This window comes from Diceros bicornis, chromosome 12 (assembly GCF_020826845.1).
Source record: "Diceros bicornis minor isolate mBicDic1 chromosome 12, mDicBic1.mat.cur, whole genome shotgun sequence".
NCBI lineage: Eukaryota > Metazoa > Chordata > Mammalia > Perissodactyla > Rhinocerotidae > Diceros > Diceros bicornis.
In genome coordinates, this window is record NC_080751.1 from 45,947,325 (window position 1) to 46,091,503 (window position 144,179).

Consider the following 144,179-nt stretch of genomic DNA (forward strand, 5'->3'; position numbering starts at 1 on the left):
GGTGGTGGTTCAGGTTCCAGAACTAGAACCTTAGTTACCCAAAAAATATTGCCAAGAACACAGAAATGGTTATTCTCTTAGGTTTCTGCGACAACTGGAACAAACTCCTGATCCTGTTTAAATATATTCAGATTGAGTCTGTGGCTTTTCTGTAAATAAGCTTAATTCTTCCTTTCTGACTTTGCAGGGAAATCAAGTGATTTCCAGAGCTCCTGCAAGGAGAAAGGAAAAGGGAGGGAGTAATTATTAGAACGAGTAGGGGAAATGGGGAGGCAAGTTCTCCAATTCTCCTGTGGTAGAGAGAACTAAAGCATAGTGATGACATTTTCACAACCAAACATCTGAATGCATGATTTTATACACCATGGGAGATGTGTATGAAATCAGAATCACCTGGAAAATTTAGACTGTATGGTTGGAGAATATGCTGAGAGTTTTCCTTCTAACTTGTGCTAATATTTTCTAAGATTTCTTCCAGGAAGGAAGTCATAGATATTAGAATATGTAACTTAAATCCTTCCTCCTGAAATCTAGGCCTCTTTTATCACAGAAATTTGTTAAAAGTCCAAATGAATCACTTGCAAAAAGCAATTTTTAAAAATAATATAGGCAATGTAGCAGCAGTACAGAAAATTTGTAAAATAGAGAATAAATATAACCCCATATCATCCTACCACCTTCCTTTGACATATCTCCTTCCAGTTTTTTCCATGTCTGTGCATGTTTTTACATGGTTGTACTCTACTTTTTTCCTAATTGACATAATAAAAATTTTTTTCTATTGCTGACTGGTTATTTTTAATAACTGCATAGTAACACATGGAGTGGAAGTTTTGATTGCTCTTTGATCCAATCAAAGAGATACGAGGTTTTGTCCTTCAAAAAAACATTTGTTTTTAAAATTAAAAACAAACAAACAAACCCTCATTTTGGAAATAATTTCAAACTTACAACAAAGTTTCAAGAATAAGAATAAAACATGGACCACCTGTAGACTCTTTCTCCAGATTCACTACTGTTCACATTTTGCCCCATTTGCTTATCATTTGCGTTCTCTCTCTCTCTCTCTCCCTTCTTATTCTTTCTCTATATAATATTTTCTAAACCATTTGAGAGGAAGTTGCATAATTCTTGGTCCTTTACCCTAAAATACTCCAGTATGTATTTTATATAAATAAGAATATGCTCTTACATAACCATAGTACAATTATCAACTTCAGTTAATACTGATGAGCTACTTTTCTCTACCATCCATATTCCAATTTTCTCAATTGACTCAATAGTGTCCTTTATGGCATTTTCCCCTCCAGGACAGGATCCAGTCTAGGATCAGATATTGCAGTTAGTTGTCACGTCTCTTTAGCCTCCTTTAATCTAGAACATTTCCACAACCTTTCTTTGTCTTTTACAACATTGATGTTTTTGAAGACTATGTCTCCCGTTTTTTTATTAGAATATTTCTTGTTTTAGGTTTGTCTTATGTTCCCTCATGGTTACGTTGATTCCAGACTTAAATACTACATGAGTGATGTTGTGTCCTTCTCAGGGCATCACATCTAGAGGCACACGATGTCCATCTGCTTACTCATTGGTGATATTAATTTTAATCACCTAGTTAATTGTTGTCTGATTTCTACATGGTATGGTTTCTATTTTTCCCTTGTAATTAGTAAGCAAATGTGGGGAGAAACTTTGAGATGCAAATATTCTGCTCTTCATCAAATATCCCCCCTAGATTTAGCATCCATTGATGATTCTTGTCCTAATCAATATCTGTTATCATGGTTCCAAATTGATGAGTTTCCAACTCTAGTACTGCCTCCACATTTACCCTCAGCATTCTACTGTAAACAAGAGTCCTCCCTTCTGCCTATATCTATCTATCCATCTATCTATCTATCTATCTATCTATCTAATCTATCATCTGTATATTTATCTATCTAATTTATCATTGGTATAGACTCATAGATTATTTTTTCACGAAGATCTATAATTTATTATTATTCTTAATTGTTTTGGCGCTCAAATTGTTCCAGATTTGGCCAGCGGGGGTCCCTCAAGCTGACTTCTGTATCTTTGTGAACTGCTTCATCATATTGAGTACCTCTTTAATTTCTGCCACAAAAATGATAATCATGGCCCACCCTGTGCCCACCCTGCCCCCCCCCCCCAGCTCTGGAACCAGCCATTTCTCCAAGGTCTCTGGCTTTCCTTCAGTAGGGAATGGTATTAGAGACCAAGACTGGGCACTAGATATGATTATTGCTACCTGGCTGTCTTTGCTCATAGGCCTTTTCTTTGGACAGAGCTAGGAAATATATGCAAGTATATACTCATCTATACATCTGTACATATGCATACACATATACATGCACATTTACACTTGCATACACACACATATACACACACATATTTTAGAAATCTTCTGTCCACATCAATCCCTCCAATTTAATCCATCCCATAGGGTTTGTCTTGCCTTCCCCCTTTCCTTATTTGTATGTTCCTTCTTCACCATTGAGAACTCTGGCTCTCAACAATATCAAGACATTTACTCATTTGTTCAATTCTATAATACATATAAAATAGACTCAGAATTGCTTTGCCCATATCTTTACTAAAACAAGCCTACTAAAAAGAGTTAGGCTTTGTTTGCTGTTCTCCTTCCACCCTAACCAAGACTGAGAAATATTTATAGTCCCATGCTATGTTTGTAAATTAGTTGGATTACTTGGCTCTCTTTTGTTCCTTCTTCAGTGTGGTTATTTTATTCATTTAAACACTGTTATGATTATTTATTTGGTTTTCTTTCAGTTTTGGTACCCGCTTCCCATCCTTGTTGATTTAATTTTATTGTTTGATTGTGTAGACCAAAAGTCAACACTATACAAAAAGGTATACTCAGAAAAATGTCACTGCATCCTGTATTCCTTCTACCTTCTTCCCTCAACTCCCACTCCTTGAAGAGCGCTAGATTTATTGTTTTCTGTTTAACCTTTCTGAGTTTCTTTTTGGACAGATAAGTAGATATATGCATGTTTTCTTATTTTTCCCTCTCACACAAAAGGTAGCATACTACATATGCTCAGTTCATAGACATCTGCCTCCTCTTTTTTAACAGCTACAAAATGCTCCATCATGAGTATTTATCATAGTTTAACTGATCACCTATCCTTGGATATTTAGATAGTTTCCAATATTTTGCAACTAAAATAATACTGCAGTGAATAACCTTGTGAAAATGTATTTTTTTGATATTATTGGAGTTGTATCTTCAGGGTTAATGCCCAGAAGTGAGACTGACAGATTGAAGTGTAAATGTGAATGAAGTTTGTTGGATATTTCCAAAATTCCTCTCCATAGGGGTTATATCATTTTGCATTCTCGGTAAGATTGCAATGTATGAGAGTACTTGTTTTCCCCCACATCCTTGCCAACAGAGTGTAATCGTAAGCTTTTGAAGTTTTGCCAACCTGATGGGTGAGAAATGGTGTCTCAGTGTTGCTTTAATTTACAGTTCTCTTATTATGAGTGAAACTGAACATTTTTTCATATATTTAAGGTCTATATTTATGTGAATTTTCTGTGGATGAATTTTGCCTATTTATTAGTAAGATTTAAAAATTTTTTAAAGTTGTTTATTTGGCAGAAATAGCTTTTAATACAATTTGTGCCAAATAAAGGCAGAATTCCAAAGTACTGCTGTAGATAAGCTATAGATTCTGCCCTCCAGGAATTCACAGTATCTAAACTGAACACTATCACAGTGGCTATGAGCATATGGACCCAGATTGTCTGCCTTCAAATGCCAGTACTGCCACTGAGGTAAGTTTTTAACCTCTTGGTGCCTTAGTTTCTCCATCTGTAAGATGAGAATAGCAATAGCATTTACCTCTTAGGATTGTTGTAAGGATTAAATGACTTAACATATGTAGTTTTTAACCTCTTGGTGCCTTAGTTTCTCCATCTGTAAGATGAGAATAGCAATAGCATTTACCTCTTAGGATTGTTGTAAGGATTAAATGACTTAACATATGTAAAGTACTTTGAATAGTGCCTGAAACATGAAACAATCCATAAATGGCTATTTTACAGTCAAGAAAATGCTCTCAGTACATTATTTGATTTGATCCTACAAGAATCCTGTTGTATAGTTAGTTATAAAAAATGAGGACCTGGAAGTCTGGAAACATTAGGTTAATCAGTGGTAGCATAAGAACTGCAACCCATTCATTCATGTATTTTTTTGTGCGTGTGTGAGGAAGATCAGCCCTGAGCTAACATCCATGCCAATCCTCCTCTTTATTTTTCGCTCAGCAAGACCGGCCCTGAGCTAACGTCTATTGCCAATCCTCCTCCCTTTTTTCCCTTTTTCTCCCCAAAGCCTCAGTGGATAGTTGTATGTCATAGTTGCATATCCTTCTAGCTGCTGTATGTGGGATACGGCCTCAGCATGGCCACACAAGTGGTGCGTTGGTGCGCACCCGGGATCCAAACCCGGGCCGCCAGTAGTGGAGCGCGCGCACTTAACCGATAAGCCACAGGCTGGCCCCTCATTCATGTATTTATTCACTCATTTATTCCACAGATGTTTTTTGAGGCCCTGTTCTGCACTAGCACTGGTGCAGGTGCTTGAGATATACCCTGAAGAAGACAGATCTTTGTTTCCTGTTGTGGAGGAGTCTGTGTGGGGTGTGGAAAGAGACAAAAACCAAGGAAACCAATTTTGTCTGCCTTGTCCATTACTTGTCTGTTGAGCACACATGACAGTGTCAAAATTCATTTGTTAAATGAAAGAATGAAGGAATAAATGATACAGTAGTGAAAAATGAGGCTCGATACATAGGTAAGGCCCAAATTGTGAAAGGCCTTGCCAATCATTCTGAAGAGTTGGGACTTTATCCTGAGCAGAGAAATTACATGAACAGATTTGCATCTAAGAAAACTCAAGCCAGAGGCTGTGTGGAGGACCCATAAGAGAAGGGCGAAGAGCAGGGAGGTTGTTACAGTAAGTCTAGTGGGAGTTGATGGGGCCTGAATCAAAAGAGAGGCTGAGGGGACGGACAGGAGGTGAGCTGGAGAGAGGTTTATAAGTCAGAATTAAGTCCACACTGGACTTGGCTGTGTGTAGAGGGAAGGGGAGGGACAAGTCTGCAGTAACACTGAGGTTTCACTGTGTTAAGAAATTGAAGACGGATAGCTGACTGGGGAAAATGCAGGAAAGGCCTTTTACACATATGGATTTGAGGTGACCGTGGGACCATGCTCAATCTCTTGACTGTACTTGCGTTGCTTCTCTACACTCCTTGGAGTCAGGAGCTGTGGACTTGTCCAGGGCACTATAGTAGTAGCCTATGAGATAAACAGTGTCTAATAGTGGAAAGGACACCAGTTAGGAAGGCAATTGGCCAGCAGTGCTGCCTTAACTTTCTGGGGGTCCCTGCTTGGTACACTCAGTGCTAAATTAACTACTTCTAACTGGAAGTTTACTCTTTGACAGCCAAAACACTTATCTTTGCATCTTTTCTCATACCCAAGATACCTTGCATAAAGCAGACTGTGGGCAATATTAAACAGATGAGGCATAGGGAGATTAGGAAAGGAAATTCATCATCAAGCAAGGCTTATGGCTTCTGGTTTAGGCTGCCCAGGGGCACTGAACCAGGATGCAGGGAGTTAGGAAGTCCAGGAGTAGCTCCAAATCCCTTTCGATAAAGACAGAAAACAGATGAATAAACAAACAGCCCAACACAACCCCCTCTAGAAGGGCACCCTGAAAGCTTCGATGACACCAGTGCTTTTCTAGACATCATGCAGGATGAAAGGCTTGAATTTTAGACTCGTGACAAGACCTGGAAAAGACAGCGATCTGGACACCTGTCTTTACTAGAGAAAAGGAATTTCTAATACAGGCTGGTGATATGGTAAAGCTACAAAAGAGCAGGGATCATATTTCACAGAAGACTCCACGGGCTGATATTTACTGTAAAAAGTGACCTGAACTTTCTACGAGATGTCACCGAATCCCCCCAAGAAGGTTCATGACTATTAGGAAAGTTCATTTTCCGATTAGAGTGCTTTTTGGCTCGCCCCTGCAAGGTGCTAAGAGCAGGAGGGCAAGGGTGTGCATAGTTAAGAAGATAGGCGGAGGGTCTCATAAGCAGATAGGAGCTATTGGAAACAAACCATAGGATAGTCTCCGGAGGGGAAGCAACATTAGGGACTTGAGCGAGGAAAGATGGAGAGGGAAAGCAGGGCACAAGCAATAGCTTGGGAGGTGGGTAGGGAGGGAGGAGGAGAATAACTGTGGAGGAGGAGGTGGGGTTAAAGAGGCGAGAAGGAAGGAGTGCGAAAGCAACCTCACGTGCAGGGCACAAGTCAACGATTACGGAGAAGAGCTGTCAAGAGAACTGGATTATAGAATTGGGAAGGAAGGACTTGGTTCTCTGGAGCTCCCTTACGCGTTTACGCAGATCAGCCCAGCGCTAAGGGGGTGTGGTACTTAGCTCAGGGCGGCGGGGGTGTCAGACGGTAGCGGTGGGGGCGCCGCCCAATTCCTCCCAGAAGTGGAAGGCCAGAACAACCCAGCGGCAGGCAGGCAGGCAGGGCGGAGGCGGAGCGAGGGCGCCGATGGGCGGGACGGAGGAAGGCGCCGGGAGGACGAGGAGGCGCAGGCCGGGGGCGGCGCTAGGACCCACCGGCGCCCCGCCGGCTCCCGGGAGGTTGATAAAGCGGCGGCGGCGTTTGACGTCAGTGGGGAGTTAATTTTAAATCGGTACAAGATGGCGGAGGGGGACGAGGCAGCGCCGAGGCAGCAGCCGCGCCAGGGGTTGCGGCGCCGGCGGCGGACCAGCGACCCAAGCACCGAGGTTAACCACGTCTCGTCCACGACCTTCCTAGGTACGGGCCGGCGGGGCGGAGGCCGCAGGGCCCGGGAGGGGACAGGGCGCGGGCCGCTCGGGCTGGCGGGCACCGGCCGCAGGCGGCGGGGTCGTCGTCCGCGGCTGGCTCTGCTCTCCTCCCGCCGCCGCGGCTGGCCGCCGGGCCTAGCCCCCGCCGCGCCCCGTGCTCCCGCGGCGCGCGGCCTGAAAGGGCGGTGCTGAGGCCGCGGCTCCCGCAGCTGTCGGGTGAACAGGCGGCGCGCGCCTCTGCGCCCGGCCCGGCCCCCTGCCCGCTCGCCCGCCGCGTGGCTGCCGCCGCGTCCGCCCCGACCTGAGGGGGCGGCCTTGAGCAGGGGCCGCAGACCCGGGGCGCGGGGAGGTCGGCGGCGGCGCGGCTCGGTCCCGGAGAACTCCGGACGCGGCAGGGCGACCTGTCACCAGGCGGGCCCTCGCTGTCCTCTGTGCCCCGCGGAAAGGGAGAAAGGGGTAGCCTGCGCGTGATGGGCCCCGCGGAGGAGGAGGACGCGGAGCGCGCGGGCGGAGCGGACACCTCGCTGCCAGGTCGGAAAGCTCTCCAGACACCCTTCCAGGAGGGAGCCGCAGTCCGCAGGTCGGGGCTGTGCACCGGGGCCCGCGTGGCGGGGCCCCTCTGCCTTCTAACCCATGCGCACGGGTTGCGCGTGGCTGGGTTGCAAGTCCAGGTTTAGTTGTCAAACTGAGGAGCCGTTTACTAGCCACTCAGACGATAGTAAGGCCCGATCAGCCTGAAAGAGTCTGTGGTGTGAAGTCACCTGACCCTTCGCTCCCCGGTTTTGCTGAATGTAGGCTCCTACTGTACTTGTACAAGAAGCACTCCTGCCCCCTCGAAGACGCGTTTGCGTTGGCAGTGGAGTGTTGTGTGTTCCTTTCACTCATGACACCCCTATTTTTTGGAGTTTAGCATTTGATCTTGCACTGTCGTGTGAATTGAACGCATGAAATCTTGATTGAAAATTTTGATGGTACTTAAAGGCGTAAAGTTTTTCAAAGGCTTACGAATTGTGAAAGCTTACAGTTAGGTAAGTACAGCCATCGCATAGATAACAGTTTACACTAAATACAAACTTGTGTTTTTCAGATTTCTCTCTTTCCACAATCTGATAAAGGTTTTGTGAGATGAAATGTAAAACATTTTGATAAAATATTAGTCATGAAGACTCACTTGAATAGAAAAGTTTATGCGAAATATACTTTATCTTTCATGGTAGCCCTTGGACATGTTGAACATATGTCAGAGGTGATGACAAACTGTAGAGTTTTGCTAAGGAAAGAAGAACAGGAAATAAAGCTTATTTTATTATTGCCTGCCAACCAAAGCACTTGACAGAACTGTTTACATAGAAAAACATATTACCAGAGAAGAGACGTTTTGCCTTAGGCAGACCTCTTCTGGTTGGAATTCTCAAGCAGTTAGTTGTTTTGGAATGCTGATGGATCGATTAATTTAGCTCTTTTGGGCTCTAGGGGTGTGTGTGCTTATTTATTTATTTATACATATATATGAATATATTTTAAGGTAATCGTTTTAGATTGTGTTTTATGTACTTGCCTTATTAGGAGAAGCATGACTTTATGACTTAGTCATGGTTATGAACATGATTTTTATGCTGTGGTACATTGAGAAGAGATGCTGTTCTTAAAATTTGATAAATAGAGCTCACCATTTATTAAATGCTCTGTCTGCTGCTCACAGGTTTTTGTCTTTTTGTTTTTTCCTGGAGTTAGCCCTTCACTTGATAGCCGTTTCCTATCTAATGCCTAAAACAGCCCCTCTCCCTGCTAATTTGCTCTGAGTCTCTCATTACTACATTAAAAACCAAACAAACTTAAGATATATGTTTAAAGTAAGAACAAACAGGCTGTGAGTTAGGAGGCACTCATCTGTTTTTGGTTGTGTAGAAACTAGCCTCCCTCTCCTTTCTGGATAAGTAAAGTTGAAGAGCTGAGTTGGGGTGTCAGGTGCCACTCTTAGTCTTAGGAACATGCGTTGTGTCACGTTGAAGAGAAATGCTTACTCTTTTTAGGAATGTAGGATCTTTATAAAGCACTTTTGCACTCTTATATTTTAATGGCTTTGTAGGATAAGAATCTGCGGATGTGATTAAATCTATTTAGTAAAGTATTTTCAGATCCTTTGAAATTCTTTGGGGAAGAAGGAGCTGCCTTACAGTAAAGAAGTATTTATTTTAGGGAAAATAAACGGTGAGTTATAATGAGATTTCTGGCCTTAAATCAAGTGCACGTATTTTGGGATTCATTTTTAGTTTGCTACTGTTTTTTAACTTTACGATAAAGTTTTTGCATAGTCACAAGTGAAAGTAACTTTCTTGAAATTGTTAGACCTTTTCCAAAATTGTGCTTTTTCCATCCGCCTGATTCTAAGCAGCTGCTAAGAGTGCCTGGAAGACTGTCACTAGTTTGATGTTGGAATTCAAGACATATTTTTAAAATTGTGAGACTTAGTAGCAAGATGCATTTTACAAAATTGCTAATGCTCAATTGGAAGACCTCTTTGACACGCGCAGTTGTAAGCTTCAGTTGCAAAGCCGTTTGGCAGGCTCTCAAAGTTAAGAGCCAGAGTGTAAGGGATGGGAATTGAAGTTCAACTTTTTTGTAATGGTGATTTACACCTTTACCGAGGGAGGTTTTCTTTGGAGTGGGTGCAGGGAAACAGCTTTGTTTTTTTTTTTCTTTTTTAAAAGTAGAATGGCATTCTGATTGTGTAGCCATTTTGGGGTTTCGGAGTCCAGGTATGTTATTTATTTTCTTGGGCATTAATTAACTTAAGAAAGATAGACGTGAATGTGGAATAACTGAACTTGATCCTCTGGTGAATTCATTCCTCACGTTAGTTTCTTTCTGTCTTTTACTCTTCCTCACCACCCATAATACAGAAGAATGGTTGAGAGTTTCCTCTGTAGCTTTAAAAATGGATAGCCAGAAAAAACACCAACTTGAAAATATGATGGCAATAGGGTAATCCTTGACACTTTATAAAGCACTTTAAACATCTTGCTTTGATTTTATTTCTTAAAACCTTCCTGTGAGGGAATTAAGTTATTCCCCTTGGAGGGAGTGATTGTGACTTGTCTAGAGTTACAGAAACTACAGAGAGGGACTCTTACTGCTCATCACCAGACTTGGAGGAGGAGGAGGGTAGGGGCTTTTCTTCATTGAAAATTGTCACATGTAATTAGAGATGACTGGGTAAAACTTTGTTGAATGAATGAAGTCTGAAATCATACTAATGAAAAGATGGGCCAGTTAGAAAGTAAAGGTAGGGCAAGTCACTATGTGGAGTGGGAAATTTTAAAGTAGTAAGGGAGGAGGTAGATATAGTAGAAAGAAGTAGGAGAATTGATGAAGTAGAACAATTTTGCTTGTTATGGACATTGAGAAGCACAAAGTGTTCATAAGTTCAAAGCCAAGATAACTATTTTACAGATGATTTTTCACATTATTGGTAAACATATCTCTTTGTGTTTGGTTGTATATATATTTGCTAAACTTGGGTCGATTTTTATAAAAATGTGTGTGTTTGTGTCGCCACCCTCACTACCTACTCTGGGGCAAACAGCTATAAGGTAGTTGGTTTTATGGACAGATGATACCTATTAGAAACAACTGTTAAGCCGTGAAAGACTAATTTATGCATCCTCTGTTTTCCCGAGGAGATAGTAGGCACTTCTCACTGACTGGGTTTAGTCTTCTGGCCAGTACAGGAGAATCTAGGGGATTCTTTTGCTAAGTACTAACTTAATAAAAATTATTCATACAACTTATATTTCTATGATTGGCATCAAAATAACCAGTAACTCTAATAACTTATTGGTGAAATATATAACTGATGAAAGATGCTTATCTAGGCTCTCTAGTATATTTCATTATTTTTATTGTGGGGGCAATGTTTCTTTTATCTTAGAGAAGCAAGGTAGTATAGTGGAAAAAGAACAAGGAATCAAAAGCTAAGTGACTTCTCTTAAACTCTCTGAGCCTGAAGCCCCTCACATACGGTAGTGATAATAATCCCATAACAGGGCTGTTGTGGGAAACAGATGATAGGGTACAAACGTTTTGTAGATTGTAAAGCTGTCTGTGTGTAAGACACTGGAATATACATGTAAGAATATGCCAGTTTGACTACCTGTATTATTATATATATGTAATAGTATATAGTATATATATGTATAATAGCAATCTGAAAGTCTCTTCTAATTTTTTTTTCCTGTAATGTGGACACATGTTTAGTTTGGGCAAGGGTGGTGGGTAAATTTTCAACTTTATTTGTAAAATGCTGGTAATGTGTTCGTGATTTAAGTTATTGTGAGTATTAAATGTGATAAAAGTCCTTAACTCAGTTGCAAATATTCTCTTGATGGTGGTTATTACTATAATGTGTGGTTCTTTAAGATGAGACTGAACTAAAAATTAATTATGTAGCCACCCTCACTACCTACTCTGGGGCAAACAGCTTTGTTCAGTTTTTATAGGATAAAAATACACCTTCATGCTTCTCAGGTATCATCATTTTAATAAACTTGCATTTTAGAGAATCACTTAATCATGTGGCAGAATCATCTTTTGAAATTGTTTCAATTACAGGATTCAATATGAATTAATTTCTTAGTTAAGGTCATGGCAGTTTATAAGTAGAGTGCATTGGCTTTTCAAACAGTGAATGGGCAAAATCTCACTTGGGTCTGTTATGCACAAGAATGCCTAAAAAAATGACTGACTGGAAACCACACTAATTGTGAATCCCATAAAAAGCTTTTTTCCTCCTTCATATAATCATTTTAGTAGAGCATGGGTAGTGATTAGAACATATTTTAACTAAAACTTTACTTTTGAGTTCTATAAACTTCCTTTGACCTTCAGAATGGATTTAGAGTGGAGGGTTGGATTTTAATATTAGCTATGTAATAACATTTTTTCCTACCTGGTGGTTAATATCTACCCTAGGTCTTTTTGTTTTTTGATTGTTAGATAGATAATAATCTATGAAGGCACTTGAGAAGCTTTAAAGCCTTCTGTAAAGAAACCCTTTAAAGGAGGTGAAATTGGCACACTAAATGAGCTGCTCTTTTCATATTGAATAAATGGGTTTATGAGATATTAAAAGCTGGATTAAGTTCACTTTTATCAGAATACGGGGGGAGTTGATTTTTGAATGATAAGTTGGAGAGATTTTGAGAAGAAAATCGTCCTTGTTCTTAGATTTTTTTGAAGGCAGTTATTAATCAGATCTTCAGAAGTCGCTCTTTTGTTCTCATCAGCACTTTAATTTTTAAAAAAGTATGACAATATGAACTGGCTATATGGAGTTTTTATGGAGTTTTTGTTTCGAGTTGAGAGGCTTTTTACTGCAGGAAAATGGCAGTACACTTGGATATTGTTTATCAAAAATTTCGAAAGTAGGCTAGAAGTTCTCAGGATGGTTGAGCAATGTAGCTGATGCAAAATGACTTACAAATGGATATTAAGATAGAAATTTACTGCCTTTAAGTTACGGCTAAACTTGTGATGGAACAGGGCTTGAGATCACAGCTCTTAACCTAATACTTGGTCATAAAAGTTTTAATTTTTTTAAATTTCAAAAGCAATAAATCTTTGTAGACACTTTGGAAAAGACAAATGAAAAAGAAGAAAGTAAAAATCATACCAATAGCGATAACCACTGCCCACATGTTAATATACATCTTTTAGTAGATATCCTTTTTTTAAATGCATAATCCCTAAATTGGGATCTTACTGTAATTTTATAATTTCCTTTTTAATTTCATATTGTATTTCCCTATGTGATTAAATAATCTCTACGACATGATTTTTTTAAATACCATTGTAGTACTATTTAATTAACCCTCCTTTTGGATATGGGGTTATCTCTTTTGTGAATAATGCTGGCTAAATATCTTTTTAGATAAATTGTGACCTTCAGGATAAGATCTTAAAAGTAGATTTTTGGGTCAAATGGCCTGTACAGTTTCAAGATTGAAGACTGACGCCAGCAAATCTATTGAAAAAGATTGTACTCATTTATTCTGTTTCCGTTAGGGTTAGGTTTGTGCTAGTTTACAAATACCTTTGTTCACAAATAGGTGTTGTTATTTAAAAATAAATGCCAACACATAGGTAAAAATGGGGATCTTACTGTTTCATTTGCATTTCTTTGATTATAGTTGATGTTGAAATTTTGATGTGGTAACCGAACTGTAAGTTGTTTTTATTAATGCATTTTTGTATTTGACCATCTCTCAGTATTTCTTATTGTTTTGTAAAAGCCATTTGGCATACAAGAAATTTTTTCACGTTTGCTTTTTCTTTTTTTTAGAGTAGTGTCTTTTAAAAAAACATTTAAAATGGTTCCCATGTGAGTGTTTTTCTTAAATAAATTGGCAACTTTTCAACTTAGTGCTAGTCTCTTCTGAATCTTTAGGTACACTACTGGAGTATTTTTTTTTTTTTTTTTTACTGTTCTCAGTTCTTCGTGAGACATTGATTATTCCTCTCTCTCTTTAATGCCATAGTATGAGCATCTCCTTCAGTGCACTGAAGCGCCAGGCTTAGGAGCTGGGTTCACATCACCACCACCAACAAGCTTCAGCTTCCTTAACTAAAAAAACCCTACTTTAGAAGTTTAAGATTAAAAGATAATGTCTTAAAAGCACTTGGCGTGTACTGAGTGTACAAAGAAAGTTATCATTTTCTTCAGGGTAAAGGAGAGCTTGAAGGGGCTGGGATTAGTTTTTTGGGACTAAAGAGGTGGAGTGGGGTAGGCAGAGAGAGGACCATACTTAGACAAAGAACTAGCTTTTTTCCCTTGATGTTATCCATTGTCATATTGAGCACCTACTTTATAAAAGGGCTTTTCAGTTGCTTGTAATGAATACTTACATAGAAAAGTGTAGAACAGATCCCTGTTCTAAGCTTTCATGTAGATGGGAGATCAGATAGACCCTATGCATATTTGTGAATAAAATTTATCATTAAGTTTATAATTTGAGAAGTAGAAATTACTGTGTACTGTTGTTGAGGAAGACTTCATGGAGGAGGGTGGGCTTTGTCAGGCCTTGAAGAATGGGTGGCTCTTAGAGAGCAGAGTGTAGGATATACCTCTTGTTTGAAGATAGAAAGATAGGCAGTATGTTGGTGAGCTTTTTACGAAGTAGTTTAAGCACTTGTCCTTGCTTTCTAAGAATTTTTCTAAAAGGGATGCTTAAAAAGCATTTAAAAGCAATTAGATAGAGGCAACTGAAAGGTCAAATGGTGTTAGAGCGTGTTTAATAAAAAAAGGAATACGGGCTGTTTTTCTTTAGCCAAGTAGAGCAAAGAATTGAGGGGCCGGCCCTGTGGCTTAGCGGTTAAGTGCGTGCGCTCCACTGCTGGCGGCCCGGGTTCGGATCCCGGACGTGCACCTATGCACCGCTTCTCTGGCCACGCTGAAGCCGCGTCCCACGTACAGCAACTAGAAGGATGTGCAGCTGTGACATACAGCTATCTACTGGGGCTTTGGGGGAAAAATAAATAAATAAATAAAATTATAAAAAAAAAAAGAATTGATTTAAATAACTGGGTAATAACTGGAAAAACCACCTGAATAGCCCCAAATGGGACTTAAAAACTATGGAGATGTGTCGCCCCTCCCCCGACCTTTTTTGAGCAGATGTATTGATCTAGCGCAAGGAATCCTGATGTACTCTAAAATTGCCAAACTAGAGAAAGGACGAAAGGAGAGTATAGTGAGAACCTCCGACTTATTACCCTTTTGTTTTTTCAAATGAGTCACATTTTATCTAGCTGGAAGGATGTTTGTTTGTCTGTTTTTGGCACTATACCCTTCTTTTTACAGCTGGTCTCTTAGTAGGAATTTTGCCTGTATTGAGCCAAGTTTGGGATTTCAGTGCATACTTTCTCTTTTTTTAAACTGCTGCTATAACGAGCCAGATGAGGTAGAGAGTTGTGGCAAAATGGAACTTAGTGTCTTATTGCCAGAGTCTTGGCAGATTCCTATTTGAGATTTATCATGAAAACCCTATTCTAAATTTAAGCTTGAGTCCTTGTGTGTGTTTTTTTTTTAACAATTCCTTTGCCAACTGGTTTTCCCAAATTCCAATAGCTCTTTGATAGGTTTAATATCTTTTAACTTTATACAGAGTTAATTTTTGGGCCAAAAAAGGAATGATTAAACTGTTTGCCTGAGTTAAGGAAACCTACTCTAGTTTTGATGAATTCCTGATCCCTATATTACAAAATCTTGGAGTCATGTACCAAAAATACCTTCAGACATTGAAATTTAGCGTATTGTTGCTTTATAAAGGCTTATAAGAAAAGAGAATATCCTTTATAAGAAATATGGGATAATTTAGTGTTATCTGTTGCCTAATCCAAAGAAAGGTGTTGAAGAACTAGCTAGCTCTTGTGTGCGTCTGCTTTTCATTTTTCCTGTCACCTCCTGACTTTAGGCTTCTCATTTTAGCCTCTTCCAGTTGCCTTATATCTGATTTCTCTGTTTTTAGGCTCTCATTACACTTCTTACTCATCACTTTCAGTTTATCTCTGCAACACAGTTTTGATCCTGTCACCCCTTTGCTTCAAAATTTTCCATGGCTCTCCTCAGGATATGCCCAGCATTCTTAGCCTAAACTTTTAAAGGTAACCTTGATGTGATTTTCAGGGCTTGGAGAGATGCAGCCTTCTCCAGATAGCTTCATTAATCCAATATAGTTTAATAATCCAATACAGCACTTTCTTTATACTGTCCTTTTTTAAAATTGATGTTTTAATAGTTTATAACATTGTGAAATTTTCAGTTGTACATTTTTGTTTGTCCATCACCATGTATATGTCTCCCTTTCACCCCTTGTGCCCACCCCCCACCCCCATTGCCCCTGGTAACCACAATACAGTTTTCTCTGTCCGTGTGTTGGTTTATATTCCACATATGAGTGAGATCATACAGTGTTTGTCTTTCTCTTTCTGGCTTACTTCACTTAACATAATACCCTCCAGGCCCATCCATTTTGTTGCAAATGGGACGATTTTGTCTTTTTTTTATGGCTGAGTAGTATTCCATTGTATATATATACCACATCTTCTTGATCCAGTCGTCAGTCGAGGGACACTTAGGTTGCTTCCACTTCTTGGCTATAGTGAATAACGCTGCTATGAACATAGGGGTGCATAAGCCTCTTTGGATTGTTGATTTCAGGTTCATTGGATAGATTCCCAGTAGTGGGATAGCTGGATCATAGGGGATCTCTATTTTTAATTCTTTGAGGAATCTCCATACCGTTTTCCATAGAGGCTGCACCAGTTTGCATTCCCACCAGCTGTGTATGAGGGTTCCTGTTTCTCCACATCCTCTCCAACATTTGTTTTTTGTCTTGGTGATTATAGCCATTCTAACAGGCGTGAGGTGATATCTTAGTGTTGTTTTGATTTGCATTTCTCTGATGATTAGTGATGTTGAACATCTTTTCATGTGCCTATTGGCCATCTGTCTTTATACTGTCTTTTTATACTTTGTGTTAGAACCTTGAGAGTAAGGACTATTATTAGCAAATTGTACTTGTCTAGTATCTAGCATAGTATCTTGCTCTCTAATTACTAGCTTGAAGTAGGTAAGGTGGGGGACCTTCCTCAGTTATTCATGACACATTGTGTAGGTGTCATGAGCATTGTTGGAGTCAATGAATATGAAACAATGAGATGCACATTTATTTACATATAAATATATATGCATATCTTACCAAAGATGGACAAATATAATTTTATTGCATCTTATATTTTAAAAGTCTGTAACTTAAAACTTGCCCTTCTAGAAAGCTTATGAAGAAAAAAAAATTGTTTCCCAAATATTGGGGGACTGTGTAAATGATTTGCTGATTGTATAAATGATTAAATTTTGACAAGGAAATTTTTAGAAAAAGTAAAGGGAAAAATAGCTGTATGCCAAGATTTGTTATAAAGATGAGAAACCTGTCTCCTTTTTTAAAACAATTTGTATCTTTGGTAACTTTTTTTCAGCCTTCCAGAAGTCTTAAGCACATAAGAATTCAGCTCTGAGTTTATTCAACAAACATACTCATTTGGCATAGTTGGAAGATGATGGGTTTGACAGTTACAAAGACCTAGGTGTGCATCCTGATTTGATTACTTTTGAAATGTATGTCCTTGCAAATTGCTTAATCTGAGCCTCCATGTCCTCCTTTATACAAAGAAGGAAGCTCACAGCTACCCCACAAAGTGATTTTTGAGGATTAGAGATGTTATATAGTTACTAGCACAGAGTAGGCATTGTGAATAAGTGTTTTTCCCTCTTCTGTAGTAAAAGGTACAACACCTAAAGTTATTTCATACAGTAAATTATTTCGAGGAATAAGTTACCAATAATGTTTTCACCTCGTCTTCCAGATATCCACTACCTTCAATTCTCTGCTCAAATGTCTCATTAAAGAAGCCCTGCCTGACCATTCTTTTATAAAATAGTAACCCCTGCCTCGATTTCCCTTAAGCTGCTTTATTTTTCTCTATAGTGCTTAACTTAACACCTGCTGACTTCATGTATTTGTTTTCTATCTCCTCGCTTTTAGGATGTAATAAACTCCTAAAGACGGGATTTTTCTGTTGTTTATTTTCTTCGCTGCTGAATCTGCAGTTCTTAGAACCATGTTGTAGGCGTTCAGTGAATATTTATTGAAGGAATAAAGGCTTATGCACTGTCACTTCTAGTCCTTTCACGCCCTGCATCAGAATTACCTTGGTGGTGGTTAGTGGGATGCTTGTTACAAATGTAGATTCCTGGACCCCATACCCGATCAGCTGAATCATCTCTGGGAGTGAAGTCTAAGAATCTGTATTCCAAACAAGCCACTCAAGTGCTTCTTAAGCTTGAGTGGGCACTCACTGTTTTATGGTGTGGCTGTGGCTAATTAAATATTGACAATTTAACTCTATTGTATAATTAAATTACAGATGGATTGACCATTCTGTAGCGAAGAGTTTTTTTTCTGTTGATCTGTCAAAGAAGAGTTATGTGTATCTGTAGTTTTGATTATTTTGGTTACTCTAGTTTTTGTCCAAAAATCTAGTTTAATGCAGAACTTTTAGGATCTAGAAATCTCAAATACTAGATATTTATCAATCTACCTCTCTCTCAAACAAAATCAAACCCTTTAAACCCACACATAATCTGTACTTGCTATTTTTTACTCATAAGAATAGATGAGGTGATATCAGGGATTTAAGTGATAAGCATCATTCAAATATATGGACTGATTTGAGTCTCCTTTCTATGGCTATACCACTGGGGAACAATGATTGATCTTTATAAGAATTTTCCCATAACATTGAAAGGCAGTTTGGTATAGAGGATACAGCATGGGCTTAATATAAAGACCTAGATAGAAATCTTGATGCATATACTACTTTTTACCTGTAGAAGCTTGAAGAATTTTTTTTTTTTTAAACTTCTTTAAATGTTCACATTTCCTCTCTTGGAAATGGGGATAATTGCTAAGTCACTGGTTTGTTGAAAGGATTCCTATCACAGTGCCTGGCATAAAGTCATAGAGTCATTCAATAAATATAAGTTCCTTTCCTTGTGGAAGTAACTTATGAAGCAACTTAAAATGCTTCCTTAAAAACAATTATAACATATTTACAACTTAGAAAAATGACAGAAAAATATAATAGATGCCCAAGTGCCCATTTAATAGCTCTGATACATAATATTTGCCATATTTGTTTTGAATCTTTTTTTTGTTTTGTTTTTGGTGAGGAAGATTGGCCCTGAGCTCACATCTGTTGCTAGTCTTCCTCTTTTTGCTGAGGAAGATTGGCCTGGAGCTAACATCTCTGCCCATCTTCCTCTATTTTGTATGTGGGATGCCGCCACAGCATGGCTTGGTGCGTAGAGCCGTGCCCAGGATCCGAACCTGCAAACCCTGGGCTGTTGATGCTGAGCGTGTGAACTTCTGTCTACACACCACCGGGCGGGCCCCTGAATCCTTTTTTTTAAGAGAGAGAAAATGTTGCTGTCGAGTTGAAGGGGTCTCCCAATATCTTTCTCTTCTCCTCTTCCTCCCTCCATAGATATACACTTGTCTTGGAGTTGGTGTACATGTTTCCTGCTTTTTTAATCATCCTATAGCATATGTATGTATTTTTTTCATAAACAGTATATAGTATTGTGCTGTATTTAAAAGTTTTTAGTAAGTGGCTCAAACTATGTATTTGTGGCTTGATTTGTTTTTTTTAATTTGACATTGGTTTTGAGGTTTGTCCATGTGTACACATTTATATCTTATTCATTAATTTCAATTCTCAGACTGTTTCATGGTTTATTTATCCATGGATATTTAGGTTGTTCCAAATTTTTTTTTGCAGTTATAAATAATACCTCAGTGAACAAGGAACCTTGTCTCTCTTCCTGTGTATATATGTAAGAATTCCTCTAGCATATAAACAAATTACGTAAAAATTAAATTTAAAAAGTTTCAGTATTTTGTACTCTAATTTTTTAAAATTTGGACCACAGACCAAAAGTATATCCCCTCCTCCCCCCAAAAAAAGTACTTAAGAGCAGATGCAAGACCCTTGGGTGACTTAGGTGAGATTTTCTGCAAGACTTCCATTTAGAAGAAAATAGAGAAGAACCTTAGTGAGGACTCTAAGTTGCAGAACCTAAGTAGAATTTTTCTGAATTTCTATCTTGTTGCTTAGAATCCCCTGAGACATTATTTGTTCTAGCATCTCTTAACTAGCCAACAAATTTGTTTTCATAAACTGCAACCTTATTTAAAATATCTAATTTAAATTAACTTCAATTGAAATTTTTTTTTTTCTTATCTCAAAGTACACTTACAATCAAGTGTATGTTTTAAGGACTGGTTAATATTTGATGATAAGCTTTGGGAAAAATACTTTGAGTTTGTACGTATGTAATCTGTTTTACATTTTTCTTCATTTATTTAGATAAATGCATAAGAGCATTTCTATGCCTCTGTATTCTTTAAATAGGAACAGCAAAAATTCTGTGACATCAGTGCTTGTTACTATGGAAAGAGTAGATTTCAAGTGGAAAATAATATGTGAATCTTACAGGAAAACAACTGCCTGATTTGATAGTAATAAAGGAAGGAGATGAAGTACATTTTACACTCTTTAAAAGCATTTTTAAAGCTTGGTGATTTAGGATGGTCTTGTTGGCCAAAGGGGCAAAGCTAATGGGGGGAAGTATCTGATATCTGATATTGTTAATAGGTCCTCTACTGGTGTCTTTAAAGTTTTTTTTTTTGCAGTTTGCATTATAGTTCCAGTTTTATATGAGAGAAGTTTAATTTTATAAGTTCTTAATAACATTGTTTTATGGGAACAAATAGTTAAAACCTTTTCTTTTAGTATCTGATTGGCTAATAGCTCCTTCTCTCCTTCAAAAAAATATTTTATTGAAGTCCAAGTTTGTGTCTTTGTCAGTGTTTTTTTTTTTTTTTCCCTTTTTCTCCCCAAAGCCCCAGTAGATTGTTGTATGTCATAGTTGCACATCCTTCTAGTTGCTGTATGTGGGACGCCGCCACAGCATGGCCTGGCAAGCAGTGCGTCGGGGTGCGCCTCGGATCCAAACCCAGGCCTCTAGTAGCGGAGCGCATGCACTTAACTGCTAGGTCACGGGGCCGGCCTCCTTTGTCAGTGTTCTTATTCTGGGCTCCGTCTGTCTGGGGCCAGGAAAGGGAAGCACAGCATTGCTATAAAGCTCACCCAGGTGACTGATGATGACTCCGGACCAATAATTTTCAACCCTAGCTATGTATGATGTCAACGTATTAAAACATTTTCTATGTTTATATTTTTAAAATAGGGATGTCTATGTACACTTTTATACTTTTTATAAAGTATAAAAATATATACTTTATAAAGTATAAATTTTCACTTGATACAGAATCCTCAGTAGCTGGGCTGGACTGGTTATCTGTATCCGAGTATTAGCAGTCTCCCGGGAAGAATGGAGGATTATGGTTTAGCTTGAAAACTTTTTTCCTTCTGTGAAAACTTTAACATCAAGAGAAACTACATGAAATAAAATAAAATGAATAATATCTACATACTAAACACCTGTAAAATCACATGATCCTTGGTACTCCATTATGTTCTGAGGGCCAAAGTGTTGGTGTCACAATTGAAGTTAGTTAGAAATGTGCAGTTTCAGGCTTCACCCCAGGTTTACTGAGTCAGAATATGCATTTTAACAAGATCCCCAGGTGATTCATATGCATATTAAAAGTTGAGAAGCATTTCTGTAGAGGATATAACACTAAATTAGTAAGAGGACCTGGCCCAGTTCTCCCTCCAAACAGTGGTCTAGTCACGTGTTTTTCTTATCTTTAAAATGAGTGAATTTGACTGCATAATCTCTGAAGCCCCTGTGAGTGATATGTTAGATTTAATTGTAAGTATTGAGGCTAACTTTTAAGCATATGTACTAGAACTTGAATGTCCTCATATGTCTTGACATATGTGTTCATGGGAACGTATGTGTATTCAATTGATGCTTAAAACACTTGCAGGAGTAAAAAAATGTCTTTCTTCCCCAATATAAAAAGCTGTCTTTTGAGTTCTATAAGAAAATAAGTTTTAGTAACTTCATAATACCTTTTTATTTTTTAAGCAAAATATCTTGGCATGATGAGGTATGGATTCATAGGAATTCATTCACAAAGGAGTAAATTTGTCACCATTGGAGAGACTCAAAGTTATGTTTTTCAGGTCCTGAATTCAGGTCAAGAGAAAATATTTTAAATTAAATTTGAGCAGTGTCAGAATTGATGGACAGCCCCAGTTTTTCAGCACATTGGACTATAAACTTCATGGACAATTACCCTTAAAGGGGACAATACTAATTTTCTTTTTATTTTGGAGAATGATTAACAAATTGGTTGTATTGCTTTATCATCTCATTTAATAAGTGCAAGTGCTAAGGGGAATGGGCTGGATTTGATTTTTTCAAATCTGCCTTACTGAAATAATTTACATAAAATTCACTATTTTTGGGTAGTTTGATGAGTTTTGACAAATGAATGGTTTTGTAACCACCACTACCACAATCATGATACAGAACATTTCTGTCATCTCACTAAGTTCCTGTGTACCCCTTTGTAGTTGTCTTAGCTTGGGCTGCTGTAACAGATTACCACAGACTGGGGGGCTTGAGCAACAGGCATTTATTTGCCTGTAATGGAGACTGGGAAGTCCAAGGTAAAGATGCCAGCAGATTTGATGTCGGGTGAGAGCTGTCTTGCTGGTTTGTGGATGGCTGTCTTCTTGCTATATCCTCACATGGTGGAGAGAGAGTGTTTTTCACAAGCCTCTTACTAATCCCATACTTGAGAGTTCCACCCTCATGACCTAGTTATCCTCCAAAGGCCCCACCTCCAAATACCATCACACTGGGGATTAGGGCTTCAACACACAAATTTGGGGGACACATTCAGTCCATAGCAGTAGTTAATTTTCTTCCTTTATCTTCAGCTCCTGGCAACCACTGATCTGCTTTGCGTTACTGTAGTTTTGCTTTTTCTAGAATTTCATATAAATGGAATCATGCAGTTTAATATCTTGTGTGTGGTGTCTTTCACTTAGGATAATGCTTTTTAGATGTATCTGTGCTGTGTATTTCAGCAATTCATTTCTTTTTATTGCCAAGTAGTAGTCCATTGTATGGATTTAACACAATTTATTCATTCTCCAGTAAATGGGCATTTGGGTTGTTTCCAGCTTATAGCTGTTATGAATAAGCTATGAGCATTCTTATTCAAGTCTTTCTTTGTCATATGTTTTAATTTTTCTTTTAACTACCTCGGAGTGTGATTGCTGGTTATATGGTAAGTGTATGTTTAACTTTATACAGATAGGTATTGCCAAGAAGTTTTTCAAAGTGGTTTTATCGTTTTACACTCTCACCGGAAATATGTGTGAGTGCCGGTTGCTCCCTACCAATTCTTTTGTCAGTCTTGTAAATTTTAGCTCTTCTGGTGAGTGTGTAGTGGTATCTCATTGTGGTATTAATTTCTGTTTCCCTAACGTCTAATGGTGTTGAGTACATTTTCATATGCTTATTGACCATTCATATATCTTCTTTGAAGTGTTCGTTAAAATCTTTTGCCCATTTTAAAATGGAACTGTTCTTATTGACTTGTAAGAGTTCTTTATATATTCTGAATACTGGATTTTGATTAAGGATGTTTATGTCTGTTCATGAGGGATATTGGTAGTTTTGTTTTCTGGTTTTGGTATTTTGTCTGATTTTGGTATTAGGATAATAATACTGGCTTCATAAAATTAACTGAGAAATGTTGCCTTCTTTTTTTTTCTGTAAGAGTCTTAGAATTGGTATAATTTTGTCCTTAAATGTTTGGTAGAATTAACCAGCGAAGCTCTCTGCGCCTATAGTTTTCTTTGTAGAGTGTTTAGTGGGTTTGATTTTAAACCTGATTCTATTGAGTTTTCCCTGCTAAAAAGTGAGTACCTTCTTTTAGTTAGCCAACTGATAATGGGTTTCTTAGGGTAGGGTTCTTGCTTCCAGATTTTAGGAGGCAAGAATTGATGTGTGTTTAGAACTGTATTTCTTCAGAAGTGGGTTGAGGAGAATGGTGGGGTAGGCACAGAATTTTGCAATCACTTGCCATTGTTTTGTATATTTTGAAACATTTTTTTGGTTCTTCCCTGGAGCCCTTCTGCCCCTCTGAAGCACTAAAATGCTGTGGAAGTAGAAGAAAGGTTGAGAAGCAGTGTTCTAGAATATTTGGGAAACTTTCTCTTGCTTCTAATAGCACTAGCCCGTATCTCTATCTTTCGTACTTAGATCTGTTTCGTCTCCTAATAACACCTTTATTAGCCTCACTACTTTAAAAAAACTTTCTATTATGGACATTTTCAAATATGTACAAAAATGAAGAGAACAACATAAGAAACCCAAGTATACACATCTAGATTCAACGATTATCAGAATTAATGGCCACTTGGTTTTATCTATTCTCCCTTAGCCAGCCTCCCCACCAGATTATTTTGAAGCAAATAAGCATATTGTATGAATGTTTGTGTCTTTAAGAGATTAAAGATTTTTAAAAACGTAGCTATGGTACCATTATCACACTAGAAAAATAATTCCTTGATATCAAATATCCAGAGTTCATATTTCTCTGATTATGTCAAATTTTTTATAGTTGATTTGCTTAAACAAGGCCCACACACTGCATTTGGTTGATATGCCTCTTAAGTCTGTTTTCTGTAGGTTCCCCCTTTTTCTCCTTTGCTTTTGCAATTTATTTTTCCAAGTTTGTCCAGTGGAATTTCTCATTTTCTGGAGTTTTCTGACTCCCGTCTCTGGTGGTGTTGAACGTGCCTCCTATATTTCTTTCCCCAAAGTTACACCTAGAGGCTTGATCAGATTCATGTTTTAAAAAATTTCTCCCCAGAAGTATGTCATTGATGGTGTCGTGTGTTTCATGATGCATCACATCAGGGGCCACAAAATATCTGATCATCTCTTTGTAATGTTAAGATTGATTCACGGGGTTAGGGGTTGATCTATCCATTGCAATCTACCCCATCAGCTTTTCACTCATTAGTTTTAGTAGTTGACTGTGCATTGCTGCCTTTTTGAAGTCCCCATTTCTAGGGAGTGAAGACTACCTGGATTCTATTTATGCAGCACCATAGACCTTACTGCTTAATTGGTTCCTGGGTAAATAGTCCTAAATCAGATCATTAGTTCCTGTCAGTGTGTGTTATTTCTAATTGGGATTCTGTTTTAGGAAATGTATTTTCATTCTATATCATACTTGATCTTAACCTGGTAGAATTTGCTTTTAGCAAGCATAAGAGGTCTACATTATTCCAAAGACCTTATAATTATATCCAAAGTTATCATCATTTGGTCTGTGTTTTCCTTGTTGATGCTCTAAAACCTTGAATAGCAAATGCTAGAGAGAAGCATTTTTCTTCAATGATTCCTTGCTTTTCCACTTTGAAAGTGCTTTGTTGCAGAACTGCTTTGAGTGAGATTCTAACAATTGGGTCAAGTTTGCTTGAAACTATGAAACTATGCATCGCTCTTTTTTTCTTGGCTTTACTAATGCATTCATTTTCCAAAAAATTCTGTTTTGTTGATAGTGATCTCAAATGGTAATTCCTTCTTAACTTCCAGGTAACGTTACTAGAAAATTCTTCTGTGCATCTGTAATAGCACTTAATTCTTCCCACTGAATTTCAGTGCCAATCAGTTCTCTTCCTAAACCTCTCAAACTATCTTTTGAGCTAAAAACTTATTCCTTTGATAGCTCACCTATCCAAAATTTTTAAGCATTTTGAAGACCGTAGATAGTGCCTCTAAGAAAGTGGTTTCTTTGGTTCAGAGTTTTTTGGATTTGCTGATATATACATTCTGTCAAGTTTTCCCACCTCAATCAGCCTGTCACAGTTAACGAAAATTAACTGGTAATTGTACTGACCTAGAGATCTATGATTTCTTCAGTTATATTTCTTTGTCCTTCATAACTGTGCTTTGTTGAAGATGATAGTTTGAACCTGGAAGATAACTTGTACTCTTTTATTCCTCACTTCTGTAGATTTAAGATGCCATGCTTTATTTCTAGACTGACGATGTTTTTTACTTTTTAAAAATTTGACATTTGGTGATTTACTTGGTTTTTTTTTTTGAGATGGTAGTTAAAGCAGAAAAGTTCAGAGGTGGATTTGAGATTTGTTCTCCTGTTTTCCTCACTTTGCTGCCTTGTGATTAAACCCTATCTCTGCTGCAAAAAAAGCCCCCCAAAAAAACAAGTTCAAAATTTGAAGAAAAGTTACAAAAAGTAGAGAGCAGAGTACATATTTGTGCTCAATACCAACTCCAGATTTTTAGCTGGATTATTAACCTCAACTGATTAGCCAGTGATCCTTAGTTTTGAGTTGGTTATAGTGTTTATAGTTATAAATTCGATTTTTGATCCTTATTGTGGGAATCTTAACTATAGTAAAGGTCACAAGAACAGAGTAGGGTTGTTGAAAGTAAAGCCATTTCAATTTGAGGCTTTGCCTGTTGGTGCTTATAGAGAGGTGGCAGTAAGGCCTTACCAGTTTTGCTGCCTGTAATCTGTATTTATAGCCAGTTCCAGCTTTTTACCCCCATTTAATTGAGAGAACCACATTGTTCTTATGGGAAAAACACAGTTTGCTTCATAATGTTAGATTGCAAGTTGCATTCTTCACCAAGGGTTCTGTAAGAAGTAAATGATAGAGATACAGTATTATATAAGCAAATATATAGCAACTATAAACCTTTTTAATTTTCAGCATTAAATTATGTAGTGTATACAGGGTTCTCCAGAGTACTCTTAAATATGCAAGCAGCACATAAATTTTTTCTTTTAAACATGGTTTTTTTTTTTGAGGAAGATTGGCCCTGTGCTAACATCTGTTGCCAGTCTTCCTCTTTTTTTTTTTTTTCTTCCCAAAGCCCCAGTACATAGTTGTGTTATCATAGTTGTAGAGTTGTAGCTCTTCTGTATGGGACGCCACCTCAGCATGGCTTGATGAGTGGTGAGTGGGTCCGTGCCTAGGATCCGAACTAGCGAACCCCGGGTCCCTGAAGCGGAACGTGCACTTAACCACTATGCCACTGGGCCGGCCCCCAATTTTTTTGAATTTAAAAAACTATCTGCAAAATACTGTTTAAGCATTTAATAATTTGTTACTGTAGAATTAAAAAGACTTCTGGGTTGTAATTTACACTGTTTTGTTTTCTTAAAGCTGTCTAGATTATTAATAGACGTTTCATACAAGAGAAAACAAATATACATAGAAAAATGGTCAGCCTCAGTCAAGGATATGCATATTAAAGCAATGTGGATAGTGTGACTAAAGAACTGAATGTAAAATTTTATTTTAGTTAATTTATATTTGAAAAACTGAAGTAGTTTTGTCAGTATGGATGTAAATATGAGTGGGTAATGACCTTTTTGTATTTGATTCAGTTATTGGAAAATTTGAGGTATGATTGGAACAGCTTGTAAATGTGAATCTGCTTTTTCAGTTGTAAATTTTATGAAATCTAAGTGATCATGTATTTTTGATAAACAGTGTCTGAAGTGAAATGTACTGTAAGTATAAAATAGCGGATTTCAAAGACTGTGAAAGGAGAATGTAAATATCTTAATTTTTAAACATTGATTATGAGTCGAAATGACAATATGTTGGATATATTGGGTTAATAAAATAATATTAAATTTATTTCTTTTTACTTTTTAATGTGAGTATAGAAAAAATTACACATGTGGCTCATGTATCTTGTGGATAGGGACACAGGGACAGGGCAGAATCTATTCTATATTTTTATTGGTAATTTTTTGTCTCATTATTGTATCAATTACTCAGAGAGGGTTGTTAAAATCTCCAAGTATGATTATGCATTTGTCTGTTTTTCTCTTTAGTTCTCTGAATATTTGCTTCATGTATTTTTAATCTCTTATTGAGAATTGTTGTATCTTTCTGATGATTACCCATTGTTTTATCTGGTAATACTTCTAGTCTTGATGTCTGCTTTGATATTCATATAGCTGCATCAGCTTTGCTATGATTATTTGCATGCTATATCTTTTTTCCTACCTTTTACTTGCTTTTTTTTTGGTGAAGAAGGTTGGCCCTGAGCTAACACCTGTTGCCAGTCTTCCTCTTTCTGCTTGAGGAAGAGTGACTCTGAGCTAACATCTGTGCCCATTTTCCTCTATTTTGTATGTGGGTCGCTGCCACAGCATGGCTTGATGAGTGGTATTGGTCCGTGCCTGGGATTCAAACCCGTGAACCCCAGGCCACCGAAGTGGAGCACACCAAACTTAACAACTGTGCCACCAGGCTGGCCCCCCTACCTTTTAACCCTGTTTTTGTATTAAAAGGGCAGCTACTATATATACTTTCTACTCTATACTATATACTATAGTTTTTGCTTTTATTATCCAGTCTGACAACCTCTGTCTTTTTACTAGAGTGTTTAGTGTATTTATATTTAATGTAATTATTGATTTAGTTGGGTTTAAGTTTACCATCTTGCTCTTTGTTTTCCATTTGTTCCTTTTGTCTTTTCTTCTTGTTTTTTCTTTTGGGTTAATTGAATATTTTTTAGTATTTTATTTTGGTTCCTTATTGGCTTTTTTAGCTATACTTCTTAATTTTCTTAGTCATTGCTCAGGGGTTAACAATATATATGCCTAATGTATCAAAGTCCATTTAGAACCACTGTTTTACTGCTTTCCACTTCAAAATCACAATAACCTTAGAGTATAATTTCATTTACGTGTCCCCACAACGTTTGTCTGTTTTTTACTCTTTTACTTCTACATGTATTATAAACCCCATATTACAATTTATGATTTTTGTTCTAAATAATCAATTATCTTTTAAGGAAGTTACTTGGGGGAAACAACTAGTCTTTCATTTTTGTATCCACTTATTTACTACTTTGGATTCAGATCTATAGGAAGGAATGAGAGGCTTTCCAACTGGTGTTATTTCTTTTCAGCCTGAAGAACATCGTTTAGTATCTCATGTAGTGTACATCTGCTGGCGACTAATTCTCTTAGCTTTTGCTCACTGTCTTTATTTTGCTTTTATTTTTGAATGATAGTTTCACTGAATATAGAAGTCTGAGTTGACATTCTTTTTTTCTTTAAGCACTCTAATTTCATTATCCTCTGGTTTCCATTGCTTCTGATAAGAAGGAGTCATTTGCATTATCCCCCCCACTCCCCCCCGCTTCTTTAAAGATTTTCCCTTCATCTTTGATTTTTAGCAGTCTGACTGATGTGATTTTCTTTGTATTTATCCCTGGTTGAGGTTTTGGGCTTCTTGGATCTGTAAGTCTCTGTCATCAAATTTGCTGACATTTTGACTGTTATATCTTCAAATATTTTTTCAACTCCGTGCTCACCTTGTTCTCCTTCTGAGACTCTAACTACATATTGGATGTTGCTCCACAGGTCCCTGAGTCTCTGTTAGTTTTTCTTCATTCTTTTTTCTCTTTGTTCTTCTGATTAGAGAATTTTGGTCTGTCTTCAAGTTCAATGACCCTTTGTTCTGCAGTGTCCAGTCTGTTGTTCAGTCCATCCAATGACTATTTCATTTTAATTATTGTACTTTTCAGTTCTAGAATTTTCATTTGTTTTTTAGTAGTCTATTTCTTGGCAGAGACTCCCTATCTATTTACTTATTAAGACCTTATTTTTAAGTCCTTGAACATATTTACAGTATTTTCTTAAGAGCTTTTATCTGCTAAGTTGAACATTTGGGCCATTGCAGGATTGATTTCTGTTAACTGCTTTGTTTCTTGACTCTCGGCCACATTTTCCTCTTTCTTTGCGTGTCTAATAATTTCTTTTTTTCTTTTTTTTGTGAGGAAGATCAGTCCTGAGCTAACATCCATGCCAATTCTCCTCTTTTTGCTGAGGAAGACCGGCTCTGAGCTAACATCTATTGCCAATCCTCCTCCTTTTTTCTCCAAAGCCCCAGTAGATAGTTGTATGTCATAGTTGCACATGCTTCTAGTTGCTGTATGTGGGATGCTACCTCAGCATGGCCGGATAAGCGGTGCGTCAGTGCACGCCCAGGCCGCCAGTAGCGGAGCGCGTGCGCTTAACCTCTAAGCCACGGGGCCGGCCCTAATAATTTCTGATCATATACTTTATATTGTATGTTTTGCATTGTAGAGATTCTGTATTCTGTTATCTAGTTTTTCTTCTGGCGAGAAGTTCAATTCCTAGTTGATCTTGACCTTTTGTAGGCTTGGCTTTATACTTTTTTAGTGTGGATCTCTGAAAAGCTTAGAGGAAACCCTCCTAACTTGGTGGGACTAAATATCCAAACTGTCTCCCTTGTAGATCTTTTCAGGTTTTAGTATTAGGCTTTGTTTGGGTGGGTCTTCAGTAGGTCTTAACTCTAGAATGTGATCCTTAATTCTAAGATGTGGCCTTTGTGGTGTGTTAGTTTGATGCCCGAGGTATTCATAAGATCTCTGTACCATGGCTGGGCCAGAATGCTAAAGTGTCCCGGTAATGTTTACTTCTGTTGTGTTTCTGTCCCTCATTCAACCCTTTAGTAGCTGTTTTCTGGTAAGCCTGTATAGTGTTGTGTTCCCTTGCACCTGTGTCGCTCTTGGCCGAGGACTTCTGGGTTCCACCTCTGCACAGCTCCTTTTTCTCTGTGTCCTGCCTCACAGATTCCATCTGCTTTAGCAGTCTTGAACTCAGATCTTTGCTTGTGCTTTTGTTCTCCACACTGTGTTTAGGAAATCGTTCCTAGGCGGAGAGTGGGGGTGGGTGGGAGGTTGAGGGGGATGAACATGGGACTCACCTCGTGAGTTTTCTTCTCTCAAGGATTGCTCTCTTCTGCCTGTTGTCCAATGCTTGAAAAAAGATGCCTCATATATTTTGTCTAGTTTTATACTTTGTGGCGGAGGGCCAGTCTGGTACCAGATACTCTAATGACTGGAAGAGGAAGTCCCATATGTTCTTTTGTTTTTGTTTTTCCTAAGTGTACCTATGTTTTAAAAAACAAAGCAAAAAAGAATTGGGAATGATATGTACTACTTTGTGATCTGCCTTTTTCCCACATATAAGAAAACTGACATATTTTAGTATCCTTAATTTCTTAAATGTGTGTGTGTGTTGTTAAGCTGCCTAATATGTCAACATGTGGTTAAAATGACTATTAGGCTACTTTCCAGTTTTGAGACACTCAACATTAATTTTTTTTTTTTGAGGAAGATCGGCCCTGAGCTAACATCTGCCAATCTTCCTCTTTTTTTTTTTCTGCTGAGGAAGACTGGCCATGGGCTAACATCCATGCCCATCTTCCTCCACTTTATATGGGACGCCGCCACAGCATGGCTTGCCAAGCGGTGCGTTGGTGCACGCCCGGGATCCGAACCTGCAAACCCCGGGCTGCTGCAGTGGAACGCGCGCACTTGACCGCTTGCGCCACCGGGCTGGCCCCTCAACATTAATTTTTACTACCACGAATAACACTAGTAAACAAACTTGTATGTCTTTGTTTATTTTCTTATAATAAATTCCTAGAAATAGGTTTACCATGGTATAACCTCTTTAAGGCTTTTAGAAGTATGTGCTAGAACAAACTTTTGAATACTTAGATACTGTTTTCATTTGGTTATAGAATATGAATATTGAGGTTCAAGTACCAGACTCCAAAACATTATTTTGCTCTTGTAGAATAGCTAATTTTTGTAAATAGACTGAGTGGACTGAATCCAGGCTACTTTCCATAAAAATTTATTTTAAGTTTTTATTTGGAATATGATTAATAAAATTACTTGAATTGCTTTGGAAAAGTGAATTACTGTTATACTTGGTTCTCTTTCTACAAGTTTAGTTTGGGCTTGATGTAATCTAATGTTAGTAACATTTTATTGTAATGCAGATTTGTAGCACCTATATATTGTCTTAGTTTATAATTAAGCTTGAGATTTGCAGGTGGATCTAGGTCAGTCCTGAAGTGTAAATTTTGCTGTTGGATTACATGCTGAATGTATGAATTAGGCAGATTAAGATAAAGTATGATTACACAGCAGTCAAAAAGACAGGTCTTTTTAAATTTTTAGTAGACTTTTATTTTTTAGAGCAGTTTTAGGTTCACAGCAAAATTGAGCAGAAAGTACAGTCATTCCTCCATATCCAAGGGGAATTGATTCCAGGACCCCCAAGGATACTGAAACCCGCAGATGCTCAAGTCTGTTATATAAAATGGTGTAGTATTTGCATATAACCTAGGCACATCCTCTCATATACTTTAAATCATCTCTAGATTACTTATAATACCTAATACAATATAAATGCTATGTAAATAGTTGTTATACTGTATTATTTAGGGAATAATGACCAGAAAAAGAAGCCTGTACATGTTCTGTACAGATTAGCCATCATAAGCGTTTTCGATTGCCAGTTGATATGGAGGGCCAGCTGTACAGAGTTCCCATATAACCCCTATCCCCACACACCTATAGCCTCCCCCCCAATCAACATTCCACACCAGTGTGGCACATTTGTTACAATCCACGAACATTCATTGACGCATCATCATCCAAAATTCATAGTTTACATTAGGGTGTACTTTGGGGGGTTGTATATTCTATGAGTTTTGACAAATGCATAATAATGTATATCTACCATTATAGTATTATAGGGAGTAGTTTCACTAAATATCCTTAAATATCATTTGTACTCCACCTAGTCATCTCTCTTTTGGTCCTTAACCCCTGGCAACTACTGATCTTTTTTACTAAGACAGGTGTCTTTTTGTAGGCCTTGTGGCAAATACCTTAAGTGTACTTAGTGTTAAGGTATGGAGAAATATTTGAGGAACAGTTGATCATCTGTAGTTGTCTTTCAGCTTTGACCTTGAAAGGTCCATTTGGGGGCTGGAGTGGGGGAGAACTAACTTGGAACAGTGAATGAGAAAAATCTTTTGGGAGAGCTGAAATCTACTTTCCCAGTAATTTCTTGGCATTGAAGAATGGAAATAAAATCACTATTCTCTACGTAGGGTTTAACTTCAGTTTAAAATCTTAGGGTAATGCTAAATTTAAAAAGACCTCCAATTGTAGGTAGTTGCTGAATGTTAAATTTGCAGGTATTCTAATGAAATTTACATATAAATCTCTTTTATTCAATTGAATATACCAGTATTTGGTGAATGAAGTACTTTTTCTGTAGTTAGTCCAAATTTGGTAGAGAAATCATGATAGGGAGAATAAACTTAGGTGAATCGTGTAGTTGTACTCCATTATACCTTTGAAACATATTTGCTACACTTTGCTTTAGAAGTCTGTAGACTAGTAATGGTGACAAATATATAGACACAGGCTGCTTGTATATCTGAGGTGCAATCTTTATCCATGCTAATAAGAGAAAACTGGCCACATGGTAGCTATGGTCAACTAATCGAGGTAGAATTTCAAGTTAATAAAGATTTCCTGCTAAGTGGTTTGTTTGTTTTTGTTATTCACCAACTAATGCTTTTTTTACGACAAGAAACAAGACTATTTGTTGGTTATAACAAAATCAGCAGTGTCCAAATTTGGTCATTGTGATATTTTACCACTTATTAATTTTGAGTTCTTTCTAATTAAAGTGTATTACTTGGTGGGGCTTCATACTTTTAATTGTAATTTTGTGATAAATATACTACTCTTGAGTTGCTAGAAATATTTCCCCAAACTAATAATGTGATTGTCAAATTTGCTTATAAAATAGGTAGGGGCAGGTGTAAAACTCCTGAGTAAAATGTGTAAATTTCATTCATTCAAAAAATATTTATTAAGCACCTGCTAGGTGCCAAGCACTGTTCTAGGTGCTGGGAGATAGAGTGGTCAACAGGATGACTGAGACCCTTATTTTTGTGGTGGATACATTCTGTGGAGGGGGAGATATAGGGTACTCATGCAAACAAATGAAAAGAGGTTATTTTAGATACTGAAAAGGGCTATGGGAAAAAAACCTGTTTTGTTAAAGTGAGTGGTCAAGGAAGGCCACAATGAGGAGATAACATTTGAGCTGAGACCTAGATGATGGAGAAATAAACCATGTGAATTTCTAGGGACAGCACAGGGGAGAACACAGGACAAAGATTCTAAGGTGGGAAACAGGTTTGGCCTGTTCAGGAAACAGCAAGAGGGCCAGATTGCAGGAGCCAGATCACACAGGAATGCAGAGGCCCTGGTAAGGAATTTAGAGTTTTCTTTTTTTTTCCCTCTATGTTTTTGGTTACAGTGGGAAACTGATTGAGGGTTTTAAGCAGAGGATTGGCAATGTAGGAGGGGAGACATATAATAAATACTTACATAAATATTCAAATGGTGAGTGGATTAAGATTAGGGGAGTATAGGAGGACTAAATTTGGTTAGGAGCCTTAGGGAAGATATACCAGAGGAAATGACGTTTAAACTGAGACTTAAGGAATAAGTATGAATTGATTAGGGGAACTGATTAGGGGAACAATATGGGAAAGAATAGTCCGGGCAGAGGAATACCGTGAGTCAAATATGAGTCTAAAAAGAGTTTAATAGCGTAAGAATCTGAAAGAAGGCTAGCTTGTCTGTTTTAGTTTACAGAGAGAAGAGGAGCACCAAATGGAACAGGAGAGATTTGATTTGTAAAGCATTGTGTGGGATTTTATTTGTTAATCCTCTCTAACAATGGTTTTTAGAAGGAGAGTAACTTAATCACATTTACACTACATTACTTAGTTGCTACTCTGTGGAGGTTGGATTGAATTGGAGGAGGGGGCAAGAAGGGGGAGACCCGTTAGGTGCCACTCTAAGTGGGATAAGATGGTGGTGATGGGAACAGGGATGGTATCAATCGAGATTTTGAATGAAGACAGATTTAAAAACTTGGTTATTGGTTAGATTTAGGGGTAAGGAAAAGGAGAGATGAATCGAGGACAGCCCCCAGATTCGTGCCTGAACAAATGGGTGGATAGTGATGTCATTACACAGCTACACTGGTTGATTGAACTTCACCGTAGAGTTTTAACATTTCAAGATGTAAGTAAAAGATTCTCCTTTGGGATTGAGTTTTTTAAAATTACTGTTACCTTAATAACAAGCACCTATAGTGCTTACTATGTACCATGCGTATTTCAGCTCATTTAATCTTGGTAACGACTCTGAGGTAGGTACTGTTATTATCCACATGTTACAGATGAGAAAACAGGCACAGAGAAGTTGTGACACGCATCTAGGCAGTTTTGCTCGTAGTTCGTGGTCTTAACTACTGATTAAGCTTGGAAGCTTTTAATCACACAATTTGCATACTGTTTTGTCATTTATCTGCACTCATCTAAGGATACATTAAATTGGAATTTAATGTGTTGTACCTTTCCTGGCAAGTTTACTTTTTGTGCGTTCAGATAGCATATCTGGCTGTATCTGTATACTATTGAAGTAGGCAGTGATAATATCTTCTTTAATTAAATATTGATTGCTTTTACTTTCCAAGATTCTCCTTTGATGTTGTTCGCTCTTTGTACTGTATTGTCACTGTTTGCTGCACATTTTGAAATAGTGTTCTTGATTTTGCTGTGTACAGTTAAAGATGCCTTGTGATGTGGAGGTAAAGGCTCTAATAGTCTTTGCAAATCAAATAAGCTAGATGTTTCTCTCTGTAAAGACATTAAAAGTCCATTAATATAGGTGTATGATCTTTGCTCTGAGAATAGTGGTTATGTGCATAAGGTATGGTTGTAGTGTTGGCTGGTCATATGCTGCTCCTCAGTGGACTGGCTGTCTCCTGGGAAAGGAGGGACTGTTATTGCATTGAATACAGCAGATACTGTATTTCTCCTTAGATTGGAAACTGACACTTAGTACACAGGCTCAAGGGCTGAGTTTCCTAAAAATGTTGATGTGGGAGAGGATAAGGTCCCCAGGAGTAACTTGTTGCTACATGATCAAGCTAAACAAGGTACATAGCATCTGAAACTAGCTATTATGTGTTTTTTTTTTTTTTTTAAGAACAGAAACCTAAACTTTAGAAATCTGTCTCTGCTGTTATTTGTTCTATGGGTATTTCTTCATCACTGTGAAGTAAGCTGCTTCTGCAAAGGTTGCCTTCTTTTGGTGTGCTGGGTGACCAAAGGAAGAGTTTATAAAACTGTTTTTAAGAGCTATGTAATTTTCAAGTGTTGGCTGTGGTTGGTGAACATGAGCCCCAGAGGCAGATGAAACTCTAGGATATAACTCTGCACCTCACTGACGGTTCTTCTTGTGTCTTACACTAAAACATTAATTCTGTGTTTTGCTTTAATAAGGGAGGCTTGTACTGTTAGGTTACTCTTAGTAAATTGTTAGCTTTATCATAAATGTCATTTTTGGAAACCTCTTACGATCTTAACTTAGCCCTTTAAGTTTCGGAATGAAAAATAATGTTTATAATTCATATATATGTTTTAATCTTTGTAACTTGGAGTAATGTCCAAGGTTATACCTACAGGGAAAATTGAAATTTGAATTATTAGGTGAAATGGATTCCCCTCCCCCAAGTCTAGTTTCTGTGTGCATATGTAGCAAAAGTTGTTTATAAAATAATGCAGTGTTCAAGAACAGGTACTGCTTCTCTTATGACTTAATTGAGATAGAGGCCATACTTAGTATTGCTGCTTCTCTGTATATGTAGTGAGAAATGTTACCAGTATTCTTGGTCCTATTATAGAGGGAGTGAGAAATCCAATATGTACCTGAACATCACTTTTTGTAATGCTTTTCAAATGATGTATAATGAGGGGAAGTTATTTGAAATTTTACTTTAGTTGTGACCCTTTAGGAAAAGTTCGTAATGTAGGAATTAACCTGTTTTTCTTTTTTTAATTTTAGGTGAGAATTATGAAGATGATGACCTAGTAAACTCTGATGAGGTTATGAAGAAACCATGTCCAGTACAGATTGTTCTTGCTCATGAAGATGACCATAACTTTGAGCTTGATGAAGAAGCTTTGGAGCAGATATTGCTACAGGAGCACATACGAGATCTTAACATAGTAGTGGTATCCGTGGCAGGAGCTTTTCGTAAAGGGAAATCATTTCTACTGGACTTCATGCTCAGATATATGTATAACAAGGTGAATAGTGTCTTTTAAATTGAACCCAGTTAAAAACAAAAACTATCAATCAATCAACCTTGTTTAGAAATAAAAGCAGTAAGAGCTGTATCTTTAATTTTACAAAAATACAGTTCTTGATAAGACTTCTCAGTTAAGATGGTAATGTAAGTTAGTTTGAGCTCTTGATTCTTCTTCATCTCCATAATTCCTTTTTGTGTATAGTGCGTATTGATGCATATGATTTAGCATCTATGTGCCAGGCGTTGTAGCTCTAACCCAGCGTGTCCGAGTATGCTCTCAAGTCTCTGAAGTATTGTTCATCTCTCTCGTTGCTCTTTTCTACACCTTTCCCTTCTTGATCACCTTTACAACGATGGGTGAAGTAGGCTTAAGAGACTTTTGTGAAAGTACACCTATGCTCCTCAAATAAGTCACCTTCAGTGACTATTACTTTTTGAGGTCAAGTGCAGTTCCTTAGAGTGGCTTCCATGGCCTTCCATGATCTCTGAGCCTCATCTCTTGCCTCTGTATGTCAGGTATACTATAGTTTTTGCAGTTCCTCAAATGTGTCGTGTTATTTCTCACATGTTGCTGTACCTTGGCTAATCTTTTTATAGGAGGCCTTCCCTGATTTCTAAGACTATGTTTTATCCTCCTCCCAGCTCTCGTGGCACAGGTCATATGTTTCATTGATACTATTTTAGTTACTTATTTTTCCTGGCTAGTTTAACCTGTGTCAGGGGTGGGCCTTATCTTGATTACCATATCTCCCAAGCCTAGCACAATAACTGGCCCATAGTAAGCACTTATTTTCTATTTTGACTGATGAATCTCCCTCTCTCTACACATTTTCACTTTTTGATGGTACTAGACAATTGTTATTTCCCTCTTCCTCCCTGACTTTGACTTTCTCCTCTGAAAAAAAGCAAAAAAAAATTTCACTTGAATCAGAATGTTTTTCTAACAGTTGAAAATTGCGCTGAGGGAGTGGGAGTTTGATAGGGACCAAGAAGAAGGATTGGAAATTTGGAGTGGAGCACTTAGGGGCAAGGGCTTTACCAGGGGGCTTTTGACATTCAGAAGCCACATGAAGACGCTAGAAGTAACACTTTTATAGAATTACGTAATTGTCTAAACACCAGTCAGGGTGCTTACCTTTACGAGTCCTATATAAATCTGTAACTGGGTGTGCATCTTGGCATAAATAATAAGGTAAACATTCCCAGTTGATTTTTCTAGGAGGCTTTTCAGTAAATTCTTTTCATAGGGATCTCTTCAGGCATGTTCAAGTATGCCTGAGTATCAAGAATGCAGTTCATGTTAAAGAAGAATGCAGTTCATGTTAAAGAACAGTATTTTACAGGGTACTACAGAGAAAGATACAGTATTTTAAAGTTTTTCCATTTAGACTTGATTATTTCCCAGAGTTTTACATCTGAAATAGAGAAATGTATAAGTAGTGACATATTCTTGTAAGAAAAGACTGTGCATTTAAAGATGATAAAAGAATTCCTGTATTTTGAGATTCTAACTCCTTCGATTAGCTTGTGTATATTGTATCTATGTGTGTCTGAGCTGTTCACTGCAAATGTATTTGATTCCAAGTAGGTCACAGACAGTAGAATGTGAGAAGGGAAAGGAAGCTTAGATCACTTGTCTAGCAGTGACAGGAAAGTTTCACCTCAGGTGCCATTTCTGATTCCATCTCTGATCAATTAGTAGTGGCTGTTCAGAGGGGGAGGAGCAGCCCACACGTGTCATGTATTTGCAATCTCTGAACTAATAGAATTCCCTCTTTCCTGGTGGAGACACTGAAGCCACAGAAAGGTTGTAAGGCCTGAGTGAGTACACACCTAGTTATTGGCTTCTAAGCTGAAATGTCTTTTTAAATATTCATCCGTAAGGTTTTCATGTAGAATTCCTGATATAAATAATCTTATTCTGTTAATTGCCAATTGCGTTAAACAGTGTCTAATTTTAGGGATAACATACCTCTGCTTACACTGATTTAGTGGTGGGTCATGCTTTTTCTAGGAGATGAAAGTAAAGGAGACATAACAATGGGATAGTTTTGGATTTATTTCATCAACCTATATGCCTGCAAAGGCGAGATGCTAGCTGAAGAAGGTAGGAGATGAGCAGTGGCTTATACTGACTTTGTATATCTTCTGTATTGACCTGAGTCAGTTTATGTAAGGGTGCTGTTCACTAAAGGAGCTAAAGGTAAATATTTTACTTTATGATTTAGAAATAGATGAATGTTATCATTTTGAGTAGTTAGTAAAGGAATCATAACACAAGGCTGAATGTAAGCTCTTTTATATTGGATAAAAACAAAAACTTCGGTAGCTAAGTTCTTAAAACTAAGAATATTCTGAGGTTTTTACCAAACTTTCTAAATTATAAGGGAAGTTTTGACTTTTAGGTCTCATTTTCATGTGAAGTAAATAGCTTCTTGTACAGTTTGTTTTTTGAGCTACTACTTGTATTATGAAAAGAGGCTGTTTTTACTTGAAATATAGGACGAAAGAAATTAGTCTTTTGTAAACTTGAGATGTGAACTAAAAGTTCTTCTAGAATAAATTTCCTCATGTCAGAGCTAGTCAATTATTATAGTTAAGCTTTTACCATGAAGTATAAAATATGAGAGTATCATATAATTGCTGATTTATTGAATTCATAATGCAGGAAACATTTTGAACTTATAGGGATATCACGTATAACATTCACTGTGAATGCCATATATGAGGAATACCACAGAAATTTAAATATTGTTGATGTACCTAATAATTTGTAAGTAGAATATTTATTATAAAAGTCATTCTCAAAGTTACGAAATGAAATAATTTTAAAAATTTACATGGAACTATTAGGTCTATTATGTCAGTGTTTTTAAAAAAAATCACCATATTATTTCATGTGTAAACGTAGGGAGTTACACAAAAGGAGATTAAAATCTGTAATGAGAGACAGATTTGGTGGTGGTGGTGGGAGGGAGGTTGACTTTTTGAAATATATGTGTATACTCCCGAGTATTCTATGCCTTTCCCTTTCAAATGCTGATTTGGTTGTTTAGGACTGTAGTTTGGGTAAATGTATTTTATCTTTTTTTAAATTTTTCTTTTTTTTTGAAGTATAATTTACATAAAGAAAAGTGCACAAATCTTAAGTGTATAGCTTGATGAAATTTTACATGTGTATAAATCCATATTACCACTACCCAGGTGAAGATATAGAACCTCCTGCTTTGTTATATCCTTCCCAGTTAATATCTACCCCCCAAAAGGTAACCACTATTCTGAACTCTCTTAGCACAGACTAGTTTTGCCTGATTTTGACCTTCACATGAATGAAATCATACCATAGGGGTTTGTGTTTGACTTATTTCATTAGCATATCTGTGAAATGTACCCATGTTTTTGCATGTAGTGATAGTCCATTATTTTTGTTACTTTAGTATTCCACTATATGATTATACCACATTTTATTTATCCATTTAACTGTCAATGGATATTTGCTTTGATCTTTTTAAGTTTTAGTAAGCTGATTTTTGTGAATCACATGCTTCCAAAGTGAAGTAGATTACTCTAGTGTCAACAGGAATTGTTAGAAAAATGCTGATCAAATTGTCATGTAAAAGTAATTTCAATTCCGAGAATCAGTTTAAGAAGGTCAAAACTTCATTTTAATAGAATTAAATTATATAATGTATGTAAAACTTAATACTTGGGATGTATTGAACACTAAGTAATGGTGCTAGCTCCTATTGAACCCATCTAGATAAGGATTCTTAATTCTGTACAGAGTTGCTTCCATTTTTCTATCATTCTCTATGTTTTTTCTCATTTCATCTGTACCCCAACTCATTTCACACTTTATGTATTGTTTTGAAGTGTATCGATAACATTTCATTTGTAAATATTTCAGTATGTATCTCTTTAAAGATAAGGGCTTTTTTGGACATTACAGTAATATTAGACATAAAAATCAGTAATTCCTTAAGTTATGTAATATCTTATAAATGATCAATTTTCCAGTTGCCTCAGATGCTTTAAGTTTTTTTTAAGTTTGTTTGAATCAAGATCCAATCAAATGGGGTCCACATTGTGATTGGTTGTCTTTAAAGTGTTTTTTTAACTCTTTTTGGTTTCCCTCCATCTTTTTTCTTGGTAATTTATCTGTTCTTGAAGAAACTGATGGTTAGTCTTATAGTTTCCCAGTCTCGGTTTGCTGATTTTATCCCACTGGTGTGGTTTTAGGTGTTCCTTTGTCCTGTGAATTTCCTGAAATTTGTTAGTTGAATCCAGAGACTTGATCAGACTCAGGTTCGACTTTTGGCAAGAGCACTTCATAGATGATGTATTCTTCTGTGAAGAGGCCCATATTATCTTTTAAGATAACAGTTTTTGAATCTTTACTGAGTTCTAGGTACTTGGATTACTAAGCATTTAATAGATTATCTCACTCAGTATTCACAATAACCCTATGCAGAAATATTAGTATTTCAACTTGGTAGTTGAAGAAATGAGGCTCATTGAGGCTCTAAGTGGCAAGGATGAGATTCTGGACCAGGCAATTTGATGCCAAAACCTTTATTCTAAAAATTACTATGTAAAATGATATTTGGTCCTTTTGCGTAACTACACTGAATTGTTCTTTGGTAAATGTTCCATTTCTCAATGTTTGCTTCAGAAGTTGAAATAGACTGACAGGAGTGCATGCATGGTAACTTTTCCTTGCTGCCCACTGGTATCTATGCTTAATGGGTAAAGAGTTTTGACTCCATTTATGACATAATTACTAACACATTTTATGGGAAATTATATGTAGTTTTTATTCTTTACTATTTAAAAAGCTGCTCCCTGGGGCTGGCCCCATCGCGTAGAGGTTAAGTGCACGCGCTCCGCTGCTGGCGTCCTGGGTTTGGGTGCCGGGCGCGCACCAACACACCGCTTGTCAGGCCATGCTGTGGTGGTGTCCCATATAAAGTGGAGGAAGATGGGCATGGATGTTAGTTAGCTCAGGGCCAGTCTTCCTCAGCAAAAAGAGGAGGATTGGCATGGATGTTAGCTCAGGGCTGATCTTCCTCTCTCTCTCTCTCTCTCTCACACACACACACACACACACACACACACACACAAAGTAAATAAATAAATAAATATTAAAAAAAAGAAAATAAAAAGCTGCTCCCAGAACTGCTTTCAGAGATCAGGAGTAAGAACTATCTTTAAGGATCATATGTACTTATATATATACATATAATTTGCCAGAAGCATGAATATCTCAGAATCGGCTGTATGAGATGTTGAACTTGATTTCACCTTTTTCTCTAAGGCTAACAATATCTGAGATGTAAGACTTGTGGGAAATGTGTGAATCCATGAAGAAAAACTTCGTTTGTTTCAGGTTCTTTTCCAAGCAAAATTGTATTTAGAGGAAGAACAATATTTTTGCAAGTTTCTTCCTAGGGTCATTTTATTACTTATTGTTTTTGTGGTATAATTTACATAGAGTAACGTGCATAAATCTTAGTATAGCCAGTGAATTTTTATGTACCTATACTTTTGTAACCACTGCCACTCAGATCAAGAAAGAGAACTCTTCCAGTGCTCTAGAAGGCTCTCTCATTCTCCCTCCCAGTTATTAGTATCTCCAGCTCTCAGGGTCCACCACTGTTCTGACTTTTATCACCATAGATTAGTTTTGCCTACTTTTGAACTTCACGTAAATGTAATCATAAAGTATGTACTCTTGTGTCTTTTTTCACTAAACATTAAGTCTAAGATATTTATCCATGTTGTTATCATGTTGTATCAATAATTGTTATTTTTTATTGCTGAGTGGTATTTCATTGGATGAAGATATCACTGTTTACTCCTTCTGTTGAGACATATAGGTTGTTTGTAATTTTTGTCTATTATGAATAAAGAAAGCATGAACATTCTTGTACAAGTCTTGGTGACGTAAGCACTTATTTCTGTTGAGTTTATACCCAGGAGTAGAAATGCTGGGTCATAGGGTAAATGCCTGTTTAACTTTAGTAAGGCACTGCCAAATTTTTTTTCCAAAGTGGTTTTACTAATTTGCACCTCTACTAGCAATGTAAGAGGCTTATAGTTCTTATACATCTTATAAACAGTACTGTCAGTCTTTTTAATTTTAGCCATTCTGATAGGTGTGCATTTTGTTACTTTTAAGTCATCATACGCTATACAGGTTTATATGCTCATAAAACTATTTGCCAGATTTAATGTAGAAGTTTAGCTTATTCATTTAATTATTACTTTAACTGAATTTGCTTTTGAATATTTCACTAATTACAAGTGAAACACTATATGTAACAAGCTGCTGAAATTTTAAATTTTATATTACTATTTTTGCCTATGCAAGAAGCAGGCAAAATTTGATTAGAATTTTAAGAGTCAATAAGGAAAATAAAAATTGGTGGACTTATTTTTCCCCTGAGTATAGAGGTTATGTGGACTGTGGACTACTTTCTTTCCATTGGCATGTTGAATTTTTTTCCCTGCTAGATTTTGGTTTCTGGATTGAAACTAATTTTCTGTTCTTTCATATGCAGGTTTAAAATTAGTGTGAGTAATTTCAATTAGAAAAACTTCACCAAATTTTGCTAAAGCTAGAGGAATAAGAAATAGATGAAATGGAAGAGTCTACAATATATTGTCCAGAGTCCTTATTGCAGTGTTTTATGAGAGACTTTCTTGGTTAACGTTCGTGTATCTATTCCCTGAAAACGTTCTGTCATTTGTAGCTTTTGAAATACCTTTCCAGCTTTAAGCCCCAAATGTATATACTGCCTGTTTTGTAATATCATTAAAATTATGCTGCCTATGTCATCACATATTTCGATTTTGGACTTGAGAGAATATAAATTATTTGTTCCAGAAGATCTTTTCCCATTCTGAAGTCTTTGTTTCTGTAAGTTAAAATTACTATTTCTAAAGTAATTGATTTCATTTAAGTCATTTATTGAAGAATGTCTTAAGTAATGTACTGTTACACATAAGCACTGACTGCTCAACCACTAGCTTTAAACATTTAGGGAGTTAAACAGTCTTGTATAATTTAAGTTCCTTTTATATTAACATTAACTGTTTTGGGAGGAGAAATATTTTTTTTAAAGTCATTAACCTCCTACCTCTTTCCCCCACTCTCCTAGGACAATTTTGCTATTCAACTCCTGAGTTTTAGTTCAAGATTTCTTTGTTCTCACTCTTTGAAACATTTTTTTTTTTTATAACTAATAGGATGCATTTTCTATAGATGCTTTGGAGAATGTTCATTGTAATTCTTTCATCAAGAAACAAGTTTAAGCCATAGGATTTATGCCACATTGTGGTAGTATGTCGACATTTAACAGAATCTCCAGTGAACCATTCTTTTTTCTCCTAGACTTCTGTAGTGTTATGGGGTGGATTTTGTATGACTGGGAGTCTTTGTTAAGCTTGTATACTAAGTGTATTTGATTTTTTGTTTTTATTTTAACAGCTCTATTGAGATATGATTTGCATACCATATAATTCATCCACTTAAAGTGCATAGTTCCGTGGCTTTTAGTATATTCAGAGTTGTGCAACCATCATCACAATCAATTTTAGAACATTTTTATCACCTCAAACTGAAAAAAATGAAACCCTATACCCTTTTAGCTATCATCTCCCTATCCCCCCAATGCCTGCCCCCAAACGCCTTACCCTAAGGAACCACTAATCTGTTTTCTGTCTCTATAGATTTGCCTATTCTGTACATATATATAAATGAAATCATCTAATATGTGGTCTTTTGTGACTGTCTTCTTTCCCTTAAGGTAATGTTTTAAGGGATCATTTATGTTGTAGCATTATCGGTACTTCATTCTTTTTTAAGACTGAATAATATTCTGTTGTATAGATATACCACATTTTATTTATCCATTCATCAGTTAATGGACATTTGGTTTCTACCTTTTGGCTTATGAATAATGCTATACATATTGAATATATATTAATATATAATATTCCCTAACTATATGTAATAATACATTAATATGTATTATAATAATGAATAGTAATGGTATGAGGTAAGGGTTCAATTTCATTCTTTTGTATGTGCCTATCCAGTTGTCCCAGCACCATTTGGTGGAAAGACAATTTTTTCCCTGTTGAATGATCTTGGCACCCTTGGTGAAAATTAGTTGATTATAGACATATGAATTTATTTCTGGACTTTCAGTTCTGTTTCATTGATCTATATGTCTAATGCCAATACCAGACTGTCTTGATTACTGTTGCTTTATAGTAAGTTTTCAAATGAGGAAATGACAGTCTTATTTTGTTCTTCTTTTTCAAGATTATTTGTCTATTCTAGGTCCCTTGCAGTTCTATATGAATTTTAGACTTAGCTTGTCAGTTTCTGTGGGAGGTTAGCTGGGATTCTGTTGCCGATTGGGTTGAATCTGAAAGATCAGTTTGGGGAGTATTGCCATCTTAATATGAAGTGTTCCAATCCATGAACATGGGATGTTTTTCCATTTATTTAAATCTTTTTAAATTTCTTTCAAAGATGTTTTGTAGTTTGTAGAGTTATGTTTTATACTTCTTTTGTTAAATATATTCCTTTTTTTGATGCTATTATAAATGGAATTGTTTTCTTAATTTCATTTTCAGATTGTTCATTGCAAGTTTATAGAAATACAATTGATTTTTGTATATTGATCTTGTATCCTGCAACCTTGCTCAGCTCATTTATTAGTTCCAATAGTTTTTTAGTGGATTCTTTAGAGGTTTCTATATGCAAGATCATGTCATCTGTAAATACAGGCATACCTCATTCTATTGCACTTCGCAGATGCTGCGTTTTTTTATAAATTGGAGATTTATGGCAACCCTGCATTGAGCAAGTCTGTCGGCACCATTTTTCCAACAGCATTTACTCACTTCATGTCTCTGTCACATTTTGGTAATTCTCACAATATTTCGAACTTTTTCATTGTTATATTTGTTAATGGTGATCTGTGATTAGTGATCTTTGATGTTACTATTGTAATTGTTTTGGGTCGCCACAAACCGCGTCCATATAAGACAATGAACTTAATCGATAAGTGTCGTGTGTGTATTCTGACTGCTTCACTGACCCGTCATTCCCAATCTCTCTCCCTCCTCTTGGGCCTCCCTATTCCCTGAGACACAACAATATTGAAATGAGGCCAGTTAACCCTACAGTGGCCTCTTAGTGTTCAAGTGAAAGGAAGAGTCGCAGTCTCACTTTAAGTCAAAGGTAGAAATGATTAAGCTTAGTGAGGAGGGCATGACAAAAGCCAAGATAAGCTGAGAGCTAGGCCTCTTGTGTGAAAAGTTAGCCAAGTTGTGAATGCAAAAGAAAAGTTCTTGAAGGAAATTAGAAGTGATACTTCAGTGAATATGCTAATAATAAGAAAGCGAAACATCCTTATTGCTGGTATGGAGGAAGTTTTAGTGGTCTGGATAGAAGATCAAACCAGCTACAACAGTCCCTTAAGCCAAAGTCTAATCCAGAGTGAGGCCCTAACTCTCGGTAATTCCATGAAGGCCGAGAGAGGTGAGGAAGCTGCAGAAGAAAAGTTTGAAGATAGCAGAGGTTGGTTCATGGTTTAAGGAAAGAAGCTGTCTCCATAACATAAAAGTGCAAAGTGAAGCAGCAAGTTATCTAGAAGATCTAGCTAAGGTAATGAATGAAAGTAGTTACATTAAACAACAGGTTTTCAGTGTAGATGAAACAGCCTTATATTGGAAGAAGATGCCATCTAGGACTTTCATAGCTGGAGAGGAGAAGTCTATGCCTGGCTTCAAAGCTTCAAAGAACAGGCTGACCTCTTGTAAGGGGCTAATGCAGCTGGTGATTTTTAAGTTGAAGCCAGTGCTCATTTACCATTCTGAAAATGCTAAGGCTCTTAAGAATTGTGCCAAATCTACTCTGCCTGTGCTCTATAAATGGAACAACAAAGCCTAGATGAGGGTACATCTGTTTACAACAGGGTTTACTGAATATTTTAAGCCCACTGTCAATACCTACTGTTCTGAAAAAAAGATTCCTTTCAAAATATTATTGCTCATTGACAATGTACACCTGGTCCCCCAAGAGCTCTGATGGAGATGTACAATGAAATGAATATTGTTTTCATGCCTACTAACTCAACATCCATTCTGTAGCCCATGGATCAAGGAGTAATTTCGACTTTCAAGTCTTATTATTTAAGAGATACATTTCGTAAGGCCATAGCTGCCATAGATAGTGATTCCTCTGATGGATCTGGGCAAAGTCAATTGAAAACCTTCTGAAAGGATTCATCATTCTAGATGCCATTAAGAACATTTGTGATTCGTGGGAAGAGGTCAAAATATCAACATTAACAGGAATTTGGAAGAAATTGATTCCAACTCTTATGAATGACTTTGAGGGGTTCAAGACTTCAGTGGAGGAATTAACTGCAGATGTGGTGGAAATAGCAAGAGAACTAGAATTAAAAGTGGAGCCTGAAGATGTGACTGAATTGCTGTAATCTTAGGGTAGTTGCTTCTTATGGATGAGCAAAGAAAGTGGTTTCTTGAGATGGAATCTGCTTCTGGTGAAGATGCTGTGAAGATTGTTGAAATAATAACAAAGGATTTAGAATATTACATAAACTTAGTTTGATAAAGAAGTGGCAGGGTTTTGAGAGGATTGACACCAATTTTGAGAGAAGTTCTACTGTGGGTAAAATGCTATCAATCAGCGTCGGCATGCTACAGAGAAGTCATTCGTGAAAGGAAGAGTCAGTTGATGTGGCAAACTTCATTATTGTCTTCTTTTTAAAATATTGATTGATTGATTGATTGATGAAGATCAGCCCTGAGCTAACATCCATGCCAATCCTCCTCTTTTTGCCGAGGAAGACCGGCCCTGAGCTAACGTCTTATTGCCAATCTTCCTTTTTTTTTTTTTCCATTTTTCTCCCCAAAGCCCCAGTAGATAGTTGTATGTCATAGTTGCACATCCTTCTAGTTGCTATATGTGGGACACCGCCTCAGCATGGCCGGACAAGCAGTGTGTCAGTGCGCGCCCAGAATCCGAACCCGGGCCGCCAGTAGCGGAGCGCGCGCACTTAACTGCTAAGCCACGGGGCCAGCCCCCATTGTTGTCTTATTTTAAAAACTTGCTACAGCCACTCCAACCCTCAGCAACCACCACCCTGACCAGTCAGCAGCCATCAACATCGAGGCAAGACCCTTCACCAGCAAAAAGATTACAACTTGCTGAAGGCTTAGATGATGGTTAGCAAGTTTTAGCAATAAAGTATTTTTTAATTCAGGTATGTACATTGTTTTTTTAGACATAATGCTGTTGCACACTTAATAGACTACATTATAGTATAAACATAATTTTATATGCACTGGGAAGACAAAAAACTTGTGTGACTTTATTGCGATATTTGCTTTATTGCAATATTTGCTTTATTGTGGTGGTCTGGAACTGAATCCGCAATATCTGCGAGGTATGCCTGTAGAAATAGTTCTACTTGTTTTCCAATCTGACTACCTTTTATCTCTCTTTCTTGGCTAGTTGTCCTGACTAGAACCTCCAGTACAATGTTAAGTGCAAGTGATAAAAGTGGACATCCTTATCTTTTTCCTAATAGATGTTTTGGGGAGAATGCATCTAGGTTCTCACCACTATGTGTGATGTTAGCTATAGGAGTTTTTGTAGATTTTTTTTATCAAGTTCAGGAAGTTCCACTCTATTCCTATTCTGCTGGGAGTTTTTTTTTTTTAAATCATGGATGGACGTTAGACTTTGTCAAATGCTTTTTCTGCATCTATTGGTATGATCATGTGACTTGTTTATCCTGTTGATGTGATGGATTATGTCATTAATTTTTTTTTTTTTTTTTTTTTTTTTGCTGAGGAAGATTTGCCCTGAGCTAACCTCTGTTACCAGTCTTCCTCTTTTTTTCCTTGAGGAAGGTTAGCCTTGAGCTAACATCTGTGCCAATCTTGCTCTATTTTGTATATGGGTCACTGCCATAGCATGGCTGATGGGTGCTGTAGGTCTGTGCCTGGGATTTGAACCTGCGAACCCAGGCCACTGAAGCAGAACGCGCCAAACTTAACCACTATGCCACAGGGCCGTCCCCCAGTGTTATTAATTTTTTGAATATTGAGTCTACCTTGCATCCTTGGAATAAATCCCACTTAGTAGTAGTGTATAATTCTTTTTATACATTGTTGGATTCAATTTGCTAATATTTTGTTGAGTATTTTCGCATCTATGTTCATGAGATATATTGGTTTCTAGTGTTTCTTTCTTGTAGTGTCTTTATCTGGTTTTGCTATTAGGATAATGCTGGCCTCATAGAATCAGTTTGGAAGTGTTCTTTCTGCTGTTTTTTTGAAAGAACTTATAAAGAACTGGTATCATTTCTTAAATGTTTGGTAAAATTCACCAGTGAAAGTGTTTGGGCTTGGTTCATTCTTTTTTAGAAGGTTATTAATTATCAATTAGTAGATATAGGCTTATTCAGATAATCTGTTTTCTTTCTTGTGTGAGTTTGGTAGTTTTTGCCTTTCAAATAGTTGGTCCATTCCAACTAGCAAAATTGTGAGCATTGAGTTGTTCTTAATGTTCCTTTATTATCTTATTGTCCGCAGAATTAGTAGTTTCGACTCCTCTTTGATTTCTATATTATTAGTCTTTTCTCTCTCTCAAATTTTATTGCTATTTTCAAAGGACCAACTTTTTGTTTCACTGATTTTTTTTTTTTTTTCTGTTGATTTCTTATTTTCATTTTTGTTGGTTTCTGCTCTAATTTTATTCTGCTTGCTTTAGGTTGTATTACTTTTCTAGTTTCCTAAGGTAGATGTTTAGATGATTCATTTTAGATCTTTCTTCTTTCCTAATTTATGCACCCAGTGCTATAAATTCTCCTGTAAGCACTGCTTTTGCTGCATTTCATGTATTTTCATAAATTGTATTTTTTTTTTTTGTGAGGAAGATCGGCCCTGAGCTAACATCTGCCAATCCTCTTTTTTGCTGAGGAAGACTGGCCCTGGGCTAACATCCATGCCCATCTTCCTCCACTTTACATGGGACGCTGCCACAGCATGACTTGCCAAGCAGTGCATCGGTGTGCTCCTGGGATCCGAACCGGCGAACCCTGGGCCCCCGCAGTGGAGCGTGCGCACTTAACCACTTGCGCCACCGGGCCGGCCCCCATAAGTTGTATTTTTGTTTTCCTTTAGTTCAAAATATTTTAAAATTTCTATTGAGGCTTCTTTGACCCATGTGTTATTTAGAAGTGTGTTGTTTAAATGCCACTATTTTGGGATTTTCCAACTATCTTACTATTATTGCTTTATAGTTTAATTCTATTGTGTTCTGAGAGCCTACTTTGTATGATCTACTCCTTTAAATTTCTTTTAAGGCCCAGAATGTGTTCTGTGTTTTGTTTTGGTAAATGTTCTGTGTGAGTTTGAGAGGAAAGTTCATTCTGCCGTTATTAGATATAGTATTCTATAATGTCAATTAGATCCGTTTGATTGTTGTTGCTATTCACTTCATCTATATCGTTACTGATTTTCTGTCTTCTGGATCTGTCAATTACTGATAGAGGGGTATTGAAGTCTCCAAGAATAATAGTGGATTTGTCTGTTTCTCCTCACAGTTTGGTTTTTGCCTCACATATTTTGATACTTTGTTGTTAGGCGCATACACATTAAAGATTAAGTTTTCTTGGGGAATTGACTCCTTTATCATTATGTAATACCACTCTTTATTCTGATGATTTTTTTGTTCTGAAGTCAGCTCTGTCTGAAATTAATATAGCGATTCTAGCTTTTGTTTGATAAGTATTAGCATGGCATATCTTCCTCCATTCCTTTACTTTTAACGTATGTGTGTCTTTATATTTAAACTGGGTTTTTTGTGGGCAAAAAGTAGTTGGGACTTTTTTAAATCTGCTGTTACAGTTTGTCTTTTAATTGGTTTGTTTAGATCATGCACATCTAAAGTGATTATTGATATAGTTGGATTAGTATCTCTTATGTTTGTAACTTTTCTACTTGTTGTACTTGTTCTTTGTTTCTTTTTTAAAAATTACTCTCTTTTTCTGCCTTCTCTAGCTTTAATTGAGCATTTTATATGATTGCATTTTCTGTCCTCTTTTAGTATATCCATTATACTTAAAAAAATTTTTTTTAGTGGTTGCCCGGAGTTTGCAATATACATTTGTGACTAATCTAAGTCCACTTTAGAATAATATTATATGTTCATGGGTAGTGCAGGTACCTTATGACAGAGTATTTCCAGTGCCTCCCTCCTGTTCCTTATAACATTGCTGTTTCATTTCCCCTATCTATATATCATAACCACGCAATATATTGTTGCTATTAGTACTTTGAACACACAGATGTCTATTAGATCACTTAAGAATAAGAAGAATAAAAGATTTTATTTTACCTTCTAGTCTTTCTCTGACATTCTTTCTTTCTGTATATATGTCAGAACTATATTATTTTCTTTCTCTCTGAAGAACTTTTAACATTTCTTGCAAGGCAGGTGTACTGGTGACAGTGTCCCTCAGTTTTTTTTTTTTCAGGAAGTTTTTATTTCCCTTTACTTTTTTAATTTTTTTTTTTTTTGTGAGGAAGATCAGCCCTGAGCTAACATCCATGCCAATCCTCCTCTTTTTTTGCTGAGGAAGACTGGCCCTGGGTTAACATCTGTGACCATCTTCCTCCACTTTATATGGGACGCCGCCACAGCATGGCCTGACGAGCGGTGCGTCGGTGCGTGCCCGGGATCCGAACCTGGGCCGCCAGCAGTGGAGCGTGCCCACTTAACCGCTATGCCACGGGGCCAGCCCCTATTCCCCTTTACTTTTGTAGGATAACTTCACTGGATACAGAATTCTAGGTTGGTGGCTTTTTCTTTCAGTACTTCAAATATTTCACTCCACTCTCTTCCTGTTTGTGTGGTTTCTGATGACAAGTCCAAAGTAATTGTTATCCTTGTTCCTGTGTAGATAAAGTGTTTTTTGTCTCTGGCTTCTTTCAGGATTTCCTGTTTGTCTTTGTTACTTTGCAGCTAGAATGTGATATGCCTGGTGTAGATTTTTTGGTATTTAGCCTGTTTGGTGTTCTCTGACCTTCTTGGATCTTTTGTTTGATATTTGTCATTAATTTTAGAAAATTCTCAGCCATTATTGATTCTGATGTTTCTTTTTCTCCTTTTCCTCTTCTCTCTCTGGTATTTCCATTACACCTGTATTATGCCTTTTGTAATTGTCCCACAGTTCTTGAGTGGTCTGTTCTGTTAGTCTTATTTTTTTTCTCCATGCATTTCAGTTTGGGAAGTTTCTATTGACGTATCTTTAAGTTTGCTGATTCTTTCCTTGGCTGTGTCCAGTCTGTGGACAAGTGCATCAAAGGCATTCTTTATTTCTCTCACAGTGTTTTTGATATCTAGCATTTTCTTTTGATTCTTTCTTAGAATTTCCATTTCTCTGCTTGTATTACCTGTTTTTGCATGTTGTCTGCTTTTTCTGGTAAAGCCCTTAACATATTAATCCTAGTTATTTTAAATATTATCTTATGTTACAAAATCTGCATCGTATCTGAGTCTGGTTCTGATGCTTGATGTTTGTCTTGCTAGTCTGTTTTTTCTTTTCTTTTGGCATGGCTTGTAACTTGGTTGAAAGCCAGACATAAACTATCAAGTCATAGGAAAAGAACATTTAGGCTTTTAGTCTGAGGTTTTATGTTAATCTAGCTAGGAGATGAGCTGTGTTTAATGTTTTCTGTACCTGTAGGTCCAAGAGCCTTCGGTTTTCTCTCTGTCTTCTGTTGTCTTTGGGTTTCCCTAAGAACTCCTTCTTAAATAGAATTTGTCTTGCAGTTGTCTCAGTTGTAATCCACTGTCATCATATTGGAGCCCTGTTGATGTGGTGGTAAGGTGTGGGGGAGGGGAAGCATTATGTCATTTTATAGATAAATCTCGGTTTTTAATTGGCCTGAGTGTCTGGGATGACTTTCACAAGTGTTTCTTAGCCTTTGTTTTTTCTCCCCTTACTTGAGACAGGAAGACTAGGGGGGCTAGAGTTGGCAAATTGCCCTTTCCCATGGTCAGCTAAAGCTCTGGTAAGGTAGTTTGCCTTGGAGGGCAGGCCTTTGTTGTGGGGATTGCTCTGGGTGTGTATAATTCAGAGTGGTTACTTTCCCCTGGGTGTATTTAAAAATGGTTACTGTTCCCCTCCACCTGCCAGAGTCCTGAGGGAAGTTTTCTCATATCTTTTTTTTAAAATTATCTTATTGAGATCATTAGCATGTAACATTGTGTACGTTTCAGGTGTACATTATTATATTTCAGTTTCTGTATTTCATGTGGAAGATAAACACACAGATAAGGAAAACAGATTGGTGGTTAGCAGAGGGGAAGAGGGTAGAAGGAAGGCAAAAGGGGTAAAGGGGCACATGTGTATGGTGATGGATACAAACTAGTTTTCTCATATCTTCACCTTAAAAACCTCAGGGAACTCCTCAAGGTAAAACTGAGGAAAGTGGAGGCCTGCTAAGACTGAGCCTGCAGGAGTTCTTAACTCTCAGCTTCCAACTATTTGTCCAAATTACCATTTAAGTGTTCCTACCAGTTGCTCCAGCAGCTTCTGCTTCTGGTAAACTGACCTCCCTTCGTGATTGTTTGTATTCACTGTCTGTCCAGGCTTCAGGCTGATGGTTTGCCCTGTGACCTCAATTCTCTGATTTAAGAAAGAAAAGTCTGTTGATTTTCAGTTTGTTCAGTTTTTTCTTGTTGTGAGGATGGTTGTGATGACTTCTTAGCTTTTTACATGGGATGGCTGAAACTGAAAGTCCAGTGGAAGACGATAAAGTCAAATCTCCATGTCAAACCTGAATTTAATAACTAGAGGTGTTTCCCCCTTTCTGTTCTGGTAGCAGTCAAGTACACTCTTTGAAAAAAATTGTGGTTAAAAAATGCATAATGGAATTTACCATCTTAGCCATTTTTAAGTGTGCAGCTTAGTGGCATTAAGTATGTTCATATTGTTGTGCAACCATCACCACCCTAATCCATCTCCAGAACTTTTTCATCTTCCCAAACTGAAACTCTGTACACATTAAGCTCCCTATTCCCCACTTCCCCCTAGCACCTGGTAACCACCATTCTACTTTCTGTCTCTGTGAGTTTGACTACTTTAGGTACCTCATATAAGTAGAATCATACAGTATTTGTTATTTTGTGTCTGGCATATTTCACTTAGCATAATACCTTCAAGGTCAAGGACAACTTTTAACTAGAACATTTTTTTTTTTTTTTTGTGAGGAGATCAGCCCTGTGCTAACATCTGCCAGTCCTCCTCTTTTTTTGCTGAGGAAGACTGGCCCTGGGCTAACATCCGTGCCCATCTTCCTCCACTTTATATGGGACGCCGCTGCAGCGTGGCTTGCCAAGCAGTGCGTCGGTGCGCACCCGGCATCCAAACTTGCGAACCCTGGGCCACCGCAGTGGAGCGCGCGCACTTACCCGCTTGTGCCACTGGGCCGGCCCTAAAGTTGATATATTTTTTTGTGTGTGAGGAAGATCAGCCCTGAGCTAACACCCATGCCAATCCTCCTCTTTTTGCTGAGGAAGACCGGCCCTGAGCTAACATCTATTGCCAATCCTCCTCCTTTTTTTTTCCCCAAAGCCCCAGTAGATAGTTGTATGTTATAGTTGCACATCCTTCTAGTTGCTGTATGTGGGACGCGGCCTCAGCATGGCCTGACAAGCGGTGCGTCAGTGCGCGCCTGAGATCCGAACCCAGGCCGCCAGTAGCAGAGCGCACGCACTTAACCGCTAAGCCATGGGGCTGGCCCCCAAGTTGATATTTTTTAAAGAGAAAATTAAGGCAGTGTGAAAACATTTTAGTATAAGCTATTCTAAGAAAGCAGTGCTGTTTTGACAGCCATTCTGTCTCAAGATTAGTTTTGCTTGTCTGTACAATGAGATGTCAAAATAGCTGGTATCTATATTTTATGATTTTTAAACATTTTAGGAAATCTTTCCAGAATGGGGCAAAAGCGGGTGTGACCTCACTTGTCTAGAAGCCTAGAGAGTGAAAATGTGAGCAGATTTGAGAAGGTTCAGGTTTGGAGGAGACCACCTCTCTCTCAGACAAAGTCCCTCAGAATGGATTTGCGACGGCTTTTGTAACTACTTGTGTAATGTTACAGTGGATTTTATCTTGCTGGACTTACCTTCCTCATCTGTAAAATAAGGAGTGGGTGATTTCTTACATTCCTTTTTAGTTCTTAATTTTTTGTGTTTTATTTTATCTTTGTGCTTGACTTTAACAGGATTCTCAAAGTTGGATTGGTGGAAACAATGAACCATTGACTGGCTTTACATGGCGAGGGGGTTGCGAAAGAGAAACAACAGGCATACAAGTCTGGAATGAAGTATTTGTGATTGACAGACCTAATGGAACAAAAGTAAAATTCCATTTATACGTTTTCACTATTTTTTTCTCCTGTTTTCTTTCTTGAGCTATTTTCTGATATAAAAGATCAAAACGACACAGAACTATTAAGTCTGATAACTTTAACATGTATGGATTATTATGTCAAAATATGTGAGATATTTAACTTAGAATAATTTTCTTGATTTAATTACTGATTTTGGTGCTTATCATTTTATATTTGATTTTCATAGTTACTACTGGTGAATATTTTACTTAGTATTTTAAACTTTTAAATTTCTAGGTGGCTGTGCTGCTAATGGATACCCAGGGTGCCTTTGATAGCCAGTCAACTATCAAAGACTGTGCAACAGTGTTTGCTCTGAGCACTATGACTAGCTCTGTGCAGGTGAGACACGAGATGCTGTGCTATGATCAGTTCAGATGATGCTAATACCTTTCGTCTTCCTCAAAATGCCTTTTGATTGAAGAAAAAAGGATTAAAATTAGAGCTATTTACATTTCTTATTGGTAATTTACATTTCCATGCTTGCTATTCTGGCTCACAATGTGGAATTTCATACTTTGAGTTGTTACCAATACAGCAGTAAACCAATATCCATTCCCTTTGGTTTTTCATCATAGCATCTATGCTTTTTCTTTTTAAGGAAAAGATATTATTGCATGTTATCCTTGATTGAATTCAGGCATATGGCTGCCAAATAAAGTAAGATATAGAATATGTCTTTATTTTTTGGCTAAATCAACCAATTAAACAAAAAATCCAAGTAATTAAACTTAATTTTCTACTCGATATGTAATGACAACTAGTACTCAATTATTTGAACTAATGGAGGCAGAGACATAAGAATTAGTTCATATTTAGCTTAGGAAACTGAAGTGATATTTATATAATAAACTAAGGACTTTTAGCACTTGTTTCATTTAGAAAGGGGTAAAATTCCTTCTGTTTTTCACTAATCCTATACCCAAATTGTGTTTGGTGGTCTCTCAAGTTCTGGTCTCTTCAAGCTAGGCCATCTCTTTTCTGTATAATTTAGACTGATTGGACTAAAATTAACCACCACATGTCATTTTGTATTTCTTGACTTTTTCTTTTCTGAGATCATCTGTGGTTGATACTTTTCTGGCTGAAAGATGGATTATTGAAGTATGGTGTTTAGGCCCAGCTGGTGATGATGTATCAAGAAGTATATTTGCAGGGCCGGCTTGGGGGCATGGTGGTTAAGTTTGCACGCTCTGCTTCAGTGGCCCTGGGGTTCACAAGTTTGGATCCCAGGTGCGGACCTACACACTGCTCATCAGGCCATGCTGTGGTGGCTTCCGACATACAAAATAGAGGAAGATTGGCACAAATGTTAGCTCAGGGCCAGTCTTCCTCACACAAAAAAAGTATATTTGCAAATATTAAAAAAAGTATGTATTTCTCCTGGGATAAGAAATGTTTCTTATTGATGGTGATAGGTGATAGTGCACAGTGTCTTGGAGTTTTTGTAATGCTTGCTGATAATATCTGGAACATATGACCAGTTTCTATAAGTTCCCATTTCTTTACTTACTTAATTTGAAGTATCCAACTGTCAGAGTAGAAAGAAGGTTTGGATATTATTATGAGGAGTATTTTTTAGCCTGGCTTCTGCTTGTTACAGGGCTGGGGATATCTCACTACCAACTAAATGATGCTATTGGGGATCCTCAAAGTCTCTTTTTTACATTGTATTCTCCCTCTTTTTCTCTGATCTTGCAAGGTGGCACAACTGCCATTCCCTTGAGGCAAGCAGAAGCCACATTTTAGTATTTATATTATCACATTATAGCCCTTCAGATTAGCTGGCTCTATGGCTTACCTTAAATTATAATGAGGGAGTTCTCTGTCCTGGAACTTGTACCTTGGTGTTCTCTTGTTGATTTGTTCAACCTTATGATAGTAGGAGGCCTGGTTTTGGACAACCACTTAAAAGCCACTCAGCCTTTTCTTATCTGTAAAATGAGGATTTTACCCCTCTTGCCTATCTCATATATTGTTGTGTGCAGTCAGAAATGAGATCTAAATGAGATAATACGTAAGAAACTGTTTTGTAAACTATAAATCAAGAAGATTAAAATTATTTTTTGTTATTGCTTTCTTCCTGATCTTTGAAGCTGGACTTCTCTTCTTCCCTACATAAGCTGCCTGGCTGATAGATCAATGACAAATTGATCCTCTTGTCATTTATTCTCTCAACAAATAATTGTTGAGCATCTGCTAAGTACAGTGCAGTATGCTAAGTACTAATAATCTAAGATAAACAAATCCTCTCCTGTCTTTGCTATTTGCAACCTGGCCCTGACAATGAAAGGATCTGGACCTATTTTCTAAAAGCAGAGGCTCACGTGGATATGAATAGGTTGGTCATGCTTTTAGGTTTTAAGTTCAAATCTAGAGTTTAATCACCTCAGTTGTTAATTACTTTTTAAGCACCCTGTTTGGATTTAGCTGAGAATATAATTTTAGGTTTGCTGGCCTATATTGGCTGTTTATATTTTTGACCTCAGAGTGATTCAGCTAGATTATCACTTATTTACTGTTAGAACAAATTGTTCTATCTTTGGAGTAACCCTATTTTATTTTTTGTTTTTAAATTATTTTATTGAGGTCCTGTTGGCTTGTAACATTGTGTAAATTTCAGGTGTACATTATTATATATCAGTTTCTGTATAGACTGCATTGTGTTCACCACCAATCGTCTAGTTTTTATCCGTCACCATACATATGTGCCCCTTCACCCCTTTCGCCCTGCCCCCCACCCCCTTCTGCTCTGGTAACCACTAATCTGTTCTTATCCATGTGTTTGTTTATCTTCCATGTATGAGTCAAATCATATGGTATTTGTCTTTCTCTGTCTGGCTTAGCATAATACCCTCAAGGTCCAGCCATGTTGTTGCAAATGGCATGATTTTGTCTTTTTTTATGGCTGAGTAGTATTCTGTTGTATATATCTACCACATCTTCTATATCCATTCATCCATTGATGGGCACTTGGGTTGCTTCCACATCTTGGCTATTGTGAATAATGCTGTGATGAACATAGGGGTGCATAAATCTCTTTGAATTGTTGATCTCATGTTCTTTGGACAAATACCCAGTAATGGGATAGCTGAATTGTACGGTATTTCTGTTTTTAATTTTTTGAGAAATCTTTGTACTGTTTTCCATAGTGGCTGCACCAGTTTGCATTCCCACCGGCAGTGTATGAGGGTTCTTTTTCTCCACGTCCTCTCCAACATTTGTTATTTCTTGTTGTGTTCATTATAGCCATTCTGACGGGTATAAGGTGAAATCTCATTAGAGTTTTGATTTGCATTTCTCTAATAATTAGTGATGTTGAACCTCTTTCCATGTGCCTGTTGGCCATCTGTATATCTTCTTTGGAAAAAATGTCTATTCATATCCTCTGCCCATTTTTTGATTGGATTGTTTGTTTTCTTGTTGAATTGTGTGAGTTCTTTATATATTTTGGAAATTAACCCCTTATCGGATATATGATTTGCAAATATTTTCTCCCAGTTGGTGGGTTATCTTTTCATTTTGTTCGTAGTTTCCTTTGCCTTGCAGAAGCTTTTTAGTCTGATGTAGTCCTATTTGTTTATGTTTTCTTTTGTTTCCCTTGCCTGAGTAGACATGGTATTTGAAAAGGTACTGCTAAGACTGATACCAAAGAGAGTACTGCCTAGATTTTCTTTTAGGAGTTTTATGGTTTCAGGTCTTACATTCAAGTCTTTAATCCGTTTTGAGTTAATTTTTTTGTGCGGTGTAAGATACTGGCCTACTTTTGTCGTTTTGCACGTGGCTGTCCAGTTTTCCCAACATCATTTATTGAAGAGACTTTCCTTTCTTCACTATATGTTCTTGGCTCCTTTGTCGAAGATTAGCTGTCCATACATGTGTGGTTTTATTTGTGGGCTTTCAATTCTGTTCTGTTGATCTGTGTGTCTGTTTTTCTGCCAGTGCCGTGCTGTTTTGATTACTATAGCTTTGTAGTGTATTGGAGTAACTCTATTTTCGTAGACAAAAGTTATTTCTTAACAGAGGTGACATATGTGGACACCCACTTTTCTCCTGTGGTGGCCTAGGTCACCTTTTAAAGATCTGATTCAGAAGGACTGGATCTAGTGAGTCTTTTCTCCAATTTCCCTTCCTTGAGAGTACTTAGACCTTCTATTATCAGCTCTGGTCTAAATGCGATGGGGGAAGCCTCCTAAAAAATTCTTGGCAGGGCACCAGGGCCACCTACTGTTATTTTTTTCAGCTACTACAGGCTGGTAAAATTTTCATGTTAATAGTTATTTAGACTGATGAGTTTACTTAAGTAAAAAGAGAACTGTATTAGAGTCAGTGGTATTCGAGGCACCCATCAAATAATTATGAACTATATGTTACGATTGTACCAGGGAGGAATTTATCTTTGTAGAACTATGCCCCTCACATTCATTGACTTAGAAAAATAATTGTAGAAACAATCTTTACTTTTTTTAAAGAAAGAGATCATGTCATAACATTAAAGACACTTTGAGAAGGAAAAAAAGAAACTTACTACATAATACACTTTTTTTTTTGTCTGCCGCTTTCTAGGCCCCATACATGTGTATTCATGATTTTTGCATAGTTTACCACCACTGCTTCCCCCCTTAATGTTTTATCCTGACTGTTGTTAGGAAAAAAGAGAAAATTCTTTTCATATGCCACTAGTTAAGATAGTGGCTAAGTGATTCATTTGTACTGAGGTATAAAATAGCCTTCATTTCCACCAGTAAAGTTATATACAGCTGAGTATTCAAAATAAAACACTAATAAAAACAAGTTTTTTTTAACAGGTGTATAATTTGTCTCAGAATATTCAAGAAGATGATCTTCAACACTTGCAAGTATGTATGTCTCAATGTATTTCAAAGTATTGAAAATTAAATTCCCACTTTATTGTGACTTTATACCTAGAAGCCTATAATATTGTAAGAAGATTGAATATTATATGACTTTAAACTGTTGTACAACTTCTTAACTGGAAGAAATTTTAATATACACCCAGACTGTTAGGCAATTAAATGCTTGGCTTTCAAATGATTTTAAAGGCTCTGACATCTAGTGGTCTGATATAGATAGAACAGCTTTACAGATGTCTTCTTTCAATCTCTTTGGGAGCATTATTTTAAATAACTTGATTTAATAGTTATTTACAGAGTATGGCAGACTTGCAATGGAAGAAATCTACCAGAAACCATTTCAGGTAAATAAGTATTTTATTATTTTTAAAAATTTACCTATGAAAAGCTATCAAGCCACCTCATCTTGTAGCTCTGAAAACATGAGTATATTACAATAAACTCATTTTTAGCAACAGATTCAGCAGAGTTTAAATTAATTTATGGTTGTCACCAACGTATCAGTAGTAGGCTAATGGGATAGGAAATAGAACAAATGAATATAGATTGATTAATACTTTTACTTAGATTAAGAGGTTAATACCGTTTCTCTTAATTAGATGTTATTTAATTCCATAACTTTAGACAGTCATGTAAATTTCTTTTATATGTGATAAACTACTACAAAATATTATAGGTTTCTTTTTTGTGGTATGTTACAGGTTAAGGTTAGTTTTGTTATTCCTTATTTTGGTTTCATTTAGAAAAGTTCCAGAATTTAGTATCTCTCCCCCTTCTCTACTCCCTCTATCCCCATGTGTTTTTTATTCCTTTTAAATCCCAGGTACAGAATATTAAGTCAGAAATTAACCCAGGTAGAGTTATTTGAGAAGCATATGTTCTGCTTGCTTCTGTGGAATCCTATCATGACAGAGATTTAAAAAAAAAAAAAGCTAATTTCAGATAGTTTCTTTTTGGAAGTAAGTGTAATTTATAAGTTGACATTAGTATGATTTGGTCAGTTGTGTTATGGTAAGGGAGAATGACTCCACCCTGTTTGCTTGTCAGTCTGTGAAATCCTTCCTGTGTGACAGCATTGCTGGTTATTCTTAGCGTTAGTGGGTTTACATTGATTCTGCCTCAGTCTTGTCTGGCTCAAGTGATCACTTTCATGAAATATTTTGGGCAGGTTATGGCTTCATTTTGTGTATATGGATGAAATGTACTCTACTTGGCCTCTATCAGTTTTTCTGAATTGGGATAATTTTTCCACCTAGGGGACATTTGCCAATGTGTGGAGACATTTTTGGTTGTCACAGTTTTGGGAGGGGAGATTAATGCTACTGGCATCTAGTGCATAGAGGCCAGAAATGCTGTCCGACATACTACAATGCACATGACAGCCACTCACAGCTAAGAATTTCCTGGCCCAAAATGTCAACAGTGCTGAGGTTTAAGAAAACTAAGCATATACAAATAAAAAATTCTGTGAAAAGAGTTAGTTGGTCTAGAATTAGGTTAGTTGATCTTCTCTTTATATGATCTTGACTTAAAATTATGATCTATATGCCCTGATATACCTTTTGTTCATTTTTTAAAATCCTGTATTACTGCTTGTGGTGACTATACACAGTGAGGTTCTCAACTGGAGGCAATTAATTGCTTGGTATAGGGGCTGGGAATGTTGTTAGTTTAGGTAGGCTCTTGATATAACTGAGCAGTATTAACCATTTGGTTACTATACCTTTTGATAAAGGTTGTTTAGGGGAGTAAGGGAGGCTTCAGTTGTTAAAGTAGTGATTTTTTTTTGTAAAATTTTGTAAGAAATGATTTCTAACTTTTTTTTTTCTGTTTATAGACATTAATGTTTTTAATTCGAGATTGGAGTTATCCTTATGAACATTCATATGGTTTGGAAGGTGGAAAACAGTTCCTTGAAAAGAGATTGCAGGTAAGCCCGTATTTGTTAGAGAGGAAAGCGTAAGCACCAAGCCGGGTGAAGGAGTGGGCTGCCTGCACTGCTGCTTAGACTATAATCTCTAAATGTCATTGGAGTAAATTGAGTATCCCAAGTTACCCAGATGACTCCATCCATTATGGGTGAAAAGTAAATTGGTAGCACTCCTGCCAAAGAGGACAATGCCCTCAAATAGAAATTAAGGAACAAATATTTCTCTCCAGAATCAGCTGTCCCCTCAGTAAATCAATAGTCAAAGGACAAAAGTTTGAAGGAGACTAACTTGTTGATCTACTTAAATTGCATACATGTCTCTTTCTGGCCCAGCTGAGCTTCTGAACATTTGGGGCAGGCTGGATAATATGTGTATGGATTGAACACAGATGATGTGAGACCCTTTCTCCAAGGAATGCTCTCTTATAATTGTTGTTAGTACCATTGAGTCAATTCCAACTCCTACTGAGCCTGTCCGCAGAGTGGAACCCTGCCCTGTCTTTTCGCACCATCCTCTCACCTTCCGGTGCTGTATCAGACAATGCTCCGCTGCTATTCCTAGAGTTTTCATGGCAAATTTTTTGGAGAGGGATGGCCAAGTCTTTCTTCCTAGTCTGTCTTAGTGTGGAAGCTCCACTGAAATATGCCCACCATGGGTGACCCTGTTGGTATTTGAAATATTGGTGGCATGGCTTTCAGCATCACAGCAACACACAGCCACCACAGTATGATAGCTGACAGATAGGTGGTGTGGTTCCCTGACCAGGAAATGAACCTGGGCGGTGGTGGTGAGAGCACCAAATCTTAACCACTAGACCACCAGGGCTGGTTACTGTTCTCACAGAGTGACAGCATATAGAGCTAGAAGAGGGATCTTAAACATCATCTAGTTCAGTCTTCTTTATATATATATATATATATATATATATATATATATGATGAAATTAGAACCCAGAAAAGTCACTTGCCTTTGGTTACTTAACTAATTATTAACTGGAACTAGGACCCAAACATCCAGATTCCTGGTCCATGCAATATGCCACACCAAGGCTTTCCTGGAAAAGAACTTCACCAATATGATCCTTTATTCCTACAGGGACCCTCGCACGGAAGTACTTGGGAAACCCTCAGGTCAGATACTACCCATCTAGTCACATACACAAAAGATACATAGAAGTCCCTTTATTCATAAGTAGGAGGGTTCTCTCTTTTGGTCAGTAAAATTTTGTTTGCCTGTGGGATGATGCATTTAGTTTTTCAATGATGGTCAAAGACTTGGAGTACAATATAATTTTCTTATTCCTAAAATGAGATTAAAATCAATTCCTCATTCTTAGATTGTTTGAAAGGCATTTCCAGACACTACTGTCAGAGATAATTTCAGTCATCAGAGTTTTCTCTGGTTTGTTCAGAAGAAATTAACACAAAGCACATCAGGCATACTAACTAAACTCAGTTATGGACTTCAAAGAAAAGGTTTTTTAATGTCTTATTGAAGTGATATAGAAAAGCGCTCAAATCATAAGTGTGCCGCTTGATGAGTCTGTACAAACTGAACAGAGAGCCATGTAACCAACACCCAGAAGCACCCACCTCCATCCACTAACCCCCCAAACCCTCCACTGTATCCTGAGCTCTAATAGGCTTTGTTTGTTTTTGGACTTTTTATGAAAGAAATCACATACAAGACGTATTCTTTTGTGTCTGGCTTCTTTTGCTCAATATTATGTTTCTGAGATTAATCCATATTGTTGCATGTAGTTTAGTTCATTCGCATTCTTATGCAGTATTCCATTGTATAAATAGATAACGATTTTTCCGTTCTACTCTTGCTGGAGATTTAGGTATTTTCCAGGTTTTGCTGATTACGAATGGTGCATGTTTTTTCAAATGGTTTTTGAGAAGAGTCTTTTGGGGGAGAATATGTGAGTTATATTGGGATAAGTAGTTATTAAAAATCTAAGTTTAGGAGTTTTGTCCAGAAAATACATACTAATGTCTCTTCCCAAAACACTGATAAGTAGCATAAATCATCAGTAATCATTTGGAGTGAGTACTGAAATCCTAACAAATTTCTGAGGTTCTTTGTACTGCACTGGACCTTTTCACCTTAGCTGTTATTTTGCTCAGGGCCTGGCCTTTTTATTTGTAGACAGATTAGTACTTTGTTTTTTTCTTTGCCATTATAAGTACTTTAAAGGCAAATTCTTAATTTATTTACTGGTTTGTAAATCACAACCACAACTTGGTATTCTGGTGTTCAATATTATGATTAATTATTATTTGTATTTTTTCATATCTTTGGCAGGTAACATGGGAAAAAAACATCTATTCTGGTTTAAGGCAAAGTGGGGTTTTGCCAAAGTGGTCAGAAATGGGTCTTTAGTAAAAAATTTTATGTTGTCAAAAAACACCCATGTGGGGGCCGGCCCGGTGGCGCAAGCGGTTAAGTGCGCGCGCTCCGCCGCGGCGGCCCGGGGTTCGCTGGTTCGGATCCCGGGCGCGCACCGACGCACTGCTTGGTAAGCCATGCTGTGGCGGCGTCCCATATAAAGTGGAGGAGGATGGGCACGGATGTTAGCCCAGGGCCGTCTTCCTCAGCAAAAAAAAGAGGAGGATTGGCGGATGTTAGCTCAGGGCTGATCTCCTCACAAAAAAAAAAAAAAACAAAAAAAAAAAACACCCATGTGGAGTAGCATCTGAGTTAAGTGTGCATGCATGTGATTATGTGTGTGTTTTCTTTAAAAACTTTTTTTTTCTCCTGTTTGCACCTTCATCCTGTCTCCTTCTGCCTTCAGGTAAAACAAAATCAACATGAAGAGCTACAGAATGTAAGGAAGCACATTCATAATTGTTTCTCAAATCTTGGTTGCTTCCTTTTGCCACATCCTGGTCTTAAAGTTGCAACTAATCCTAGTTTTGATGGGAGATTGAAAGGTGGGAATTCTCATTCTTGCTAAAATCAGAACTTATTTTTTAGAGGCTGAAAGTTTTTAAAAAATACATGGTTCCTTAAATTTTCTGTCTTATCCTGGAGGACATTTTGATGCATTGTTAATGATGTGATTGTAATGCTCTGTGTAGTCTTTCTAGCTTTTCATTGGTTTGTTGCAAACACTAGCATATGGATTAACATATTTTATAATGTGGTCTGTTGCTCAGCACTGATGTCCTAAAAATTCTGAAGCTGAGAACATTTCAGTTTTTCCTCTGATTGCAATCTGCTAAAAAGCTTTACCAATATATTGTGTTGATGTAATCAAATTTAAGTCTCTCTGTTTCAGGAGTGATAGTATAATTTTTTGTGTATGTTGTAGAATTATTTTGAGCATGATGGCAAAAGGCTTGAAGATTGATAAAACTTTTATAGTATGGCTGGAAAAACAAAATCTAGTAGTAAAATCTAATATAATTTCATGAATTGTTTGCCTTTTGAAAAGGATAGTTAATGTGGAATTTGCTTTGGTAGTTCACAATTTGTTTTATTTATTATTTGAACTGAAAGAGTCATTGGGGGATGAGGGAAATGGGGTAGTAGAGTAGGGGGGATTATATTTTTTCCTAGGAGATATGACGTATTTGGATGCGTTTTTTAAAATGAATCTCTTTAAGTAATGGATACTGTGTACTCTTATTTCATGAAACAGAATTTTATGAACTCTTACAATGGGGACTGCTTTACCTTTTTTTTTTTCGACTCATATGTTGCCTAATTTTATGTCCACTAGATATTGATGAAGATTTTAAACGAGAGCTTCGAAATCTGGTTCCATTACTGCTTGCCCCTGAAAATTTGGTAGAAAAAGAGATAAGTGGATCTAAAGTCACTTGTAGAGATCTTGTAGAATACTTTAAGGTAGGAAAACTCTTACATTAAATGATTTTGTCTAAGTTAGAACTATAGCTGACTTAAAACTCATCTTTATGTACAAGAAATTTCTTACCTTTATTTTAAAGTAAAATTTATTTTTCTGGCTTGAATTGGGTGTATCCATATTTAAGGGTATTTAAGATTGTAGCAGACAACTTGTATCTTCTAGATAGTAATTTTATTTATATACAGAATTATCCTACTTTTTCTCCAGCTCTGATATAGAGAGAGGAATCATTCATGATATTATTGTAATACCATCATTTGTGAATGATAATATTGGGAGCATAATTCTGCATCTTGAATTCTCACAAAAGCCTTCTTTCAGATTTCTGAGGACTTGATAAGTGCTGAAAATATCAAAACTCGTTTCTGAGCTCAAGTAAATTATTCATAGATTTTTTTTCTCTGCTCTTCTCTAGTTTTTATAGCTTGCTTGCCAGAGCAAGACCATTGTAGAGGGGTGTATTTATTCGTATATTTATAGAGATGTGGAAGGGAAAATACATTTAACTAAGAGTGTATTTTTGGTCATTTAATGGCCACTTGATCACTTTATTACTATCTTTGTTTAGTTATGAATTAGAGTCAGTAGAAAGTTGACATGAAAGATTCCTATATGGACTTAACTGAAAACTCCCATCTTTCCTTCTTACTCTTAACCCACAAATTAGGTAGTTTTTTTTCTTGAACTGAATTTAAGCTAGTCAAAGTAAAACACTGAGTTAAAATGTTTGCTAACTTATTTATTTGAAACATTAGCAGTAGGGAAGAATTATGGATTTCTTTTCATAAAGTGGATGGCATTTTATATATAACTTTTTTTTTTTTTTTGTGAGGAGGTCAGCCCTGTGCTAACATCTGCCAATCCTCCTCCTTTTTGCTGAGGAAGATTGGCCCTGGGCTAACATCCATGCCCATCTTCCTCCACTTTATATGGGACGCCACCACAGCATGGCTTGCCAAGCAGTGCATCAGTGTGCGCCTGGGATCCGAACTGGCGAACCCCGGGCCGCCGCAGTGGAGCATGCGCACTTAACCACTTGCGCCACTGGGCCGGCCCCTTATATATAACTTTTAAATATGAAATACAACTTTTATGCAAGACGGAATTGTGTTTAGAAACATTTCTCTAGGATATTATTTAGCAACATATGCATTTAATAATGTTGAAAATAAAGTTAACTTTGTTGGAATGAGAGTGTATGATTTTTAAAGCCTAGACTTTCCTTTTAATAATGTGAGTCATTTTATATTTAATGATTTTTCTTTCTTTGGGGATATAGAGCCAAATTGCATAACCTACCAGTATAATGAGTCTTCTGTATTTTTAGGCTTACATTAAAATTTATCAAGGAGAAGAACTTCCACATCCAAAGTCCATGCTTCAGGTAGTGTGTGCGTTGTACATATATTTGTTTATGAAGGAGAAAAAATCTTTGCTTTAGAGATAAATCCTGGAAATGGGGTAGTGCTTCTTTGCATGCAAATAAATTTTAGATATTTAAGGTAACACATGTCATGGGTCCTGAAGTTTTTCTGTTTATGTGATGTTTTTTGTAACTACAGAGTGCTGACCTTGCACACATATAAGCTGCCAGAAATGAGTCCTTGGTACCTTCTTTTCAGTTGCTTGAAAAGTGTAGGACAATTTCTGTTGCAGAAGATAGCTTAATATGGGCCTCTCTGAACCAAGCTTCTTCTGTTCTCTGAGACTTTGACAATGAATGTTGTTTGAAATAAAGCTTATTTTCTCTTGGTATTAATGGTTTAGAGCTGCTTCTAGTGAATATAGGTTTTTCTTTTTTCTTTTCTTTTTTTAAATGTGTTCTTTTGGGACAGTGTTATTTAACCTAGCTCATATTGTGTAAGATTTGCTACTTCGGGCAATTTCTCAGTCTTATAGTGGATTAAACAGTGTTTTCTCATGAAACTCACACAGTAAGCAGTTTTGTGGATTTAAAAATGTCTCTTGTCTAATACCGATTATGAGAGAGAGAACCATATGAATAATTCTTGATTCTTTATATCTGGAGACTTGACATATTTTAGGGTGTATCTTTTTAATTCTCTGTAATTTCCTGAGCATATGGTATTTTCTACAAACCCATTTTAACAGTCCTAAGCAAAGCAGCATCAGGCAGGCAGTCCTATTAGAAGCAATTATATCCTTTATTCTGGTGTTCCCTTCCATTGGAAAGGAAAACTGGAAGTTGACGATATTTTCTGTGGTTCATTCTCAGACTTGTTCATTGTATGTAGTTCATTGTGTTAATGAGAATTTATAGAGTCATCAGGTATTTTTTGCATAAAAATGGTACATTTTATTTTTTTAGGCAACAGCTGAAGCTAATAATCTTGCTGCAGTAGCAGGAGCAAGAGAGATCTATTGCAAAAGTATGGAACAGGTTTGTAACTGAAATTTAAATTTGACATAGAGTGAGGTAGAAGATTTTTATAGTTAAAATAATTGCACTAATTTTTGCTCCTTATGTATTGTTATGTTACATCATTCCCTAATTCCCTTTTATCATCTCTGCTGGAAATAAACTAAGAAAATAATTTGCATGGTTAGAGTACAAGATACAGGTGGTAAGTTATTACATAAACTGTACTGAAATATTTTCTGACATATGATTCAGAGTGCTGCTATTAGTAGCTTCTGATGTAAGTAACGTTAGCTTAAGGCCAATAGCAATTTCTATGCTAAGCTTGCTAACTTGAACCTTAAAGTACCTTTTTTATGTGTTATCTTTTACCCACTGTCTTGCCAGCAGTCTTTTGTACTCTTACGGTGTATTCGTGGGTCAAGTGAGGTCAGGGACAGATTACAGTGTAATTTTTTTTTTGTCTTTACTGGTATTAGTCATGTTTGGAAAATTTATTTGCCTGAGTCAGTTAAACATATAAGAAATAAATAGATTATATGTGAGATGTTATGAGCAAGTTTCAAACTGAACTGTGTAGGTGGTTTGACTTTTTGAGAGTGAAAGCTGTGAGCAAGGAACTTCTTTCAAGTGTGAATTATTTCTAGCATGTAATCTCTCCTACTGTAATCCTCTCTGTACAGGTATGTGGTGGGGACAAGCCTTACATCGCACCCTCAGATCTGGAGCGAAAACACCTGGATCTCAAGGAAGTGGCGATTAAACAGTTCCGTTCAGTAAAAAAAATGGGTGGAGATGAATTCTGCCGTCGTTATCAGGACCAGCTTGAGGCTGAAATTGAAGAAACCTATGCAAACTTTATAAAGCACAATGATGGCAAAAATATCTTCTATGCTGCTCGCACCCCTGCCACACTGTTTGCGGTCATGTTTGCTATGTATATAATCTCAGGACTGACTGGCTTCATTGGCCTAAACTCTATAGCCGTCTTGTGTAACCTTGTCATGGGGTTAGCACTGACATCTCTTTGTACTTGGGCGTATGTTAAATACTCTGGGGAGTTCAGAGAAATTGGAACAATGATTGATCAGATTGCTGAAACACTGTGGGAACAGGTTGGTATCTATCTTTTTATTTTTTGCTTTTTCAATGACTAATCTCCCTGTGATCCCCCCACCCCCCGCATTATTTGCACACCTACTTTTCCTTTATATGAGGAATGTCAAAAGGATGTTTTATGTTTTGTTTGGATGTATAATCTTTATATAAAGTATGAATTGAAGAGTTCTTCTTTTCTTTAGAGTCATAATTATAGTGTGCTTTAGTTGGCTTAAATTTATAATATCCTTTGGATAGATTCTTAGTCATAGGTTTGATTATACCAGACAATGGGCAGGGCCAGACTCTCTAAGGATTTTTTTCTTGGAGAAAAGAAAATACAGTCAATGAAAGTTATGAAGGTAAGGAAAAGAAGTTTGGAAGTGCAATGCTTTAGGAAAGCAAAAGAAGTTTCTTAATAATAATGGCAAGAAGCAATGCATGCTTATATTCCAGGAAAAATATTGAATGGTATTCAGTTCTTCATTGCCTTCTATGAAGATAGTGGTTATTTACTGATGTACTGCAAGGAACAATCCTATAGGGATTTCTTACACCAAAGAAACTTTGACCTCTGTGCTATGGAAATACTAATGAACAAAGCAAAGCTCCACAGAAAACCAACTTCTCTTAATTGTAATCGTTTACCTCAATCAGAATTCAAATCATAATCTATTACCTCAAACCAGAATTCAAAGTCGGACCTGACAAGTATCTACTAAGGAAAGCCATGTTTTATGTTGGCCAACTGTGTGCTAGAATTGCTTGTGTTCAGAAAATACCATTTAAGGATGTTGTCATTAAAATGATCTTTGGGAAATACTTGAGCATCATGTCAAGGACCAGAATGAAAGCTACAGTAGTTACTGATGGACAGTATAATAGGCATTTTCAGATACCATTTCTGGGCTGATAAGTATTGGGCTTATTTGAAGATCTAGGATACGTAGGTCCATGTTGGTTTTGGCTTTAAATTCAAAGGCTGAAGAAGTAAACCGTTTTTTGAAGAAAGTTGATTAGATGTTGACTTTTCTTGTAATAATGTCATTATTATTTTATAAAGTGACCCACTATATTAATTTGGATTTTGTATTTATTTTTTAAAGAAATGCTCTATTCAGATCTGATTTGGAACCTTGTATTTGGATATTTGTTAAATTTAAATTTTTATCTCAAAAAAATCTCGCTGTTTGTATGCCTTTGATATCTTCTAGTAGAAGATGGATTAAAAGCTTTTACAACCTGACTTTTTAAGAAAATAGTACCTACTTTAAAATTTTGGACCATTACTAATTTTCTGCAACATGAATTTCAATAATTGTACAATGTCTTCTTTTGAAAACCAGTCATCTCCTATACAGCATTGCTTCTAGGATTTTAGAGGTGCCATTATTACAAAACAATTAAATGGCAGAATCTAAAGTGTAAAATTATTTTCAGTATAGTTGAGGCAAGGTGAGTGATAGTCAGAGAAGATCTGTGCTGTGTCAACAAACCTTTTCTAAATTTTTTTGCGTTTCTCTTTTTTTTTGCTTCAGAGGAGTCCCAGGAAGGTGAGAAACCTACAAAGTCTCAAATTCTTGTAGTCTTAAACTCTTTAACTTCAAGGCACTCTGAGTCATTCTCCTAACCAATCAACTCCATGTTTTAGGTGTTTTCCAAACTGTTTGAAGTTACTAGACGTCGAATGGTTCATCGTGCTCTTTCATCAGCACAGCGACAGAGACTGTCATCCAACAATAACAAGAAGAAAAATTAGACAGTATTTTTAACTTTTTTCTCTATCTGAAGTGTTCACACTTATACATGTAGGACAGTAAGCAGGACCGTCTGGGCCGGTCTGCATAAATGCTGTATACATACCAGATTTGATGCTGCATATAGGGTATGGAATTGCACATCCATCTCATAGGAATTGTAAATGGTTTGAATAGGAGGGAAGTAATTTTTGTTGCGTTATAAAATGTCTAACTGCATTATTTGTAGCATCATAACTTTTTTTGGGAGAAGCATCTTTTTATTTCCCACATTCCTGGTTATTTTCTTCATTGCTTTGAATTGAATTTTTATATCTATTTTTATATGTAACTCTTTTTTTACCTCATGTTTTTATTTGTTTTGCACATTTCTCATACCACAGGTATTGAAGCCCTTGGGTGATAATTTGATGGAGGAAAACATAAGGCAGTCTGTAACAAACTCTATCAAAGCAGGCCTGACTGACCAGGTGTCTCATCATGCCAGATTAAAGACAGACTGACAGTTCATCTCCTCATGGACTCCACTCTCCCTTTTTTCATGCTTGCTGTACAATGAGAACTCAAATAAAATAAACCAAAGTTTACAATCAACTGTAGAAGTAGTTTAGTATAACTGGCTTCACAGATGGCTGCCACAGAGTGTGAAAATTGTTTGTTGGTTTTAAGCATTCTGTTCATGGCTCCTAAGACATGGAGATTGGCTGAGGAGCGTTACTTTATCATGCACATTTGTGCCGTGTTTAATTCTTTTTTTTTTTCTTTTTACTTAATCTTATGTCAGTGAAATTTGTCTTATGTAAAAGGATATTTCAGGGAAATATTTTAAGAAATCTATTTAGAGTCTCTTTAACACAGTGTCCCATTGAAATTTTAATTTTTAGAGAAGCTATGAATCACTGTATCAAGAATCAGATTGGAGTGACAATAAAGCCTTTATTGAGCCACTACATGAAGAGTATATATTGCTCTACTGCCTTCAATACCAGTATTACATAAATGCATGTATCAGAGACTTCACAGAAATTACATGACAACTGTCGTAGCTAAGAAAGTGATTCTGAGATGTACATTTGTCTTGCCTTTTTCAATTTATAAATCTGCCCTAAAAGGAGATGCATATCTGGGAAACTGAACTGTTTTTATGCAGTTTAGCCTTCATGTACATAAAATATGCCATTAATTTTATTGGGGGAGAAATTCCATCCAAAAATGTTGCCTACAGCTATGAGTTAAGAGTGTCTGTACATTGTGTAGCTTTTATTTTCTAAAATCACAGATAGGGCATGTATATGAATTATAAATATATAAATACAATTTTGTATTAAAAGTTTTGTAGTTTATGGCAAAATCTGGTTCTGTGGTAGGCTAATAAGTACAGTCCCTGTGAAGGAATGTTTGTGGCTCATGTCAGTGTGTGAATGCATAGACAATTTGAAGATTTTGATATATTTGTGATATTTATCTCCTTGAGCACTGCAGTCTCACCCCCCAAGGGAATTCAATGGGAATGTTTATCGTGACTTTGTCTTCTGTTGCATTTTAAAGTTATTTCCTGTAATTTATTTTCAGTACATAATTAAAAATTTGTTGTATATATAAAATGAAACTTGTGATTTTTTTTTAAGGAATTCAAGTATGTATTCCATTGCATAAACCATATTTGTTTATACTGAAAAGAGCATGAGCAGGAAACACCCAAGTGTGGGCTCTAAGGTGTTGTACCTCGAAGCTAAGCCTGTGAAAAGTTATTTTTCTGTGTCTGTCTCTGTTAGGAGAAAATTTGTTGTGATCAGCCTAGGTGTAGCTGGGGATTTATTAATTTCTTTTCTCTCTCTCTCTTTTTTTTTTTTTTTATGGTATATGTAAAGCTAACATTTTTGAAATACTTTTGTAGCTTTCTTTATGAACACCTATTAAAGCACCTAGTTTGGTTTTTAAGTGAAGAAAATTCAGATGTTGAGTTGCATGCCTGAAAGCTCTAAATTTACTTTAGTTGATATATTCCCTCTTCCCCCTTTCAAATCTTGTTTTTATATGCATTGTGTTTGTTTCCATCTGTGTTAAATTGCTACCAACTCATCTGTTCTTAAACATAAAGAATCCACCTGAAAAGTGTGTCTCTTTGTTTCTTCTACCACCTTGTTTTATGAATGCTGTGGACTGTTTTTATGAATGAAAAAATAAAAAGTTTGTTGTATAATAGTAGTTCTTCTGAAATTAAAGACACATAGCTTAATTTTTTTTTTTTTAAATGAAAGGCTTTTGAAATCTAGACCATTGGATTTCTTAGAATTTCTTGTTGGGAAGTTTTCCCCAAAGAAGATATTCTATGAAGGATTCCAGGAAAGCACTTTGGTTTCATCAGGAAGACTCTGAACATTGTTAAGCAAGAAGTAATAAAAGGGATTAAAGACAAACTCAAAACTGTTGACTAAAATAACTTTGGTGTTACTGTATTTTCTGTGGTATAGTTTTTTTAGTAATCTGTAGTACAAGATAGGTTTTTTTTTTAAAGAAATGCTTAATGATAAATGATTTACTAATTAAGACAATTAACTTTTGTGTAGGGGGCAATCATTTGTGACCCTTCTATTGAGTATGCTTTATGTATTTCTCATGAAGATAACCTCGTCATCCTTGCTTCACCGAACATATTGTATTTGTAGAATTGAATAGCAGTATTTAATTCTTGAGTGTTATTTTTTCAGAGAACTCTGAGCTGGGCTTGCTGTAGTCATTTTACTTCCAGAATTGGGCAGCCTTGGCATTTCACCCTTGCTGTAGGTAGGAGTGCTGTTGGTATTAGTTAAATTGTTTCATTATGTGACTAAAATAAAAATTCTGGTCATAACTTGGTTAAGAACCTATTAAAAATATACCATAAATTTTCAGAAAACACTGATGTTGCTGTTAGTGGTCTATATAAGTATTCAAAACGGCCTTTCAGAAAGTCTTTTTAAACAGTTGCTTAGCCTTTTAACTTGAGAATTGGCTTTTTGATTAGCTGCTTATCCGCTGGGGTGGGTTGCTTGGGTGTGTTATACATACTTTTAGGCATCAGCAGTCTTAATCATGACCTGAACTTCCCATACTTTGACCAGAATTAATCTGTGCACCTAAGTGATTTTCCATTTGTGTCCTGGTTGTGGAGTGATGATGAAAATCAGCTTGGAGAGCTGGCGGCCGTCTTCTCACTTGGCCAGAGTTTACTAATCTCACTGGGTTTAGTAATCAAATGACTGTATTACTTAGATTCAATCTGGAGCCTGTGTCATAGAACTTAACTTTGGGGAATCTTCCAGTTGGCTGCTGGGCAAACAAAGCTAAATTAGGGTTATCCCAAGCAGGACAGAGAATTACCACCTTCTCTACCTAAGTCTTATGTCAGATCCTAGGAATTTCTCCTCTCCTTCAGAATTGCAGTTTGCTGGAGTTTAGGCTGAGGAATTGATCTACCGTTGACATACTTCAGTGCAGTACAACTCCTATTATGTTCTTTTAGGTTTGTGACTTTTGAGGCTCTTCAGAGCCAAAGCTAGCGGTTGACCAGGTCAAAGGAACCTATAGATATGTATAAGACGGCTTAGGAGAGGGGATCACAGCCTTTGTATAGCTCAGTGAAGCACTTGGACGTATATTAACACTTTTCACGCTCACAACAGTCCTGTGAGATAGGTAGGAAACCACTTGATGAAAAAAGATGTCTCAAGTATCTCAGGCTTGCAAACCCAGGACTCTACTACACACCTCCAGAGGTCTGAATCGGTATGAAGTTTGAGAGACAGATGAGTAATGTCCCTAACTCAAGATGAAACCTCTGTGTCGGCTGCGTTCTGAAAAGCACTAAAAGGTGGAGAAAAGATTTTGTTAATACTGAAACAAGGTGAAAATCACCCATAATATTACATTTAAAAAAAATCATGAAACAAGAAGTGAAAATTTTCCTGTCCTTTTGATTGTGTACCTTAGAGGTAAACATTATTTGGTGTGTGTGCTATTGAAATCTTTCCTGTGCTTATTGACACGTCTATATGCTTGAAACATACTCTTGATTTTTATTTTATACAAAAATAGAATTCCCCTGTATGTGATTTTTTTTTTTTTTTCACAGAACATGGGCATTTTCCTAGGCTGTTAAGTAATTCTTTAATGTTCAAATGGTTGCTTTGATGATTCTGAGGGTAGATGAGGTTTTGAGGAGAGAACACTAGACTTTGGATTGCTGCTAACAGTTTTCTTAATGTTATGACAGTTTTCCCCCTACTATAGGATCGGTGAGAAAATCAAATAACAACATGTGAAGAATGCTTGGGAAGCAGGTACAGGAATAGAAAATTTGTGCTGTCACTTTTGCTTGTCTTAAGGCTCCATCTATTTGGCCAATAGTCCGATGACTACTTTCTGAAGCTTGTCCATAACTATTTTTTTGAAGGGGGTCATTTGGACTGTTATTTAAGAATTTTTTTAAATTTTCTGAGAAATAAGTTTATATGGTAAACAACGAAGTCATTCTGGAGGTAAATGGATCTATAGCCACTGACAGAGTAAGAAAAAAGAGGTCGTGTAAAATAGCATAGTTTGGACTTGCCAGTCACAAAACATGAATACTATCTAAAAACTTGTGTAACCCAGAACTGGAAGAATACTTAAATTTCAGTTTCAGGAAAAGGAGATGGACCTTGGAGTTAAAATGGAGCTTTGATTCCAGCGTCACCACTTCCAACCTTTGTGAACTTGGATAAGCGCTTACGTTAATAGCTGAGCCTCAGCATCTGCATCTGTAAAATGGAGATAATATTTGCCTCTTGGAGTTGTCAGGAGGATGAGATGACAATGTATATCAAAATCCTGGTTGACATTCTTTTGAATTCCTTTTATGGGGATGATATTTGTGGAAAATACATTTATCTTCCAAATCATACCTACTTTTAATTTTACACTCTCTGCTTCCTGAAGAGAATAAACATGATGAATCTTGCAGAGTGGTGGTCATCGCTATTTTGTCTATGGAAAAAAGCAACATCAGTAAGTTCTTTTCCTTGACTGGATTAGACTCCTTGGAAAGAAACCATATTTTATGCGTTTTTTAATCTTGCACATTATCTGGTATTTTTGTGCGTGGTAAATGCTCAGAGTTTTTAACATGGGCAGGACTAGTAAGCTTTGTCCCCTTCACTCACCTTTCTTACTCATGTATATAAACCATCTACTATGGGTGAGCTAGGTAGTTACTTGGCAATTGTGGGCTCCTAAATTATCAGTGGTTGCATTTTCTCCCTCTGGCCTCAAAATGCTAAGGAACATGATCATTAAAAAATATCTGGTAAAATAACTTTGGGGTAGGGCGAGGGTAGGCTACCCTATGGATTTGGATTATCTTGAGAATTGGAGTATACCCATTTGATCTGATACAGCTTCTTAATTAGTTCTTTTGCTCATAAGTTCTTCCAGAATTGGGTTTACAGGGCTCTGTAGTGAGGAGATAAGAGTTCTTACAGCCATCACGTATCTCTTAAGAATGTTAACGTTACTTAGATCAGAGAGGAGAAAGCAGTTTAATCCACCCTTCCTGGTTGGATTAAAGGTTTTACAGGAGGCAAAAACCCCAAACTAACACATTTAGCATCTAAACTACTGCCAATGCTGGTGCAATAACCTTGGGGTGAGTATTTTTACTTCCATTTCGATAGAGGAGTCGTCTGAAGCTCAGGCGTCCTTCATGTTTACCAAAGGGAGTGCACTCCAGGATTGGAAGCCAGGTCTACTGGCTTTAGAGTCCAGATAATAGCCGTGTACTGCCCACCCTGTTGCTGTGAAGACTAAATAGTCCTACACAGGCAAAGGAAAAAAGAGGGAAAGAGAGGTCAGCATCAAGGAGGAAGGCAGCAGTGGTCCAGTTTGAGCTCCAGTGTAGGGTGGTTGAAGGGCAGAAATGGATGTAGTGTTGGGAGATGAAGTTGTGAAGACAGCTGGGTCCGATTGTGTGGTGCCTTACAGACCATGTAGAGGGACTTGGCGTTCAGATGTTAAGGATACATGAATGATTCTTAGAAAAAGAAAAATGGAAGAGAACTGTTAAGTAGCAGTTTTAATAGTCTAAGGATAGTTTCTCAAAGTACAGCTTTGTTTACTTTTTAATCAGAATCACCTGGAGTGCTTGTAAATGCACATTCCTGGGCCCCACCCACACTGTATAATGAATTTAAATCTATGTTTCTAATAGGCCTCTCAGATAATTCTGATGCATGCCAAAGCTTAAGATCCGGTATTAGAGAAGAGTAGGATTATGGATTTCTCCTGCTGTTTTTATATCTTTCTGACTAGGGAAGCTTTCTGCACAGAGCTGAAATTATGTTCTTGTATTATGTTGTTTTCCTGTCAGGGAAGGAGGTAGATCCTATGTTGGGAAGGACAGATGTTGACAATAGATTGAAAGTATACTCTTGCATATTAAAGTGAATATTGTCTTTCCCAAATTACAGACCCATCCTTTTTTTTTTAATTGAGGTAACTTTGGTTATAACAGAAATTTAAGGTGTGCATCACCATGTTTCAACTTATGTATACACTACATTGTGTTCACCACCAAAAGTCTAGTTTCTATCCTTCCCCGTTCAAATATCCCTCTTTACTCCTTTCGCCCTTCCCCCATCCCCCTTCCCCTCTGGTCACCACCAGTCTGTTCCTGTACCTAGGTGTGTGTGTGTATTATCTTCCACGCATGAGTGAAATAAGTTATTTTTCTTTCTCCATACAGATGCATTCTTAACCTTAGACATTCTTTCAAAACTGCTGCTCTGCTTCACAAGCTTTGGACTGGTTCTCTCCTTTAAAATACTTTCCTTGAGGAACAAACTAGTTTTAGGCACAGCTGATCATTGCAATCATTTCATTAGGGAAATGTTTAGGAATGATATGAGACTTTTCATAGTGTTCCTTGTTCTTTCATCCACCTTTGAATGCAGAGAGAAGAACTTCAGGGCTAAATTATAGAATGTCTCTTTAAATCAGCAGAGCTTATACCTCCTATCAAAGTATAATCTTCAAAAAGTCAAACATGACTGTTATACAAATCAAATTTATTCATCTCCTTAATGAGGAAACCACTAACGTGGCAAAGCTAGTTCAAAGCAGCATTGGAGGAGCAGGAGTTATGTAGTCCACCAGGAAGGGTGTTTTGAAATGAGTGATCTGAGTCCTCCATAGTAAACAGCAAAGTCAAACATATCTAGATCAGTGAGCGTCAGACTTTTGGTCTCAGATGCCCTTTATACTCTTAAAAACTGAGGACCCCAAATGGTCTATCAATATTTACCTTATTAGAAATTAAAACGTTTATTAATTTTTAAAAAGCCCATTATATGTTAATATTTTTTATGAAAAATAATTTCAGATATAAATATTTTGAGGAAAGGCATTGTTTTACACTTTTGCAAATGGAACACTTAATTGGCTTATCAGAAAACAGCTGGATTCTCATTATCAGCTTCTGCCTTCATATATTGCAATATGTGGTTTTGGTTGAAATATATGAAGAAAATCTGGCGTCCCTGGAAATGGAGGATCTTACAGGATTCCAAAAGTGTCTTGGGAACCCCCAGTGGTCCTTGGATTACACTTTGAGAAACACTGCCCTACATTAAGAAATGTCCCTGGCAGGCATGTTAAGCAATGTCCTGGTATGACTTTGAAAGGATATGTTGTACTGTCTTTTGCTTCATTTCCAAGTTTTGGATAATTTTTGTTAGTACTGTACTTCAAAGCCCCTGTCATGCTCCTGTCACCAGAAGCAGATTAGGTCAGACAAACCCATTTCCACTAGTAAACAGTGGGAATTGGGACTGTTTTATAAACCCCTTTCTTTAAAATAAGCAATCTCCCAAACAAAAAAGTCTTTTCTTCCCTCAATATAGAATGTGTGCAAGAAATTTGAAAAGTATAAAAACAATCACCTTTGATTCTTGGAACTTGTCAAAGATAAACGCTACCTTTTTTTTTTTTCTTCTAGTCTGTTATCTGTTAGTGTGTAAAAAAGTAATATTTGAGTTTGATACCATGCTGTACATAATGTTTTTTTATCCTGCCTTTTTCATGACAGTACATCATATTCTAAGTTGTTTAATGGTTGCATTTTATTTTGTTATAATTTATCTAGTTTCATAATGCATATTTGACATTTCCATTTTTGGTGTGTTAATAATACAGCAACAGAGAACCTTGCACCTACATCAGCGTGCACATCTCTGGTAATAACCAGGAGATAGGATAAACTAGAAGGAGAATCGTGGTCCTCTAGAAGTCTTGTACCAATTTACAGCTTCTACAGCAGTGCTTGAGAGTACTGTCCCACCACCAATGCTTCTAGGACCAACCCATCAGGCCTCACAACTCCTTTCGCCCATTTAGCATCAGAAAACTAAGCCATTTATCCCCATCCTGCTTCAGATATCACTTAATCTGGTGGTTCTCAACTCTGCCTGTGTATCATTTCAGCACCCTGGCCCGACCCTGGAGATTCTGGTTCAGGGGGTCTGGCCCAAGTCTCAGTGTTCTAAGAGTTCCCCAGGTGATTCTATTGCGCAGCTAGGACTGAGAACCACTACCTCCTCTAACCCCATCTTCAACCCTTGGCTGCCCTCCCACACCTCCCTCTGTGCTCTCTATAATCCATTGTTATTAGCAAACTTGCTTAAAAGCTTTATCTCGATCTGTTTTCTCTTCATTTCTCACCTTGACTGAAACCTGGTTTTCTCTTCCACTCCCCAGGTAGAATGTCCCCCCTGCAGTCCCCACAAGGCTGGTTTTCTTCCACACCCTGTGTTCTTCAGATCCTACAGGAAGGTTAGATGTCTTCATGTTCCATTGCTGATTTAAAACCTTTTTTCTATTAAACAACAAATAAACAAAACAGCTTCTTTAGAGTCATCAGCACCCCCAGCTTACTGTGGGCAATCTACTGACCTCCCTGCCACTCCCCCCACCTCCTCCATTAATAACCATAGCACCTGGCTTACAGTCTGCTTGCTCCTTCTCTAGTCATTCTTGGCAACCTTAACTGACACAAATGACCCTCCCATACCTTGATGTTTTTCAGCTCCAATGATATCTTCTTCCAGTCCCTCTCTACCCATCCTAAGTCATACCCCCGTAACATATACCTATACTGCCTCCGTAATCTAGACTTTTGACGGCTATCACTCCTATCCTTTCAGCTCATTTACTCCAGTATTCCCTTTCAAACAACTCTCTAATCTCACTAAAACCTCATCCTTTGTCCCTGCTGCTTTTAATCCGTGTCCTGTCATCTCACTTCTTACTCAGCTTAGATGCAGTGGTCCAGTGCTACAACCACTCTTTATACATATCCTCGGCCCCTTTGTGGTACCCACTGGCAAAACTTCAACTCTGTTTATAAACCTAACTCTCTGATTACCTGCACCTATACTCTAGCTCTCAATATTGTTGGAGGAAATAACAGAATCTGGCTGACTGAAGGATCTTAAATTGCATTACCACAAAGGTGAAATAGATAGTCAGCCCTGCCAAACAACTGTACCACACTTCTCTGGTAAATGGAGGGGCTATTTCACACCTTCTTGCTCATCAGATTATTAAAATCCTTTGCCTGCTCTAATTCTGCCCTGATGACTTCACCTTATATCTCATAGAAAACATGCATGCAATAAGACAAAAATTATTTATCGTGCCACTGTTGTTTTACCAGTGCAACTCCAAATGTGCCCACGTGATTCTGCATTCTTCTCAGTTGCAATGGATAGTGTCCCTGTTCATATTCAAGGTCTACTCCTCCATGTGTGCTCTGGAATCATCTTCTTGAGGACTTTACTCCTGCAAATACCCTTTTTCTCTGCATCCCTCTGCATCATTCAATTCCCTTCTACTGGATCATTTCTTTTGGCTTACAGACCTTTCTTAATATCACCTTCAAACAAACAAAAACCTTCCCATCGCCTGTCCATTCCCTTCCAGCTACAGTTCTATTTCTTCCTTTCACAAAATTTCACAAAAATTTCTGCAAGTTTTATATGTACACACACTGCCTCTATTTTCTCACCTGAACCCACTCCAATCTGGCTTCTCTCCACCACTTTATAGAAACAGTTCTTAGTAGGGTCACAAGAGACCTCTAGCTTCAAAATTAAAGGTCAGTCTAGTATCTTCCTCAGTCTCTCACAGCATTTGATATAGTTGACCACACCCTCACTGAAACACTTAGGATTTATTCTCTTACCTCACTGGTCTTTCTCTCCTACTCAGTGTCCTTTGTTGGATCCCATAAACACCACCTTTACGCTGATGACTGTTAAATGTATGTCTCCCACCCAGACTTGTGTGTCTATGCGATATCTCCATTTGTATGTCCGTTTCAAACTTATGCCAGAACAGAGCTACTGATTCTCACCCAGTCCCAATTCGGTACACTCACAAGCTTTCTCTGTCTCAGTCAGAAATCTCAGAAAGAAATCGATTCTACTCTTTCTGTCATACCTACATTCAACCTATCACTAAGCCCATGGGTTCTATTTCAGAACATAGCCCGAATCTGACTCCTCACTAGCTCCCCTGCTACAACTCTGGTCATACACTATCATCTCTCAGCAGACCAAACTGGTCGGCTTACCCTCCTACAGTCTGTTCTCCCCAAAGTGGCCAGAATGCTCTTACTCTAAAGAGTAAAGCAGATAATATGTCTTTGCTGCTTCAAATTCTCCAGTGATTTTCCCTTGCTACCAGAATAAAACTCAGACTCCTCACCACGGCCCTTGCATATCTTTATGATCTCATCTTCCATTTCTCTCATCCACTGTGCTCGAGCCACACTGACCCTGCCCTTAAACACACTGAGCCCATATCAGGACTTCCATGCTCATTGTTTATGCTGCTAGGAACATTCTTTCACCAGATCTTTCTTTTCATCATTCAGATCTCAAATGTTACCTCCACACAGAGACCTCTCCTAACCACCCTCATTAAAGCAGCTCTCACTGTTACTGAGTGGCTCTGTTGCATTACCCTATTTAGCATTTTCTTATCAGAAGTGTTATTTATTTGCTTACATATTATTATATATTTTCTTATATGTTGATTTCTAAAGAGCAGGGATTCTCTTTGTTTACTGTCATGTTTCTAGCTCTTAGAACAGTGCCTGGCAGAGGCAGAACATGATACTACTAACTACCTGCATTGTCAGAACTGTAACACTCCTTTTTTTTTTTTTTTTTTTTTTTTTTTTTGTGAGGAGATCAGCCCTGAGCTAACATCTGCCAATCCTCCTCCGTTTTTGCTGAGGAAGACGGCCCTGGGCTAACATCGGTGCCTATCTTCCTCCACTTTATATGGGACACCGCCACAGCATGGCTTACCAAGCAGTGCGTCGGTGCGCGCCCGGGATCCGAACCAGCGAACCCCGGGCCGCCGCAGCGGAGCGCGCGCACTTAACCGCTTGCGCCACCGGGCCGGCCCCATGTAACACTCCTTTTAAACATATATTTCAGCTGTTTGATAGAGCTATTGGATGAAACAATAGGATATCTCTCTGCCACAGAACATAGATATGTAAACATTCATGTCACAAACTTGGAGGGGCCTTGAGAAGTAAATGAATAATTAATATTGAAAAGAACAGTCTTACATCAACTATACTTAACTAAAAATATTTGGCAGATATCCTCCAATGTTTAAAAAGATAATATCCATACATTAAGTGAAATTCTCCCAAATCTTTTAAGGACAATATAGGTAGAGTAGTGGAGAAGAGTGGGTGAAGCAGAAGCTTGAGGGAGGAGAAAGAAATTAAGGAAGCAGAACTCAGGTAAGCTTCCATTGGTTTGCCTCCAGTGGTATTTCCTATGGAAGTTGACTCTTGGGTGTCTGCAAATAGCCGTAATGTTGAGTAAATGTCAGAATCTCATCTCTGGGCTGTTTGTAGTGTTATTGTGTGTATACCGTGGACTGTGTTTTTCCTGATTGAGGATGTGTGGTGTCAAGTATAGATCAAATGAAGACTTAATGATAAGGTCCTTAATGGGATGTTTAAAGACATGATTATGAAGATTTTCAAATGTAAAAGTAGAATAGTATAATGAACTGCCATGTACTCATCACCAAGCTTAAATAATTATCAGCTCATAGCCAATCTTATTTTATCTATACACTCCCATTCCTCTTCCGCCCCCCAACTTGATTATTTTAAAGGAAATCTCAGATATTATTTCTTTTTCTTTCTTTTTTGTGAGGAAGATCAGCCCTGAGCTAACATCCGATGCCAATCCTCCTCTTTTTGCTGAGGAAGATTGGCCCTGGGCTAACATCTGCGCCCATCTTTCTCTACTTTATGTGGGACGCCGCCACAGCATGGCTTGGCAAGCAGTGTGTTGGTGCGTGCCCAGGATCCAAACTTGCGAACCCCAGGCCGCCAGAGCGGAGTGCGTGCACTTAACCGCTTGCGCCACCCGGCTGGCCCCTCAGATATTATTTCAGTCATAAATACCTCAGTATGTATCCCTAAAACATCAGGATTCTTATTTTGAGTAACCACAATACTCTTATCACACCTAAAAGAATAAAATATTACTCAATATCAAATAGCCACTCAGCATTCAAATTTCCCCCGTTGTCTCATAAATATCTTCATATAGCCGAAGTCCCTGACCATCCACTACAAGAAGTTGAACTTATTTTTCATGGGCATTGCCCCTGTTGTGTGGCACAACTCTAGACATCACTGATTTCCTCAAAAATGAAGGGTGATCTATTTACTTTACCTCTTAATCCTTGAAGAATTGCAAATCTAAAATGAGTCACTCTAGGTTTTATCATTCAGGGCATTTTTAGTATCAACAAGTGAAAGAACCCTTGTTATACCTTCCCTTCTCACCCCGAAAACAAAATTGCATTTCAGAATTAATAATTTTTTATTCTTCATATAGTTGTAATTATAAATGTAAGAACCCAAGGAAACATGATGCTGTTGGCTCAGTAACATCCTGCTTTGATCTCACTTCCTGCCCAGGCAGAATTTTACGAGATGAATCCAGAAAGTGAACTTGGAAGGGCTGAGAAAGAAGGCTGTAGTAGTCGTCATAGTAGTAGAAGTGCAGTTGAAGAAGCAATATTCATCCATGCATCTGATAATTTAATTTGTTCATCCCACAAATATGTATTGGGTACCATATATCAGATCCAGGTATAGGCATGAGGGAAATGCCAATGAACAAAAGAGACAAAAACGTCAGCCTTTACAGGGAAGTCGGACAATAATAAATGTAATGAAGTAAATTATATGGTTTGTTAGAGTGCGATAAGAGCCATAGAAAAGAAATGGATCAGGATGAGGAGTGTTGGGGGTGGGGAGGTTTACTATTTTAAGCGGGAGGGTGAGGGTAGGCTTCATTGAGAAGGTGCCATTTGAGCAAAGACTTGGAGGAGATGAGGGAAGGAGCTATGCAGATATTTTGGAGAAGAATATTCTAGAGAAAAGGAACAGGTTGTGCTAAGGCCTGAGGAATGCGTTGAGTATCACATGATAGGGATAGTAAGAAGGCAAGTATGCCTGAGGTCAGTGACGTGGTTAGCGGCCAGGTCACGTAGGTCTTGTAGGCTGTTGAAAGGAATTTTTAGTAGAAGGAAAACTGGGAACTATTAGGGCATTTTGAGCAGAAGGGTGATAGGAACTGAGTTACGTTTTGACTGGGTCATTTTAGTTATTGTGATGAGAATAGATTTTAGCGGGGTGGGCAGGGTAGAAAAAAGATAAATTAGGAGGTGATTAGAAATAATCCAGGTGAGAGGTGATGATGACCCTGAGTCAGATGGTAAGAAATAGATTTGGGATATATTTTGATGAAATAATAAGCCATGATGCAAGTACTTGCTAGATATAAGGCACTTTGCATTATTTCTAGTCTTTACAACAGTGCTTGAAAGTTTTCAAGGATGAAAATCCTGAGGCAAAGCAAGTTGCCCATAGGCACATAGCTACTAAATTTTTCTATACTAATCAGACTTCTAAGTTCTAACAACAGAATCCTCTCTAGCAAATTTAAGTAGGGAGGGATTCACAAAGGCTATTAGAAATTTGCAGAATTTTTGGAGAAGCTAGGCTGAGCTTCTGGGAACAACTCCTAGAGCCACACCTCAGACGTGACCATGTACTGGAGCTGCAGCCATAACATATAGACTAGCTGTGGGTGGTGCAGACAGTCACCGTCACCACTGACTTCATAACCAGGCTGCCTTTGCTGCCCTGGCCCCGCAAAATAGCTGCCCTGGACCTTGTCTGTTTTCTCAGAAAATTCACTTCCAAAATAAAGTCCAGCATGTACACGTCTGATTAGTAGAATCCAATACACCTGTTGTATTAATTTCAAAATTTCAATGTACTTAAAAAAAAGTTCATTATTCTATATGTGGGAGGTAGGGTTTATACTTGAGGAATCATCAAAGTGAGGAAAGGGTGTTTGAAAGATTGGAATAGGGACAAATGTTCACTTCAGTTCACCTTCTGGCTACTAAACACCAACATACATCCTTCTTTCATCCTTAAATCTCCAACCTGCCTAACACAACGCAACTATCCCTTATACAAAATGTGCTACTCTCTCCTCAAAAGGGGAAGCTTCAAATCTCAATTTGTTACATTCAGCTCTAAATTCAGGATTTTGCTTTGATGTTCATTCTTCTAATTTAAACACAATCTTATCTTCATACCCTGTAAACTATGGATAAAGTGTAGGACGAATCAACAGAGACTATATAGAACAGTTGGGGAGAGGAGAGGGGGGAGAAAAAGAGAATTAGCATACATACTTATATACATAACTCACCAGGGAAAGAGAAAAATAAGGCTATCATTTATGTTTACCCATTCCATGTTCCCTTTCCCCTCAGCCACAACTTTGTCTGGCTTTACCTGGTGGAGTGACCCAAACCTTTATTCCTGAGGGATTTGAGAACCCCCTACTTCTCTAGGGTTGCTCTAGTCCTCTGTTAACTTTCACCATTAAATAGGGAAGTACAAGGAGGATCCTTTGGTTTCCGAACATTCCTGCCTGCCTGTCTCACGTAGCACCAATCCTATCTTCTTTTTTTTTTTTTTTTTTTTTTGTGAGGAGATCAGCCCTGAGCTAACATCCGCCAATCCTCCTCTCTTTTTTTTTTGCTGAGGAAGACGGCCCTGGGCTAACATCTGTGCCTATCTTCCTCCACTTTATATGGGACGCCGCCACAGCATGGCTTACCAAGCAGTGCGTCGGTGCGCGCCCGGGATCCGAACCAGCGAACCCCGGGCCGCCGCAGCGGAGCGCGCGCACTTAACCGCTTGCGCCACCGGGCCGGCCCCCAATCCTATCTTCTTAATACCCAGGATCAATTCCCTCAGCTGAAATGGTAAACACTCCCCCACCCCCGCTTTATTTGCTTGCTTAGTGGTATGGTATAAGGACCCTGAAATGGCCAAGGGGCAGTCTCAACCGGTAGAAACATTCCCTTGATGGAAACATTTCTCTTTTGGACATTTTCTATATGACATCCATTGACACTTAATTATATTCCCTTTAGAATTGTTCTGTATGTACTTATATTTTGACTCCTCAGTGAAGTCTAAGTTTCTCCAGGGTAGGTACATAGGTATCTCAAATGTTGAAATCTTAGCCCTAACGTGACTTCTTTCGTATTCAATAAATCCACCCCCAACTACAGATGACACCTATCCCATCCTTGCCTTCACTAATCCTTGAGAGATGTACAGATAATTGGGGGTAAGGGGGGGAGGAGCTGGTAACAGCAGGAGCTCTGGAGAAAGATAACACACAAAACTTGATGATCTCTCAACTAGTTCTGCCATCTTGGAGACAATCGTATGGTTTTTTTAACCTCATGGCTTTTAGATCCGAAGCTCTCAAAGATTTATTTCTTGGCAGTAACATTTAGAGAATCTACCTTTATCCTTAAGTCTGAAAATTCCAGTTTTATTATTTTGTTTAGCCCAGTGGAATTATTAGGGGATATCAGGCATGCTCAATTGCCACCAATTTATTTCAAACACCCATGAACAGAGAATTGCAAAACATTTCTCCTGTTTTTTTCTTCCGCCTATACACTGTTGGTATTATGCCTGCGCAAACAGAGTATGTAAACACATTTTACTTACTTGTACGTTCACTCATTCGGCACATATGTATCGAGTGCCTGCTATATTCCAACTATGCGACATGCTGGGGACACAGTGGTGAACCACAGGTGCAGTCCCTTTTGCCGTAGCCTTCATGTTCTAGCAGGGGATGCTAGTACACGCCAAATTTGGCTCTATCTCCTGCTGCCAAATTAGGAAGTCCTGTCATTTACCTAGAATTCAGCAGGGGGCAGATGAAGTCCATCTTTCAAAGTAGTTTATGGGAGTCTAGCATTCCAGCTGTAGTGGATTAAAATTCTTACTTCAGCTTTTGAAGGAAACTGGAATTTGGTTTTGCATCTTGGTCATTGCCTATCTGACTTCAGGTCCTTCTGGTATCAAATCTGGGAAAAAAACAAATCACAGATACATTTTATTTTTCAGAGGAAATATTTTTCTGGAATAGTTGTGAGGGAAGCTTGCTAAGTTAAGGAATTCTACTCTGAATGCTTTCAAAAATAAAGACTAATCAATGGAGTTATTATTTTTATTGAATGTTTTCTATAAATCTGAATTTTCATTTAAGTATTTGTTTAAATTGAACTGTAGCTGCATTTTTATTGTTGCCGAGAGGATGAGTGAAGAGACTATCATTCTCATTAGCCACTCTTGTTCCTATTTCAGCACAGGAGCCCCTCCTGCATCCTCAGCCTTTGAGAATGAATAAGCTGCAATTTTAGAAATGCAGAGAAAGCAAATGCATGTGTGTGAATATGTATGTGTGTGCATGTGTGTGTTTCACATATTATGGTCACAAGAATGGTATCAGAGGGGCAGGAGACAGGAAAGGACCAGGGATGTGGGGTGTTGCATTTTGGGCAAAGAGAACATTCTAATTTGGGACTTTTTAATGCTATGTTAGATTTGCTGGGTGCTTTAAAGCAATCAGTATTCACTTGATAGATGAAGTTAGATATTGGAATTTCCTTTGAAAAGGAAGATCTGAGTTAGAGAGAGCAGTCACCTGAGCAGACACCTTTTGCAGCCAGGACCTTACTGGATCTTTTGTTAATCTAAGGTCTCCCTGGCCCTCCTGTTCTATTCTTCTCTATGGGACAAACACAGGAAAATTGTACCAGCTCTCTCCGGCTAAGGCTCCCTAGAGAGCTAGTTGGTGAGTAGACATGGAAGGCGAGGGGGATAAGTCAATTTCTGGTGAAGCTGAGAGCCAATCACAGCTTCTTATTCTGTTGAATTACTGATGTTCCATACTAGATAGCAGGTTCTGTGGGACAGGGTCATGTTCAGCTTGCTCACCATTGACTTTCCTGTGCCCATGACATTTTTCATATACCAATGGTTTAGGAGCACAAATAACAGTCTTCCCATTGACGTCATTAAAAAAAGACTAAAGAGATTAAGAAACGTGGATAATCCCAGGCATGAGTTGTTTGGAAATTGTGTGTGTGTGTGTGGTTTTTCCATCATCATCTCCTGTTCCACCTGTCAATATGAGGAAGGGCAGAGGTGATAAGCAGGAATAGCAGGAACTCTGAAATGCCTTCAAACTTACCATCCAATATTGTAAATTCTTTGAATTAGAAGGGTCTACCCTGCCCCATCCATCCAACTGAGGAATTCCATAATGTTCCTAAAGGGAAGTCATCCATATTTCGTAATACTTGCCAAATCTTGAGGCAGCTATTCCATTACTAGACCACTCTTGCCTCTTGTTCTTTCTTTCTTTTCTTTTCGTGGGGGCAGATGTTTAAAATATATAGAAAAAGACAGGAAATAATGTAACGACAATCATACGCTCACTACCTGAGGATTAACAAGTGCTAATGTTTTGTCCTGTTTGCCTTAGCTATCTGTTGTTGGGAAATAATTCTCCATGGCTCTCTCACGTTTTTGTACCTTTGTGAGTTAACTACTGACCGCTCCCTGTTCTGGACTCTCTTTTCAAGGATGTTTGTATAGTAAACAACGGGGGGAGGATAGCGATAATGGTTCCCTTCAGAGTAAAGCGTGGGTTTCTTACAACATTGGAGATAGTGTGTCTCGCTCTTAAGTAAAGAGCAGACATGCTTAATGCCAGTTATAAAATGATCACATTCCTTAAACTTAGGTTTCCTCTCCTGTAATCCAATCACTGCATGTGCAGGTGCCATCTGGTCCCCTTCACATTGCCCTATGGGAACTGGGGCTTAGGAAATGGGCACAAAGATGCTTATTTCTCACTACTGCTATTGCTGTGAGTAATAAATTGTCTTTTGTCTCTGATCCAGGGGTTTTGTGCCAGCATCCATTAAACTGTGGCAGGTTATTGTTTAAATATCTTAGGCCATAGAAAAAGGTGGAAAAAGCTTCCAAGTTATATTAATATTAAAACTTGATAAAGATAAATAAAGTAGACAATTTCACTTATGAATTAGAAGCTAAAATACTAAACAAAAATTAGTAAGCAAAATTCAGGAGAAAGTGATGAAAAGGATGAAAGGCAATTAAGTCAAGTTTATTTCAGGTATGTAAAGGTAGTTTAAAATTTGGAAATTATCAAAAAAATTTACTCTGTTAGATTAAAAGAGAAAAAACTGTATTATTACAGCAGTAGATGGTAAAAGGTATTTGATAAAATCTAGCAACAATTACTAATAAAAACTACATATAAAATAGGGGTAGAATAAAACTTTTTAAACATAATAATAATTATATAAAATTATGAAATACTGAAGCCATTTTAAAATCGGGAACAAATAGCATTGACTGCTATTACCATTTTTTAGTACTGTTTCAGAAGTTTTAAATAACGCAACAGGACAATAAAATCTGTAAAATGTTGGAGAAAAACCAAACAATTTATCACTTTTTTTTTGCAGAAATATAAATATATGTTAGAATTAAGTGACTTTAAGAACCTACTAGAATGAAGAGGAGAATTTGGGAAGAAGGCTGAATACAATAAACATAAAAAAGTCAATAGCTTTTCTCTAAATGGGCGTATCCAATTAGAAATAAAAATAAAAATAAATCCTATTCTTGATAGAAACAAAAAATACAGAATACTTAGGAATGAATCTAATGAGATGGATAAAAGACATACATAAAAGAAACAATAAAATTGTGTTAAAGGGTGTAGGGCAAGATCGAATAAACCGAGAAACATATCATGTTTCTGCAACATCATATTTAATTTTACCATGTCAATCCTCATTAACAGTCCATAGTAACAAACAAATTTAATAAAATTTAATTGGAATAAAAATGATAATTTTGGGTGAGGGAAGTAGACAAAAAGATGTTAATGTTCCTATGGAAGAATAAATATCTGAGAAGAGTTAGGAAGGATGACTTGCTTTACCAGGTAGTAAAACTTAAAACAAGGCTACAAGATTTAGATGGTAGGGAAATGGCGCTGGAATAGATCCAGGGAGAGAAGAGTCAGGAGTAAGTAGACGCAATGAAGACGGAGACATAACGAATCACGAAGATGACATTTTCAATTCAATGGGAAAAGGGTTCTTTAAAAAATAAATTGTACTAGCATACATGGGTATCCATTAGGACAAAAATAAAGCTAGACCTCCAATTCACACCTTATTTGAAAATAAATTCCAGATGGATTAAAGATATGAATCTAAAAACGACATATTGGAAAAAACGATAATATTAACATAAGTTTGGGGTTTACGTGTTTTCCCTCACTCCTGCTCCAAGACTTTCACATAAAACTAGAAGGTCAGAAGAGGAGACTCAACAACCAGCCAAAGTGTTTTTCTTTTCGTCCTAACGCCCTGGGGAAGCCAGCCACAGAGAGGCAGTATGTGCCACAGAAAGATCAGTAACTTGAGACACACAGACCTGGATCAGAATCTCAGTTTGGCTCCATATTAGCTGTGGGACTATTTAATTTCTTTAAACTTCAGTTTTCTCTTCAGTAAAGTGGGCATAATAATAACTTTCAGAGGTCCTGCAAGGATTAAATTCACTGCTGTCTTGCAAAAGGGCCTGGCTCCGTGCCTGACACAGGTCTGGTATTCAAGAAATGCTCATTTCCTTCCATCATTTTCAAATTCCTAGAATTTGAAAAAGAATAAGGTGTTGGATGTTTGTGAGGGCTGTCATTGTAGCACTCTCTGTGATAAAGAATAAAACCGATATAGAGATGCCTGTTTCAATTCTTCTGGTTCAGCCTTCTTCCAGAAGTCTGAGAACTTTTAATACTGGCAAACCAAATGGATGATTCTGCCTCTTACAGAAGAAAATCAATAAATATTAGCTCCTCTGAGGCAGACCAATTACAGGAACCACAAGTTCCACAGTGTTTCATAATCTTATGACAAATACCAGCTGAGTAACTTACAGTTTCTTGATGAGGCATCTTTTCTTACCAGGATCCCACTGGCCAGGCCCAAGATTAGCTATGTCTCCTTTTCCTGGATTTGTCACTTTGCTCGTATGAATTTTTTGCACTTTTGCCTGTTGTGAGCTTGGCCATCTCCTGGTTTGGTGGGTTCGTAGCCCCTCAGAGCCAGCCAGTCTCTGCAGAGGGTCCTGGGAGGCCTCCTGGTCTGGCCGCTCACTGTCGCCCCTCAGCTCCAACAATAACATGCCAGGCTGAAGCTTTATTTCTTTGGAACTTCTTTTGTGGCTTATGGCTCAGCCTCCTCTCGTCAACTGAGAGAAGTATCTTCGAGTCTCCACAGGGAGGTACCACCCCCATCATCAACTTTGGGTTTTAGGGTCCGTCCTGGGCCACAAGAGAGCCCTCTGAACTATCCCTGTCTCAGGTAAGTGCGTGCCTCAGCCCTTATGCGTGTCCTTTTCCTTCTCCCCATAGGTAAGTTCGTACCTCTTGATGAGACTGCTTGTTTGTCCAGTGTCTAAATAAAAGATTATTTGGGTCTAAGGAACAAATATTTCACGGCACGCCCCCCCCCCAATCCCCAAGCTTAAGCAAAGAGGAATTTATTATACAATGTCAAGGGAAAGTCTCTAGGACCTCCAAGCACAAGACAGGAAGTGCAGCCAGACTGGAAATGCAATTGAAATGTTGGGACCTGAGATTGCCCTCTCCAACTCTAAGGCCCAGATGACCTCTGTCATCTCTATTTCTCCATCTCATCCCTTTCTGGTGGCTTCTGGTCCCTATAATGGACCAATATGGCTGCCCCAGTCATGGCTCTGCATAACATTTAAGTTCAATCACCTACCTTCATCTCATGATTTATCATCTCTGTCCAGTTCAAAGACTGGAGGAGTCTGATTGGCAGCTTGTAAGCCAATAGTTTGACAGATTTAAGTCAAGTGTCAAAGTCTGGTTCAATCATCTTTGACCAGAAGGCAGGGTCAAGTAGTAGGCATTAGCTGTGGGTCAGAACAGGTTCTCTGAGAGGAGGGCTGGGTTAGTTCAGACCAGCTACCCAGAAACTAGCCAGGTACTATCCCTAGCTCTTCATGTGTAGATAAAGCCTAGTAGTTTACAAAGTGCTTTTACATACACTATATTATTTCCTTGCTTACTTGATTCAAGAAACATTTATTGACATGCCCTGTACCAAGTACTAGAATGAGTATCACAGTACTAAACCCCAGGTTCCAATACAAGTATGTTGTCCTCAGGCGATTCTATTAGGAGTAGGGGTCAGGTTTCACACAGAAGCAGGGAATGTGATGTAAGTGCACTGCTGGAGAAAGGTGGGCTGCCATGGACATATAGAGAAGGATATAATTTGGGCTTAGGAGTGAAGGGAACAAGTCAGGAAGCTGATTCGGTGGCTTGATCATCTTTATACATCACAGAAATCAGGAAGTTGGCAAGGCAGGTAAAAATGTCATTGGATTTCATAGCTGAAATAACTTAGGCTCAGAGGAGTTAGGTGATTTGCCTGAAACCACATAGCACCAGAATCAAGACCGAATCCAGATCACTGACTTCTGGTCCTGTGCTTACTCCTTTTACCCAAAGTTCCCCCACTCCAGGTTTGCTCTTGTGATACATTGGGTAGACTCATCACATTAGTGGGGTGTTTGGAGACTTGGCTTGGTCTCCACCTCAACACTTGGTGTGGTCAGATTCTACAGATCCCAAAGCCTTCAAGGCTGAGGTGATGGGGTGGAATGGGAGAGGGAAGGAGGATCAGGCGGAGGAGGAGGTGGGGAACCTGTCATCACTTCACCTGGGGTGAGGAGGTTGGGGCTCAGAATTCTCGCTCATGCTCAGGGGGCGTATGAGTCACAGACAGCAGGGGTAGGGGAGTAGAGGAGAAATCAGGCAGACCCTCACATGCCTCTAGCAGGTCTGTATGTTAAGGAGGATACAAAAGATGTGGAAGATCCTCTCTCTTCTCGCAGGTTTTCTTTTGAGGTGGAAATGGCAGTGCTGGAAATCCCTGCTCAGAGTAGGCCCAGCTGGGCAGACCCTACTGGATGGCTGTGTCCAGGTAGGTGACAGGGCCATGCCTGGGTAGTGACATGAAGCTGGCCTGGGGAAAGGTCTTGGGAGGATGTCAGGGCAGGGGGAGGATTCCCCACCCTTTCTCTTCACCCATCTACTTCCTTAAGAGTTCGCTTCCGTCTTGACCCAAATCCCTCCTTTCTGTTGCCAAATAAGCAGTGAGGAGTGTGTCATGTGACAACAGTGACAGAGAATCTCATGCAGTTTCAGAGTGTGCATTCACGCCCTTTCCTGTTATTAGGTGAAATGCTTGCAATTCCACTCACCACATTTCTGGCTCTTGTTTTCTCTTGAAACGTGGGCCATCTGGGTCCATTTCTGTTGTGATAAAAATATGATAGAAATATAGAAAACATGTCTTTACTGTAAGAAAATCAACACTGGACATGATGATCAATGGCAGCTGAGGCCAGGAGGCTGTAGGACCAGAGGAGGCATCCCGTGGAGGGCCCCCGCTCCTCAGTGCCCACCCCAGACTGCGGGAAGCCTGCAGCCACCAGCTCTTTCTGTTGCTTAAGAGAAGCTGCAAATCAGAATAGAAAATCTTCAGCACAAAATTTCTTAAAAATACAGATAGAACAAACGAAACGTGATTTGGTTTGAAGGCAGGTCAGATTGTAACGTCTGAGCTACCAGTTCTTTAAAAAAATCCCTCCCAGGCACTTCACCTCTGAGTACTCTTCCTCAAAAGCCGTAACCTTAGTCTGTTCTGGGACAACATTAGATAACTCAAATTGAGGGACATTCTACGAAATATCAGATCAGTACTCTTCAAAATTGTCGAGTTCGTGATAAACAACGAGAGACTAAAAAACTGTCGTTAATCAGAGGAGATTAGGGAGACGTGATGACTAAATGCAACGTGGGATCCTGGAATGTTAGTGGAAAACTTGCTGAAATCTGAATGATGTCTATAGTTTAGTTGATGATATTGTACTAATGTTAATTTCTTAACTTTGACAAATGCAGCATGGTAATGAAAGACGTTAACATTGGTAGAAACTGGGTGAAGGGCATGTGGGAAATCTCTGTGCTATATTTGCAACTTTTCTGTAAACCTATATTATTCCAAAATAAAAAGTTTGTTGAAAAGAAAAAGTCCCTTCTAAGCCTGAGATAATCTTTGGTTGTTATGATTCTGAAAATGAAGCCAGGTTTCCAATGTCAAAACAAATGCTGTGCCATTGGTGTTCTTTCTTCCAACCTGTGAAGCATGCTTAGCATGTGTAGAGCTCTGTTGTCATCTTCTTCTAGATCAAATGGTACCAAAAACCTTAAAATGGGCCTGCAGGTGAGCCCAGAGGCATGCAGGTGGTCATGCAACTTTACTGTACAAATGGTTTCTCTCTTCCTTTTAGTGAGAGAAGGTCTATTTAATGGCCACACACTGCTGCCCTCCTATTCTACCTGTCTCACAGTGGCTGGAGTCAGAATTTGAAATTCATAGGTAGAGTTTTAGGTGCACTCTGGGAACTGCCCTTTTGCATAAGGATATGGTGGTTTGATCTGCGAGCCAGGCTGTGCGGCTGGATCATTTTCTAAATGGCTTCTGGCTTTGTGTAGTAGGATCCAAGAAGACCCTCCCTCCTTTCTAAGAAAACATTCCCAGTGTCAGGAAATTTTTCGGAGAGACAGAGAGGGCTGAAGTGAGCTGTCAGAGTGAGGAAGGGGCCAGCATGGGAGTGAGAAACCTTTACAAATATTTTCATCTCTCTGGAGGAGTTAAGTTTCTCCAAATTTGTGGTCCCTCCGACTCCACAGGAATTGTATCACTCTGCAGTGTTCCCAGGCAATTATTCCTCCTTGCAAAGCTAAGCCTCCTCTTTCAGGACCAATCAAGTGACCACAAATCAAAGATAGCTTGGACTCATTCCACTAATAGCATGGAAAGCCATTAGCTGAAGTTGTTTGAAAAGGGAAGTGGCTCAGATATCTCTGGTCTCGCAAGAAAAGCTTCTGTAATGTCAGATTATGGTTACCAAATGGCTTAGTGGACTGAGGCATCACATTTCTCATAATGAGAGGTTATTTATTGCACCACTGAACCAACACACTCTCGCTTGCTCACTTGCACAAGATAAGATGAAGAGTCCTTTCACGTTGAATTAAGTTTAAAAGGAAAAGCAACACACATGCTCCCAGCGAATGCTTTGGTTTAGCTCTGGTTGTATAGGGAGGGAGTGTAGATGGCTCCTTCTGTGGGTGGTCTGAGGGGCTCTGCAAGGCCCTCCTTGCCCCACCCAATCTCTAATGCTTGAAGTTGAATCCACTGGGATCATTCCCGTGGAATGGCACTGTTTCCAAGAGAGTCTTTGTCAAAATGTTAAGAATCTGTGCTGTTCACAATCTTTAACTTAACAGGAGCCTCTCTTTCTTTGGGGAACTACTTCTCCCAGTCCCCCTTCCTTGTGGTTCTGAGGGGCTGCCAATCCCAGAACTCTATGCTCTTGGTCGTGGGGTGGGCATGTGTCCATCCCTTGGGCTACAGTGATTGGTTCAGGGATGGGCACACGAGAAAATCTGGGTCAATCAGAGAGCTTTCCTAGGATTGTTCTAAGAAGAGCTAGTGGTGAAGGCATCTTAACTCAGGGAGGTTGGAGGCATGGATGGGAACCTAGTGTTCCAGAGGCTAAGTTTTCAATCGCACAGGGAACACCCATGTCTACCGGGGAGAATAAAGCCAAGCAGCGGTAAGCAGAGAGGAGAGACAGAGAGAGAGCGGGCCTCATGTCATTGAGGCCCAATTCTAGGCACTGAGAGCCCAGATACGTGTGTGGATGCTCCAGTATCTTTCCAATAAAGCCCTACTTCAATTAAGCTGGTTTGTATTGGGTTTCTACTGCTTGCAAAAAAGACTATTCTGACTAATGCATTCATCAACGTGCCTGTCTTCTACGACTTTCCATAAACACCATTCCTGGACAGGCAGGAGAAGGCCACCTGCTGGTCTGGCTTTGTTTGCATTAGAGTCCCTGAGGGCACAACACAGCTGGGCTCTGAGATGTCCAGTGCCTCTGCTGGTCAGGAATGGAAGGGAGCTAAGGGGGAGAGTAAAAGCATAAGGGGGGGCTGTTCTTGCTGGGTTTTTATCAGTTTTGCTCATTGGGTTTTCTGGTAAGGTTCTTTTGAAGAAAAGACTCTGCAGCTGAAATTGTTTTACATTCACTAGCTTAGAAGATCATCACCTGCCTCTCTAGGTCTGATGTTCTTTATTAGTCTGCTCTCTAAGTCACCTGCCCTTGGCATGTGCCACGTTAGAGGCCTAAGCTTGCTGTGTTCCCAGGAGGGGCAGGCTCAGGCCAAGAGTGTGGAGGAGGGAGGGAGGTGCTCCTGTGGGTGGAAACAGGACTAAGCCCCCACCAACGTCCTCACAGCAGCCTCCATTCCTTCCCCCAACTTCTGTAGGCCCCTGCTGAGATAAGCCTGGAGCAAGGCAGTCATGTAGAGTTTCCGCCTCAGCTGGCCATTCTCCTTCTTTGATGCTCCAGCCCAGTCAGAAGGGTATGTGTGGGCGTGCAGGGTGGTCTGTGATCCTTGACTCCAGGAATGAACCCTCGGGAAGGTGGCCGTTCGCCAAGCCCAGGTGCTCTGAGGCCTGAGAGCCTGACGTCCTGCTGTGGAGGGGGCGGCAAGAGGAGAGAGGGGAAGCATGTGGGGGTCGAGAATAATAAACTCCTTCACAGCTCTAAAGGCTCTCGGAGTCTGATTTTCAATTATAAATAATCCTGGGATTTGTTCAAAGACCAGCAACAACCCCCAGTGCCCTACAGCTGGGCAGAGCGGCCCACGTGGCTTTTTAGATCTCACGAGTGTGACAAGCTCCCTTATGGCCTCTGTAGTGATGGAAGAGGGGTTCTGAGAACACAATTAGAAGACATTTGTCCAACTGAAATCCTAGTTACTGCCACACATATTTACTGAGTTTTCGTGCAGGTAGATTAACAAAGAATGCTGGGCTGGCGGTGGAGAACTTTGAATTGATCCCGCCAACCTTTATTGAACATCTAAGTTGTGCCTATGTACCAGCACCGCACTTGGCATTGGGTGGAAGAAGAGGCGTAGAAAAAGAAGTCATTGTTCCTGCGTTCCAGTTCAGTGGGGGAAGCAAACAGTAAGAGAATGTGCTGGAATACAGGCCTTGCTCAAATGCTCAGGCTGTGCCTCAGAGCAATGCTCTGAGTTGCATTTGAACTGGTTCTTGTAAGAGCAGGAGGAGAACTGGGCAGGAGGCGAATTCTGAGTCCTGGCAAGAAAGCTTGGGAAGCAAATGAAAATCTGAAAGTCCAGCACACAGGAGCCAGTGGAAAGAAAAAAATCTGACCAGAGCAAAGGGTGGGATCCATGCAGGGCCAGAGGATCAGGAGGTGGAGCCTGAAGCTGCCCCTACAGCACGGAAGCCAGAGGCTGTGGTCGTTTTTTGTAAAACCTGTGGCTGGTGGTGGCTGGAAAGGACGTTCCCGGAGAAAGCTCCAGCAGTCTGAAAGCTGGGGGAGAGTGTGGTGGTCCCCGGGGGTGAGGCCCTCATCCCCTACTGCGCAACTGCAGTCCTGATCCACATCACAACTCCACGGCTAGCTATAGCCTGTACCAGAATGTTTTGATTAGAAGGAAATACTTTTCAGGCAACATGAAGTCCCAGAAAACATATCATTCAAAGAAAATATCCTTCTAGGGTTTTAATGTACGTGGAGGGAAGGCAGGGTGGAGTTCAAAATCATATTTCCACCCAGAGGAATGAAATGGTACATGGTGTCCTTTCAAACACTGCTTTGCTGTGTTTTTGGAATTACCTGGGCTGTAAGGGGAGGGTAAAGTTATCTTACTGTAATTTGAGAAAAAGTGTCCATTTTCTTCTTATTCTCTGAAGAAGTGAAAATAAAGTGTGTGTGTGTGGTGCTGGCTGGAATATCAGACGACACAAAATCTGATAAAAGACTCTTGTTATATGTGTTATTCAATCAGTTGCCTTTAAAAAAAATTGTTAAATTTTTCAAAATCAACATTTCCAACCTTCACGGCAAGGATTTTACCAGAGCAGTAGGAAAAGACATCACATCTCCCCAACTCAGTTCCCCAGCTCTCTCTTTTTTCCCCTTCCACACTGCCTTCACAGGAAGGAAGAAATCTGTCCAAGGGAGGAAGATTCAGGACACTGCATCAGGACTCCCGGGCTTCCCTGAAACCCCACCTCTAACAATTCATCTCCCAACCAACGTTCCCAAGTATAGATCACATGTCCGTTGAGAGTCCCCAGGCGCCCAGGGCTGGCGGGATGCAGTTGGTGGTGTAGGATCTTGTCTGGCTATTGAATATGTTGGAGTGATGCCTGGCGGGGGAATCCAGGGTGGTGGGAATGGGGCCAAATGCAGCAGCTGCAAAGAATGCTGGGGGCTTCCCTCCACTGCCCTTGCACCCTGGAGACAAGGCTGGCTCTGGGAACCCCGGGGTCATCATGAGAGAAGGTGGGTGCTAGAGAACATGGACAGCGACAGGTTGGAGAGGTGTGTGTCCCTGTGGATTTAGCATGTTTCTCTGAAAGCTCAGTTCACCACTCAAGGTCTGAAGATGAAGGAAGGGCCTCTCATCCTACCCTTTCCTTTTAACTGCCTCAGTGAGATGTCACTTGACCTCTCCGGGCCTCATCTTCATCGTCCTATAAAGAGATTGAGCTAGACAATCTCTAAGGTCTTTTCAGCACTAACCTCCTGTGTAGGGCTGGCTGCCTAATTTGTCAGGCCCAGTGCAACATGAAAATGCAAAGCCCTTGTTCAAAAATCAGGGAAAAAGTGCTATTAAAGGTCCTAAAACATGGAGCTTTTTCCTTTCTCCTGTGTTCTCTCTTGACTTGTCATAATGTTTTTTATGTGCTCTTTAATGTTGTTCTAAGTAAAGAAGAATTAAAATTTAATATTATTAGCATGACTTTTACTATTCATCTTTATATTGCACAACATCAGCTTTAAATTATTGAATATAAGAGCATTTAAATTATTTGCACAATCATTGACATTACACAATTCATATTTCATAGCTTGCACATGTATATGTATTTTGTTTTTATCAGAACAGTGGAAACACTGCACAAAACTAACTCAAATGTTTTCACTTCACGTCTCAATGTGTGCACATGCTACCCACACTCTCTACCTTTGACTTAGTGATGAGGAAGGAGGACTGAAAGGAAAAGGAACCATGGCATGTCCTATCTTTCCTTTTCTTTCCATGTCATCCTTTTCAGCATAAGTGGTTGACTAATACAGGGAAGGAACATAAGTAAGAAAGCAAAAAGCTGGAAAAACAAGAAAATATCACCGGTTTCTATAAAAAGTAATAAAAAAGGAACCATCACAGGATCTTGTAAAGTACAAGGATGTTACAAGAAGAAAGAAGGAAAGGAATAGGAAAAACAAATATCAAATCAAGCACAAGCTCCAGAAGAATGTTGCAGTGTAGCTGATAAAAGTTATGACATTAAAACAATGAGCTACTGCTACACACCTGTTAGAATGGCCCAAATCCAAAACACTGATAACATCAAATGCTGCTGAGGGTGTGGAGCAACATGAACTCTCATTCATTGCTGGTGGGAATGCAAAATGATACAGTCACTTTGGAAGACAGTTTGGCAGATTCTTATAAAACTAAACATACTCTTAACATAGCAATCATGCTCCTTGGTATTCGCCCAAAGGAGTTGAAAATTTATGTCCACACTAAAACCTGCACACAGATGTTTATAGAAGCTTTATTCATAATGGCCAAAACTTGGAAGCAATCAAGACGTCCTTCAGTTGGTGAATGGGTAACTAAACTGTGGTACATCCATACAATGGAATATTATTCAGTGCTAAAAACAAATGGATTACTAAGCTACGAGAAGGCATGGAGGAATCTTAAATTCATATTATTACTAAGTAAAAGAAGCCAATCTGAAAAGACTACATACTGTATGATGCCAAGTATATGACATTCTGGAAAAGGCAAAACTATGGGGATGGTAAAAAGATCAGTGGTTGCCAGGGGTTAAAGGGAGGGACGGATAAATAGGCAGGACACAGCGGATTTTTCTGGCAGTGAAAATACTCTGTATGATACTATAATAGCAGATACAGGTCATCATACATTTGTTAAAATGTGCAACACCAAGAGTGAACCCTGATATAAACTATGGACTTTGAGTGATAGTGATGCGTCAATATAGTTTCATCAATTGTAATAAATGTACCACTCTGGTGTGACATGTTGATAGTGGGGGAGACTATGCATATGTAGGGGCAGGGGAAATATGGGAACTCTCCGTACTTTCTGCTTGATTTTGCTATGGACCTAAAACTTCTCTAAAAAATAAAGTCTGTTTAAAAAATTGTGACAAAACATATTGGAATTAATTTAAAAAAGAATCAAACCAAGAGCCTAAAGCAGAGATACAATAGATCAGGGGAGATATGTTGGAATAACAAAAGTTGCTGAAACAGGTATAATACAAATTACCAAATAAGATTCAAGGGAAGATAGGATATCTATATAGACCAATTATTTCAAAAGAAATAGAGAAAGCTGCCAAACATATATCATCTCTAAGAAACACAGAGCCCAGAATTAAAAAAAACCAAAAAATCCTATGATTGAAATTACAGCTATAGTGGAAGAAACATGAAGGAAAACAGACTGCTGAATATAGACTAGAGGATATAAATGAAAAATCTGAGCAAATGAAAAGGAAATAAGGGCTTAAAAAGTTAAGAGGCGCTACCAGTCTGTGTAACCTAGAACAGACTCTTTCCTCTAGCCTTCTGTAAAATGAGTTTTGTTCTTCTATGAATTGATGTATGGATTTTAAAAACTAGTCTCATTATCTATAGTATCATCTTAAGCATAAACTACATAAAGTAAAGGCATGTTGTTTTTGAAAAATGCCAAACTTTTAAAAAGTAAAAATGAAATAATTTTAAAACAAAAAATAAGGTAATATATATTATTTTAAGTTTAAAAATTAAAAAAAAAACAGAGAAAACGATGGAATTGGAAGACAAGGAAAGGAGATCCAACATATGTATAATTGAAGGACCAAGAGACAAATCATCAAATTACTGGGACAGAACAGAAGTTTATTGACATAATTCAATAAAACTTTCCTTAAATAAATGACTTGAATATACTTGATAAACAAGTAAGCTAGGTCCCAGAGAAAATTAACTGAAATGGTCCACATGGAGACAGATATTAATAAATATTCTGTACTTCAAATATACATGTAAAGAATTTTTTGAATATTGTTGGAATTTAATAATCATAACTTCTGATTTCTTTCTGTTTGGCATTTTGCCATTCTTTTTTATTTAACTCTCCTAAATATTTTTAAATTTTAGTTATATTCCTATATATGTTATAGAATAGGGTTTTTTATTTTTATTTGTTTTTATTTTTATTTTGTTTGTGAGGAAGATTAGCCCTGAGCTAACGTCGGTTGCCAATCCCCCTCTTTTTGCTGAGGAAGATTGGCCCTGGGCTAACATCTGTGCCCGTCTTCCTCTACTTTATATGGGATGCCACCACAGCATAGCCTGACAAGTGGTGTGTCGGTCTGCACCCGGGATCCGAACCTGTGAACCCTGGGCCGCTGAAGTGGAGCGTGAGAACTTAACTGCTATGCCACCAGGCCAGCCCCTAGAATGGGGTTTTGTTTTGTTTTGTTTAGTCTAAAAGTCTTTTTTTCTGATTGATATAAGAAATGTCTGTTATTTTATTATTTTTTAAGTTGCTTTTGTAAATATCTTACTATACAGAGTCTTTGTTGTGTTTGATCATCTAGGCAATAAGATCAAGTCACTCATAAGGAATAAATCAGGCTGACCTTAGGTCAGCAACATTCAGGGCTAGAAAACAGTGGAACAATACTCCAAAATCCTCCTAAGAAGAAAATGTGATCTACGGATTTTATATCCAGCCAAACTTTCCTTCTGTTATAAGGGCAATTTACTATTTTCAACATGTAAGAACTCAGGGAATATAGTTCCCATGAGCCCTTCTTGAGGAATCTACTGGATAAAAAGTACATCCAACTACATGAGGACTGGAAAAACTGATAAAAATATCAGTGGTGAGCATTGAACGAATCTGTTGAACCATAGAACCTAGACTTAAGCAAATACGGAAATTAGAATGACATAACTGAGTGTAAATATTATTTTCCCTGATGATATAAATCTTATATAATTAACAAAAGTTGGGAAGTAAAGGGAGAAAGAAGGTGAGAAGTTACGTAAGTGCTTATTTCTTCCTAATTGATGGGTTAAAATAGGGATTGTCTAATTATGGTTGACAGGCAAAATCCAGCCACCACCTATTTCTATAAATAAACTTTTACTGGAACACAGCTGTGTCTATTCATTTACAGATTGTTTATGGTTGCTTTCATGCTGCGGTGGCAGTTAGGTAGTTGTGACAGAGACCATCTGAACTGTGAGGTCTAAAATATTGATTGTCTGATCCTGTACAAAATAAGCTTGCTGACTCAGGTTAAAGGATACCATTTAAAGCTAGCAAATCAAGTAATAAAGGTAAAACTTTATGTGACAATTCTAAAGTAAACACTGAAAAAGTGATGGGGAGTGGAGAGGGATAAAATAGAATAATTATTGTTATTGATCACAGTAGGGAATTGATAGATAGGCTCTATAGATATAGAGTCATCAAGTGTTATATAAAGTTGGAATTATAAAAGTAACCTCTAGAACAAAAATACACATGTTCTTAGTTATCAGAAGAAACACACACACACACAAACACAGCAAAGAGTCTACATAGTAGAATATTTACAAAAGCAATAAAAAACCCATAAAATAACATGACATTTATGTCTTATATCATTTAAAGAAAAAGACTTTTAGATATATCATAAGGCAAAACCTGATTTTATGCCATATGTAAGAACGTAACTAAAATTTAAAAATTCAGGAGGGATGAATTTAAAAGAAGGGCAAAATGCCAAACAGAAAAAAATCAGAGGTAATGATTATTCAGGCATTGGCTGATGCCTGAATAATGATAACTTCAGGCAAGGCTGAATTCAGGCCAAAAAGGAGTAAATGAGATAAAAAGGAACACATTATAATGTCAAAGAGTGAAATTCACTATATGTAAATTTTGAATATTCTAAGCACCAAATAGCATTGCATTAACATTTTCAAGCAAAAAATATAGAACATGTCAGGAGAAATAGGAAAAAGCAGATAGGCTATTTTAATTTATGTGTGCAGATCTATGAAAGATCAAGGGAACAAAATGAAGGACATGGAAGAGTTAAACAACCTAATTAATAAAGTTGATCTAAATGATATAGATAATGAGATCATACTAAACATATTGTTTCTGCAATCTTTTCTTCACTTTATGTGTCTTAGAGATCTTTCCATACTATTACATACAGTTTCATCTCGAAAGTGAATTGCTCTTTAAAAAAGTTCAGTGTAATGTATTTTTTGAAACGTTACAGCTGATATTTACAGAGTTTCTAAACAAATTAGTGGCTTTATGTTCCCTTTGACAAGTCACTGCCTACTCAGGGTTTGTTGTTGTTGTTTTCTAAACCATGTTGTGTTTCCTTTTGGGGGTTATATTTCGTGGCATTAATTGAGGCAATTGCTGTCATCTCAGCAATGCGTAATACCTCGTCTGATTCACAGGGAAAGATGGGACTGGGTGAACTCTCAGCACGGGGGCAGGAGGATGATTCTGACAGTTGGGCCTGTCTGGAGTGGCAGATTGAATGCCGCGTGTCGGCAGCAGGGTTGAGAACATGGCTGGGGAGCAAAACGTCAAGACAGAGACACCTTGCAGCTATTCCCCTATTCATGACTCCAGGCCTTACCTCCTCCTTCCTGAGGACGTGGAGATACGCATGTTTAGCTTAGAAGACTCATTTGAGTCTTTGACATGATAGAGTTTCAGTTAAACAAGGCTATTTTTAGAGTTACCAGTTAACTGGAGAGTTAATTCTTTGTGAGGATCTTGCATGGCAAGATTCTTCTGCTTTCCTTTGACTTCCCATCTATAAATACTTCCTGTACCTAGGCCACCTATATCTGTCGGTTAAACAGTACGGCAGAGCAAACAGCCCATGCCATCACCCTAAAGGACTCCCAGAGGTGGCAACTTGTGTCCACACTGTCTTTCTGCCCTCTTCTCTCATCAGAATTCAACACTTGACCTTCCCAGCCCCAACTACCCTTACAATCCCTGTCACACTCCTAGCTCTCCCTTAGGCTGTGAAAAAAAGAGCTTTTAGGAGCAAGGTCCCTTGTTACTTGTGCTCACTATCAATGCTGCTAAAATCTACATGGTGGTTGTCTTCTCCACTCAGTGCTGTGGGGCTCCATGCAGATAGGGTTTACTGAGGAGGCCCAAAGGTGGGAATGCTCCGATGTCCAGCCTCTTTCCCTGTGTCAGTTCAATGATGCAAAGAATCCTTTCCTTGGGAGGGTCAGATGCTCTGGCCCAACACCCTGTCTGATCTGAAGCCAGCAGTAAGCCAAGCAATCTGTCTAAACACATCCCCTGTGCCAGCTTTGTGATGCACACGCCCATGCTGAGGCACTGCAGGTGCAGTGGGATCTGCCCTAGGAAGTGAGTTAAGAAAGCCTGGCACTGGAGTCACTCTAGTGAGTGGTACTCAATAGGAGCGCTACTGCCCCCTAGGGGACGATTTGAGAAATTTGGGAGTATTTTTACTTGCACAATGATTGGGGGTGCTCCTGGCATTTATTGGGTAGGATCAGGGATGCTGGTCCCACCACAAATTCATGTAGTTAAAAAAGCCCATTTGTGGGGCTGGCTAGGTGGCGTAGTGGTTAAGTTCACGCACTCATCTGTGGCCTGGGGTTCACAGGTTCAGATCCTGGGTGCAGACCTACGCACTGCTCATCAAGCCATGCTGTGGCAGGTGTCCCACATATAAAGTAGAGAAAGATAGGCGTGGATGTTAGCCCAGGGCCAATCTTTCTCACCAAAAAAAAAAAAAAAAAACAAAAAAAACCCATTTGTACTTTCCTGAACCTGGATGTTAACTCCATTTTACGTAGGAATACAAATAAATTTTTAGGCAGTGATAAAATACACTGAGTTTTCCAGGAATCCAAGTACCTTGTAAATCAATGGACTGTTTTTTCAAGTAATACTATCCTCACTTTTTGCTTATGTGATTTAGGTGCAATTTGAGAACTACAAATTTTTGCTTTTCATTTAGATTTTTTCTCCCTCAGCACAGATCCATGAGGAATAAGTCTATGTAGTAGAAATATTTAATATACAACACATGCTGAATAAAATCTTGGACATATATTTATAATGCAGAATTTATGAAAGACCAATGATTAGTTTGAGACCACATGCCTCAACATGTTGGCTGCTTACACCTGAATTTCTCAAATAGGAGAGCTACAGATTGATCCCAAATTCTCTAGAAAATGCTTAAAATTTGTGTTTCTGTTATGATGACACTAAAAGAAATTAAGCAAACGTGTTCTGGATTACCCAGATGACCACCTTCTGATGATTATTGCCACTAATTTCATGCCTGTGTTTGTAGTTTTGTTTATGAGCATCTTGGGAACAATCGCACTAATTTAATTTTTGTTGGCCAACAATAAAATAACAGAAGAGAACTTAAGCTCCAGCTGTAGGGAAAAAGTATTTATGAGAAATACTCATTTCTTTAAAAAAACACAGAGATGAGATCTTACTCGGTCTACATTTAATTGCGTGTTGTGTTTCATGGACATGGACAAAGTAAGATGGTGGATGTTACTTGGGTACAATTGGTTTAGATTTTGCCCTCCTTAGAGTAACTCTATTCCAGAATAACTGGGAACTGCACTTTATTGAAGCCCAAGGGCAAATAGTTCCTTGGTGGAGTTGTCTCTGACACGCATGTCCCTCATCTCTCCATATATTTCCTCTTCCTTTTCTATAGGCTTGAAGACAAAGCTCTCTTAAGAAAGCCGATACAGCTCTCTGCTATGAGGTCCAAGCAAACATGTTTTCCTGACCTGAAGCTCTAGCTAACATAATTAGAAACTCAGTTTGTAGAAAGGCTCACCATTAATACATTAATGCTCTGTAAGAAAGATAAACTGTGCCACTAGGTCACTGTGTGGACACAGATGTTTCAAATTTAAAAAAGGCTGCTTATCGCCTGTGAACTATTTTCCAAATATTTACTGTGGAGTCAAGTCCCTATAAGGGTGCATCTTGTATTAATTGGGGGGCAGACAGCAAAAATTTGTGATTCTGGAGTTTGCACAAGAACCCAAAGTACCATGACTTAAATGAGATAAAGTTTATTCCTTCCTCATGTGTCTAGAGATGAGTGTGCAGGTGTGGAGAGCAGCTTTGCCATCCTCCACTTATGGATTCTGTATCTGGGTCCAAGGCACTGCTCTAGCTGTCACCATTTCCATCCAGGAGAAAGGGGAAAATGGGAAGTCCCAGGTAGGGGCTCCATCTTTAAGACAGTGCTTTAGTAGCACATCACTTCAGCTCACGCATGATCGGCTCCAACCTAGTCACATGACCACACTTAGCTGCAAGAGAGGCTGGCAACAGTAGTCTCTAGCTGGGATAAAATTGGGGTCTTCTTACCAAAAGGAAGAAGGGCAAATGAATACTAGGGGACAATTAGCAGTCCCTATTTTTAGCCCATGTCTCTCTTCTCTTTTCCTACATTCCAGCCACACAAAATATACTACCCACATATGTATTTTGTTTCCTGGCTCTGGGCCTTTGTGCCCCCATCTCCTTTTGTCTGGGAAGCTTTTTCCTCCTCCATTTGTAAAAAAAGAGCCAGATGGAGAGAGAGAGAAACGAGAGATGGGGAAGACTTTATGGAGGAAGTGGTATGTTACCTGTGCCTTAAGGAATGAGTATTTTGACAAGGGGAGGAGGAAAAATGTGTCCCAGACAAAGGAAGGGGTGAGCACAAAGACCCTGTACCAGGAAACAAAGCACATGTTGGGATAATCAGTGGTATCATCCATGGTATACCTTTTATTACTTTATTCGTAAATTTGTGAATTTTATTTATTTTTCCTGTGAATATATCTTATTTGTGAATATGTTTTATTTTTCATGAATAGTTTGGAAGCTTCTTGGAGCAAGGCTCAAGACTTTTGCTATTTTGAGTTTGAATCCCAGCTCTGCCACTCAGAAGCTATGTGACCTTGGCCACGCTACTAAGACATGCTAAATGTGGCGTTTTTTTCTTTGGTAGAAATGGGTGAATAACATTACCTGCCTGAAGATTAAGTGAGATACTTCATCTGAAGGCCTTAACACCATGCCTGCTGCACAGTTTGTGTTCAATAAATGTGAACTAGTGCTATTACTGTCTTTTGTTGCCATCATTTTCTAGTGTTATCAGAATCTCTCATATTCTGTCTGCAGGTCAGCAGTAAATAGAGAATTGTCGTCTTGAAATAAGTCATTGATGGCATATTTATTATTAGACTTGGGGAAACACGATAATACCCAACATTTGCCCAGCTCTTGGCAGGGCCACCTGAGCCTCGCCACAGCCTTGTGCCGTGGGTATGACCGTTCCCATCTCCACATGGGATGGAGTGTAGGGAGGACAGCGACTTGGTCAAGGTCACGCAGGTGGTCTCAGGAAGGTCTGACTGGAGCACGGCTCTTCGGAATCCGTGTTCGATGCTCTTTCCACTTTCCGCCCTGATGTCTGGTACTTTTGAAGAGTAAAAGACTGCAAAGGCTCTGTTATTTTTGTGAATTGTAAGGGGATTTTTTCTGCAGAATTGCGAATGAAACCGATTAAAGCAGTTTAGAAGGTGTGGGCTGTTTCGTATTCTTCAAAAGATGAAGGAGCCAAGCCTGGGTGGGGGCAGGCCAAGGGCCTGGACGAGCTTCCTTGCGAGCCTCCTTCAGCCTCAGGAGCCCTGCCTCTTCCTGCTCGCCGCTTGTGCTGCTAGGTCCACCAAGGGCCGCTTCCTCTTGCACCTAACAGGTGTTCTGTAAATGTTTGGATGACAGTTCCTGTGAAATCAGGTCTTAAAGGTGGATTATTGGGATCTGTGATATGAAGAAAGAGGTGCAGAAGGTGAAGCCCAAATGTGCTGGAAATTGTAAATTGAATTTAACAAAACACAAATATATGCAAAACCTATAAATCAGGCCTTATACACCCAAGTAAAGCTGGCTTCAAAGCCAGAGAGTGCGTGCATCACGAAGGCCCAGTAGAGGGAGTGTAAACTAGAAAGTGGCGTTGGACTGCAGAGCGAGGACGTTAGCCACGCCGAGAACTGTGGCAGAAGCTGATGCTCCTCGGAGCAGGCGCCCAGCGAGCTCAGGTGAGAATAGAGCATCTCCTGTCGTCTGTCCACAGCCCCTTCTGTCTCTAGTAAGTAAGGCAGCCTGGGTCAAGGACAGCGCCCAGCCCAGGTGGCCGCACCTTCTCTTGGCATTACTATAGTTGGGGAGCCAGGCCCAGGCTTTCACTACAATGAACAGCACCCTCTCTACCAACCTTTAGGGAAGACCTGTACAAACCAGAAATTACACATAAACACCTAGTCTTAACACAACCTGCAGGAAGGCGGTGCTTCTTCACAGGAAGAGAAGTGGTTTGTCTCTGGTAAACAAATGGTGGTGATCCTGGCTAAAGCCATCATTTAGAACTCCCAGCAGCCAGCAGGCATCCCAGTGCAGAAGCAGCCCATTATCTTGCTTAATTATATTGTGGGCTCGAGCAACCCAAAATAGAACATACTCAGAAATATAGTTATTGAGAAATGTATAGGATTTGGTACAGAAAACAAGAAACTTTATTGAGGGATATAAAAGATTTGAGTAAAGGGGAGGTATATTATGTTTTTAGATGTGAAGACTTGAAATTCTGGGTCTGTTGACACAGTGCACTCCACAAAGTGTTGAGGTGAAATCAGAGATCTTGGCTAGTGTTAACTGCAGCCAGGAAACCTGGGGACACTGAGAAACCTTGAGCTCTGGCGTCACTCAGGGGAGGCTAGTTCCACAGCTTGGCTTTAAGAGACTTTGCCGAGTGTTCTTCCAGACAGGAGCTGGAGAAGGAGGCTGGCTGCAAATTCCCCACAAACACAGACCTGGCTCAGCATCCTGGTGATAGGGAAGGTCTGGAAAAACCAAGGGAGGAAGAATAATGATACCTAAAGGGACTTTCACATACAGAACTAGGAACTGGGGAAACCTGAGGTTCAGGGAAGCCATCAGTGAAATAAGATGGAAACCACTTGCCTTGCCAGGAACTTACTAACACGACATGGGATCAGCCAGCCTGTTACGCAGATATAATGAAAGAGAAAGTGTTTCCGCTGTTATTCCACAGCCAAACCACAGATCCTGGCAACTTCTCGCCTCTGAGGCAACAAAGACACACTCATAGGGTTTGGCTCCTTTCTGCTGAATCCGACACCTTAAGCTAAGAAGTCAGTCACGCAAGGCTGGCCTGCTGGGACCAGCTGGAAAATACATCCACGGCTACTGCAGAGCTCTCTACCCTCCCTCCCCCTCAGTCTCTCCTCCCCTGTGCCCGCACATACGAGTCCTGGGAATGCCTGTCAATGACGTGACTGATGGTTTCTTCTGTTTTGCTTCCAGGAAACTTTTTTTTGGTTTGAAGCTATTGAACCAGGAGAGAGAAGTACTTTTTACCACTTTGGAGACACTTTGTGGACAATTCATTGAGAATTCTCTAATATCCAGTTAACAAAGATATCTTTGGACCAACAAATTGCTAAGCCTTGTGCCAGGTCGCAGAGATGCAAAGATGAAGGTTGGAGTTTTCTTTTCTGTTCGTTATCCACCAGACTGAAGAGAACAGCCTGGGGACTTTGTTCAAGAGAGGAAGTGTCAAAGGACCTGGATTTGGCTCCTGGCTCTGCCAGGTGATCACAGAACAGTCGCCCGTGCTCTCTGAGCCTCAGTGTCCTCATCTGTAAGATGGATCTAGATGACTTCACTGCCCCACCCAGCCCTAACATTGGATGTTGGCAAGTCTGTGAGCACAGGCAGAATCACGAATAATGGGAAGAATCTTGTTTCTGTGTTCTCAGAAAGCCTGGCCATCTGATTTTTGCTTCTATTATTATTATGTAACAGTTGATAGGTGCAAAAGAATGTGCGTACCACACAGGTAGGTGTAAAGCATAATGACAACAGGAGGACCCTTGAGCCTTACTTAGAGGAGAACATGACTACTACCATTGCCTCAGCTGGTGGGCTCCTCTCCTATGCCAGGCCCTACAGACCCCTAGAAAAACCAGCATTCTGAATCCTATTTCTATAAAGCCCTGGTCTTAAAGAATAAACAAGTTAGCAGATATGCATACAACATCAAATCATCTATTATTTAGTTTTGCTTGCTTCATAAAAATGGTATTAGACTACACACAGTATTCTTTCTACTTGTTTTTTTCATTCAGTTTTATGTTCCTAAGATTCTTCCACATGGCATGTAGTTCATTATTTTCGCTCCTGTATATAACATTTTATTGTGGCACGAATAAATAGTTATTTATTCATTCTCTGGCCACTTTGGTCCCTGGTTGTTATTGTTTCCGGTTGTTTGTTATTATTTTCGGTTGTTATTACAACGTCGCTATGAATATTCCTATCCATAAATGCTGTGTAAGAGCTTCTCTGGGGTTTATACTTATAATCACATGAATCTTGGGCACATGTGCAAGAGTTTCTCTAGGGCAGAATTGATAGGCTGTAAAGTATGTGAGCATTCAACTTATTTTTTTCAAAGTGGCTGTACCAATTTAGACTCCTACAAACAGTGTATAAAAATTCCAGTTGACTCACACCCTCCCCAAGACTTTGACAGTGTCAGATTTCCTAATGTTTGCCAATCCAGTGGGTGAAAAGTGGTATCTCACTGCTGTCTTAATTAATGTCTCTTCAGTTACTAATGAGGTTGAGAGAGCTTTCATGTATTTATGGGCTACTCATGCTTCCTACTCTGTGAACTGTCTGATCCTATCTTTTGCCCATTTTTATACTGGGCTCGTTGGCTTTGTATTTATTCATTTATTTATTGGACTTTGAAGATTAAAAAACAACAAATCCTCTTTATGTGTGTTTTATTGGTTACACATATTGCAAATATCTTCTCCTGGTTTGTGGCTTTTCTGATCACTTCCATCATGGGATCTATTGTTAAACAGAAGTTCTTAATTTGAACATAGCCAAATTTATTATTTTTTTCTTTCATAGTTTGTACTTTTTAGAAGAATCATCACCACCCTGTTGTCCTAAAGATATTCTCCTACAATGTCTTCAAAAGTTTTAGAGTTTTCTTTTTACATCTAAGTCTTAAATCCACCAGGATTTGATTTTTCTGTATAGTGCAAAGTAGGATCTAATTAGTTTTTTTTCCCCTATGTAGATAACCAATTGGCCCTGCACCATTTATTGAAGAGTTTGTTGTTTCCTTAGTGATCTGCAATGCCTTCTCTTTCACATCTCCAAGACCCACACCCTTCTCCTTTTCTCTCTGCCTCTGTTTCTGGGTTCTCTAGTTTATTCCACTGGACAATTTGTTTATATCTGTGCCAGTACCACACTGTCTTCATTACTGCAGCTTTGTAATAAGTCTTGACATTTCTTTTCAGGAGTGCCTTGTTTATTCTCAGGTCTTTGCTCCTCTACATAAATTTGAGAATTGTTGGTGAAGTTCCTCAACAGTTATACTTGGCTTTTTAATGGAATTGGATCCAATCTTTAGATCAGTTTGGGGAGAAGTGAAATTTGTATGATATTTCCAAAAAATTATATTATTGTCCCTGAATAGCTAATGTCTAGTGGGGAAGACAGACAGAGACGCATCATTATAATACCATGTGGTAAATACTACATAAACATGAAGCTCTGAGGAGGAGTTAGGGAAAGTGTTATAGAGAATGGAACATGTGTGAAGATTCCCAGTGAACAGAGATTCTGTACTCTTGCCTCGGGTGTAAAAAGTCTGTCTATCCCATTTTGTCAGATCTTCTCAGGAGACAACTACCAAGGCTACCCTTACTGAAACCCAAGGGGTTGGGTTAGAATTGCTGTGTTGGTTGGACAGATGTATGAGTCTGCCCTGGACCTAAATCCAAACCACTGTGACCCATCCGTTCTTTTCTCTGTGTCCAGACTTGGACATCAGCACATGTCATCTCTTCCAATCTTATGTTCACCCCACACCCTAAGTGTTTTGGTTACCTCAGTAGGTCTGACTTGCCTTTCCCAGACACACCTACTTAGGGTCTCTTCACAATCTTTTTATGAAGCCAATTTGTACCAATTTTGCAAATTTAACTTTTGATAGCTTTGCCTCCAAGGTTTTATTCAATTCTGAACCAAATTTTCCTGGTCATACTTCAACCATCAATCAGTACAGACCACCCAGTGCCTGTTATAGTGCTAGACACTTTTAGGGGATATAGAATCAAAAGGTTTGGAGTCAGGTAGACCTGGGTTCGAGTCTTGGATCTGCCTTATTAGCTGGGTGACACTGGGCCAACCATTTAACCTTTCTGATTAGGTGGTTCTTCATGTATAACATGGTATGGTAATTCTAAGTTACAGATCATATATATAAAGGGTTTTGTACATAAAATCTTTTAAGCAAAGGAGGAACAAAATAAAAATGTTAGTTTCAAAAACTAGAACATAGATGGGGCTGGCCTGCTGGCATAGTGGTTGCGTTTGCATGCTCCGCTTCAGCGGCTTGGGGTTTGCAGGCTCGGATCCTGGGCGCAAACCTACACACTGCTCATCAAGCTCATCAAGCCATGCTGTGGAGGCATTCCACATGCAGAGTGGAGGAAGATTGGCACGATGTTAACTCAGGGCCAATCTTCCTCACCAAAAAAAAAAAAAAAGATAAAAAAAACCTAGAACATTGACGATAACAATACAAGAAGATAACTTGCTTCTGAGATAATTTTTTCCTCAGAGGAGCATATCTTAGTGGGAGCTGAGCCACTCACAGAGGACATCTGCTAAGAGAAAAGTGCATGCTAATAGAGTCCAAGAATCACATTGACACTCCACTTTGATCCAGAAAGGATTTAAGTTATCGTGTAAAAATAGGTAAATTAGAAGCAACAAAAAAGCAGAGTAAATTCAAGGGGGGAGATGTACAGTGAAAGTGGGCAGGAGAAAGTACAGAAAATGCACCCCAGGGAGTCCATTCCACACACTTCCTTCAAAGAGGCCACAAATTTGATACTAAGCTTTCCAGTGGCCACCATCAATATTCACAACGACAACTCTAGATAACTACAGGGAATGCCAAATACAGGAGAATGATGAGCATGGAGAGGGTAGGGAGGCTCCTTGAAAATGATGAGGTTTAAGCCAAGTTTTGAAGGATGTTAGAGCTCTGTATTCCAGAGCGAGACACCCAAGCAAAAGATATAGGAGGAGAATAAAGAGGTTGTCCTGGGGTACAGGGATCCATTTGGATAGTCTCAAGGTAGGGCAAATGACTGAGGTCTTTAATATCAGTCCTTAGATTTCACACAAAAGGGAGTTCTGACTCTCCCTGAGGAGAAAATGACCTGATGAGAGTGGTATTTGGAGGAGATTGTCCTGGCACCACACAGCTGAAATTTTCCCCTTTGCAAATTATAATTCATCATGAGCAGTTAGGAAAATGCTGTCACGCATGTCTCTCCTGATGTGGCTCACATCTGGCTCTGCCATTGGCAATACAGAATATTTAGAAAATCTGTGCAGCATTAGTGTCTAATAACCTTTGCTTTAAACACAGTGAAGCAAACCACAAACTTAGACATGGCACATATCCCTCTGGAGTAATCTAGTCCAGATTCCTTGTTCCTTGTGTAGGAAATCCCTTGTTGTAGCTGTATCTAGTAGACTGGACGATGGCAGGAGTGTTGAAAACTAGGGAGGTTGAAATTAATCTTAGAAATAAGAGTAAACTTAGTGACTTTCACTTTCAGCTTGCTTTCCTTGCCTGTATAAAGTTTTGAGAGTTTAAAATCACTCTAGACTGAAAAGCATTATGCATAAAATACTTATAGTTCAATCAACATAGTTTTTTTTGTTTTTTGTTAAAAGAATGTTATAATTTTGTAGCATGTGGGCATCATGATCAGTTCAAATATTTGGATTTCATATTTAGGCTTGAATTTTGGCTGAACAGGTTTTTGCTTTCTTGTATTTTGAGGAGCTGATGAGCTCCTTCAGCCTCTAGAAGAAATGAGGCTAATAGCTCCCTAGTTGTTCAAGGACAGAAGCCTGCAGAAGGTAAGGACACCAAGTACAGCAGAGGCTAAGCATTCGAGAGCAGGGAAATATTGGAGAAAACACGCACTTTCTCAGCCCTGGAAGCGCTCCTTTTTTACAAGACCGTAGGCAAGCTCTTCTCGACCCGGGTTAGTTGTAATCCTTGTGTAATCCATCCTCTGGGCCAGCTGTTATTAGGCTATGTGGGGAAAGTATGTCCTTGCTAAACTTTTGAAGGAAAAGACGAAAGGGCAAGGCTTTATTGCTTTGACAGTCACGCACTCACTTAATATAATCCAAGTGGCTGTTTTCTTTGGAGACCATTCCCAATTGACTCTTGTGAAGCAGGCTGAATTTATTGAAAGGGGGGTGATAAAATGAGCCACAGACCCATCTTCCTTGATTTGTCCCTAACTCTCAGCTGGGAAGAGAAGTTCATTTGCAAGTGGCAGAACCCCTGGGAGAGAGAGAGCCCTGGTGAGAAGATCTAGATTTTGAATTTTTCCATGCCTCCGTGGACTGTTCAAATTGGGATGCTCACTGTAGGGAAACGAAAGTAAAATCCAGAGGAGATACAGAAAATGTAGAGTTCTGTGATAAATCAATTTTTCTTAATGAAATTCATTCATTCACTTACTTAACAAATATTTATTGAGAGCCTTCTATGTGCTAGCTGTGCACTTGGTGCTGGAGAGACTAGGGGATATATTGACAAACAAGATAAATCATGGCCCGGGGATCATTGATGTGACATATGGTGGAGTAACAGTTCTCAAAGTGTGTACCACATGATGACACCAATTCCATGAAATGCTCTTGACTCCGTCAAAACAAACAAAGTAGAGAGGGGGATTCTTTTCTCGAAAAAATTTAGGAAACACTGTATACTCCTGTTTTGGAGACACACATTGTATCACAGAATAAAAAAGGCTTTGATATGTTCTGCTATAAATAATTGTGCTATTCTTTGTGCAATCTAGCATTTATCGAAAGCACTTAACCATGGAAATCCACATATAAATAGCTCGGGGACTAGTTTTCTGTGCAACACTCTTTGGAAAACACTGGAGGAGGCAACTTGGTAGAAATTAACAAGCATCAGAAACTCTCAGGGTCACAAAGCTGGCTGTGGTTAGTGGTGGTCAAGTGTTGTTGCCACTGAATGAAATCCACAGTGGAAGCCACTGGGCCTGTCCTCTGGGGCAACCAAAGCCACTTCTGCACAGGGCACAGAATTCTCTTACTGTGCGCTTTCCCTGCAAGAAACGACCTGTCCCAGGCACCTGCCTACCCTGCTCTAGTTCATACGCCTTCACAATCCTGGCTCCAAATTCACCTTCGCCTAGGAGCATTCTCTGAAGTGGCATCTTTAGAATAAAAGAAAAATTACTCTTACTATTTTATTTTCTTATTACAACAGCAAAGCATGCTTGTTATAGAAATACTATAAAATGACTTGTTGTTAGTGCCCTCGAGTCGATTCCAACTCCTAGAGACCCTGTGTACAGCAGAGTGGATCTCTGCCCAGTGACCTTGCTGGCATTTGAAGTGCTGGTGGCATAGCTTTCAGCATCACAGCAGCACGTAGCCGCCATAGTATGACAACGGCTAGGCAAGGTGGTGTGACGGGTGGGGTGGTTCCCTGACTGGGAAGCAAACTTGGGCTTCAAATCTTAACCACTAGACCACCAGGGCTAGAAATGACATGAACCAGTAAAAGGAAATAAAAGCCCATCCAGAAATAACTACTGTTAATATCTTAGTGACCATCTTCTCAGAGTTCTCCACGTGGCCCATAAATACATACATATCAAAAATGAGATCATTTGACATTTTTTGCTTAGTACTATATTGTGACAGTTCTGTCTTGTTTTCATGATACTTGCAGTGCCTCACGGAGAGAGTGACACCCTGTAAGTGCTCAATAAATATTTGATGAATGAATGACCAATTCTAAGGTCTCTTCTAGCTCTAAACCTGTTTGATCTTTATCATTCTTTTACTCTGGGAATTTTCCATGTGGCTTCAATTTAACATGTATTGGTTTTTTAAAAATTAATAAACTTTATTTTTTAGAACAGTTTTAGATTTACAGGAAAATTGAGCTAATACGACAGAGGCTTCCCATATATGATCCCTCCCCACCAACAGTTTTCCTATTATTAACAGCTTGCATTACTGTGGAACATTTGGTACTGTGAGTTTTTTGTTCGTTTGTTTTGTTTTTTAACCATTCTAACAGGTGTGTAGTAGTATCTCACTGCTGTTTTAATTTGCAATTCCCTAATAACATATGATGTCATCTTTTCATATGCTTTTGTAAAGTCTGTATATCTTATTTAGTGAGTTATCCAGATCTTCTGTCTATTTTTTAATTGGGTGGTTCATTTCTTATTGTTGAGTTTTAAGAGTTCTTTTTGTAATATCCAGCGATAATTTCACTGGATACAGAATTCCAGGTTGCTGATTTTTCCTTCAACATTTTAATATTTCACTCCACTCTCTCCTTGCTTACATGGTTTCTGAAGAGAAATCCAATGTAATTCTTATCTTTGTCTCTCTACAAGTTAGTTGTTCTTTTTTCTTCTTTCAAAATTTTCTTCCTCTTTTGTTTTCTGTAGTTTGATATGTCTAGGTATAGATTTTTGGGTACTTATCCTGCTTGGTGTTCTTTGAGTTTCTCTATCTGTGGTTTGGTGTCTGTCATTAATTTTGGGAATTTCTCAGCCATTATTACTTCAAATATATCTTCTGTTCCTTTCTCTCTCTCTTCTCCTGCCAGTATTTCCATTTCTCATTTGTCCCAACTTTTGTAATTGTTCCACAGTTCTTTGATATTCTGTTCCATTTTTAAAAATCATTCTTTCTCTTTGCATTTCTTTTTGGGAGGTTTCTATTGACATCTTCAAGCTCAGATTTTTTTAGAGTTTCCATTCTCTATTTACATTACCAATCTGTTCTTGCATGTTGTCTAATTTTCTTTTAGGGCCCTTAACATATTGATGATGGTTATTTTAAACTCCCTAGCTGATAATTCCAAAAACTGTGTTATGCCTAAGTCTGGTTCTTATGCTTTCTTTGTCTCTTCAGGCTATGTTTTTTCAGCATGTATTTTAATTTTTTGTTGAAAGCTGGCCATGATGTATCAGGTAAAGAAACCGAGGTAATTAGGCTTTTAGCATGAGGTTTTATGTTAATCTGGCTAGGAGCTGTGCTATGTTTAATGTCTTCTGTAGCTATTGGTGCCAGAGGCTTCATTTTTCTCTAGTTTCCTTATTTTTTCCCTCTCCTGTGGTCTTTATGACTCCCTAAACACTTCTTAAATAGAATCTGTGTCTTGTAACTCTCTTGGTTATATGCCACTGTTATACTGGAGCCTTTTGTATGTGGTGGCTGTGTGTGGGGGAGGGGGAGGTGTTCTATAATCTTATGATTAAATCTCAGTTTTTCAGTGGGCCTGAATCCCTGGGCTGTGACCTTCAGAAACATTCCTTAGGTTTTTTCCTCCCCTTATGTGAGACAAGAAGACTAGAGGGGATTAGAGTTGGCTAGTTTCCCTTCTAGGTCAGATAAGGCTCTGGTAAAGTGATTTCCCTTAGAGTACAGGCTTTTGTTATGGAGAATGTTCTGGGCATATTTCAAATGGTTATTTTCCCCATAGTATATTTCAAAATAGTTACTTTTCCCCTGGTGTATTTAAAAATGGTTCCTTTCCTCCTCCCTCTGCTGGAAACAGGAGGGGATTTTCCTCCAATCTTCACTTTGAGAACCTGATAGGAATCCTTGAGGTAAAAACCATGAAAATGTGGGCACCCTTCTGCTCCCAAAAAACCTGGGACCCCAGGGGTTTTTAGATCTCAAGTAGTCCACACTCAGCCTCCATCAGTTCTTCAAAATTACCATTAAAGTGTTCCTACTAGTTACCGGCTCTAGTGGCTTCTGCTTCAGGTAAACTGATCTCAGCTTTCATTTTCCATATGCACCTGTCTCTCCGGATTTCAGGATGGTGCTTTGCCCTGTGATATCAATTCTCTGATGTTTCCAAGAAAAACTGTTGATTTTCAATTTGTTTAGCTTTTTTTCTTATTGTAAAGACAGGAGTGATAACTTCCAAGCTCTTTAAATATCAGAGCTTAAATCAGAAGTCCTCTCTTGATTTTTACTTGATTCATTTAATGAGCTCTGCCTCTTGCAGAGACATTATACTAGATCTGATAGCGGACACATGCGTAGCCAATCCAAGCCTCTATCCTTAGGGACCATCTGAGGTCATTTTCATGGCGTATGCTTTGTCTCTCAAACCGGGCCAAGGTTCCCTGCTCCTAGTCTGTGTGTTTATATTCTGGCTTCCTTAGGCACGCTTTTCTCAAACTAGTCCATAGATCCACATTCTCATGAGTTCAAGAGTTCTCTAAGAAAAAATTTAAATTTCATGTTTGCATTTTAATTATAACATAAAATTTAGGACAATTTAAGGATATTCTAGATAGGAGTTGGCAAATTATGACCCATGGACTAAATCTGGCCCACCACCTGTTTATTTGTAAAACAAGTTGTGTTGAAACACAGCTATGCTCACGTGTCTCTGTAACGTTTACGGTTGCTTTCATGCTGCAGTGATGGAATTGAAAATGGTGGAGAAAGAGTATGGCCCACAAAGTCTAAAATATTTACTACCTGGCACTTTACAGAAAAGTTTACTACCTTTGCTCTAGAAGATCTTCAGATGAGTATAATCACATGATTTCAGTGTCAGCGTTTATTTTTATGATCATGAGGTCAAAAAAAGATTTCAAATATAGAGTTCTTGGGAGTTTGAAAGTGGAAAAGTAGAGAATGAACTGAATAATCACATGGGAAATTTGAGAACAAATCATGCAACATGCAAAAGAACCTGCCCTGAAGCAGACAGAACAAGATTCATCTTGGGGTCCCACACAGTCTGGGTATACTGTCTGTGTATGTACTGACTTGCTGCAGCTCGGTAACAACAACTGTAGCGGTCATGGCAATAAAAAGTTTTTCTAGTTCTAATTTCTGTCCCAGAAATAATGAGGTTAGATACCCATTTCATGCTGCTTCCAATAATATCACAATGCGAATCTATTTTCAACTGAAGATAATCATCTTTACATAATTAGCAAGTGACACCTTATTAAAATCAGCATTGGAGAATTGCCTGCTGGCAGAGTTTTAGTTAAGTATGAGATCTGAATATTCTAAACCAGCAAACAAAGCTGTGCCTTAGTCATACCATTTTGTACATTATACTTATGTGGGCCTCAGGCAGAAGTTCCAGATTGCTCCTCTCGGGAGTCCCTCCACTTTATAGGCCCATGAATTCCTGAATGTTATGCTTGCTCCTGTCTTGGGCCATGAGGGACATCTGGATGGGCTCTACTAGCCCACCACCTCAACCTAGAGTCTGCCCTTAAGCCAGTCTCTGTTCTAGACTCTCCCTTTCATCCTGTTAAGATTCTTCTTGGTGTCCTTTCTTGCCTGAGAACCTCTGTTAAATCTTGTTGTATTACACAAAATCTACTAACATTGATCTTCTTGAGGGAAAAGGTGAAGGTCTCAGTCAATCTCTTCCTTAGGAGCATCTTGAGCCCCGTTAACATTTCCCATCTCCTTCTCCCAGAGTTCTGTACCAAGCAGTGGGTGTTGGGTACAGCAGTCTTTGTTAAGTCACAAAAATATCCTGTTACATTCTTCACCCAGGACAATAGACATTCCCAGGAGTCCACTGGGACTGATGGATGGACCCTGGGCAGGAACCTGGGTATTGGCTGAAGTCAGAGGTAGTGCAAATGTTCTCCTCACCCCTGTTATATATACAGAAACCAGGAGAAGCCAGTCATGCATGTCTGGTCGTTCTGTGGGATATAAGGATACCTAATGTACAATTTAGTTAGATGCAATTTGAAGCCATTTTTTAAAAGAGAATAAAGTGTTCTAAGGCAATGTTCTTTCTGGGATTTTTTTGGTTACAGCTTTATTGAGATATAATTCACATACCATACAATTCATACATTTAAAGTGTACAGTTCAATAGTTTTAGTATATTCAAAGAGTTGTGCAATCATCACCATGATCAATTTTAGAACATTTCATCAACTCAAAAAGAAATCCCATACCCACTAGCTATCACCCTCCAATCTTCCCATTCCCCTCAGCCCTAAGCTAATCTACTTTCGTCTCTACATATTTGCCTATTCTGGACAGTTCATAGAAACGGAAGCATATATCATGTGTTTTTTTGTGACTAGTCTCTTTCACTTAGCATATTGTTTTCAAGATTCATCCATGTTGTAGTATGTATCAGTACTTCATTCCTTTTTATGGCCAAATAAAATTCCCTTGCATGGATATACCATATTTTGTTTATCCATTCATCAGTTGATGGACATTGGGTTGTTTCTACCTTTTGGCTATTATGAATAATACTGCTATGAATATTTGTGTACAAGTTTTTGTATAGACATGTTTTCATTTCCCTTGGACATATACCTCAGAGCAGAATTTCTGGGTCAAATGGAAAGTTGATATTTAAATTTTTGAGGAACTGCTAGACTGTTTTCCAAAGTGGCTGCACCGTTTTATAGTCCCACCAGCAGTGTAAGAGGGTTCAGTTTTTTGCCACATCCTCATCAACACTTTTCATTGTGTGACTTTTTTATTATTAATTTATTTGTTTTTTTATTTTTCCAGTAGTTTTATTGAGATCATAATAGTTTATAACATTGTGTAATTTCAGGTGTACATTACTATTTATCAATTTCTGAATAGAATTCATCGTGCTCACCACCAGTAGTCTAATTTTTGTCTGTCACCGTACATATGTGCTCCTTTACTCCCTTCACCCACCCCGCAACTCCCAACCTCCTTCCCCTCTGGTAACCACTCATCTGTTCTCTTTATCCATGTATTTGTTATCTTCCACTTGTGTGAAATCATGCAGTATTTGTCTTTCTCTGTCTGGCTTATTTTGCTTCACATCATACCCTCAAAATCCATCCATGTTGTTGCAAATGGGCCGATTTTGTCTTTTTTTATGGTTGAGTAGTATTCCATTGTGTATATATATATACCACATCTTCTTGTTCTTCTGTTTTTTTTGTGAGGAAGATTAGGCCTGAGCTAACATCCATTGCCAATCCTCCTCTTTTTGTTGAGGAAGATTGACCCTGGGCTAACATCCATGCCCATCTTCTTCTACTTTATACGGGATGCTGCTATAGTGTGGCTTGACAAGTGGTGCATCAGTCTGCCCCTGGGATCTGAACCCCCGAACCCTGGGCCACCAAAGAGGAGCACGCAAACTTAACCGCTGCTCCACCAGGCTGGCTCCCACATCTTCTTTTTCCATTCATCCATAGATGGGCACTTGAGTTGCTTCCACGGCTTGGCTATTGTGGATAATGCTGCAATGAACATAGGGGTGCATAAATCTCTTTGGATCACTGATTTCAAGTTCTTTGGCTAAATACCCAGAAGTGGGATAGCTGGATTGTATGGTATTTCTATTTTTAATTTTTTGAGACATCTCCATACTGTTTTCCATAGTGGCTGCACAAGTTTGCATTCCCATCAGCAGTGCATGAGGGTTCCGTTTTCTTTACATCCTTTCCAACATTTGTTGTTTTTTGTAATTATAGACATTCTGACCAGTGTAAGGTGATATCTCATTGTAGTTTTGATTTCCATTTCCCTAATAATTAGTGATGTTGAACATCATTTCTTGTGTCTGTTGCCCATCTGTACATCTTCTTTGGAAAAATGTCTGTTCAGAGTAAAAAGCTTCTGCTAAGCAAAGGAAACCGTGAACAAAACAAAAAGACAACCCACCAACTGGGAGAAAATATTTGCAAATCATTTATCTGACAAGAGGTTGATCTCCAAAATATGTAAAGAACTCATACAACTCAACAATAAGAAAACAAACAACCTGATCAAAAAATGGGCAGAGGATATTATTTGACTTTTTGATTACAGCCCTCCTAATGAGTGCGAGTGATATATCACTGTGGGTTTTTCTAATGACTAATGATGTTGAGCATCTTTTCATGTGCTTATTGGCCACTTGTATATGATACCTCTTTGGAGAAATATCAATTCAATTTTTTTGCTCATTTTGAAACGGGTTATTTGTCTTTTTTATTGTTGAGTTGTAAGAAATCTTTATATATTCTGGATACAAGTCCTTTACAGATATATGATGTGCAAATATTTTCTCCCATTCTGTGGGCCATCTTTTCACTTTCTTGATGGTGTTCTTTGAAGCACAAAAGTTTTCAATTTTGTTGAAGACCAACTTATCCATTTTTTTCTTTCATTGCTGCTGCTGCTGCTGTTGGTGTCATATCTACGCACATGTTGCTGAATACATGAAGACTTACCTTTATGTTTTCTTCTAAGAGTTTTATAGACCTTTAATCCATTTTGAGTTAATTTTTGTATATGGTGTGAAGTAGGAGTCCAATTTCATTCTTTTGCATCCCAGCACAATTTGTTAAAAAGACTATTATTTCCCCACTGAATGGTCTTGGTACCCTTGTTGAAAATCAATTGACCATAGATACATGGGTTTAATTCTGGACTTCCAATTCCATTTTCATTGATCAATGTGTCTATCCTTCTGCTAGTAACACACTGTGCTGATTACGGTTGGTTGTGAGTTTTAAAATCAGTATGTGTGAGTTTGCCAAATTTGTTCTTCTCTTTGAAGATTGTTTTGGCTGTTCTAGGTCCCCTGAGTTTCCATATGAATTTTAATATTCAGCTTGTCAATTTGTACAAAGAAGCCAGCTGGGATTCCGCTAGAGATTGCATTCAATCTGTAGATCATTTGGGGGAATACTGCCATCTTAACAATATTAAGTCTTGGGGCCAGCCCCGTGGCCCAGTGGTGAAGTGCTCACGCTCTGCTGCTGGCAGCCTGAGTTCACATTCTGGGCACGCACCGATGCATCACTTGTTAGGCCGTGCTGTGGTGGCGTCCCACATAAAGTGGAGGAAGATCGGCACGGATGTTAGCTCAGGGCCAGTCTTCCTCAGCAAAAAAAAAAGAGACGGATTGGCATGGATGTTAGCTCAGGGCTGATCTTCCTCACACACACACACAAAAATAAAATAAAATAAAAAACAATATTAAGTCTTCCAGTCCATAAACACGGATGTTTTCTCGTTGATTTAGATCCTCTTTAAATTCTTTCAACAGTGTTTTGTAGTTTTCAGAATTTAAGTTCCCCTGCCGAGCAGGCAACATGCACAGTTGTAATTCCTCAACCACATGGCCCTTCCCCCCACATAGCCTAGAGAACAAAGACCATAACTTAATCCCAATTTTCTTCTCTACCTTGCACAGAGGAGGGGCTCAAAATGGATTTGTTGAATTAATAAACTAAGGAGCAAATGTATTCCTCACTTTGCTTCCTGTGTCCTCAAAATAAGAGCAGTAGCAGAATCCTTTTCAGTTCATCAACAATCTTATTGTACGAAGCAGATGCTGGCTCATAATAGATGTGCTGCCAATACAATGTGCTGCTTCTGGAGTCCTTCATTTTGACAGAAAAATGAGTCCTCATTTACGTCCACGGTCTTTCCCTGGAAGGAGCCAACTCTACAAGAGTCCACTCCTAGACAGGGAGGGGAGGTTGCCCCGGAACCCCAGGCTTTTACAGTCCCACATGATTCTTCACCAATGGTCCTGCCTTCTGAGCAGGGCTGGGAGAGCATAGAGAAGGTCCCGGGAGGCCGTGGCCTGGAGACCCGCAGATGTATAATCAGCTCAGACCGCGAAGCCTCTCAGGAAATGTGTGTGGAGTTTGCAAGGTCAGCCAGAGGCACAAATAGAGCTATTGTCTTCAGTCTCCCGCCAAACCTCGTTCCTCCAGCCGGTCCACGCCCATCTCTGGTTCCCCAGGCACCCGCCCCTGACGCCAGACCTCAGCCCCCTAGGCCATTCTCACCCTACCTGAACTCTCCTTCCTGAGAAAGGCCCGCAGAGAGGATTTGCCCTGTCTCCTTCTAAACATTCAAAACCAAGTCAACTAATGGAACAGACTTTAATCAATTATTAAGTGTTTTTATAATAACCGAGAACTTGGTTCCTGGTTCCTCATCGCTGCACATGCAGCAGCTGAGGTGAGCCCTGTGGATTATTGGGAACTAGATCTTAAGAAGACAGGGTGAAGCTCTGCCGATGGTGCAGGAGGCACCTAGTCTGGGCGCCAACCCCAGTCTGGTGCCGCCTGTGAGACTGCAGGCAAGTTAAGGTGAATTAATAAAGTTAATTAGCCTCCTGAGCTGACGTGGTCGAAACCTTGTTTATGACTTGTTTTACAATTTCTAATTCTTTCAGTCTCACATTACTCAATCGCCTCTGGCTAGGAGCGAAGGAATTTACCTCAGGAGGTAATCAATGACTTTACTCTCCTGCCTACATATCCTTGAGGCAAATTTTACCTTGGAATGCAAGGACACATCTCATTCATCTGCCCCCATGCCCTAATCTTTGAGGCTAACCGGACCCCCTAAAACTTTCTCCTGTGACTTTTCTATAAAATACTAAAAATAGCTAAACCGGTATACAACGGCCCCGCACAGGCACTTCCAGACAGCAACTCTTCCCTGCCCATGGGTCCCGTCCCCAGGCTGAACACAAAATAAAGGTGCACGAACGAATGAGTGGCTCGCGTCTGAAAATTCTTTTTTGACCCGCGACTCAGCAGCCCCACATCAGAGCCACCGGTTCCTCATCAACAGGGAAATACCTACCTCGCCCAGCCTGCCATTAGGATCATATGAACTAACATCTGGACACTACTAGCACATGGTCAACACTCGGTAATTATTGGTTTCCTTTCCTTTCATGGGCGTGTTGAGGATGGCACAGAGACGGTAACTCAGTTTCAGGCACAGGCAGAAGTAAGGACGATATTTACCGAGTTCCCAGCAAGTGGAGGAGCCCACGGTCTGGCAGAGGATGCAGACAAGCATGGCGGTTAGGGCCAGGGTGACAGGGACCGTAATAAGAGGTCAGGCGCTGATGAGCTCACGGGAGAGGCACCTACCCTTGGGGCTACAGGGAAGGAAGGTTCCTGGAGGCAGTTCTCTATAAGCCTAGGTCAGAGGATTAATAGGAATTACCTGGGAAAAGTGTATGGGACAGTATACTAGACAGAGGAGACAGTGTCAAGACCTGGAAGCAAGAAATCCTTATGCATTAATGGACAGTTGGTAATAAAAATAACAATAATAGCAACATTGGTTGTGGACCTATTATGTCCTAAGCACTCTGTGAAATGCTGTATATACTGGTTTCATTAATTCTCATAACTCTTTGAACTACATATTATTAGTTTTACAGCTAAGGAAGCAGACTCAGAGTGATAAAGGAGTCTGTGTAAGATCGCAGAGCTGGTGGGTGGGGGGAGAGGCTTTGATCAAGACTCATTGGGTACCAGAGCCAGCGCTCACTCCTAACCACTGCACAGAGCTGCCCTTAGTAATTGGATGTGGCTGAGAAAGAGCCTTCTGTGGATGTTGGGCGGCCGTTGCTCTAGGCAAGCCTGTTAAATCAACGTTTAGATGAACAGAACAGATCCATCTGGCCACTCTAGCTCTGCCCTTCACCCCACTTGGCCACTTTGCAGATGCCCCTTAGGTCAGTGCAAATCACTCCCATGATTGACTAAACAACAATTCTCAAGGACACTTCCCATTAAAGGTGTGTTGGGCAGGGGTGGGGGGGGTGGGGGCGGGGGGGGGGGGTGGTGTTGGCTGAGCACAGCACAGCCCCAGGGAGCTCCAGGCACACAGATAACAGTGTGAATGGCACCCTCCAGGGCTCTGCAGAGTGGCAGCCTTGTGCAATTCAGATGATCTGATATGCTAGGATTTATTGAGAAAGTGAATTATTGGCTTGGAGCTCATCTGTTTTTCAGAGAGGTTTGTAGAAATATCTTTCTTGCAACAGAGTTTGGCCCAGTTCAAGGCATAGTAACGGAGTTAGGTGAATATGGGATGTGGGAATGCTGGTAGAGCTGATAGTTGTCATAATTTAAGTAAAAATATTTTCAAGTCTTCAAATAAGAAGTACACTTGACAGACATAGAAAACAATTGATGCTTGCAGAGTTCAGTCTATCCTGACATCTTTCACTGTTAAATTTCCTGCCATTATCTGAAAAAAATAAGGACCCCTTATGAGCTCATGAAAAGATGCTCAAAATTCCTAGCCGCCAGGAAAATGCAAATCAAAATCACAATGAGATACTACTTTGTACCCACTAGAGTGGCTATAATCAAAAAGACAAATAATAACAAGGGTTGGCAAGGATGTGGAAAGATCAGAACCCTCATACACTGCTGGTGAGAATGTGAAATAGTGCAACCATTTTGGAAAACAGTCTAGCAATTCCTCAAAAGGTTAAACATAGAGTTACTATGGAACCCAGCAGTTCTACTCCTAGGTATATATCTAGGAGAAATAAAAATACATGTCCGCAAAAAACAAAAACAAACTTACATATGTTTTTAATGTTCAATAATGTTCATAGCAACATTAATCATAATAGTCAAAATATGGAAACAATCCAAATATTCTTCAGCTGATGAATGGATAAATGAAATGTGGTATATCTACGCAATGGAATATTGTTCTGCAATAAAAAGAAATGAAGTAGTGATGAACCTTGCAAACATATTAAATGGAAAAAGCTAGTCGCAAAAGATCATGTATTATATGATTCCATTTATATGAAATGTCCAGAATAGGCAAATCTATGCAGACAGAAAGTAGATTGGTGGTTGCCTAAGGCTGCATTCAGGGTGGGGAGAAAGGAGCGACTGCTAATGAGTATGGGCTCTTTTTTAGGGGTGATGAAAATGTTCTAATATTGACTGTGGTGATGGTTGTAAACTTTGTGAATATACTAAAACCACTGACTTGTACACTTTCAACAGGTGAATTATATGGTATGTGAATTATATCGCAATAAAGTTATTTTAACAAACAACCATTATGAGCAGTAACCCCCACACCTCAGTGGTGGGGTGCCATGGGTTTATCAGCACATTTTCCTTTCTATTCCGCATTGATTACAGCCCCATTGGGCAGGTAGAAGAAGGGAGTCATGTTTACTAGATGAGAAAGCCAGACACAGTGAGACCATGGAGCTCCCCCAAGCTCACAGAGCTTTGCAGAAGGTCCATTAGACACCCAAGTCTTCTGGCAACCAGTTTCAGATACATTTGACAGACCTGTGATTTTCAAGCTATGTTCTACAGAGCCTCTTCTGGGGACACCTGTGGGTGGGGGCAGTGGGGTTGGGGTGGACCTGAGATGTAGAGTTGCTAATCAGGCCAGCTCCTGTCTCCTACTTGGTTTGAATCAAAGCACTTCTGGGTTTAAATCAACATATTGGGCACTCACATAGCCTTTCTCTTCAAAAAAGGATTTCTTTGCCAAAATCCACTGCACTCAGACCCATGGCTCTCAGATTGCAAAGACAGTGAACAGAACACTTCCCTCCACCTCAGTACTCAAAGTGCTGATGTCTTTTTAGAAAAAATGTCTACCTTTCAAACAAAAAGTGATAGCTCAGGCTGCCGAGAAGATCTTGTTGCTTTGGTGTTGATTCTTTGCTGAGGAATGCACCCATAAGTTATCCGTTTACAACACCAATTGCCAGTGAACAAGTGAGAAATATTGCCCTTGGCCAAAATATGTTCTGTTGCTAGAAAACAATACAGCTAAAGTGTTTATGAAATTATCAGAAAACACTGTCACTTAATACTAATATTGTACAAGATGTCCTTGTCCCAGAGATGCTCCCTTTCTCAACCAAGACTGTCTTTAGAAGCAAAAGTTGTTTCCCAACAAAATCTAGGTTTGTTCTTAATTTGTCTTAACAAAGAATGACATACGTTTACCAGACAAAGGGGTTCCATTTTTCTTTTGCTGCCTTTAATCTACATGGACAGAAAGCTGTAAATATCATAAGTGGTTGTAGCCAGCTGGCCTTGGAGAGGCCGGGTTTGTTAAGGACCATGGTTGGCTGGTTTCTTGTCTTCCAAGAGCCAAGATCCTGTTTGCCCATCATCACTATGAGGCCTGGTGAACAAAAGCCGGGGGCCCAGGGGCCTGTGTTGAAGGATGATGTGACCTTCGACCTCCACTGCGAGGTCTGGAGGGAAAGAAACAAAGTCAGGCTCCAGTAACGTTTAATGACAGATCTTGTTAGGGTTAAAAAAACAGCTCTGGCGTCCAGCTGGGACTTTATCTGGGGAGCTGCTCAGAGGGCCTTCAGTGACAGCCACTGGGCTCCACGCGCAGCTGTACCAGATGCCCGCTAAGCTGTCTTTCTGAGCGTGGTCCTGCTGAGGACCCCTACCCCGCGTCAGTCTGAGTCAGTCGGAAGAGTCATTCATTTTTTTCCCTATTGCCACCACCGTGTCTCACCCCTCTTGATGTTATGGTGAGGTTCTGACAGCGGCAAGCCTTTGATCCTGGTTTTTCTTTTATAAAAATAATCATCAAGAAAGCAACACGAGATTAGTGACCTTATAAAAGAGACCCCAGAGTGTTTTCTAGCCCCTTCCACTATGTGAAGTTGCAGCAAGGAGACGGCTCTTTATAACCCAGGATGTGGGCTTTCCCCAGGACCCAACCATGCCGGCACCGTGATCTTGGACTTCCAGTCTCCAGAACTATGAGGCATAAATTTCTGTTGTTTATAAGCCACCCAGTCTACGGTAGTTTTTGTTACAGCAGCATGAGCTGACTAGCACTTAGCTGGGTGTGTGACTGGTGTTTAACTTACAGGTTGAACGGAGTGAGAGGAAGATCTAGGATGTAGCTCTACACTGAAATAGTCAAACGAACTTCAGATTGAGCAAATCATGCCATAAACAGAAGGGCTGCATTACCTTCACTCTGAATAACCCCTAGCTGGCATCACATATGTCTGTCACATCTAAATAGATACCAATGAACCATTTTATTCACGCAAAAAAAAAAAGTGACAAGGCATGCTCTTGGCATCACTAGATTTAAAATTTAGTGATGTTTTTAAAATCAGTTCTCACTAAGCTTTGCAGTAATTTGGCGTTTTACTGAGGTGCAGATTTGAGTGGCCCAGGACCTGGCATCTGCTACCCCCGAAGCAGCACCATGGCTCTTGAATTGTCCTCGGGTGCAGGGACTCTGGGGAAACAAGGATGGCACTGTGGAATGAAGATAGATGGAGGGGTAAAATTCCAGTAAAAGTTGAAAATGTGGTACATCAACTGAGGTTGTGTCTGGGGAACCTGTGATTCTAGAAGTGTGATGTGGGAGAAAGCCTGTATGAACATGTCCATTTTCTGGTATTTGGGGATTCCTGAAGATTTGGACATATTATTCTCGAATATCAAGAGTCTGTTATAAAAAAGAGTGTGACACTTTTTATTTTGATACAATTATAGATTCATGTGCACTTATAAGATATAAGACTAAGAGATCCCTTGTGCCCTTTACCCAGTTTCTCCCAAAGGCGACATCTTGAAAACTATAATGCAACCCTATAACCAGGATATTGACATTGATACAGTTGAGATACAGAACATTTTCATCACAAGGATCCCTCATGTTGCCCTTTTATAGCCACACCCACTTCCTTCTCACCCTCACCCCCTCCTTAATTGCTGGCAACCACTAATTTGTTCTCTATTTCTATAATTTTGTCATTTCAAGAATGGTATATAAATGGAATTGTACAGTATGTAACCTTTTGGGATTGGTTTTTTCCACTCAGCGTAATTCTCTGGAGGTCCATCCGGGTTGCTGTGTGTATCACTAGTTCATTCTTTTTTATTGCTGAGTAGTATTCCATCATATGGATGTACCACAGTTTTTTTTTTTTTTTTTTAAGCAGTCATCCATTGAAGGACATCTGAGTTGTTTCCAGTTTTTGGCTATCATGAATGAAGCTGTTATACACATTTGTATACAGGTTTTTGTTTGAACATAAGTCTTCATTTCTCTGGGATAAATGCCCAAGAGTGCAATTCCTGAGTTTTATGATAGTTTAGTTTTCTAAGAAAACTAAATGGTCAGTTTTATAAGAAAACTAAATGTTTACTTTTTAAGAAACTGTCAAATTGTTTTCCAAAGTGGCTGTACCATTTTACATTCCCAACAGCAGTGTCTGAGGATCCAGTGTCTCCACATACTCGCCAGCATTTGGCATCATTGTTATTTTTTATTTTAGCCATTCTGATAGGTGTGTAGTGACATCTCATATGTAGTTTACTTTCAACTTGCCTATATAATGTTTGAAGTGAGTTTCTTGCAGACAGAATATAGTTGGGTCCTGTTTTTTAATCTACTCTGCCAATCTCTGTCTCTTGATTGGTGTATTTAAACCATTTACATTTCATGTAATTATTGATATATTAGAGCTTAAGTCTGCCATTTTATTTTTTGTTCTCTGTTTGTTCTCTCTGTTTTCCATTTCTTTGTTTCTATTTTCCTGCCTTATTGTGAGTTACTTGAACATTTAAAAAAATTCCATATCGATTTACCTATAGTGTTTTTAAGTGTATCTCTTTGTATAACTTTTTAAGAAGTGGTTGTTTTAGGAATTACATTATATATACATAACTCATCACAGTTTACAGATGTTATCTTACCAGTTTGAGTGAAGTATTGAAACTTTACCTCCATTTATATTCCTTTATCTGTTTATAATATAATTGCCAAATATTTTCTCTATGTTCATTTAGAACCTTATTAGATCCTGTTATAATTTTTCTTCAAATACCAAACATAATTTAGAATACTCAAAAGGAGAAGGAAAGCCTACTGTAGTTAATCACATTTTTGCTCACTGAGTTCTTTCTGTCTTCCTGATGTTCCAAGTTTCCTTCTTTTTCATTTTCCCTTCTGGAGACTTCCTTTATCCATTCATTAGGGTAGATCTTCTGGCAAAAAATTCTCTTAATTTTCCTCCATCTGAGAATATCTTAATTTTCCCTTCATTCCTGAAAGACATTTTCACTGGGTATAGGATTCCGAGTTGACTTGTCTTTTCTTTCAGCACCTGAAAAATATTGTGATACTTCCTTCTGGCCAAGGTTTCTGAAGAGAAATGTGCTGTCATTCTAATTGTTTTCCCCATATAAAGTGCCATTTTTCTCTGGCTGCTTTCAAGACTTTTTTGGTCTTTATTTCTCAGAAGTAGGTTTATGTCTTTTGTTAAATGATATGCATTTCACCCTGTGGGCTGCCAATCAATGGCACCATTGGAAAAGAAATTTCAGATAAAACTGTCCAGTTGGCCTTCTGTGGACAGTTGTCTAGGACTTCTCCTCCTCTCTCCTTCCAGCAATGGGTTTTATTGGAGAGGCTTCTTAATCTGAGAAACAGGAATACTCCCCAGGCATTATTTCTGTAAGATAGTTAGGACTGCTTTCCAACTTCTCAAAAAACTGAGAAAACCAATGTTTCTTTCTGGGCTGCATGCCTGGAAGTCTCTTCCTAATGGGGACACTGGCCAACCTGTAGCCTCCACCCCCACGTCTAGAGTACAAATGAATACTTGGGAACTAGAGAGGTTGACCATATTCTTGGTGTCATGCTAGAAAGCTAGAGGATCCTCTTGTGGCCTTTTGGACACTGATTGCTCATCATTGGTTCACTCTTTTTGTTTCATATGGTCCACCATACTTTGTAGCCTGGCTTCTGCCCCCTCCCCTGATTAATCTGTTAAAATGGCCCCATTTCAAGTTTTAACTACTGAATCTAGCATCTTTTTCTCACACTTCTCATCCTCTTGGAGCTCTCTATATCACTGGATGCTAGCCACTGTTCAGATGAATTAACATAATGAAGTGGGTCCATTTGCAGATGAGGAAATGGAGGATCTGAACCCAGAAACTCTTCTCTAAAGCTTATACTCTTAACCACTGTGCTGCCTTTGCCATTGCTGATTGCCCCTCTTCTCTCTTTGAAGCATTCTTCTGCCTTGGCTTATGTGCATGCATTTTTTGACACTTTCCTATCTCTTTGTTTTGTTCTCTATTTTCCTTCCAACACCTGTGGGTAAACATTCCCCAAGATTCTTCCTTTAGCTTTCTCCCTCCTTAATGATAAAGTCATTATCTATGACTATGATAATGAACAACACACATATATTTATCTCATGTAACATCCTATCACCTACTAACATAGATCCACATTTCCTGCTTGTTGACCATCTGCATTTCCACAAGAATCATCATTTCTAATTCTGACTGCATCATCTAACCCCAAAACTTGTTTTTTCAGGGATACATTTTTTATTAATGTATAACAGAAATGCAGAAAAATGCACAAAATAATAAGCATACAGTTCAAGGAATTTTCACAATGAGAACATACTCTTGTAACCAGCACCAAGATCGAGATACAGAACATTACCAGCACTGCAGATATACCCCTTCTCCTCTCTTCTAGTCATTACCCACCTCACTCCAAGAATAACCACTATCCTGATTTTTAGCACAATGTATTAGTTTTTCCTGTTTTTGGAATTCACATAAACGGAATCATATTTTTATGTTTTTTCATCCAACATTGTGTTTATAATATCATTCCAAGTTGTTGCATATAGAGACAGTTTATTCATTCTCATTACTGCATAATATTCCATTATGTGAATGTACCACAATTGTTAAAATTCATTCTGCTATTGACAGACATTTGGGTGGTTTCCAGCCTCAGTCTGTTATAAATAATGCTGCTTTGAACATTCTTTTAAGTTTTTTGGTGTACATATGCATTTCTCTTGGGTTCATGCCTAGAATGGAATTGCTAGGTCTCACGATACGCACATGTTCAGTTTCAGTAGATATTGCCGAACAGTTTTCCCAAGTAACTATACCAATTTACATTTTTACCAGCAATGTATGAAAATTCAAATTTGTCCATATTTTTGCAAGTACTTGATACAGCCAGTTTTTAAAAATATTATTTTAATTTCACTTTTCCTGTGAGTGTGCAATGTTATCTCATTATGGTTTTAATTTTCATTTCCCTGATGACTAAGGAAGTTGAGCAACTTTTCATATGTTTATTGCCCATTTGCATATTATCCTGTGAAGTGCCTGATCGAGTCTTTTTTTGTCCATTTTTTTTTATTGGTTTGTCTGTTTTTTTCATATTGATTTATACCAGTTTTTTAATATATTCTGGAAATGTATCCTTTGTTAGATATTTTCTGCCACTCTGTGGTTTGCTTTTCATTCTCTTAACAGTGTTTTTTTTGATGAAGAGAAGTGTTAATTTTAATGTAATCCAAATATTCAAGTTTTTCCTTTATTGTTAGTACTCCTTTTATCCTGCTCAAATGTTCTTCTATTCTTGACTTCTGTCTTCTAATAACATTCTTCCCATCTTTCCAGTCAAACAGGTTTGCCACTTCAAACAGAAAGAAGTCAAGTCCCTTTGACTTCTTTATCTTCTCTAGTCCACTTTAATCAGTCACTATGTTCAATTTGATGCTATCTTAAAACTAATTCTCACTCATCTTTCATTCTTACAGCCACCATCTCTGTTCAGGCTCCACTTAGCTCATCACAAAAGCTTCTAAGTAGCTCTTCCCACCTTTCGTCTCTCCTTTGGCCATATCCCTGCAATAGTAATCGTGCCAAAACACAACACGTTCTCACTCCTTAGCTCAAAAACCTCCAAGGGTACCCCAACGTATTCAGAATGAAGCCCAAACTCCTTGCCTACTATTCAAGGCCTTCCAGGATCTGCCCTCATTGCTCACATATGCTTTCACACAACCTGTGTTCCACTAATACTGTACTATTTGCTCTTATTCCCAATGCTTCTGCTTTCTTTCTTCATGCTATTATGTCTAGAATTTCTTTATCCTCCAACAGCTTTCCTGGTGAGATGCCACCATCCTTCCAGGCCCAGCTTAAGCACTATTGTCTCTGTGAGATTTTCTATGATCCTCTCTCATAGCACCATATTTACCTGTTTTTAGTGCTATCTTGTGTTTCAGTTATCTGCATATATGTTTTGTTTCCAATTCTAGGTTGTAAGATTCTGGAGGATAGGGACTCTGTCTTATTCGTCTTTGTATCTCTCCACAGGGCCCTATGCTGGGCCTTTCACATAATTGGGTCTCATCGTATATTTATTTATTATTAATAAGAAATTAGTAAGAAAGTAATGATAATAACTACAATTCCTTGAGTACTGTGGTTACTGCTAAACATGCATTATCTCATATATTATGGAGTTGTGAGGATTAAATGAGATATTGCAAGTGTAGACCTTGACACATAGTAAACACTCAGTAAGGGGTAGCAATTATTGTTATTATTATTCCTATTTAACAAGTTAGAAAACTAAAGCAGGTGGAGATCAAGCCACTTGTTCAATGTTGCATAGCCAGACGGAGTTGGGACTTGAGCCCAGGTGTCTGCCTGTTTTTGCCTGGTTTCTTTAGTTTAGCACAATGATTTTGAGATTCAGCCGTGTTGTTGGGTATATCGATAGTTTGTCTCTTTAATTGATGAATAGTATTCCATTGTATGGATATATCTCAATTTATGAATCCATTCACTTTTAGATGGACATTTGGATTGTTTCCAATTTTTGACTATTACAAGTAAAGCTGCTAAGAACATTTATGTACAATCTTTGTGTGGAACATACGTTTTTATTTCTTTTGGTTAAATACCTGGGAGTGAATGGCTTGGTTGCATGGTAGGTGTATATTTAATTTTTAAGAATCTGCCAAATTGTTTTGCCAGTGGTTGTACTGTTTTATAGCATTATCATCAGTGTATAAAAGTTCCAGTTTCTCCACATAATTGCAAATACTAAGTATGTTCAGTCTTTAATCTTAGCCAATCTAATGGGTATGTAGTGGTATCTCATTGTGGTTTTAATTTGCATTGTTATGCAGATGTTACAATGATGACTAGTGATGTTGAATATCCTTTCATGTATTTACTGGCCATTCATGTTTCTTCTTGGGTGAGCAGTCTGTTCATATCATTTTGAATCCTAAGAGTTCTCTATATATTTTGGATGCAAGTGCTGTATTCGATAAACATGATATGAATATTTTCTACAAGTATTTCATCTTTCTTATTGGTGCCTTTCAAAGAGCATAAGCTTTAAATTTTGATAAAGTTTATTTATTAATACTTTTTCTGTTATGAATAGTGCTTTTGGTGTCATATTTAAGAAATCTTCACTTGCCCTAAGGTATCAGATATTTTTCCTGTGTTTTTTTCTAGACTTTTCATAGTTTCAAGTTTCGCATTGAGCTATAGGCTACATTTTGAGTTGATATTTGTGTATGATAGTCAGTAAGGACTGATGTTTATTTTTTTTAACATGGATACTTGGTTGATTGAACATTTATTGAAAAGACTTTCCTTTCCCAATTGAATTGCCGTGGCATCTTTGTCAAAAATCAATTGGTCTATTTCTCGACATATTTTATTCCATTGATCTATATGTCTACCCCTAAACAATACTAAAAAGTCTGAATTACTATAGCTTAGATAGTAAGTGTTGAGATCAAATAGAGTAAGTCCTCCAACTATGTTCTTTGTTAAAATTGCTTTGGCTATTCTAGATTCTTTGAATTTCCATGTAAATCTTAGAATCAGCTTGTCAATTTCTACAAAAATTCGTGTAGGAATTTTGGTTGGGACTGTGTTGAATCTTGGGGAGAATTTGGGCAGCATTGACATTTTAATAATTTACCATTTTCTAATCTATGAACATGCTATATCTCTCCATTTATTTAGGTCAGAGAAGTTGGGGTAGGAGATAAAGTATTTTGACATTAACGTTAAACCATTGTGAATAGCTCTTACGAAGATGTATAGTAGACAGTAGACCCTTGGCATGTGTGGATTTAATGTTTGAGACTTTGATTCTTCACATGTGATTCTGAAGACACACAACATACAGTAATTTGCCAGGAATGTGAGTCTTGAGTCCTATGAAGTTGTGGGAGAGCCCAGCTGACTATCTAGAATTTGCCTCTTAAATCTGCCTTAGAGTTTTCTACTCATTAGTGTGCATTTAGTAACTCTTGTGAAGTAATGAAAATTCTATTTTTTGATGAAAAATGGCCTAGAAAAGAAAACGAACTTCTAATGTTGATGGATGTGAAATGAAAGGAAAAAAGTCTAAGAAAATTGTGGTCCTTAATTAGAAAATAGGAATTCAATATAAATTAAAGTATGGGATGTCTAATTTTGTGATAATACCATACTAGGTGAACAAGTCTACCATATATTACATAGAGAAACAAGAAAAATTGATTCACTAAACTGGTTCATTGGTTGCTTAAATAAGAATTTATTTCTTTTATGAAATAAAATATTGATAAATTTTATAAATCAGTTTAGTTCTAATGCATACAGAACATATATAAATCTTGGCCACATCCATATTCACAGGGACTCACTTTTCTTAAATAGGTTTATCAAGTCCATTTCCCTGAAGAGGTGGATCTCTCCCTAAAATGTATTTTAGAATTAGCTGGTTTAGATTTTCTCTACCTTGTGAATCTTGAATTCTCTGCACCTGGCACATTGGTGAATGATTTTAGACCGCTCCATGGATATGCACTGATTAAGGGAGACTGCAATTTTCTAGATACTTTAGGTCAAAAATCCTGCTCTTGAGGTCAAAAGAGACTAAGGTGTTTCAAAAAACTTTGTTTTTTAATCTACCAGATCAACTTCTCTTCAATAATCTCTTAATTTATCTCTTCACTTTGGCCTTACAAGTGCAAAATATAAGCATATATTAGTTACAACAGGAAAAAAAATTTAGTTGAATGGAATATATTTTCTTCAGAAATTTTACTATGGAGTTCTTTGTTTTTCTCTCCTTTTTAGAATTCTGGTTGACTAGATCAACAACTATATTCTTCATGTTTCTTAATCAGGCTGGTATATTTTAATATTTTAAAAAGTGGTGCAGTATCCAGCCTCCAAGATGGCTCCCAAAGATTCTTGCCTCCTAGTAGTCACACCCATAGGTAATCCCCCTCCCACATCAAATAAGGCCGACCTGTTTAACCATTAGGATATTGTGGGTGTGATGGTGTATGACTTCTGAGTTTAAGTCATAAAAGAAGTTGTGGCTTCTATCTTTTTTTCTCTTAGATTATTGCTCTGGGGGAAGCTAGCTGCCACATTGTAAAGACACTCAAGCAGTTCTACAGAGAGGCTGACATGACAAAGAACCGAGTCCTCTTGAATACAATTAGCACTAATGTACCAGGCATGTGAGTGACCCACCTTCGAAGCAAATTCTCCAGCCCCAGACAAGCCTTCACATGATATTACAGCTCGGGTCAACATCTTGACTGCAACCTTATGAGGTTGCCCACAGAGACTAGGTGAGATAATACAAGTTCATTGTTGTTTAAGCCATTATGTTTTGTGATAATTTGTTATAAAGCAATTGATAACTAGTACAACTAGTTAGAAAAGCTTAAAAATTTTTTCTAAATCTCAGTATAAAAACTCTTGTATAACCTATTTAATACAGTGATAGCTCTTTTTTATGAGGAGCTCTGACTATTTTTGCAAGATATGAATGATTCTTATAATTTTAAGTGAGGTGGCAAATGGGCAGGTGTTACTTCCGGTTTTGCTGGAGGAGTTAAGACAAGCAGTATGAGGTACATTCTTAGCCTCATCTCTAGTATGAGATAGGAGTGTGGCGTCCATAAAGGTGATCTTTTCAGACTCCCAGGCACTAAATGAAGGTCAAGGGAACTCCATCGCTCCTTCTGTGAATGTCTGTGTCTCAGAAAATGTCAGACAAAGCAAACAAAAATCTGGTTTCATTTCTCCACTGTTTCATGGATGTATTTTGATGTGGCAAAAATCCTTCCTTTGTGCCACATATCAGCATTGAACGATTGAGGTGTAGACTCTTGGGAGACTTTCATTTAATTACACATGAACCTCCATAGAATTTCACCCACAGAACAGTAGGGTTGTTTTGTCAAGTGTTCAAGACCTAAATTCGCCGTTGGCTCAACCCCAGCGCAGTCATGCAATTAGTCACGCAAGTAGTCACAAACCCCTTTTGCCATAATGGAATCATAGCTGATGGCCCCACCAGTGCTCTTTTCCCAAAACATGTCTCTGAAAACTAAACTCAAACATGCATGTCAGTTTGGACTTATTTTTCCTGTTTGTTTTGCCCAAAGAATGGACCATCTCAGACAAGATGGAGACACCTTCACGGCCTGTTAGTCACATCTCGCCAAAGCTTCTCAGTGGGCTGTCAGACAAGAAAGGAGCCTCATGTAGCCACCTTAATCAGCATCCCCCATCTGTGAGGTCATCGGGATGTTTCAAACAATTTTCAGCTCTCATTAGTTGAGTGCGTTCCACAGGCAAGTCCTTATCTTTTGTAACTTTTGCTGCCACATCCTGAGAAAGCCTCTCTGCAGAATGACACTTTCTCCATGGGTCAACCCGCAGTAATGAGCCACCAGTTGATGTGCCCTTTGCACTCACTAGCAGTATATGTTGATATTAACCTTTCGTGTTGAGAGATGTCGCTTTTACCCTTGGCTTCTGCCTTGTAAGTCTCATTATTTCTAATAGGCTGTGGCAATTAGGGTCTTGGGGCTGTTGATCGCAGCCATTTGGAGCGGGGAAGGGGCACTCAGGGAGAACAGTCGCTTTTTCTTTGCATGAACAATGTGATGCAGGCTCAGCCCAAATCTGCAAACAGCAAGGCAGTGGTGGCTCTCCGGCCACAGATGGGAAACTCCTCATTGAGTCCTTTCACATGTCTGTTCCTCACACTAGCTACTGGCTATTTTCAAACCCCTTTTGTGCAGAATGACATGCTTGGCAGATATTTCAGTGCATTGGATTTGGCCTAATAAGGAATTCATTAAACAGAATTATTTGGGAGAGAAGTGGGTGCATTCAAAGAGACCCTTTTTTTCTTTCAAAGATAGTTGGCTGCAAAAGGAAAAGGATGATACCGACAACCAGCCATCTCAGGTGGCTCACGGGCCCTCTGAGGAGGCAGCCTTGAGCCCAATGGACCCAGGAAGGCCCCTCAGACTTGTGATTGGGAAATCTTGACTCCTGATGGAACTCTGGTTGTTGAAACCTGGTGGGCCTTCCATGGCTGTAGGTAAGTTAAGAAGCTGTTCCTTCAAGGGTAGAACAATACCTTGGTAGAATTCTAACAGGCTGGGGGTATAAGGAGACGAAGTGGAAAAAGTCCACACTAAAGTAAGTACAGAAGGAAATCACAAATAACTAAACACATAATATAGGGTCAGCATTCACATTCTCTCCAGTCTTGAACCTGAAGCACTTTTTATATTAGAAGGAAAAAAAAAGAAAATTAAGCCTGCTTTTTGCTTCAGATGAGATGAAATTGAAACTTAAGGGACAACAATTCAGAAGAAAGACTAGCTTTTTTGTAAGCAATGAGGCTTGAATGTTCTACATCGGGACAAGATTTTTCCAAACAAATGCAAGAAAAAGTCCCTATATTAATCTGAATGCTTATGAAAATAACACTTGGGAAAGCCCCTCCAGTGAAGATCTCATAAATTAAGGCACGCAGTGTCAGAGACTCAAGTGTCCTGCTACTGAATAATCACTCCTCGACGTAGCGGTATGGTCCATTTCTGAGAGCCCCTTGCTGATTTATTCTTTGCTCTGCAAAACGACACATTTAAAATGTAAGTTCATTTCAGTTGGGTTGGCCCACAGTATAAATACATGGCAACTGTGAGGTGGAGAGTTCACAATGTATAACCAATAATCATGGAAAGCAATTCTTCCTTGAATAAGTAAGAAATCTTCAGAAGAAAGCCATAAGAAGCCCTCCCTCCCTCCCCCCCTTCCTTCCTTCCAACATTTAACCAACTGGTACCATGAATAGGCATTGATCTGGGAGCTGTTGACAATCCACTAGTAAAGGAAGCACAATCTTATTCCCAGAGGACTTCAAAGGGGAAAGATGTACAGAGGGCGCCAACCTAAGGCAACACAAAAAGAATGATACAAAGAAGCGACAATAAGAGTCCAGAAGAGAGGTAAGACAATTAATTACTGCCAGGCACACTTTACTATCACACTCCTTACCAGGGCTGGAATGTAGGCTCCAACAGGATGAGCAGCTAGAGCAGTGTCTGGCACCGAGAGGCACTCAATACTTGTTAATGAAGAAGCATTGACATCTTGGTAATGAAATCTGTGACCTCTCATTTGCATTCATAATGTGCTTTTTTTTTTTTTTTTTGGTGAGGAAGATCAGCCCTGAGCTAACATCCATGCTAATCCTCTTCTTTTTGCTGAGGAAGACTGGCCCTGGGCTAACATCTGTGCCCATCTTCCTCCACTTTATATGGGACGCCGCCACAGCATGGCTTGACAAGCGGTGCCTTGGTGCGCGCCGGGGATCTGAACCCCGGGCTGCCAGCAGTGGAGCGCACACGCTTAACCACTATGCCACAGGGCCGGCCCCCATAATGTGCTTTTTCTAGGCTACTCTTTCTGTTCTCCACCCGCTCCCCCAACTCCGTGGTTGGGAAAATGGAGTGTGACACACCTCAAGTGGGGGATACTATTGGGAAGATTTTACGGGAGTTTAAAGGTATTTACATACTCATGGCATTGACTCTGGTTTTTCTTTCTTGACTCCTTTTCCTCAATTTGGAATTTTGCTTCTCGGGCCGCTGGAGTGGTACAAAGGGCCTGGAGTTGCATCACACATGGGAGGGTCCTGTTCTGGGAAGGCCAAGCAGGAACAGCATAGGTCGCAGGGAAGTGTGACTTGGGTCAGCTGCTCTCAGCCCCAGGGAGAAGAACTCTCATTCCCTTCCTTCCTTGGGCTCATCCTTCCTTCCTTTTTCAAGTTGTTAAGACCTTAGGCCACCAGGCGAGAGTGTGGGCTTTAGGAAGAGGCCATGTTGGCTATTTGGCCGCTTTTGGTCTGGGCTGCTCAAGCCTTCTGGGCAACAGAAGTCCTCCCTGTTTACATGTCCAGCCCAGATCAGCAGGGCTCAGGACCAAGGTCTGTTTGGCAACGGGGAGTTTACATCAAATTCTGGGGTCTCCTGTTTTCATAATTTCCTATAAGCCTATGGAAACAGGTGGTGGCTTACAAAAGTGAGGATTTGGATTTTTCAGCTGACTCTGTCTCTTTACATTTTGAAAATGCAACCCAAATCTTTGTAATATATAGCACATCCACACAGGAACTATTGACTCTGCCAGGACAGCATTATGAAAAGGGATGCTCTTTACTTGGTTTGCTCACTTTGCACACCAGAAACTTAATTGCAATAGGTCTATCTGGTCCAGATTATCTATGTATCTATCTATCTATCTATCTATCTATCTATGTATCTATGTATCTATCTATGTATCTATCTATCTATCTATCTATCTATCATGTATCTATCTATCACATATCTATCTATCTATCTATCTATCTATCTATCTATCTATCTATCCATCTATCTATCCATCCATCAATCTATCTATTCTAGTTTGCTAGGGCTGCCATAACAAAGTACCATAGTCTGAGTGGCTTAAACAACAGAAATTTATTTTCTCACAATTCTGGAGGCTAGAAGTCTGAGATCAAGGTGTTCACAGGGTTGATTTTTTCTGAGGATTCTCTCTTTGCCATTTTCTCTCTTTGTGTGTCTGTGTCCTAATCTGTTCTTATAAGGACACTAGTCGTATTAGATTAGGCCCCACTCATATGATCTCATTATCTTTTAGTTATCTCTTTAAAGACCCTGTCTCCACATACAGTCACATTCTGATGTAATAGGGGTTAGAACTTCAACATATGAATTTTGAGAGGACACAATTCAACCCATAACGTATGCATCCATTTACCTACCCATCACTTCCAACCATCATCTGTCTATCTGTCTGTCTATCTGTCTATCTATCTATCATCCATCTATCTATCTATCTATCTATCTATCTATCTATCTATCTATCTATCTGTCATCTATCGAATCTATCTAATCTATCTATTCATCTGTCTATCTATCACAATACCTAAAGGGGACTTTACAAGGTAATAAAAATGACTGCAAATGAATGAACCCATTGAACAATTGACAGATAAGAAAACTGAAGCTCAAAGAAGGCAAATGATCTTCCCAGTGTAGCACATCTGGTATCTGGTGAAGCTGTACTCAATCCTAAATTTTTAGTCTTAAAATCCAGCATTTGTTTCCTACAATGTTGTGAGCCTTGGAATAGCTATTAAACTTTTTTCCTCTTACAACCCTAATTAGGATCTCATAAGTGACTCTGATTAAGAAAAGTTTTCTAAATTTAAGACTAGAGGACATGTGGGAGAGGGTGAATTATGGAGTTGGATCTGGAAAGAATTCAGTGGTGTGACTGTGGTGTTCATAGTTGTCAGCTATAACTCAACAAGAGCTCTTACAGAGAACTTTCTTAATTTATGAGACAGAGAAATTAAAGTTGTTTTTTCTCCAAGTACTGTGTCCATAAATGGCCAGATTAGACGGGACTTTTTTCTTTGGTATATTTATAGTTAGCTTGTGCCAATATACAAGGTTGAAGTACTTCTTTCAGAAAATAAAATTAAGTATGTTACGGTAAACTGCAATTTGGGAGTAAACTTAGTGGTGAACGAGCACTTCCTGGCCACGTTAGGACCATGTGGGGCAGCAAAGAGGTGATGGCCCCTCTGACCTTGGAAGAACTCTAAGGAAGAATGCGTGCACCTTACAGGAGGTTGTCATTTTCTCCATAGCTCTTTCCACATTGGGTTATAAACCACAATTAATGTCTGCTCCTAAGAGACTGTAAGACATTTTTCAGTTTAATTTCAAGTTGCTTCTGACAATTGAGAGAATTTCAGTTTTACAATCCGACCGGTGGTTTGGGCTTTCAATTATTTGATGTGTGGAGAATCTCAGGAAGAAGTGTTTTAGTTAGAATGTTCACATTCACTTGTATTTTGACTGGATGGTTGCAGAGCAAAATTCAGTGGTGCAACATCTCATAGTGGACAGATTCAATTTGACAGTTGGTAAAATTTTGCTCCCTGGGTTGCAAGTTTTGAAGTTTCAAAGTGAAAAAGAAGCCTTGTATTGAAAAGGCTAATTATGGAATCCAAAGGACTTGTGATCATGCAAAGGTGAGAGAAGGGAGGGTGTTGAGGGTAAAGAAGATAACTTCTAAGAAGCAGGCAGAGGAACGCAGGGCACTAAGG

At 38.6% G+C, this 144,179-nt stretch overlaps 1 protein-coding gene across 4 annotated transcripts; it reads left to right on the forward strand.

Moving 5' to 3' along the window:
• The first annotated feature begins 6,764 nt into the window (after nt 1–6,764).
• ATL2 (atlastin GTPase 2) lies at nt 6,765–71,972 on the forward strand. 4 transcript variants are annotated; one of them, XM_058551403.1, is made up of 13 exons: nt 6,765–6,897; nt 36,349–36,593; nt 54,938–55,072; nt 55,343–55,447; nt 59,914–59,964; nt 60,267–60,323; nt 61,817–61,909; nt 64,708–64,846; nt 65,638–65,765; nt 67,115–67,171; nt 68,117–68,188; nt 68,851–69,282; nt 71,406–71,972. In XM_058551403.1, exons 1-13 carry the CDS (start codon nt 6,780–6,782, stop codon nt 71,523–71,525), a joined length of 1,752 nt encoding a protein of 583 aa, XP_058407386.1. In that variant the 5' UTR covers nt 6,765–6,779; the 3' UTR covers nt 71,526–71,972. The 4 variants fall into 4 exon arrangements, with proteins under 4 accessions (XP_058407386.1, XP_058407387.1, XP_058407389.1 ...); XM_058551404.1 differs by lacking the exon at nt 71,406–71,972 and adding an exon at nt 70,917–71,399; XM_058551406.1 differs by lacking the exon at nt 6,765–6,897 and adding an exon at nt 7,226–7,439.
• Nucleotides 71,973–144,179: the final 72,207 nt, after the last annotated feature.

Bases quoted from the DNA above. Each gene is read 5' to 3' on its own strand.
- ATL2 (XM_058551403.1), top strand. From the start codon at position 6,780: ATGGCGGAGGGGGACGAGGCAGCGCCGAGGCAGCAGCCGCGCCAGGGG. The intron at 59,965-60,266 runs GTATGTATGTCT...TTGATTTAATAG, and splicing joins ATGATCTTCAACACTTGCAA to TTATTTACAGAGTATGGCAG. The intron at 64,847-65,637 runs GTGGGAATTCTC...TATGTCCACTAG, and splicing joins TTTTGATGGGAGATTGAAAG to ATATTGATGAAGATTTTAAA.